Here is a 119986-nt window from a genome sequence, read left to right as displayed (position 1 = left end):
CGTATCTTCCCTCTCCCGCACCTTAAACCCGCAATGACTAAAAATACCCATAATTATAAACCCTAAATTGTGGGTCTCCCTCCCATAGTTGGCAAAACTCGTCGATTTGAACTGGTTCACTCAGTGACTCGGTATGAGTAGAGACCCAGCCAAGTTACGGTTTATCTCGTACTCGTTTTTTCAACTCAAACTTATTAGAAAATCGTTATAAACCGGCTTACACGGCTGAGACTCGGTTCGAACCAGTCCACTCGGCCGGTTTGAGCCCCTTTTATTGTTTTTTGTTTGGAAGTTTATAACTTTGTTTTGAAAAGGAAAGTACTTAGCCCCGATATAAATGAGTCATTTGTTGGGTTTTCAACTGACGTATTATGGGATTCTAGCTCATGCATATCTTTATTCTAAAATGGAAAAAGTCATTTAAATCTTTATTTTAAAAAACCAAGGCTCTTTCAAAAGATAAATGAAAACCTAATCCAAATGAAATGATTGGTTGGAACTTGGAATTCCAACGCATGCATTTTGAATTTTAGCCTATATTTATCCTTATTTTCAAACGCAATTTTTTCTCATCTCTTTTCTAATATTTAAAAAAATTTAATGTTAAATAAATTTTGAAAATCAAGCCTTTATGAATCTTGAACCAGTCTGGATATGATTCGAAGTCTAAAAATCTTGATTTGAATAACTATTGGATTCAAATACTGATCTGAAACTGTATCCAAATTTTTTACGAATCTATATATTATCCAAACGAATATTTTTCAACGGATCTGGATATTTATCTGAATCCATATTTCAGTTTAAAAATTTCTAATGTTAAATAAATTTTGAAAATCAAGCCTTTATGAATCTTGAACCAGTCTGGATATGATTCGAAGTCTAAAAATCTTGATTTGAATAACTATTGGATCAAAATATTGATCTGAAACTGTATCCAAATTTTTTACGAATCTATATATTATCCAAACGAATATTTTTCAACGGATCTGGATATTTATCTGAATCCATATTTCAGGGATGTGCTTATAAATATTTAGATTGTTTAAAGGCAATTTGGTCATTTAAAGTTAAGGGTATTTTAAGAAATTAATAAAATTGTTATGAATAAAATAATAAATTCCTAAATAATAGAAGGGTAAAAAGGTAATTTTCATATCCATGTGACAGTAAAGTAACAGGGAATAATACCAAAGCTATTTTGGTAAAAAATAAATAAGATTTATGAAATTAATAAAATAAATACAAATTTTGAAAACCATCTACAATAGGTGAGTCAACCCCTCCTTCTCTCCTCGTGGTTACACCTTGTCAGTCACCCTCTCCACTCTCCCTACTCTGACACCTATGGGGGTGTGGGCGCCATAGTGGGGCGGCACCTCCTCTAAGGGCTATAAATAGTCCTCACCCCTTGTTTCTCTCACTACACCTCACATCTCTCTCTAACTCCTCTTTCCCTTCTCTCTTTCTCTCTCTAACTCAGCCCCTTCTCTCCAGATTTCTAACCCAAACCCTCATCGATTTTTTGGTTAGTTTCGATGGAAATTTTTCACCCCTTGCCTCTATCCAACTACGATTTTTTTTTCTCGAAGGGGTGTTGACGATTCAAAAATAGCTTTTTGAGTTCGATTATTGGAGGTTTTGCTCGAGTCGATAGAAATTTTGAAACCCTGCCATGGAAGCGCTGGCCAGATTTCTATAAAGTAAGTGCTCATATTCCTCGTTTATACCATAGTGTGTGCTCGTAAGACCTCCTATCTCTTTCTTGAACCCTTAGGATTTCCCTTGTGAACAAAAATGTTCCTAAGTCCATTTATGCCCCTATATAAGAGAGGTTTTGACAAAAATTTTAAAAGTATTTATCGTATTTTCATATTGAAATGGTAGTTTTGTTAAAAAAATTAAAAGAATTCTCATATTTTTCATGTTAAAATAAAACAGATTCTATCAACACTTTTGAAATAATTTATGAGCTATTCAAAAAGAAAACTTATGGGTTTTATTACATAGAGACAACATAGATGTTACTTAATCCTCTGAATAAAATTTGAAACATTAGATTTTAAACTACATTAAATGTTGCTTGAATTTTCGTAACAACACGATAATTTGTTCTCTACCATACTTTTCAAAGCATCCTAAATCGTGATCACTTTGCTTTACCTCGATTTGCAAGTTCTCGAGGCAATCACATTTTATCAGATCACATAAAGATCAAGGTAAGTTATTATACCAAAAGCTTGTCATTTATAATGCTAATTATATTCTGGATACTTGCATCAAAATTGTAGATGTGAATTTATGTTTGCATGAACAGTTGCATACCCTAATCCATATTCTTATACTTTGAATCATGTTTAAATATATTAATTTTTGCTTGCATGTATCGATTCAGTTTAGTATGCTTGAATGTTTGTTATAAAGATTGTTGTTCAATAATGAGATTAGGGGTTAATGAAACTATACAGGCTTTTAATTGAAATAGCTGAAATTGTTATTTATGAAATGAATTATTATGGTCAGGCTATGGCCAAAGTTTGAGCAACCTTTGTTGTCAAGAGACATATTGATAAATGTGTAGCATGTGATTATTGTTGAAAAATATTATTGTGTTAAAAAAAATTTTATCTACCAATTTGAGTTACTCAAATTATGAGGTGCAAAAAAGGCACCGGTTGTTAAATGAATCATGCTTACACATAAACATAAAGTGGTTCTTCGCCTTCACAGGCGAAGTGTTTGTATATACAGAGCAATATTGAATGGCTTGAGTACACATGAATCTAATTGTTATGTCCTGGAGACACATGAAATGATTAATTCTATTAAAAACACAACTCTTATACCCATTCACAGTAAGCCTACCTTTGAGAGGGTAGGTGGTACAAGCCTCGAGTGATATATGAATATTTTTAAGAGCAAGGTGTCACATGGGTCTCTAGTCACTCGAAGGTTTTAGAGACTCAGGTGAGAGATACCCCCAACTTTTGCAATAAGTTGAGGATGCATCTGAATCAATGCTTAGTGCCCTTTGAGAAATTTTCTTTCGGTTACAAATTGTTTCCCTTGGGATTCATTAAGCTAGTCATTTGCAGTAGTTAAAATATACAAGGCATAATAAACCCCTAGATGGTCTCGGTTGGTACGATGACTAGTGGCTCTGCGAGTACCAGTAGAGAAAATAAATATCGAATAAAAAGCTCTTATACTTGAATAACTACTTGCAGAAAAAATAGAAAATGACATTGTTATTAAATGCATGAGTTGTAACACCCCGATTTTAAGTCCCCAAAATCGTGGATTTTTTTTAAATGCTTTTATAAATTTACAGTGAAAAAATCAAATGGGACTAAAACTTGTCGTGTTATTTCTCGTTCACATTCATACATGAATTTGAACTTAGGAATTAAGCATTCATAAATGAAATAAAAGTCCATACATATCCAAATTAATAATAAATATCCACTAGACAAAATAAATCAAATATTAGAGTTTTTTAGCAACTAAAATTGCTCTCCATCCAAAACGCTCAGAGATTGGAAAAGGCATGGCTCCGCCGCAATCTCTCGCCATCGCATATGGGCTTACTCACTTCCTAAAAATATTTAAAATTAAACGGGTCAGACAAAACTTATCTCAATGGGGTAAAACTACACAAAATATGTAAATTGGAACACAAGCAATAATTACTTCAAATTTCCATGCATTTAACAAAAGTTAATACAATATAACTAAACATGTACTACATATATCTCATATAAGCGTACAATTATGAAATTTAACATTTATCATTCATTCATTCATTCTTAAACAATTAAAAATGTATGAACAGTTAAAAATGCATGCACTTACCAATGCAGAAGTTTGTCTTATACATGAACCAATTCTTATCTTTAATTTAATTTTATTTATTAGATGATGCATGTCATGCCTATCTAATACACAATCATTTGGGTTTCACTTCTTAGCCCTGTGTGTACAAACATGGGCGTGTACCTGGATCAGGGCCATGGCGCAATCAATATTTTTAAACATTGGTGGCTTTGGCCTCACCGAACACCTTTCACCAATACCGGGTGAGGGATAACAAGAGCGAGAGAAGCTCCCAACACCACCATCCTGATGTATCGGACTTGTACTCATGAGTTTCTTTTTCCTACACTGCAGTCTATTGCAGAGGGTTTTCCTTATCTTTATGGATGGGAGGAGCAACCTTTTGTGCTAAAAAACATATACTAGTATTGTTTGTTATCTCCTTGTAAGTTCTTACTTTAGTGTTACATGTTTAGCTTCGTTAAGTCATTTTATATGCAACATCGTATGAGAATCCCTAAAAAGGATTGAGTCACCTCAGGGCCAATGGATGGACATTTTAAACTTTTACATTTGATAACATGCACACACTTCATTATTTTCAAATATATGCATGTATGCATAAACAACATGATGAGTTTCTTAAACATTGCATGTATCTATTTATTTACATCATCACCACTTCTGAAAGGGGCACAAACTTGCTTTAGCCTTGTGTGCCATAGAGCGTATTGCGACTCTATACGCACATCACAGCAAAACCTCGCCACTAAAAGAATAAGACCTTGTGGTCTCTAGTTCGAAGACCAATTGATGATTGAATACCATAGCGAAGAGCATCACCCAGACCCATTCATCAGAGCCTAGGCATTCACTCGCCTAGCCCCGAGTCACCACACCCCATTAGAATCACCTAAGGTGATTATTGGGAAAATTAATTAGCCCTAACCCACATGCACCCTCGTGCATCCAACCACTACGTGTGGGACATCCTACAAGTAGAGAGGTCCTTAACCAAATCTCTAAAGGCAACATCCTCTGATCTGCTGGCACTGATTAAATCAAACAATGCTCCACATTTGTACTGTCATACAGCGATGCACTAACGACGATATTGTTGCCTATCGCGTGCCATGCTATCACCACACGTCACCGATCAAGCCAACGCATACCGCATGTTCCAATACTCGATGAATTTTCCACTCAGTAGAGCTCCACAGTGCACGTGCCCCATTTCAAAGGCTCAGTTCGAGACAGAGTTGGTGAAGTTAAAAATTCAACAAATAACTAAGTTTAAAAGTCAGAAAGATAGAAAAGCAAAAAATATAACATGTCATGATTCAACCACTCATGAAAGTTACATTATTTAAATTAAAATCTAAAAGTGAATTTGAAGAAGTAGCTCAATGGAAAACTCAAGACTTTTCATCTTAAAATAGTGGAAAATAGGATAGAAAATAATGATGAAGAGGATTTAGTAATAGGAAATCTTGATGAATTTGCCCAAATATATTATCAAGAATTTGACATAAATAGAGTAAATCATGAACCTGAACCAGTAGAAAAATATGACTATAAAAACCTCTCTCCTTGTGATACGAAGAACATGAAACCTTTCATAACTCTTATTATGGAAAATCTATTTATGAATGGAACATGGATGGATTAAATGATAAACAAATATTGGATGTAATACATAGAATAACGATGTATTCAACCATTTTTTAGCAACGTGATAATATTAATCATGAAATTGTAAAATTTATAGCCATTGGGTTTGTAGGCCAATTATGTGGTTGTGGGATGCTTATTTTCGTGAAAGCCAAATGACATAAATTCTGTCTCACGAAAAGATTGTGGTTAAAACTAAAACAGAGACTAATACCCCTATTCAGACTAAGAAACATGATGCAATTTATACACTGCGTGTCTATCTATTCTACAAAATTTTGCATGACAAATAACACCCATAGGTGAAAGAATTAAAATGTTGCTATAAAACTTGATGTCCAGCTCTTACACATTTTAGGTGGTATAAAGATACATTTTTATCCATAGTTATGCACTCAAGGAATTTCAATTATGAACATTGAAAATCTAAATTCATACGTATGTACCTCATCTATTTGCCAAAAAGTTTAGTTAAACCCTCAAAGATAAAAACGATGGTATCTCTATTAATTGTAATATGAGTGCCAATTTATGGTTGGCTAAGTAGTAGGGGGATGTGTTCATATTACTAAGGTCAATTATAAAGTTACATGTTCATATTATGGTTATGTTGTTCTAGGATAACATATCTTATGTTTTCCTTGACCAAGTCACTAGCTTGGTCATGTTTTGCCCTTTTTGTTGGTCCGGATTGTTGGATGTTAGGCATAATCAAGATGCTTTCTGGATGGACTTAGTGATAATCAAATCAGAAAACTCCATTTGTATGGTTTGATGATCTATGTATAATGGTTATTAGACACTACAAAGACGAGGCTACTGGTAGTAGTCATTGTAGGGATGTTTCACACTCCTAAAACTCTGATGCAATTGGTTCAGAGCTTGGACCTTAAGGGAGAATTGGGCTAGCAACAGACAAGTACTCTAGTTTGCACTGGACGGTAGCAAGAGAGTCATGCATGTGGTTCTTAGCTCTCTAAGCATGAGATGAACATGTCTAGGGTGCAGACATGTGCTGGACATGATGAGGTATAGGTCTAAGGGTAAACGTGGTGTAGGGTTTAGGAGGTTATGGAAAATAATCTAAAGAAAGTGGAAGATCAGGTAGGCTAAAATGACTCGATATGCTAGTCAAAAAATAGGTTCTGGTTTCAAATCTAATATGGACTGAACCAATATCTTGTTGGACACCTAGAGATGTGTGTTAGGGCTACGATAGGCTTATGAAGGTCAAGGAATGGTAAAATAGGTTGATAAATGAATGAGATGGTCAAACAGTGAAAATAAGGGTTTTAGGGTAATTGAGTAGATGCGATTTTGATTTTGGGATTGGAAAAAGCAAGACAATGCAATCTAAGATTTGGTTACAGGTCTAAGATATTAATATCATATGTTTTGAGCAGAGTTACCGGAAGCTTCTTAGGTAGGTGGGAAGCTCGCCTCCCGGAAACTCGCTTCGAAAGCGCAATACTCCTCCCTTCTGAAACTTCATGGGAAGCTCGATTCCCACACACTTATTCTATGCTTCTCATACACATGGTCTATGCATACTATATACTTTTCTCATTTTTCTTTTCATATTTTTCATGTATTTTCTCTCGCACTTTCACTCAATTTCCATGTACTTTATTTAAATTGGTAACCATCATTGTTAGATTTTAACAAATAATCAAAGTCTTTTACAGAAAAATCATGAATTATAAGAATGTTCAATTTTATTTTAGTTTTTATTTGTTTCTTGTTTGATTCCATATTGCTTCATTTTTTATTTATATTTTGCTTTTAGATTCAAACTTTGCTTCCCACTTCGTATAAATTTTAAAATGCCTCATTTCTCGCTTTCGCTTCCTAGTTTGGCAACCTTGGTTTAGAGGGATGGTTATCTAAGTTGGACTTTGGAGATGTCAATACAACATAACCACAATTGTAGAGGCTTTTGAATATCTTTCCTAGGCAATGTAGCCTTCTGAAATCTCTAAAAGGAATACGTAAAGGGCTTGGGACCTCAACTCATACTAGATCCACCAACACACATATTGTGATAGGTGAGATCACAAAGAGAGAGAGAGGAGAAGAAGACGTCAAAAGAGGAACGAATGTCCAAGGAGAAGGAGAGAGAAAGGAGCAAGAGAGAGAGAGGGGGGGATGGGTAAGCCTTTAAAGAGAACACTCAATTCAATAATGAATAATCTATAGGGATCCTCAAGTCTTCCTTATATAGGTAGAGCTTCGGTCGAGTCCTAATTACATACAACATTATCTAATTAGAAAAGTAAAAAACCAACTAAACTAAGACTCCTACTTAGTTAATGACTCTAGACTAAATCCAGTAACAAATTAAATAAAAGACTTATCCATAGTAATTAACCAAGCTTAATTAATATTAATTAATTTTGTAACTAGGGGACGTCCCATAGGTTTGTTTATAATTACATGCACCCTAGGTGGACCCCACTCCTTAATTGTCATGCCTTTTGGGCTTGACACGTGTCTTGCTTCTCCTTCTTTTGACTTGGGCTTTGAATCTTTGACATGATCAACATTAGAGAAGCCATGTCAGGGACATACATTATGTTGGTCAACTCTCAAAAGATTCTACAAGTGGCATATGGATCCTGAGCAGTGGATATGAATCTACTACCATATTGTTAACATCGCAAAAAAAATTCCCCTCCCTCTGCGAGCGAGAGAAACGATTTTTCGAGTCAAACACGACTAAAGTTTTGAAATTTGGTTTTGAAAATTTACTCGCCTCCGTTTTGAAAATTTGCGGGAAAATTCCGTGTAATGGGATTCGTCTGTTGGTACGAGGTTCAATCGTTCTTGACACCTTTACCAGAGGTAATCGAACCAAGGATCAAATGTGCACTTTGACTAAGTTAAATTATCTAAATTATGCTCTAATTTCCTAGAATGCACAAAGAATCAGGCATGTGCTATGGAATTTTAAAAGATGCAAGTTTGAAAAATATGATGTTTGCTTTGGATATTGAAATGTGCTGGGAAAATGCTTGAGAAATACTTGGAAAAATCATTGAATTTCATTGAAAATGAGGAATTGCATTGGATCTGAGGAAATCGATTTCTAAAATGGATTTGAGAATTCTGAGAAAATCAATTTCAGAAGTAATTCAAAGTTTTTGAGAAAATCGATTTTGGGATTTAAAAATAATATTGAGAATGTCAAAACACTGGAAAATCATGATTTGAACTTGGAAAATATTTGGAATCTCATTTGAAAACTCAAAATTCTGAGAAAATCAAATCTTGAGAAAATTGATTTCTCTGAAATGGAATTGGGAAAAGAGTTTGAAAATAATGCAAATTAAATGAATGAATGAATATGAATTTGAAAGATATTTCATTGAGGAATTGAGAAATCCTCTTGAGTTTTGAGAATTGCAGTTCATTTTTGAAGTTAGCCTAAGAGTGTAGTTTGAATGTGGCTAATACGAAGATCATAAATAAGATGGAGTGATGAATCCGCCTGTGGGAGATCAAAGCGAACTGGAAGTCCGAGACGATTTGAGCAGCAATGGCTCTGAGCCTATTGGTCAAAACCTTAGCAATAATGCGATAGAGCGCACTCATGATCAAAATCGGACGAAACCTTGATATATCCTAGGCCACCACATCCTTCAGGATGAGAGAGACAATGGCTAAGTGCGCGTGAATCAACAGTCGATAGTTGCGATGGAACTCAATAAAGACATTGATAACATCATGCTGAATGCAAGACCAAAAGATACGAAAGAAATCCACGGAAAAGCCGTCATATCCAGGAGTTTTTCATCCTGAAAAACGTTGATAGCCAAAATGATTTCAGCGTCAGTAAACCTAGAATGCATAGCTTTGGCTTGAGATTGATCAATAGCATATACTAGAAGAGGGCCAATAGCGTCGGCGGCGGAGGTCTGTGCAACATAAAGGGTCTTGAAATAGTGAGAAACTACGGGAAGGACATTGTCGACGGAGTAGCTGACTCCCCCAATGGAGATAGAGGGAATAATGTTCCTCCTCTGGCGGTGCAAAATGTAGGAGTGGAAGAAGCTAATATTGTCGTCACCAGCCACAAGCCAATGCACCCTCGCCCGTTATTTCCATTGAATTTCATCCTTGATCCGCCATGTTTGCAGAAGCAAAGAAAGCTTGCTTTGATAATGTGGTTGAGGTGAAAAAGCTTCTTATGACACCAGACGACGGTCGTGACCGCAGTAGTAGGCTTGCTCAATGAACGGTAGACCACAGATTCGAAGTCCGACTCCTTCAACTACCACTTTTCAAAGACGAAAGTCCTTGCAGAGGTAAAACCTTTTCCCCAATGAGTGACAACCTGTCTATGGTCTGAGACAGAAGGAGGAAGGATAAAGTAGGTGATATCGGGGAGGATCTCCAGCAGATCGGGGGAGACAAACACTTGATCGAGCAGCCTGTAGCACGGGCAAAACCTTCTATTAGGCCATGAGAAAGGCTCGTCGATAGGAAGAACAGGGTAAAGTTGCTATTGTTGGATAAAATCCTGAAAACCGATATTCCTACTTAAATCGGACGATAACGCTGGTCGAAAGGGGAGGACGGTTCAGGTCATAGATAATAGTAACTATCGCGAGAGGGGCCCCCACTTTCAAGGAAAGGGCAATCAAAAGAGAGAACAAGCCATCGTCGACTTGGGAGATACCCATAGAAGGCTTTCCGAGAATAAGAATACCACCAACGTAGTGGACCGTGGGCTTAAAGAAGAAGTTTGCCCATCTCCAAATTTCAGAAATGACAGAGTATGAGACATCTTTCATTTTTGTTTCACATAGGGCAATGAGATCTGGATTTTCTTGGCGAATCCAGTTTGCCAGGAACAGACGCTTATCGGGAGAGTTCAGTCCTCTGATATTCCAGCATAGAGCCTTCATAGTTAAAAGTTAGTAAAACTTTGAGGGGTGTGAGCTCTGGCTGAACGCCGAGGAGAACCACCAACATGGGAGGCCGAGGGATGCAGGTTGCAATGACGCCCTCGGCGAGCAAAAAAGGCCCCAACACCTGATTGGGGGAACAAGGAGGGAGTCAACATATGAAGAACGACCCTAGATTGGGGTGTCACAGAGGAAGAGGGAAGGTCAAAGACCTCTACAACAGATACGAGCATGACTTCTGAGATATGAAGTAGTTGTTGCGAGGAAAGAGAAACATCGAGAAGCCAGGCGACTTCATCAACTTCGATACCCAACTTAGAAAAGAGATGTCTTTGCCACACTGTAGGATCAACACCCGCAAGAGATGAGTCTTCAGAGGTAAAGGTATCCGACTCTCAAGACGAATCGTGACCGACTGCCAGATGCGAAGAAGGGTGACAAAACAAGAAGTTTGCGGGAGATAGGAAGAAAGGAGCCTGCAAGCGAATCACCATGCAGTTGATAGCTCAATAGAATAGGGCATTGAAAACCATAATATGAGCCGCCAGGACATCGAAATGCCCGCATGAAAAAATAATGTAGTGCGAGTACCCAAAAAATTGATGCTTACGAGTCCCACACATGTCTTTAGAAGCTACCATAAAATCGTGCAAAGCGGGAGCACGGGGGGAGTCGCAGACTGATAATGGCACAACGCCCTTGACAGGAGAGGTATTAGAAACGTGAGCATGTGGAAACAGGATGGTGGTAGACTGTTGGGCAAGATTCCCAAAAGACTCGATAGTGCCAAACAAAAAGGTTCTTGGTGACTGAAGGGATCGAGAACCGAGAAGCCACATGTGTGTGAACAATAAGGAGGGCAGATTCTCAAATAAAGGGTTCCCGAGAAGAGCACCAACATCACCATGCACCGTCAAAGCACCTCGGGAAGGGGCGCCTGGAGATAAAGGGTCAGCGAAACCTTGCAAACCAAGAGCATGGGGAAACAAAAAGATGGAGGACAGCTTGCCAGAACAATCATCAAAGGTAGGATTTCCACTGTCCTCATGAGCACCTACCAAGTCAATGATGGCGACAGAAAGGAGCGAGAAATGATTGGAAAATTGGGCAAGCTTGAGCGTCCACCAAAAATAAGAGATGACGAAGATGGTGTCGTCGCTGATTGCACATAGGCTTTTCCGGTGAAAAACATGGGCAATGCAGTCAATTGGCTGATCAAAGCCTATATAGATCCAATTTTGAAAGCCAAAAAAGATGATTTGGGCTCATGCAGTTTGCCAACCTGCACCCAAAGAGAGAATGAGGTGTGGCGTCGGGGCATTTGTGATCTCCCACAAGCTTGGCAAAAAACCGACTTCTGCTGCAAATAGCGAGTAGGGGGGGCTGAGGCACACTTACTCTTCCAAATTGGATGCCATCGAGAGAGAAAAGAAGTGGCTCAACGATGACATGCAACGCGCTTCCGAAAGTTAAGGGAGAAGCACTCAACGCACCACCAGTCCTTAGGCTTTGTGCAGTGCAACTGAGCACGATAACGAAATTTGGAGAAATAAAGCTGCCAGGAGGGCTTAATATCCTGCCAACCCGGTCATCTCCCCAGCTAGAAGAGACTCGAAGGAAAAATGGCATGTGAAGCAACGCCACCACCGAGCAACTCTGAAGAGGCTCCCTCCCGACAGCGCAGATAAAATGCCGGATATCCTGGGGAAGGAGCGAACCTCAAGCCACATAGGAAGAAAACACGATCGAAAGAGAGAACTTGAACGATAGCCGAAACAGAAGGGCAACATGAAAACCCCATTGTCGGAGGCCAAAAGCAGCGCCCCAGTCATTTAAAGCGTCCTGAATGGAGAGAAGGGCCTGTTGGTTGACATGCAAAGGGTGGTTGAAACCGATACCCCAGAAGAAACATGGCGAGGAAGACATGAAGATAGGCTAACTGACGTTGTGACTCCTCTCAACAACAACGATGAAGCTGAAAGCAAAGATCAAGACTGAGAGATACATGATGACAACTCCAAGAGAGAACCCCAATAGGCATCTCTTGCGAGAATGGAGACAGAAAGAACCCCCAAAGGGCGACTCCGGGAGCAACAATGGTCTGAGGAAGGCGAGAACAAAGAGGGAGGACATGATGGTGGCTCCGTCGAGATAGACGTCAGCTGCAGAGGGGAGGAGGCAAACGAGATGCAGAGGATGGCCACGATGGTGGCTCCAGCGAGGAAGACGATCACTAAAGAGGGGAAGAAGACAGATCACCGCGATGGGAACTTCGACTAGGTAGACGCCCGCTGCACTGCTACGAGGTAGCTAAACGAATTGATATCTAGGTCTGGAATCCTCTATGCCTCCACGATTCCACGCAAAAGCCCATTTTTCTGCTGCAATCTCCCCCAAAATCCCCGCCAGAGGTGCAGTATTCCACGACTACACACCACAGATAGAGAGAGGAAGAGGTACCTTAGCACCGCCAGCCATTGCTGTCGCCGAAAACATCGCCGATCGGATGCTTGAAGGTCGTCGCCAACACACTCAATCTACTCCTTTTACACACACAGATGCAACCGTTGCTACTGTCTCAGTGCTTTTGCCGGTCGAAGAGGTGAAGCAAAGGTGTTGCTGTTGCCTAAGGGATATCACCTGGTGGAGAGGTGGAGCAGAGGTGTAGGACGGCCAAAAGGCGAGATAGAGAGAGATCGGGGGGTCAGGGCATAGCTAGGGCAAAAAGGTGGATATATATATATATATATATATATATATATATATATATATATATATATATATATATAAAGAGAGAGAGAGAGAGAGAGAGAATTCTTACCAAGGGGCACAAGGGGAAGGGGCAACAAAAGTTTTTTTTAATGGGGTTGTAATCAAACATCATTAACGTCTAAACTGTTTGATCTACTGAACGAACAATTCAAGCAATAATGGTTTGACTAACCCAAACACTTTATGCGTTTGAAGATAGTTTCGATGAGTCGTCGCCTTTGATTGTGCACGATCAAATGATGATGGTGCATCATTGTTTTTTTGTGTGCTCAGAAGATTTAGGCTGCCGCTAAATATTTGGGCTGAAGAACACATAACTAAATCATTTTTTTTAAATGAATGTAACTTACATCATGCGCTTGAAGAGTTCCCGTCCGAAGATGAAGGTTTTCTTATATATATATATATATTTGCTTCAACCAAGTTGAGCTGAACACCCTGTAATTAGGCTCTATTATTTTAAGCAAAATGAGTTGCATGTGGCTCGGCTCATCAGGGTGCAGATAATGAACAAGTTTGTGAGGGTGTCAATGGGTCTGGTTTGGTTCGAACACAGGTGAAACTAGACTTGGACCTGATTTTTGGGTATGATATCAGGTCTGAAATCAGGTATAATCAGGTCCACTTTAAGAAAAACCACACCGGGACGGATAAGAACTACATGAACCAGACCTCGTAAAACCACATTTTTTATCTTTTTTACATTGAAAACTTGCGGGTCTTAATCTAAACTCAGATCGGGTCTGGTATAAAATTTCACAAACTATACCCGAGTCCATGTATTAATCTGACCTTTGGGTTCAGACCCGAGTCTTAATCGGGTCTTATTTATCACCATCTCTGGATCTCATAGGGTTTTGTTTAGGTCGGGTCTGGGTAAAACCGACCCGTTGACACCTCCATTCGTGAGTAGGGATGGCAATGGAGGGCGGGGGGCAAGGTCTCCACCCCCGCCCCGTTTCAAAATTTGAACCTCCATCCCCGCACGGTGATGATTTTAACCTTCACCCCGCCTCCATCCTTGATTCAAACGAGGGCGAGGTGGGGCGGGCCCCGTTTCCCCTTAGTTTAGTCACCCCTTAAAGGATTGAGGGGGGGGGGGGGGGGGCTAGGCGGGGATTGGGACGGGGCGGCGAAAAGCGTAAGTCCATCCCCGTTTCATGCCCTTCATCCCCGGTCCAAACGGGGCGAGGCGGGGCGGAGCCCCGTTGTCACCCGGTCCACTGCCATCGGCCCATCCCTATTCGTTAGGGGCCGAATCGAGCTTCTCCGCACGTCGCCAGGCAGTAGCCCGCTGTTTTAACGGCTCGCGGGGGGTTGCGTACATCTTGCAATGTGCGCAGGTTGAGAGAGAGGTCGACGAGCGAGAAGTGCGGGTGCGGCTCACCGAAGAAGAATCCGACCCTGTATTTCCGGCAGCGGAGTTCTATAGGGTTTCTGACGAAGCCTCCCTAGGGTTTGGTCTAGGGTTTTACTATCTCTTCGGCCACCGGATTCTACCCACAAAAGACTCCTAGGGTTTAGGAATCTCTCTGACTTAGAGGGTCCTGGAAATGGAATCCGAAATCCAAGAAGGCCTCGCTAAGGCTTCCCTCGCGGCGGAGGAGGAGGAGGGCAAAACCCTGAGCAAGAAGGCCGCGAAGAAGGAGGCCGCCAAGGCCGAGAAACTCAAACGGCAGCTGGAGGCTGCTGCGGCAGCGGCCGCAGCTGCTGCAGCCACCGAGGAGGCCGATCCCCTCTCTGAGAACTACGGTGACGTGCCTTTGGAGGAACTCCAATCGAAGGCGATCAGCGGTCGGAGCTGGACGAAGATCGGGTTGTTGGTGGCGGAAATGGAGGGCTCGGAGGTGTGGATCCGCGGGCAATCACAGGCCATCCGCGCTGTGGGCAAGAACATGGCGTTCGTGGTCTTGAGGGAGATAGGATTTACCGTCCAGTGTGTCGTTACGGCGAAGCCTGGCGAGGTCAGTAGGCAGATGGTGAGGTTCGTTAGCGGACTGAGTCGGGAATCGTACGTCGATATCTATGGTGTTGTCTCAGTGCCCAGCATCGCAATCAAGGGTGCTTCGCAGCAGGTACGATTTTTTTATCTTCCTGCGACTTATGGATCCGGGCTTTTTGGTTTTATTATCCAAGAATTTTAGTTGTATTGTTGATCTTAGTTTTATTGGCTGCCTCGACTGACATGCAATAAATTTTGGGTTGAGGTCGGGTAATCATGGTGTGAAATTGGTGTTTTTTAAGCTACTTTCGTTGAAGATTATGAGTTTTCTTGCTGGTCTTAGTTTTTTTGTTTCTACTCATTCGCTTGTGCATGAAGTAAGTCTGAAATTGGCAATTACGCTTTAAGGCTCCGTATTGTTAGACCAAGCAGCTATGCGAAACTTTTGAGTTGAGATATTTAGTTGGTGTATGTTAGTAAGTAAAGAAGGCTGCAAATAATTAGTGTTGTCTTTCAAAATTTCACTGTAGCATAATGGGTGTTGTAAGTATCGGTGTTGCTGTTTCATCTTCAGGTGGAAATTCAAGTGAAAAAGGTTTACTGCGTGAATAAAGCTGTGCCAAATTTACCTATCAACATCGAGGATGCTGCCCGGAGTGAAACTGAGTTTGAATGTGCTGAGAAGGTGACTTGATAGTTTTTGTTTCTCTTTTTTGATCTCTTTCGGTTATTTTGTGCGTTGAGAACAATGCTACTAAAAAAGCTTAGAATTGCATCTGATATCATTGACTTTGCTATTTCAGAATGGAAATTTACTGACCAAACGATATAGCAGCAAACGAAAACGAATGAATTTACTATTTCCAGGTGTATTAAAGAAAATAATGGGTGCTATAAGAATAAGAAACACGTTAAAAACAACTGGGCCCATTATAAACATTAAACAAAATAAGTGTTTATGTTCCAAAGAATTACATTACCAATGTTTTATTTCAAAAAGCACCACTTTCAGTTGGTCTTGTCAGCTAATACAAAAAACATTGATTAAAGGTGCTTCACCCCAAGAAATGGTAAATGTAGCAACTTGAGTGTCTTAAACAATTAGCACAATACTTTGAAAGTTCTTAAAGCTTTTGAAACTGCTGCACACTTTTCCCCATCTATCTATCTATCTATCTATATCTCTCTCTCTCTCTCTCTCTATATATATATATATAGATAGATATAGATAGATAGATAGATAGATAGATAGATAGATAGATAGATAGATAGATAGGATACAAGATCCATGCTAAATCTGGCACGGTGCTAAATGAAGCATTTTATGGGATTTCCTGTGTTTTTCAAAATTCTGACCGTACAAATATAAATGCTTGCTTTTATAGAAATTAGTTGTTGGAGAATTCGATTCCGATGCATGGATAGGCTTTTATAAGGTTTTAAAAATCAACAACCTATAATTTTAAAAAAAATTTGAGGCTCCAAATACCATTTTCTCCATCCAAAATGCATGATCCAAGTGTCAATTTCTAGTAAATAAGTCATGCTGGACACATCTCTACTGTTAGATTTTTGAAAAAACACTGAAAGTCGGTTAAAATATTTGATCCCATTACATTTCTATGTGGCTTGTGGGAATTGTCTCTCTATCTCTCTCTGTATGTGTGTGAGTGTCCATGTGTGTGTCTGCACATGCGTGCAAAATACTATTGCCAATTCCCACATTTTAAAAAAGAGGCTGTATATTTGCATTTCTTGCGGTGATGTTTCTGTTATTTCTTGTACATTCGGAAAGAGAGAGATGTTAATATATATATTCTTCTTTATGTATTTATATCAAAATACCTGATAGGGGTATTTTGGTAATTTTATTACACCATTAAATTTTCTTAGGTTTTTTCCTTTTTCATTTTTTGTGTTCTTTGTCTTTTTTTCTTTTTTATGAAATTGGGACCATTGGGCCCCCCACCAATATAGTCGTTTGGGTCCCCAACGGTCATATTAATGACCGTTGGGGCTCCTCAACGACTATATTGGGTGCCCGAACAACCCCCTCTTTGTTGTTTTTTCTTCCTCTATAAATTGAGGGGCTCTCCCCTCTTGTAAGTGTGTTTGTACTCATTTTTTTACCTCTCAATAATTTTTTTTTTGCCTTTTAGGCATTTTCCCTTAGTGAGTTTATGTATTGTGCACATTATGTGCTTGTAATTCTTGTCTCTTTGTTAAACTCTTCTAAGAGTTATCTTGCTATTTGTATTTTTGCATTGTTCATTACATGGTATCAGAGCTAAGTGGGTTATTTGTGATCTTGGAAGTATTTTTCTAAGTTCTTTCTCATCTCTACCTCTCTTTGCCATCATGGAGCACAACACAAGAGTTGAACTTTCTTTCAAGTTCAACGGATCAAATTATTTGATGTGGGCGTCGGCTACGGAGAATCACTTTCGTGGAAAAAAGCTATGGGGCTTCGTGATGGTGACTACTCTTGAACCAACATTAAAGCTCACCAAGATTGAAGGTGGCGTCGAGAAGGCCCTTGATGGTGAAGATCACATTAAAGCAATCAATGAACATCAAACTAAGGTAGAAGATTGGGAAAGTAACCACGTCAAAATTTTGGCGTTGTTTATGAACAATGTTGACATAAAAATTTGTGTCAATATTACTAAGTTTAGAAGAGCCAATGAAGCTTGGTTCTGTCTTAACGGTATGTATACCCAAAAAGACTTAGCTAGACAATTTTTTTGTCAAGAAAAAATTCGATCTACTAAACAGGGGGATATGAGTGTCCGAGATTACTTTAGTGCTTTGTCTCGTCTTTAGGATGAACTTGGTCTTCTTGAGCCCAAATGGGTGGCTCCGAAAGATGTTGAATTAATAAGAGAACAAGTTGAGAAAGAACATTTCTTTCAATTTCTCCACGGTCTTAGACTGAAATTTGAACAATCAAGGCCTTACCTATTGAAGATGCCCTTGCCGAAGTATGCTAAGAGGAAACTCGTCTTGGCATGACTCATAAAAGTGATGAGATTTTGGTCGTCACTAGGTCGGGATCCAATGTTAAGCCTTATGGTTCTCCCCACTTTGCTAAAAATAATGGCTTTAGAAAGGGTATCATTTGCCACTATTGTAATGAACCAGGTCATATCAAACCGGTTTGTCCTAAGATCAAAGGAAAAGTGGTCGCGGTTGGTGAAAATGTCCAAAATAAAGAAGAGGTGAGCAAGAATAGAGGAGACATTAAAGTCACTCTAAATCAAATTTCGGAAGCACTTCAATATCTTCTCAAGTATTCCTCTACTTCGGGTACTGTTATAGCAACCTCCTCATCTCCTCCAGGTATGTGGATTTTGGACTCTGGTGCTTCTTTTCACATGACACCTCATAAACACACCCTTTCTAATATTCATTCCATTCCCTAACATCTAATGTTTCAACGACCAATGATACTTCTTTGAAAATTGAAAACATTGGAACACTTGATTTAAAACATTCTCAAAATTTCTTTTTTCTAAAAGTAAAGGTGGTTCCAAAAATCAATTTAAACTTATTTTTTGTTTATCAAATTACCGATCAAGGAGTTCAAATCTCTTTCTGACCTAAGGATTGCACTGTGCAAGATCTGCAGTCAGGAAAGCCGATTGGGCAAGGCCATAGGAGGGGCGATTTGTATTTCATGGATTTTTTGACACTACCATCCAAGTCATTTTATAATTTTGTAAATGTCAAAAGTATAAATGTTTGGCACAAGAGACTTGCCATCCAAATTTTTCAAAGATGTCTCTCTTCTCCTTTTTGGGAAACTCTTCTAATGAAAAAGTTATGACTTATAAAGATTGCATCTTTGGTAAATCAAAAGCCACTCATTTTCCTCAAAAAAGCTTTGTCTCTACACGACCGTTTGAATTAGTTCATTCTGATGTTTGGAGTCCTTCTCTTATCATGTCTAAAGGAGGTTTCTCATATTATGTAATCTTTGTGGACAATTTCACTAGATACACATGGATTTTCTTTCTGAGTAGAAAATCCGAAGTGTTTTCCATCTTTAAAGATTTTCATGCAATGATCAAAAATCAATTTCTAAGTAATTTGTCTATTCTAAGATCCGATTCCGAAGGAAAATATATGTCAAATGAATTTCAAACTTATTTGCAACAAAATAAAATTTGTCATCAAAGATCTTGTCCTAAAACATCACAACAAAATGGTCTTGCGGAGCAAAAACATAGACACATTATGGAAACAACTAGAACCCTTCTAATTTCTAAAAATATTTCAAAGTCTTTTTGGGCCGAAGTCGCTTGAACTTCAACATATCTTATTAATAGAACTCCTTCGTTATCTTTAAAAAATGTTTCTCTTTTTAAAAAACTTTATAATATGTCTCTGGATTTCAAAAAGCTAAGAATTTTTTTTTGTAAATGTTATCTACTTACTCACAAAAATGATAAGCTTTTCCCGAAGGCTATTGAATGTGTTTTCTTACGATATGGTGAAAAACAAAAGGGATATCGATGCTTTGATATATTAAATAATAAACTTTATATCTCAAAAGATGCTACTTTCTTTGAAGAAAAAGATGGTTTTGCAAATAATGAGACAAAAGAAAACAATGATTATTCTTTCTTATTTGATTTACTACCCCGACAAGATGAATCAAATTCAATTGAGAATATCGAATCTCTCAATGAAGTTGAAAATCAAAATGATCAAATTTTTGACAATGAAAGAAATGAATCGCATGAAAATATAGATAAGCATATAACAAATAATACTCAAGTCTATACTAGAAGAAGTGAAAATACTCATGCATGTGCTTTTGATAAATTTTCTCAAAATGTCTTTGGAAGAATCTTCTCAAAGAAGGTCAAGCCGTATTTCTAAAGCACCAAATAGATTTGTGTCTTATGAGTCTTTTTCACCACATTTTCGAACTTGTCTATTAACCATTCACTCCTTTTATGAACCATCTCAATACAATGATGCTAAACAATATGCACATTGAAATGAAGTCATGAAACATGAACTTAATGCTCTTAAGAAGGCCCAAACTTGAGAAATTGTGGATCCTCCTCAAAGAAAGAAACCCATAGGATGTAGATGAGTTTTTATGGTAAAAACAAAAAGTGATGGATCTTTAGAAATATATAAATCTGGATTGGTAGCTAAAGGATATGCACAAGAGTATGAGATAGATTATGATGAGACGTTTGCCCTGGTTGCTCGAATGACAAGTGTTCGAGCTCTTATTGCAATTGCTTCTATCAAAAAATAACATATTTATCAACTTGATGTTAAAAAATATTTTTTTAAATGAGGATCTTAGTGAAGAGGTTTATATGGATCCTCCTTCTGGTATGAGTTTAAATGGAAAAGTTTTGAAACTTAAGAAAGCATTGTATGGTCTTAAACAAGCCCTCAAGGCTTGGTATGATAAGTTTAGTAATGTATTAATTAACTTGGGTTTTGTTTCTTGTTATACTGACACTGCTCTCTTTGTTAAGAAAATAGGTGATTTTATTGTAATTCTGCTCCTTTATGTTGATGATATGATCATCACAGGAAGTGACAAAGAGGGAAAGAAAGAGTAAATGACATTGAATCTTTGTTAAAGAAATTTTTTGATATGTCTGACTTGGGTTTTCTGAGATACTTTTTAGGTATTGAGGTGACCTATTGGTAGCGTGGATATATTCTATCCCAAATGAAGCTGACAACAGACATTTGTGCTAAGTCGGGGATTTCTGATGATAAGAAAGTAGAAACTCCTAAAGTTATACAACAACAACAACAACTACGCCTTCATCCCAAAATAATTGGGGTCGGCGATATGAACCAAATAAGAAAATCATTATGGGTCTTCCACATGAATCCTTGTCCTCCAATCTTTTCTATCCAATGTCATGTCGTCGGTGAAGTTCAAAGCATTCATATCCTTTCATGAAAAGGAATGGAAAAGTCTCAAAGATCCTGAGCATGACTTACATTAAATAGCTTATCAAAATAATCTTTTCATCTGCTTAATCTACTCATCTTTGACTAAAACCCTTTGTGTTTCATCTTTGATACATCTAACCGTACCCAAATCTCTCGATTTCCTATCTCTCATCATTGCAAGCCTATAAATATCCTTCTCGCCCTCTGTGGTATCCAACTTGTCATAAACCTCCTTATATACCTTATCCCTCATTTTGAACTATTTTTTTTAGTTTTCCTCTTTGCTATCATATACTTCTCCAAATTCTCATTATCACAACTCTTACTTCGATTTCTATAACACTCTATTTTAACCTTAATAGCTAATTTGACATCCTCGTTCCACCATGATGTATCTTTACCTAACGGTGCACCGCCTTTAGACTCACCCAATACCTCCTTAGTCACCTTTCTCATGCAACCCGCTATTTTATTCCACGTTGATTCTGAATCCTCCTCGAGACACCAATCAACTTTCTTAACTACCTGCTCTACAAACATTCCTTGTTTAGCTCCTTTCAGTACCCCCCACTTAATTCTAGGCTCTATCTTATGTCTATCTCTTTTGTGGCATTTTCTAAATCTAAGATCTAAAATTAAGACTCTATGTTGTGTAGCTACACTTTCTCCCAGTATAACCTTACAATCGATGCAACAATCCCTATCTCTCTTTATACAACAACAACAACAACTACGCCTTCATCCCAAAACAATTGGGGTCAGCGATATGAACCAAAAAAGAAATTCATTTTGGGTCTTCCACATGAATCCTTTTCCTCCAATCATTTCTATCCAACGCCATGTCCTCAGTGAGGTTCAAAGCATTCATATCCTTTCCTATCATCTCCATCCAAGTCTTCCTAGGCCTACCCCGACCTCTTTTAACTAATATATTTTCCCATTTCTCCAACCTTCTAACTGGAGCATCATTAGGCCTTCGCCGAATATGTCCAAACCACCGTAAACGATTCTCTCGCATCTTATTTTCAATGGGTGCAACACCTACCTTCTTACGTATCTCTTCGTTCCGAATCTTATCTTTTATTGTATTTCCACACATCCATCTAAGCATCCGCATCTCAGCTACACTCATTTTTTGAATATGATGTCTCTTGGCAGCCCAACATTCCGTACCATATAGTAAAGCGGGTCTAATAGTCGTCCTATAAAACTTTCCCTTCAACCGCAATGGCATTCTACGATCGCACAACACTCCAGTAGCACTTTTCCATTTCATCCACCCAACCTTTATCCTATGATTTACATTTCCATCAATTTCTCCATACTTTTGAATGATGGATCCCAAATATTTGAAATAATCATTCACCGGTATATCTTGCTCACCAAGCTTCACTACACTCCCATCACTACTTCGTTGCTTACTAAACCGACATTCCATATATTCAGTCTTACTCTTACTCAACTTAAAACCTCTAGCTTCCAATGTTTGTCTCCATAATTCTAACTTAGCATTAACCCCAGCTCTAGACTCATCAATCAAAACAATATCATCAGCAAACAACATACACCACGGTACATTTTCTTGAATTGATCTCGTAAGCTCATCCATCACTATTGCAAATAGGAAAGGGCTTAAAGCAGATCCTTGATGTAACCCAACCGTTATCGGGAAATTGGTTGTCACCCCTCCACAAGTGCGGACATTGGTTACTACTCCTTCATACATATCTTTAATTATACTAATGTACTTTAGAGAAACACCTTTCTTCATCATTGTCCACCAGAGAACGTCCCTAGGTACTCTATCGTACGCCTTCTCTAAATCAATAAAAACCATATGCAAATCTTTGTTCCTCTCTCTATATCTTTCAATAAGTTGTCTAAGAAGATGTATAGCTTCCATAGTTGATCTTCCAGGCATAAAACCAAATTGATTCTCCGATATCATGACAACCTTCCTCAACCTAGACTCAATCACCCTCTCCCAAAGTTTCATAGTATGACTCATGAGTTTTATACCACGATAGTTTGTGCAATCTTGTATATCACCCTTATTCTTATATAAAGGCACCAAAGTACTCTTCTTCCACTCATTAGGCATCTTATTTGTTCGCCAAATCAAGTTAAAAAGATTTGTCAACCATTCTAAACCTTTCTCTCCCAAGCATTTCCAAGCCTCGATAGGTATACCATCTGGGCCAACTGCCCTTCTTGATTTCATTTTCTTCAAAGCCTCTGCAATTTCTTTCTTTTGAATCTTGCGCATGAAGTCACGATTTATCTCATGAAAAGGAATGGAGAAGTCTCCAAGATCTTGAGCATGACTATCATTAAATAGCTTATCAAAATAATCTTTCCATCTCTCCTTAATCTCCTCATCTTTGACTAAAACCCTTTGCGTTTCATCTTTGATACATCTAACCATACCCAAATCCTTCGATTTCCTATCTCTCATCTTTGCAAGCCTATAAATATCCTTCTCGCCTTCTTTGGTATCCAACTTGTCATAAACCCCCTTATATACCTTAGCCCTCGCGTTTCGAACAACTTTTTTAGCTTCCTTCTTTGCTATCATATACTTCTCCAAATTCTCATTATCACGACTCTTACTTAGATTTCTATAACACTCTCTTTTAACCTTAATAGCTAATTTGACATCCTCGTTCCACCATGATGTATCCTTACCTAGTGGTGCACCGCCTTTAGACTCACCCAATACCTCCTTAGCCACTTTTCTCATGCCACCCACTATCTTATTCCACATTGATTTTGAATCCTCCTCGAGACACCAATCAACTTCCTTAACTACCTGCTCTACAAACATTCCTTGTTTAGCTCCTTTCAGTGCCCACCACTTAATTCTAGGATCTATCCTATGTCTATCCCTTTTGCGGCATTGTCTAATTCTAAGATCTAAAATTAAGACTCTATGTTGTGTAGCTACACTTTCTCCCGGTATAACCTTACAATCGATGCAACAACCTCTATCTCTCTTTCTAAGTAGGAAAAAATCTATCTGACTCGTATTAACCCCACTTTTAAATGTTACTAGGTGAGACTCCCTCTTCCTAAACCAAGTGTTTGCTAAGATCATATCATAGGACACACAAAAATCTAAAATCATTTCACCACTTTCATTTCTTTCTCCTATACCATAGCCTCCATGGATACTCTCAAATCCATCCCTACTAATGCCTACATGTCCATTAAGGTCACCGCCGATGAAAAGCTTTTCTCCATGAGATATCCCTTGTACTACTTCATCTAAATCTTCCCAAAATTGACGCTTAATGGAATCATCTAAACCTACTTGAGGTGCATAAACACTAATAATATTAATGATATCCGTACCTAATACTAATTTAATAAGTAAAATCCTATCACCCTTCCTACGGACCTCAACTACATTATCTATAAACTCACAACTAATAATAATCCCTACTCCATACATATTCCTATTTATTCATGTATACCAAATCTTATATCCCCAAGGTTCTATCACTTTTGCTTTCTCACCTACCCATTTGGTCTCTTGTAGACATAAAATATTCATTTTTCTCCTACACATAACATCTACTAACTCTACCAACTTACCAGTTAAAGACCCTATGTTCCAAGTGGCTAACCTAATTTTATGGTTTTGAACTATCTTCTTTACCCCCACCCGTCCAACAAAGTGAGAGAACCCTTGCCTATTTGACACCACACCCGGGCGTCGGTTTAACGCGTCGCTTCTAGGCGACGACCTAGCAACCCTTGCCCATTTATCACTGCCTCCGGGCCTAGAGAGTACAGCGCGTCGCTCAGTAGGGAACGCCCCAACGAAATTCTCATATTGGTTCATTTTCATAGGATATGACAAAGTTTTTATGCTGGCTGTCACAGGCCTACCGCAACCCTCCTCCTTTATCCGGGCTTGGGACCGGCAGTGTATAACTACACAGGCGGAGTTAGACTTGAAGATGGTGTTCTACTTGATGATCCTACTCCGTATCGACAATTAATTGGATCACTTACTTACTTGTCTATCACCCCGATCGGATATTGTTCATGTTGTTCATTCTGTAAGTCAGTTTCAGCATGCTCCTACGATAGTTCATATGGCCGCTGTCATGAGAATTGTGCGATATATCAAGACTACTATCTCAAAGGGGCTTTACTTATCTTCCTCTTATCTTTTTTATTTGACTGCTTATACTAATGCAGATTGGAGAGGTAATCCCAATGATCGAATCTCAACTAGTGGTTTTTGTATTTTTTTTAAGGGATTCACTTATTTATTTGAGGTGCAAGAAGCAGTAAAAAATATCTTTGTCGTTAACTGAAGTTGAATATCGTGCCATGACGACTACAACCATGGAAATTGTATGACTTAGAAGTCTTCTTGGTGATATAGGAGTCATCATCTCAACTTCTTCCAAGATGTGCTGTGACAACAAGAGTGTGATCTACATTTCAAGCAATCATACTTTTCATGAGCACACCAAACATATTGAAATGAGTTGTCACTATGTTCAAGATGAATATCTCAGGGAAACTATTACATTACCTTTTGTTACATCAGAACATTAGTTGTTTGACTTGTTCACCAAGGTGCTTCCGATTCCTCGTTTCTTGTTTCTCCTTAGCAAACTTTCGGTTTTCTCCTCGTAAAGTTTGATGAGGGGTGTTAATATATATATATATATATACATATACATATATTCTTCTTTATGCATTTATATCAAAATACCTGTGAAGGGTATTTTGGTAATTTTACTGCACCATTTTATTTTTCTTAGGTTTTTTCTTTTTCATTTTTTGTATTCTTTTTCTTTTTTCTTTTTTATGAAATTGGGACCATTGGGGGCCCCACCAATATATGACCGTTGGGGCTCCCCAACGACTATATTGGGAGCCTCAATGGCCCCCTCTTTGTTGCTTTTTCCTCTATAAACTGAGGGGGTCTCCCCTCTTGTAAGTGGGCTTGTACTCATCTTTTTACCTCTCAATAATATTTTGTTTGACTTTTAGGCATTTCCCCTTAGTGGGTTTGTGTATTGTGCACATTATGTGCTTGTAATTCTTGGCTCTTTGTTAAACTCTTCTAAGAGTTATCTTGCTATTTGTATTTTTGCATTGTTCATTACAAGTGAGTCATACATTGAAAATGGTGGGTAAGAACTTTTAGGGTTTGATACTAATATTGGTCGTTGTACTTGGCTAGGTTAATTTTGATTATTCTCTGGGAAGTGAGGGCTCATACTCGATATGCATCCTTGTTGTTCACAATGCCCTGGAAAACACTACCCTTTATTGTAAGTTATTGTGTGGACAGTTAGGGAGAACTCTGAATTTTCTAAAAAACTTAGGCCGAAAATACTATGCTGTATATTGTCATGCATGTGGACACACACAAGAAAAGGAGAATAAAGACTATTATGAATTCTAGTTTATGTATTTATTTTTTTGAATTTTTATTCAAAGCATGTCTTTCATTGACGGCCCCATTCTGCACACAGGTCACTATTTAGGAACTGGGTCAATTGATCTTGAGCTTATATGATATTTCAAGTGATGCTAGTTCTTTTGAATTTAGGGGTTTATTCTCTTGTTCTGGTATCTTTCCTTTTATCTTAATGATTTTTCTATACTTGTGGTATCATGCAGGAAGGAGAACAACTTGTTCGTGTTGGACAAGACACACGGCTGAATTATAGAGTCCTGGACATGCGTACTCCTGCGAATCAAGGAATTTTCCGTGTTCAATGTGAAGTTGAAAATGTATGTTGCATTCTTAGTTTCACTTTTTGGTGCGTTTGTGGTTTGGGATTAATCTTGCCCTTTGTAAGAGCTCGCTATTTTGGGGATTTAAATTTTGCCATATGTGTGTGTGTGCAGAGAGATTCAACTCTTTGCTCTTATTTATTTTATCTTTTTCTTGCCATGATTTTCCAATCAGTTGTTCAGCTTATGAACCTTGATTTTTTATTTCTTTTAGTCCAAAAGGAAAAGCCGGCATATTGAATTTTTTCTGCTGCTGGTTAACAAAGTATTAGCATTACTGACTTTGGTCATGTCTGATAATCGTTCTTCTAGTGGCTGTGGTGATACTTGATATATACTAGCAGGAAGTGGGAAACTTATTTTTATTCAGTTTGTTGAGTTTCATGTTTTTATTTATATTTTTTGCTAGTTGGTAATTATAAATCCTGATGACATCCGTTATTATTGTTATACTAGTGGTTGTTGTTATAGTGATTATTAATTGTTGGCAGCATGAAGTGGATGATTACTGCAATTCCATTAAGTTCTATTACTTATTTTATTTTATTTTTTGATGGCCTGCAGTTGTTGTCTGCTGGATTACCCATGAAAGCATTGGATTTATGGTTCTATTACCAATATTGGTGTTTTCTTCACCAGACGCTGCGTGGGGCAATAATATTTAATCCCTTATGTCTATTCAGTGAACTCTTTCGGAACATACTATGCATTGGCTGACGAAATGTACTTTAATCTATTTCATGCTTTGCACATCTTTTCAGTGGTTTGGAGTTTTTATGACTTCTTGTGGTAGTGGATCTACAGATTCTGAAATCCATCACACACACACATCACAACCATAGAAGAAAGAGCATGAGAATGAGAAGAAGATAAGAAGCTTCATTCATTACTCAAAGTGAGAATACTGTATCAACATATATGGGCTGTCTGGACCATAATGGCCCTATTACATTGACCACTACACTAAAAAATACTAAAATACAAAACTACCCTTAGGCATACATAATAATACATAAGTCGGTATTATTCAGAGTTACCGGAAGCTTCTTAAATAGGTGGGAAGCCGGCTTCCCGAAAGCTTGCTTCGGAAGCGCGATACTCCTCGCTTTCGAAACTTGATGAGAATCTCGATTCTCCCATGCTTTCTACATGCTTCATTTGTTCCTCTTATATATTTTGTCACTCTATGTTCATGGTTTTTATGTGTTTCCTCTCACACTTCACACTCACTTCTGTGCGCTTTCTCTAAATTGGTAGTCATCTTTTTTAGATTTTGTTAAAAATTTAATTCTTACACTAAAAAATCATGAAATTTAAGAAGTCACTTTTATTTTAGTTTTTATTTGCATTCCATTTCGATTCACATTCAATTCTTATATTGTTTTTTTTATTTCTTACTTCCCGTTTATACATTTTAAAATGCACTGCTTCTCGCTTCGGCTTCCCGTATCATTTCCTGCTTTTGCTTCCTAGTCTGACAACCTTGGTATTATCCAAACTAGTAATACATCATATTCCTCAACACTCCCCTTCAAACTTGAGATGATATAAACACAATCATTCCAAGTTTGAAGAGGAACATTTGAAAGGCTCTAAATGGTAAACTCTTAGTGAAACAATCTACTATCTGGTCGGTGGTTCCAATGTAAGACAATGAGATAACCCCTTCCAAGTATTCCCAACGAGTGAAATGACAATCTATATCAATGCTCTTTGTCCTCTCATGAAACTCATGATTCTTAGCTATGTGAATGACACTTTGATTGTCATAATGCAATGGGGTTCCCCCATTTATCTTAATTCTCATATGTCACATGGGTGCGGGTGCAGGGGTGCGGCACTTTCAAAAAACTTGGGTGCGGGGGTGCGGCAAAAATATTTAAAAAAAATATATATATATATATATATATCATATATATAATTTTTAAGTTTTAACAGTTAACAACAGTAACACTAATGAAATAAAAAACAATTATCACAATATCATCAAATCAATTTATCATCATGCATGCAATAAATCAAATTAACAATCTACAATTCTATTCTATTCATTACTTTTGAGTCTTGTGTTGAAACTTGAAAAAGTATCCTACTTCTGATTACTTTCAATAGACAAAAAATGTATCCAAGACTTGAAAAAAATGAAGCAGAAATAAAGATCTTTCTCTTGGAAGAAGGAAGAGAAACTCTTGGAAGGAAGAGAAATACATTAATGAAAAATGAAATAAATCTAACATATTCTTTGCAAATTTTGGGAAATAGAGTTGCATGTGTGTGTGCAATTCTGTCAAACCACAAGAATTGCAAGCTGACCTTCACGGGTCTGATGCAAATAACCCTGGGTAATGCCCTATATCTTAGTGTCCATTGCCCAAATTAAAACGGAACAGTCATGCAAAAGAACTATATCAGTCGCATTATGCAAGTAAGAAGGGAACCTTCAGATAATTTCCTTTATTAAACTCTTTCTTTCAAGATATAGCATGGTCACTGCATTTGGTTTCAATACATGATAGTCGTAGCTTCTGGTTCCTATTTTGACAAAGTACTTGAAGAAACACAATGTAAGAGATTGGTTGCATGTGATTGCATTCAACAAAGACCGGAGTGTCTATGAGATGAGGTACTTCAACATTGCGGAGAATGAGGCCAACGAGGAGGATTGATGGTTGGTGTTCTCAGAGAGAGAGAGAGAGGTAGCCGAGAGATTGAGACGAGTGGAGATTGAGGTTGAGAGAGAGATTGAAGGAGAGAACGAGAGAGAATAACGTACCTTGGAGATGGAGACTGAGTTCGTGCTCGCCGGACGGTAGTAGGCGTCGCCGACGTCGGGGTGTCGCAACTCAGCAGCGTCGGAACTTGGAGGACATGAAAGAGGGCAAAACAATTTTGCCCTAATCCTCAAGCTCAAGCCCATTTCATCGGGCAATATTTTTTTAAAGTCTAAAATTTAGACGAATATGACCCTAGGTGCGTTGACCGCACCCAGGGTTGGGTTGACCGCACCGGGTGCTGCACGTGCACTCGCGTCGGCGTGGGTGCGGCACCTGGTTGGCCGAATCCCTGTGACATAGCTCATACCCTATATTAACCATCTAAATCACAATCTTTGAAGTGACTTGGGCTATGACCTTATATTTGGCCTCACCTGTAGACAAAGCAATTCTTTGCTATTTTTTACTCTTCCGCAAAATTAGTGTCATTAAAAAAACACAAAACCCTATAGTTAAGTGTATTATGTGACACCCTTCCAAAGTTTGCATCACAATAGGCTCTCAATTCTAATGTAGAAGTAGAGAAGAATAAGGCATAGTGTATAGTATCCTTGGCATATCTGATAATCCTCTGAAATGCGGCCAGACGTGTAGATGTAGGATCATTCATAAAGTAGCTAATAACATGAACTGCAAAGGTAATGCCATGTCTAAATATAGTCAAGTAAATCAAACTTCCTACCAACTGTCTATACAAGATAGGTATCATCTAGAAGCTCTCCATCTATATGGCTTAACTTGCAGTTTGCTTCCATAGGTGTGTCTACTCTTTTCTTGTCATTAGCCAGCCTAGATTTATTGATTAAGTCTAGGGGTGCAAATGGGTCAGACCCAGGATGGAGGTGTTATAATTTTTGGTTGTTTCAGATTCGATCTGAATCTGAGTCCCCATGTATTTAGCTGTTATGGATCTGACCCCTTTGCCTCCCTAATTAAGTTTGCTGCATACTTGTATGCCCTTTTTCACCATGAGAGTGCCTTTTTTCCTTATCTTTGTAAAAACTGGCTTTGTAAGATAAGAGAACTTTACTGCTTCCCCTTTTGAATTTAAATGGGTGTTGATTCGTGCTTTTTGTGAATTTGTGGGTGTTATGTTTCTTGTGGTGGTTGATGGTGTTGACTCACCTGCAAGTAGGGACAGACCACAGTGACCATGTTTGTATGAGCCAAGAACCGGGCCCACTGTGACAGGGTTTGATACGTCTGGGGTCCTTGTTTGGCTCACAAATTTCTGATTTCATCTCATTGTTTGTCTGGTTGATTAGTTCGAGTTTGTTGCACTTCTAAAGACAGTCACTGTTGATGACAACTCTCCGCAAAGCATCCATGGCTGAATGGTTAAAACACCCAATTCATAATGGTCTTTCAAACTGAATCAAACTGTGTTGCCTGATCTCCGTGGTTCAACAAAGTTTGTGATGGATGATTCAAGGATTAGTCCTATTCAAACAAGCGGATCAAACCAAGAAACATGATCTAAACTCAAAAGAAACCTCAATGTTGTGCTTTGATTCAAGGGAGAGAGAAGTCGTGCTTTGATTTGAGAAGTCGTGAAGGAGAGAGTCTGGCCTTACACATTTTTTCTAAACAATTTTTACCTTTTTTTTCCAGTATGGAAGGGCAAAATGGGGAGGCATTCTCCCCATTTTCCCACCCTCAAATTGCCTTTACATGTGGCTATTAGGTATATACTATATGCCATGGCTTATACCCGCTCCCTGGAACCGGACTTGATGAGGCTGCTGAATGCATGTTTCTCATGACCTGCATATTGTTTAAGTTTGTACTAAAATTATTGGTTGGAAGTCTGTTTAGCAGTTTTCACTGTGTCATAATTTGCTCCACGCTCAAGAATTTTATTTTCTATATGAATTTGGATACAGTTCCTTGGCATGCCTCTCTTACAATATGGAAGTTTCTGCCCAGCCAATTTTTTATTGATTTACTGGGTGGTTATAATCTTTTCTAACAGTATGTCTCACATTTTCAGTTATTCAGGTTGTTCTTGTTGTCTGAAGGTTTTGTTGGAATTCATACTCCAAAGTTGATAGCTGGTGCAAGTGAGGGTGGGTCTGCTGTGTTCAAATTAGACTACAAAGGACAACCAGCTTGCTTAGCGCAGTCACCTCAGCTGCACAAGCAGATGGCGATTTGTGGCAATTTTGGACGTGTTTTTGAGGTTGGTCCTGTTTTCAGGGCAGAGGATTCTTTCACACATAGACACCTATGTGAATTTACTGGCCTTGATGTTGAAATGGAGATCAAGGAACATTACTTTGAGGTATGAGTTAGTCTATTCTTTTGGGTTGTGATACTGCTGTTTATCTTTGTATCTGGTGAATATTTGAACTATTTGCTTTGTCCAGGTGCTAGACATTGTAGACCGTCTATTTGTGTCCATTTTTGATGGATTGAACGAGACTTGCAAAAAAGAGCTTGATGCCATTAGGAATCAGTATCCATTTGAACCTCTTAAGGTGGCTGTTTTTGGTCTGATGTAAAATTTTTTAATAGTCCAAACACTTTCAGATCATCCAATTAATAATGAACTTTTATGTGGTTCTGATACTGACTATTGATTTTACTTGCTGTCACAGTACTTGCGGAAAACTTTGAGACTTACCTTCCAAGAAGGGATCCAAATGCTCAAGGTAGATAACAGCAAGCTAAATCTGTTTCCTATAGCATAGTTTGAGTTTTTGCCCATGTTGGATCATGTGTTGTATCTACTGCTGAATTTATGTTGTTTGCCATCTGCTTTTTTTAATGGATAAGGACTTATATAAAGTTTTTTTTTTTGAATGGATTTATAAATGTTCAACAGGCAGTAAGGCATCTGTATCCCCCTTGTAACTGCAAGGGATGGTGTACTTTGTTACATTGGGTTTGCCCATCTTATTTGGCCTTTGCTTGGTTGGAAAGAAAAATATAGTAATACAACTAAAAAAATATAGTCATGCATATCCACAGAAAAGAGAAAACTGAAGAAGGTTTCCTTGTGATTCCAAGAGCTCTCTTCTGAAGGCTGAAACCAGTTATGTTATATAACCACTTCCATATACTCATTAAGATGGTGAATTGACTTCATGTGCTATGTTACCATCCTCTTCAACAGAAGCTCTCCAATTTTAGCATATTTCCTTTTTAATTCCTGATATATCATCATTGCTCCCTTGATGTTATTTGTCAAATTGCAAGAAGTGCATTTGCATATAGCTTAGATATGTTTTTCATCACTCAAATAAACAAATAAACAGTAGAATGCTTACAAGCATGTTCAATTGAAAATATAATTAGCAATTAAACAGTCTTGTTCCCTATTAACTATGCAAGTTGGGTTTTATGCCTAGGATGCTGGTGTTGAAGTTGATCCTCTAGGTGATCTGAATACTGAGGCAGAAAGGAAATTGGGCCAGCTTGTGCGGGAAAAGTAGGTGTTCTTGTTTTTTATTCGTTTTTTCTTTTTTGGTTCTAATTTGTTTTGGATTGGCCCCAAAGGGGTTTGGCGTAGTTGGATGGGACCTAGGCTGCTAGTCAGGTGTTCTATGTTCAAATCCCATGGGTGTCACCCCTTGCGCAAGCTGAAGCATTGCAACTCCTTGGGGCAAGGGGTAAAGCCCTTGGAGTTTCACGCTGCCAGGACAGCGACCGTAAGTATGGCAGGCCGAGCCAACGTGGCTAGGTCTTTGATCCTGGGGCGGTTTCTCCGTGTAAATATAAAAAAAAAATTGTTTTGGATTGTAGGCCTGTTGTCTGACTAGATAATATACATACAATAGGTATGATACAGACTTCTATATACTTCATCGATATCCTTTGGCAGTCCGACCATTCTATACCATGCCTTGTTATGGTGACCCAAATTACAGCAATTCGTTTGATGTCTTCATTCGAGGTAAGCAATCCATTGTTCTATTCTCACTGATAATTTGTCCGGTATGTCCTGCCTCAGGCACAAATTACATCATTGGCTTGGATCTGTACTGAACTTTTTTTTCTGTAGGCTTGGCTTTTTGTTAATTTCATGTTTTAAATTTTACATGTTTCCTGGAAAAGCATCATGCTGTATTTTTTTATTTTACATGCATCTGGTATCAATGATGCCAGTTTACCACACGGTGTTCTGTTTCAATGCATCTACTTTTGTTGGATACTGACATGGCTCTGGAATGGCTGCATAATAAAAATACGATACAGGAGATGAGTACTGGGGTTTAAGTAATTTATGGAATAAATTTGCCGAGCATGCAAGAATGACAGGAAAGTAATCAACCATAGTTTGGTATGTGTTTATGGTAAAACCTTGTGCAATACACAATACTGCAAAGCCTAGAGGCTAATTGCTGATAATAATTTACACATACAGTACGATTTGGGAATTTGGGGTTGCGTAGGAGTTCCTGTATCTGAGATAAATTGCCGTCTGGGATGAGGAACTTTTATTTGAATTAGTGAAACTTTTCTTCTGTGACTGAAAAAAAAAAGCACATGTTGTCCTCACGAGTTTACTATTCGCTGATCTGAAGTATAGAATGTGACACATAAAACTGTAATTGCCATATGCGAAACCTTGTGTGGAAGTGTAGTGACTGCTGCAACCTTTTAATGTGATTGAGCTTGCACCTTTTGTAAATTTATGATGGCACTCTAGAAGAACAAAATCCAAATAGGGTTTAGGCTGTCACATGGATACGGTTGTGGATAGGGGGATACAACCATCTCTATGAAGTTTTAAATATGACTTGCATATAAAGGCATATGGAACGACAGTCAAAATGGAGTATCCCTGTGACATAGGGTTTAGGAAATTGAAGTTTTTGCATATACATTTGTGAGTTTCTGAGCTTGGGAGATGTAAAAGAATTAGGATTCCGAACTGGATCTCCTTCCAGTGCATCATCATCCGTTATCTGAAGTCTGTTCCTGCTTGGTGTATGTTGATGTTGTGTTTTTGTTGGAACCTTCGTTTGGTCCTGGCTGGAGTATTACTTTAAATATGACTGGGCAATATGTATCTGTTGGATGCAGTATATAGTATAGTCACCAAATTGATTGATATTTTTGGGCATATTGTGCTTTATTGTTTTTTGGACAAAAACGAAAAATACTGGGAAAACCCCACAGTATTTTGAAAACAGGCCTATAATGAAATTATCATGCAAAAAAGTGATATTTGCTTGATATTTTCTGAGTTCAGTAAATTTTTTTATTTTAATTTATTACTATTATGCATTTAGACAATTTTTCTGAGATTTTTGCAAGAAAAAACCAATTATTTTGAAGTTCTACCAAGAAAGCCTTAACTGAGGTATTGCTGAGATTGATGTTGGTGTCTATCATGTTAGCTAGTGGAAACATAAACTGGTTATCCGTCATTCTTGATATGCATTTTCCAAATTCCATTTGTATGATCTCTGTTTAGGTGCAGGTGTTGAAATTGTTCATTTTGAAAGTTTGGTCAAGTATTTTCCATTCATGTTTCTGAAGATTGTGTTAAAACCTATTCTGCTTGTTTATATTGTGCAGTTGTGGCCTTCTTTCTTTTGCATCTTTGGCGATGGCCTGATCATTGACATGCTTTCAAATGTGTTGGTTCTTTATTTAACCTAAGCATGGAATGTAGAATAGCCTTTCGTTTCATTCTGACAAATGGTTGTTTCTTTAAAGGTGAGGAGATAATCTCAGGAGCTCAGCGTGTACATGTGCCTGAGTTCTTAATCTCCCGAGCAGAGGCATGTGGTATTGATGTGAAGACAATATCCACCTATGTCGATGCCTTCCGGTAAGAATTACTACCGCTGGTAGACTTCTTTCCTGCTGTAGGTAGCTTTGTGTTGTGGACAACAAGAGGAAGCTTATGCCATTGTGTGGGGTAAATTTTTATGGGTTATTGGTGTTGCAGGTATGGTGCACCTCCTCATGGAGGATTTGGTGTGGGCTTGGAGAGGGTTGTCATGCTCTTTTGTGGCTTGAACAACATCCGCAAAACATCACTTTTCCCACGTGATCCACAGAGGCTTGCCCCTTGATCTTTCAATATTAGTCTAAAAATATCTGTTATAGTCGGAACTCTGGGAATTTACGATTTGTAAGAAATGGAGAGGGGCTTTTTCTGCCATTTTGTCATTTTAATAAGTATATGAAGTCGTCGTCACTTCCTCAAATTGTTGTGGTTTTATCATTTTTCGTCCTTGTCCATTTTTAGTTGCATTTGCATGACTTTTTCTTTTATTGGCAACTATGTCGCAAATTTTAATTCTTTAAAGTTCTGATTTTATGTCCATTTTATTTTACGAGCTAGATTGGACTTCGCTAGACCGTGATGCATGTTTTTTATTTGCTATGTAAATTGTGCCACCTTTTATAGCCCACTTATGTGCGAGTAATACAGTGGTAATTTCTTCGCTCACAAGTTCATAGGTCTTTTCCACTTGTTTGTCGACAAATATCATCCAGATTCCAGGGAATGCAAGACGGCTTTACAACTAGTGTGAGTTTCAAACTCTGGTAGAAACTAAACGCTTACTGCCGAGCATGCTCCTAGAAGACTCATAGGTGGTTCAAACGGACCTTGTAAACCTTGAACTTCCATGGAGTTTAACTCCAGGTTGCTAGTTTAGGAAGCTAAAGTGAAGCCAGGCATTTTAAAATTTACAGGAAGCGAGAAACAAATTTACAGGAAAAGAGCAGTGAGGTATCAATTTGAAAGCGAAGCATGAATAAAAAAACACAATATAGGAATCAAACAAGAAGCAAATAAAAATGAAAAGTAATTGTACTTTATGACAAATTTGACACGTTTTCTCAAATGCTTTATAAATTTTGAAACCTGCCCAATGTTCAATTTTACAGGTTTTTGGGTTTCTTAGGACCTTTTTACCCTTAACACGAACTGATTTTTTTGATTTTTGCGTAGCTCTTCTTGATCTAGCTAAATGTCACTAAAAATGAAATTCACATGATATTTTTGTAGAAATTATGAATTTTGCATAATGTATGATGTGAAAATGACTAGTTCACGTCTCAACAAAGTAGATTCGTAGAACGAACGTGTGCATCTTTTTTGCCTCACAATTTTCATGTGAAATTTCTCTTCACTTCTTTCACAACCCCCATGCATTATTATGATTTTTCTAACATTGCTTTTGAAAATCTCTTACGAATTTTGTAAAGAGTTTTGTGTTGGTGGTTGCAAAAGTCTACTTTCGATGCGTAATTCATAAAAATTTATGAAATTCACAGTTTTTCACATGTTGTCGACGTTAAGCGATGCAAGATTTCATTTTAGTGTGCAAATTTACTCGTATATATATAGGGGTTTAGAGTGCGATTTTTGTCAAGAGTTTCTGGTTGCGAAATTCTTGAAATGTTTGTAAAACTTTTGAAAGGTTTGCGGAAATCGTGAAGTTTTGTATGAAGTGATGCAAAATTTGCTTAATGCTAAGCATTATATGCGGCTTAAAATATCATGCAAAAAGAAACAAGAAAAATGCAAATGCAAAAGCATGCAAATCGGGTAAATACCCGCGGTGAGTAAGTGATGCAAGCGCATAACATGTTATCTACTTTCTTGGATGCAACACTTTCCTGCTAACACACTCATTTAGTTGTAAATATCTAGGACTGTTTTGCTGGAGTTTGGAGATCATGCTGAGCATGATTTAAATGTATGAGAATAAAAGTGCTCTTATTTTTGTAGTTCAGATTTCATGCTAGTCATGGTTGTAGTTAGCAAGATATTGAAGTGTGTTTGTTGTAGGTACATGTTTGACATTGTTGCGATATGAATGATTTGAATGTATTGCAATGTTTGACATGACTATCCATGCTTGCATGAAGTTATTTTCGATTTGATTATGCATTTCATGTGAAATTATATCATAAAAATATGCTTAAAATGAATGTATCGTGTTTGTGAATGTGATTTCATCTTTCTAAATATTCTTCTGATGTGTGTAAATATGATGTGATGGTCTTACACACAAAAATATTGAATTATCAATGCATGCATAATAATTCATGAAATTGCATTTTATGTTAAACATGTTTGTGGTAGAAAGGGGAAGCACATTTTTGCATTAACTGAAACAAAAAAATTGCTCACCAACAATCACCAAACAAGAATTTCTAACAGACTTGTAAACCACAATAGAGTGTTAACCAACTCAATACAAGCAGAATGAAGACTTTATGACCTACAATATGCAAATTATAGCAAACCAACAAGGAGAAATCAATCATTTCATTTTCATTAACTTGAAAAAATAGAACCTACTTTGTAATTTCATCTGAATGTATGGAAAACTACTTTTGCTTGATAGTAGTTTTCTTGAAGGTGAATGACATTATATATATATATATATATATATATATATATATATATATATATATATCAAATCATTACATCCACCATCAATGCATGATAAATTAGATATTTTCTTAATCATAGCATTATTATGATTCTCTTTTAACTGGTTAAGATAATATCCGTAACATCATAGGACAACATGACTGCAAACCGTGAATGAATGTATCGTAGGATAATTGATAATGATGTGTCGCTTGAATATATGGATGGTGTTGACATTTTTATTGAATTTACAACGGCAAGTGTCAGTACAGTGGATCCCACCGGTCAGATCAGGTGCTCTTGCATGATGTGTAAGAATAATCGATTTGTAGAACTCATGACGTTAGATATTACCTATACATGAAGGGTTTTGTCAATGGTTATCAGAATTGGACGTTTCATGATAAAGAATTTTGAAACAATTTTGACGTATAGGTGGATGTGGTGCACGATAATCCATACGTGAATTTGATATTTGATGTCGCAGGACTAGAACTGGGTTCTATTATGAGTCCTAGTAATGTACCAACTAGGGTAGAGGAAGAAACAACAAATGATGCAGCTAATAGATTTTATAACTTACTTAGAGATGCTGATGAGCCACTGTGGAATGGTTGCGAGAGTCACACTATCTTGTCTGCAGTTCTTCAACTACTCAATTTGAAGTTAGAGTATAATTTGAGCCAATCATGTTTTGATCGTCTGTGCCCTATTGTGAAGAGTATGTTGCTCAAAGATGAGAAATTGCCACAAAATTTTTATCGTGCGAAGGTTATGGTCAACGCTCTAGGTATGGGGTATCAAAAGATAGATGCTTGACCAAATCACTGCATGTTGAATTTCAAAGAACAAGAAAATAACAGATCATGTATGTCATGTGGGCATCCTCGGTTCAAGCCAAAGACAAGGAGCAATGCTAGCACGAGGTCAAAAGAAGTGTCATACAAGTCACTCAGCTACTTCCCTCTCACCCCTAGATTGCAACAACTGTGTTTTGTTTCTTAAAACCTTTTATGTGCAACTCATGGCTATTTTCGCATAACTTGAGGTTCTTGTGGTCCCCAACCGAAGGTCCTCAAACTTCTTCATCATCAACAAAATTTTTGGCAACTAGTTTTTATGAAACACACAATGATACTTCATCAATAACTATTTCAGCCAATAGTTAAAGAATGAATAATTTTTTTTGGTTATCTGATTGTTTAATTTATGATTAAAGAATTGTCGTGCCACTTAGTGTTTTGTTCATAATCGCTAGAACAATGTTTGTGTATGGGATGTGTACGTGTGATAGAAAGAGAGAGAAGATGATAAAACATTGACATGAGTTACTTACTCTACATGGTTTCAAGTTATCTTTGCATGTATATTATCCATTGTAATATGTTGTTTTTGTTTATTTCTCACATTTGCATGTGAGTGTTCGTTTGTCACTTTGTTTCCTTAAGCATTGGTATGCCTCTATCCTTGATTTGGTTATACTTAAAAACACTACTCATTTACGTTTTGCCCATTTTTGAGTTTTTTTGCTGCATTGTTAGAAGTTTGAATATTGCTTCTCATGCATTTTTAATAGACTATTTTGCTAATTTTGAGGATTGCAATATGATGCCAAATAAGAAAAAAAAATATAACTTACAATATGCATGCCAAAGAAGAATAAAAGTACTTCAAATAAACAACCTGAAGTACTTGATGATGTTTACGTAGTGGGTCATATTTCCTATATTGAAATATATAATAAGCTTGCCTGCTAGGTAAAGAGGGAGATTGTTCCATGACTAAAAATCTGGATATTAGATGTAATACATAAAAAAGACACCCTCGCTTGTACCATAGAAATCTTCGCTTAACCCAATAGTTGCTAGCACTTCCAACAAAACAACAACTAGCAGATTTAGAATGACCTAAACATGCAGTTGAAGCTGCAAAAAAGGTTGACGGGATTGCGACCAAAATGTTGTTTTCCATTTTGAAAGCATCGAAAGAGGGAGATGGAGACCCATTTGTGAAGAAGTTTGAGCCATTGACTCACTCTGAGGTTGTTGCTAACCTAGATCCCCGACTAGATCAAGCTAGATACACGATCACCTGTAATGGCATAGGCGAGATGGAGAATAGAGAAGAAATATCATGTACAAAGGTGGAGACACTACTTCATCAAGAAGAGGATGCGATGGTAGGTTAGAAAGTGGAGGAGAGTAAGGGCCCAAATGTTGAGGCAGTTGTGAAGGTTCTGCAGGAAGTGGATGAGAGTGAGGCTGGGCGAAAGAGTGCATAGGAGGTTCCTCCTCCCCAGGGATCAGAGATAGTGTATGCTCTGAGGAAGAGGTCACAACGATCAACAATGTATGATGCTCATCTAGAGGTACTTTTCTCCATTTATGTGTGTAAGTACACTTTTAGGTTATAGACAAGTAGACTAAATTTTGCATTTTAATCTTTAAAATGTTATATGGTTTGTGTATGCAGGATTCATATAGAGGATTCAGAGGGTCCAACATCCTGCATGCACTGACTCTACTGGTTTCATGCACACTTGTAGTTTCAAGCACTAATAGAGAACACAAATGATTTGTTGGATCAGATGCATTTAAAAAAATTCTTGGAGATCACACTGTGGAACAACAGTCACAGTCTCCTAGAGTTTGTTGTCTAGTTCTGAAATCTGGCAACAAACATATTCTAATTCAGAAGCATTAAGATGACCATTACATTGGAGGATGTGACATAAATCACCATATTTAAGTGCCATGGAGAGCCAGTGACTAAACATCGGTGGGGAGATTTCAAGCACTTGGGTTAAGTGCTCTTAGAAGTGGAGGATGATGCGTTCGAAGGTGACAAACTCAAGTTAGGATGGTTGAGGAGCCACTATGACCTTATCATTTCATATAGTTCAAGTGCGAAGCTGACCAATTTTGGAGGGAAGGGCATTTATAGTTTGGACATAGAGGTGAAAGCGTTTTGGCTTTATTTTTTTTGGCACATGTTTATTCATCAACACTGGTGGGAAGATGATCCATGGATCGTACTTAAAAAATTTGCACACATTGGATCACATTGATGATTACACATGCAGAGATGCCACACTTGCACATCTATATGCAAGTCTGAATGAGTACAGAAATGATAGTAAAAACATTGTCAAAATTTTGGTGTTATTTGAGGTATTCTTTCATTTTTTCTTAACCTTTGATTTATACTAAAAAATTATGTATTAATTTGTATTAATCCTTGTATTGATCCCTGTAAGTGTGAATATGAGAACACATATCTGTTGGAAGGCGACAACCACACAATGACAAGTATAGGGATGATTGAAGAATGTTGGGTCCTCATATCAACAGAGAAGAGTAGGAATGATTGAAGAATGTTGGGTCCTCATATCACCAGAGAAGTTTGCATTGCAAAATTACATAAGATACCATAACACACAAGTATTATTGAAACTTTGATGTTAGATCTTCCTATCATTGGGAAGCAAAATTCACCAAGTGTTGGATTGTTCACGCACCATTAGGGAACATGAGCTGGGTTTAGACCATCGTGAGAGATGTTAGTTTTACCCTATTGATGATTGTGCTGTGATAGTAATCCAACTTAGTACGAGAGGAACTGTTGGTTCACATAATTGGCAATCACGTTTGGTTGAAAAGCCAGTGGCACAAAGCTACCGTAAGCCAAATTATGACTGAATGCCTCTATGCCTAAATCCAAGCTAATAAACGACGCTTGTCCCTGCTGTCCGTGTGCCGACCTGCATTAGGTGCCTCGTGATCCCAAGAGCCATGTCATTGGTGATCTCTTGTGTGGCAGGTGAGCCACACAAGTAGCCTTGAAATGTAATTCCTCTTGGTCGGCGGTTTGAATTCTTTGCAGATGACTTAAACAGTCAGATTCCCCTTGTCCGTACCAGTTTTGAGTTGGTTGTTCGATGCCCGGGGAAGGCTGTTCCCTGTCTGTCCTTTGGCTGACATGCGGCGGCCCACTCTCATCGTAGGAGCAGCTCGACGAGTCCGTTGACATCCGACGGGTTTAAGACAAGGACCCCCATGCCCAACCCTGAGTGCCAATCCTTTTCTCGAAGTTACGCATCCATTTTGCCGACTTCTCTTTGCCTATGTTGTTCCATTGGCTAGAGGTTGTTCACCTTGAAGACCTGATGTGGTTATGAGTACGATCGGGTGTGTGTGGCACTCGGTCCTTCAGATTTTTAAGGGTCACCAAGGGTGCATCAGACACCATGCAACGTGCGGTGCTCTTCTAGCCGCTGGACCCTACCTTCGGTTGAGCCGTTTCCTGTGTGAGCAGGCTATTAAACAGAAAGATAACTCTTCCTGAGGGCCCCCTTCCAACGTGTCCGGACTCCCAAACATTGCCGTCAACCGCCATGTCCCACTTCAGAAATTTTAACCCGATTTTCTTTTGAGGTTCATATGATCCACACTATCCAACGAGCTTCCTTTGCCTCTTAAAATCGACTAACCCATGTGCAAGTGCCGTTCACATGGAACCTTTTCCCTATTCGGCCATGACAAATTGTGTAAGGTAACCATGAATGAAATGCTATCGTAGTTAACGTGGTAGATACGATGAATGAGGGTAAACAAAATATGGTTGTGATAATGAAGGGTTTCACGATAAGAGATATTTGGTTGCACAACATGAATAAAGTTGAGCTCTAACTAACCAACGAAATGGTCTGACAATTTGGTTTTGTTCAGCAACCACTCCATTGCCTTGGTGTAGTAAGCAAAATCGTCCATGATACTTTCAAGGATCACAAGAAGGATTACCTGATATTATTTGAATTCGAACTTGAAGACTGGTACGATGATGATAAATACTTTGATAACTCATCTATGAAGAAGAAAGTTGGGGCAAGGAATCCGAAGTACGCAAAAAAAGTGCTACCAAAGTAGATGTAGAGGTGATCCTTTTAAGGAAAAAGGTTGGCAGGCTAAGGGGGTTTCTTAAAGCAAATGATGTCATGCTACAAATTCAAGCTAGCCTTATCGAAAACACGGATAGGGTCAACAAGGAGTTATTGTCATGCATTAAGCAATATGAGCAATGATTGTATATTTTTGGATTGTCTTGTAAAATAGAAATAATATTGAACTTTATTTTGTATATTATTATAAATAAAATTGTAATTTAATTGTTGTTTAACAATTTAACTAGTTTGAATTGTATATGCCTATGTGTTTGATGTGTGTTTGAAATGAAGATTTTATTATGCATATAACAAGAAATACTTTGTTGAATTGAAGTTTGAAATGAAGATTGAATTGTATATATAACATGTGATTATGTTGAAATGAAGTTTGAAATGTATTTGAATTAAAGATTAAATTATGTATATATCATGTGAGACTTTATTGAAATGATGTTTAAAACATATTTAAATTGAAGATTGAATTATGTACATAACATGTGACACTTTGTTGAATTGAAGTTTGAAATGTATTTGAATTAAATATTGAATTGTATATAAAACAAATGGCTATTATGTACAAGTTAGAAATGAAGATTGAATTGCATATATACCATGTGACTGTGTTGAAATAAAGTTTGAATTTCGTATATAATAGCAAAATTTCTAGTTTGAAGTGTGTTTGAATTGAAGACTGAATTGTGTAATAACAAAGAAATTCTCAGTTTGAAATGTGTTTGAATTGAAGATTAAATTGTGTGAATTTCCTTTAAATGTTTCGCCAAAAATTTTGCCAAAGAGGAAGATGTTTGAAGACCACCAATTGGGGACCACAAGAACTCTAGGTTATGCTAAAATAGCCTTTGGTTGCGCATAAAAAGTTTTAAGAAACAAAACACCGTTTTTAATGCTTTCAGAATTCCTACGTTGAAAAGGAATTTTGCATCACCTCATGCAAAATTTTGCGATTTTCGCAAACTTTTTAGGAAGTTTGCATACATTTCAAGAATTTTGTAACCACCAATGCAAAACTCTAGACAAAATAACTACTCTAAGTCCGTAAATTCCACAAATTTTTCATGAATTTCGCATTGAAAGTACATTTGTAACCACCATCACGAAACTCTTGACAAAATTCACAAAGGATTTTTGCAAGCATATCTCAAAATTTATAATTATGTGTTTGAGTTGCGAAAAAAGCGCAGAGGAATTTTGCATGGGGGTTGCAAGGGAGAAAAGATGTGTGCATTCATTTTGTGAATCTACACTGTTGGGATATAAAATAATCATTTTTTATCATATATTGTACGAAATTCATGATTTCTGTAAAAACATCGTGCAAGTTTTGTTTTTAGTGAGATCGAGAGAGCGTTGCAATGTAACACACAAAAATCGGGAGATCCGCTCATGCTAAGGGTAAAAAAGTCTGAAGCGTGCAAAATTAGACATCGGGCAGATTTTGAAATTTATGGGGCATTTGAGAAAATATGCCAAATTTGCCGTATGTCGTTTTCCAAAAAAATAACTATTTTTACATTTCATAAATTTTTAGTGTAAGGATTATATTTTTGTTAAAAATTAACATTGATGGTTACAAATTTAAAGAGAGCACATGAAAAGTGAGTGAAAGCTTGAGAGGAAGCACATGAAAAGCATAAAAATAAACCTAAGAAAAACATATAGTAAGCTTAGACCATGTTTGAAGGAAACATAAGAGAAAAGTGAGAGAATTAAGATTCTCATGAATTTTTGGAAGCCAGGAATAGCCCAATTGAGTTTTTGAGAAACACTTTCTACCTACCTAACAAGTATTTCACTGTTGGAGGCATTTTGTGGCAGGATTCTGACTCTTGGAGGCGTCCTCGTTTGGTGGCGTGGGAGGTTCTCAGCAAACCCAAGCAAGAACGCAGAATTGGTCTTAGAATTATTGAGTTGAATGTAGCTTATTTGGCTAGTGTCAAATGTTTATTTTCATGATTCCATGTGGGCTGAATTCACGAGGGCTAAATACCTTCTGAACATGAGCTTTTGGGGATTAAATTCTGACGTAGGCTCTGGCACCTGGAAAGGTATATTTTGGATGTGAAATCAGTATGAGGTTTTTATTTCTTGCAAGGTTTAGGATGGTTCTACATCTCGGTTTTGGACAGACCCTTGGAATGGGCCTCCCCTTGTGTCTCTCATTTCTGAAGGAGTCAAATCTTGCCTATCTAATGTCAAGAAGTTAATGTTAGGGATGGGCTGAATTTTTTTGGGTCATGCGTGTATGCTCCATTTCCGGCTTTGGAGTTTGTGTGGCACCTTTTCCACTCGTTCCAGATGTTTCCATGAGAGGACAAGTTGTGGTGGAAGGGAACTCAGTGCGTTGCGGAAGTCTCGAGAGGTGAAATCTGGAATTCTGTTTGACAGGAGTTGCTTCTCACCAGTGGCATATTTATGTATGGGCATAAAAAAGTGCCGCTCGGAGCTTCTTGGGTGGTAGGTATACCTGGCTTGATACAATAGAATTTTAACTCGAGGTAGGTTGCAAGGGTTTGGGGTTGCGGTCCCTAGGACAGGCCATTGGATTGGCTACGCTCATTGGGTGATCACATGTAATTAGATTATCTTGTCAATCGAAGCGTCCTTTAGAAAAATAAAACCACCTAAGAGAAGCAAACAATGCTCGACCTCTTGACATAACCCCCCATCCAGAGAAGAAAGTGGTGGCAGCTGTTCAACCGTGGAACATAAGACAGCAGCTGCGGGTATGCTCACATCCCAAGTATGTGTATCCTTGTGATACCCTGTGCAGTGAAAAATCTTTAATCCACTGTTTGGGAGCGGTGGTTACAAAAGCAGCTTCTGGCTGGTGCAGTTCATTAGTAGTATGCCTTAAATGATCTTGTCTCGAGTGCATTTTCAGATGAAATGCAGCTTTGCTTGTCTTCGCAGTCATGCCATCAGTTGTTACCTTGAATTGCAGGGAACTTTTAACTCAATTTTGGAGTCTTTAACAGCATCTCTGTTGACTATTAAAAAATATGAAAGATGACCGAGCTCATGAAGCAAATGGGCTCAAGTTAAGATTGTACATGAGTTTCTTTGAAGCTTGGTCAATAGTGGGGAGTCTCTGTTTTGGTGAGCTTGGTTCTTAATAGGCTAACTTGCTAATTGCTATAGACCATGCGGAATTGGACTGACTGGGTCCATCTCCCTGTAAATTAGGGCCACAAGAATTAGCCCAAGTCCAGTTTTTCATTGTTGTATCCATTCGGTCAAGATGATGGCTAATCCACAGTTCCCACCTAGGGTGGTGTGTGTTCTCCCCTGAAGACAGACTCTTTGCTACCGTGCGTGTTCGGGGGTCTCAATGAGCGCCACGTATGTAAGCATATGGGGCTTGTATTCCCATGTGTGTCAGCATCACTTAGCATCAGAGTCTGGGGCAGTTGCAAAGACTTAAGTACCCTTTCTTGCTATTCTTGTCATGAAACGATAGTTCAAGAAAATGACAAAAATGTCCTTCATTAAAAAAAAGGAAAACGACGGTTCAAAAAAAGGACAAAAATATCCTCCATCCAAAAAGTCGAGGATGATGTTAACTCTTCAAAGTCCAAATATCGAAACAAACCTGAAACACTATCTTTCTTTTCCGTTTGAACTTTCCGTCGTCATCTTCTTCTTCCTTTTTCGTGAAACACTATAAAACCCTCTTTCTCTCTCTCTAGAGAAGAAATTAAGAGAGGCAAAGAGCCGGCGATCCGATGGTGATCGTCATCCTCTTTCTGCTAGCAGTGGCCAGAATGCTGCCCTCGTCCAACAAGCAATACTTTCGATCAGGGCTATGCTTTTCAGACCACCCTGACGCCGCTCAACACGGGCGTTCACACCCTCAAGTCTTGGCGGGCATTCGTCAGGTTCTGGCACCGCGAGGTCCTCATCTCAACCTTCGACACCATGCTCTCTGACAGGACCCGCCAACATCGCGAATGGCACGTTCCTCTCCGGCTTTCCCATCACGGACCTCAAGACTGCCATCAGAATACTGGCGACTACAACCTAATCACGACAAAGATCGTGCTCAAGGGGGCGGTGTTTGGCATCGCGATTTATGATTTACACACAGTAGCGATTTACGAAAACTACACAACGCAGAAAAAATGGCAAATTGCTAAATCGAGTAGCGATTTACGAAAATCGCGTAGCGAAAAAAATAAAATAAATGGCAAATCGCTATGCGATTTTCGTAAATCGCTAAATCAAGTAGCAATTTACAAAAATCGCGTAGCAAAAAAAATTGGAAAATCGCTAAATCGAGTAGCGATTTATGAAAATTGCGTAGCAAAAAAAAAAAAATCGCGGGAAAGGGTGTTACGAAAACCTCGAGCAAGAAACAACCGAAGGAAACATATAAGCGCCACGATCAAACAAAATACTTTATTGCTCTTTTTTTATAGTTACAAGAGGGAAAGAAAAGAAAGGATTTATACAAGGACTCGCGTCAGGGGAGCCCCTGGACCCCCTCCGGTAAGGGCAAAAACTTTGAATCAAGCTCCATAACTCATCAAGTTGAACCATGCTATAGTCAGTGTGTAGGTTAGTCGGTGCTTGATGGAGCAGTTTAGGATCGTCTGCTGGATGTGCAGAGAGGCAGAAAAAAAAGGGAGAAAGAGAGGGTTGATGTTCATGGCCTTCTTCAGGGGAGATTCCTTTCTTAGATAATCCTGCAGTGCAGGGACTGGGTCTTAAATAACCATCTTTGGGGTACTTAAGTCTTTGCAACCACTCCTTTTCTAGAATCATTATTTTATGGCACCAATGGAGGAAAGGGTACTTAAGTCTTTTCAATCGCACTGGACTCCGATGCTAACTGATGCTGACAAACATGGGGATACGAGCCGTATGTGCTTACATACATGGCACTCATTGGGACCCCCAAACACGAGATGTAGCTAACGACCGTCTTAGGGGGGGGGGCATATAACCTGCTTCGCTAAATTACTTGCCAACTCTCTTATTTCAAACTGGTGAAGGACACATGAGGTGCATGTGAATATGATTGCACAGTGGTTCAGTTTGGTTCAATGATTTATCTAAATATAATGCTTGGCCTGACAAGTCGATATCTTCTGTCATATGTATTAATTAAACAATCAAGAATGGTTCATGTCATGAACTACATAAAGCTTTAATTTCGTTCCTCCTCCTTAATTAATGCTCCTCCCAAAATTTAACTAGAAAAAAATTCGAATTTAATGCCGAGCGTATGTAATCTCCTACTCTTGCATGAATCAGTCAATCAGATGATGGGAAGTTTTTATAAAAAACCGACGTCTTGTCTATATGAAGGCTGGATTATTTGGCATCATTCAAGATGGATGGTCAAGTGAACTAATTTCATGCTCAAGTCAAAAAATAGTTAATTAACAAAATTTGGGTAAAAGATAAATTTTATAGAGAGGAGACTGATAACAATCTAGATTCATATACTGCATGAACTAGCCTCTAACAAATATAATATGATTCATATAGCAATAAAAAATGGAAGATCTCTTTAGTAACTTAGAAGAAAATATAATATGATCCAGTGGGTCTTCGATATAGCAATAAAAAATGGAAGAATATAGACATATGATTAGAACTACCAAACATTATGTAAATAGTAACCTAGAAGATCTCTCTGTTAACCAACAACACTTAAAATATGATCCATACAGGTTTAGCCTTGAACCCTGAAAGCTCATAACCTTGCATTAAGACCTAGTTGGTCAAATGGGTCAATGGTTTGGGTCATGAGCTTGCATTAAGACCTAGACTCATAAAAAACCAACTCATTTTTTGGGTGCCCCAAAGTTGTTTGGCATAGTGTGACGGGTCCCAAAGAAGAAGAAAAAGGAAAAAAAGAAGAAGAAAGAGAAAAGGAGGAAAAAGAGAGAGACCTTCGAGAGGGGGGGCGGTCCGACGGTGTCAGCCAATCAGGAATGAGGAATGCTGGGTTTCGGCAGCATCAACCTAGCATGGAGGAGGGGGGTCGGTTAAGATCTGGCGGCATCACCCGAGCAGGGAGTAGGCATCTAGCGGCGTCACTTGAGAGAGAGAGAGAGAGAGAGAGAGAGAGAGAGAGAGAGAGAGAGAGAGAGAGAGAGAGAGAGAGAGAGAGAGAGAGAGAGAGAGAGAGAGATCATGGGCTTATCGGGACCTAATTATATATTCAATAACTACAACAATTATGTCACCATTATAGACTAATATATGTCGCTGCAATTGACCTTAATTCTTATATATATATTTAACAACCGCATATGTTGCCGTTAATAATGCATCGATAATGGCGACGTACAAGATTGTCATTATAGAGTAAAACCCTATAACAATGATGTCATAATATCATCATTATTAATCAATAACGATGACATTTAATGGCCGTTAAATATTACCATAAAAAATATTTTAATAGAAATATTTAACGCCCATATATGTTGCCGTTAAAGACAATCTAAAATAGCAACATTTATTAATTGCCGTTAGAGTCATCTTTAACGGCGATATATAAAGTTGCCATTATAGACATATCTATAATGGCGATATATAAAGTAGCAGTTATTGCGACAATTCAACTCCATTGATAGCGGCGACTTTTTATGTGGCCGTTAATGAGTTGCCGCTATTGACCCATATTCTTGTAGAGAATCATTCTCCGCTCACATCTATTTCTCTCTACCTACAAATCAGCTGCATCTATTCAATCTGGGTCAATAGTGGTATCAGAGCCATTGGATGCACCACCTCCTATTGACCCCACTATTAATGGAAGTGGATATGATTTGAAGTTAAAAAAACTCTATGGAATTGGAGTTGACACCACCACGAGAATCAGAGCATGAGAACTCCATGGTTAAGCATGCAAGGATGGATCTTTTATTTGCTTAGTGACCTCTTAATGATAATCTGGTTAAGCATGCAAGTCTCTCAATCTTGACATTCAGAATTACTTTCGATAATTTTTCTAATTTTTACATTCTCAATCACTTGCCATATACAGCCAAGCCATGGAATTATGAATTTTCAAATAATTTTAGATGTAGTTTTACATTTTCAAATAATTTTAACATTTTTTAATATTTTATGATAATTTGGCATATATTGGCTAATCATTAGAACTAAAATTTTTAAATGATTTCAAATAATTTTGTTTTTTAAATATTTTTAATCACTTGTAGCAGGCCATTCTTTTTGATTTTTTGGAGTATTTTAGGCAGTTTAAACACTTTCAAATAATTTTTAATATCCTTTAATATTTTTATTACTTGCATATAATGACAAGCTGCACAATTTTGAATTTCCCAATTTTTTTAAATGCTGTCACCATTTTGAATGATTTCTTAATGTGGCTTGCTATATGCTGGCGAATCTCTCAATTTTTAGTTTTCAAATTATTTTAAGCATCCTTGTTATTTGTAATAATTTTTTAATTCTCAATCACTTGCAATATATTGGCAAAGCAATACAATTTCGATTTCTTAATTATTTTAATTGTACTTTTACAATTTCAAATATTTTTTAACATTCTTTTAGTATTTTCTAATAACTTGCCATATATTGGAAAGTGATTCAACCTAAAATTTTTAAATCATTTTAAATAAATTGTATGCCCTTTAATGTTTCTAATCACTTGCCTTGAAATTTTTGGAGCATTTTAAAAGTTTTTAAATAATTTTACTATCCTGTATGTTTTTGGTCACCCAATTTTGAATTATTTTAAATACCGTCACTATTTTTAACAGTTTTTTAATGCGTTAAATGACTTGCCATATGGCGTTGACTGATATAGCCACTCCAATTGAAATAATAAAGGACAAAATTACAAAGAAATCTTTCTCTAAAAAGGAAGCCAATCGGATCAAATTTCTATTACATAAAGCATCTGCCTTTATGCATAATCGTAAGCACATGAGCCAAAAATAGTTATATAAGGATTGACAATAACCAGCTTATGACAATAACCAACTTATGACAATAACCAACTTATAACAACGAAATAACTCAAAAAAACATCCACAAGAGTGTATACTATAATTTTCTATATCCCTCTGCTCTGAAGAAGCGTTTACAATAGGTCTGCATTCGTGCGGAGGACTTCCCAATAGACTTTGAGTTTTACGCTGCTGGCATGACGACCATAGGTATGGCAAGCTGAGCCAGTGCAACCAGGTCTTCGTGCCGGGTGCGGTTTCTTCGGGTTATAAATCCAAAAAAGAAGGCAATAATAGAGTCATTCCCACATTGCCTTACAGCAAAAGAAATAGGTAAACCCACCATCAGTTTCAGGGAGTAAGCTGGGTCCAGCGATAGTCCCACCCACCAGACGCAAAGCAATTTGATTATTGGGTATAGCGTCTTCGACCAACCATAAAGTTGAGAATGATCTCTCAACAATAAGCAGTCCAGATTTCCTTCTGAATGTTTGCTGAAGATACTTCAACACCTTCATGTGACCAAAGCAAACATGCCCATCATGTGATTCCAAATCATATGAGTTCAAATTATATATATGAGCTGCAGCCAAACACCTTACCATCTAGCCATCTCATTCGACCCTTAATTGCATGTAATTGGCTGTTTGTATTGGGAGATTGACTGAGATCCAGACTGAAAATTACTAGCTGGGGAAGCTTTCGTCGCAGCCATGCAGCCCCCTACTACTCCAAGGTCGACGCTTGCAAGTTAAGCCTCTTTAATTATCTGCACGTAACTCATCTTGGACCGTACGTGATTCAACAATTTTGTATGGTAGAGAGTAAATCACATCTGCACCTCATCTGTATCCCAGAGATGCAGGGCAGTTTGGTGCAGCCACAATCAAAGTGTTCAATGTGATTTCACCTGATCCGCCCTTGAGAGTGTGGGCTGCACCACCATAAAGAGCAGAATTTAATGCATCACCAGATCCAATATGTCACAGCGACGGTGCAACTTAATTAGCTAGGTGAGTCCCATGGGTCCACACCTGACACACCACGGTTCTTTCATAAGGTCCAAATGGTGTAGTAGGTATCTGACTACGTTTCCTGGTCCGCATTAAAGCCAAACCTACAGGGTATGACTCTCTCTCTCTCTCTCCAGTGAACCATGGTATTGCCAGGTAACGCAAAGAGAAAAAAATAATACAAATATGAACGATTCAATGAATAAAAATAAGGCCAATTCGATCGATTTGATGTTGAGGCAATGTTGCCTCAACGTACGTTGTGCCACATATATGATACTTAACATATGTACATTATCTTTTTGAAGGAATTGACATATGTACAGTATCGTTTTCACAAGTTAAACACACAAAAATAAGCTGAGAGACTAATGGAGTGACCAGCAGGATCGCTCCTGAGCCCCGCAATGTCGATACCCTATAACTAAAACCTGAATTTCTATGAAAACAAGAATTAATAAAAAATAACAGAAAATGCAAAATTAAAAATAACTAGAAATAATCAATAAATCATTTTCTGCCTCTTCGCAACGAATATGTATAGCAAACCCAAAGAAAACCCTAAAAATTCTAGTCCTAATATGGATCTACTATAGATCCGATACCAACTATTATCCAAAACATGATCTAAAGACTAATATCCAACTAAATAATTATAAAAAATATAAATAATAAAGATGGATTCAAATGGACCCTATAGAGCCAGTAGTGTCTCGCTCTGCTCCTGCATTCCCAAAGAAATGAACTGTATGGTGCGTTCTTTAGCTATTCTTTGTTCTTTGAAGCAAGAACTTATATGAGCCCGAGTGGGGTCCCTCTTTGTAATTCTATAGTTTAGTTTTTCTTAAGCATGCAATAAACTGGTAGGGGTCAGCCTAACCCCAGCTTTCTTTGCCAAAAAAAAAAAAGTAACTGATTCTTTTTTTTTATTTCAGTGCAATCCGAGACCGTGATTTTTGTATTTCTTTAAAAACTTGTCCAAACATTAAAATCTCTTAATTTGTTACATGTCCACCACAAAAAAGAACAAAACCTTTACGAGTATCACATTTGTGTGGTAAATATTACAAAACGTTAATATGATATTAGAAAATTACTTCTTAAAAACTATTGAGGGAATAGATAGGGTGGTACAAAACGGGCCCAACAGGTTACATTCAACGTCCATAATTATCTCCAGTTGTTGACAAGTACAACTCTGCCAAAAGTGAAAAGTGATGACAGAAATTCTATCCTGGGTTTGTTACTACACGTGAGGCCTATACACACAAGTTTCTATCGAAGAATTGACGCTTAAAGAGAAACTTATCTGAGACAAAAATTTGCTGGGAGTATCCATCGACTTTTTGGCCCTGTTTGGAAACTAGTAGCTGGGTTGGGAAGTGGTAGCTGTTAAGTCCATGATTTAGCCCTGTTTGGAATCTTGGTCTCATGGTAGCCGGGGAAGGAAGTATGAAACTCAAAAATCCAGTGGATTTGGTACTTCCTACGTGTTTGTTTGGTAGTACCATCAAAATTTCGGCAAAAAATTTCAAATCCATTATTGTAGCTGTTTGGGAGGATGTGTGGATTTCATAGTTACCTCTTCAACTCCATGGATTCCAAACAGACATGCAAACGTGGTATTTGCATTTGCCTCCCTAAGTTACAGAATCCATATGCCCTTTTGGATTGGATTCAGACTCTTTTGGGATTCGGTCCTTTTCTGTTGGATTTGTGTGAGGGTTCAGATAAAACCCGACTTGTTTGTACTTATTAATGTAAGACACGTGTTCAGATATTTATCTGTTTTTGTTAGATCCAATATTATCATGTAAAATTTGAGATCCAGATTCAACTGAAGTCCAGTTTGAGATTTGGTCAACCATGATTGAGCTCGTATCTGACCCATTTGCACCTGCACCCAGGATTTCGTATATATATAGGCACACTTGAAACAAGCTGTAAGCATTTCACAAACATGCAGTCAAAGACGTCATTCACTGATAACCATCCTTTTGAATAGGTCAGATACCAGGAAGGATGGCCAAGGGAATGCTAAAAGGTGCAGAAGAAAGCATTAACCCATAAAACTGGGAATCCTTATGGCCATGGTGCATAAACTTGTCAAGGACTTGCAATCATACATAATTTCTTTAAGCCATGCAAAAACCAACCAAATTATATAAGAAAAAACAACTAGGAGCACACCTGCTATCCCGTCAAGCATCTCCCCATTCTAAGCAAAAAATAAAACCATTTCACAACGCTTCAACTAGTCAGTTTCTATCTTGTGTTACTGAGATCAAGTGTTGCACTTGATGCATCAGCGTTATGAGCTGTCACAGGGTTCTCCAATTTACTCCCGTGTTGTGCCCTCAGTTTGTATTTCTAGTGGAAAACTGCAGGAAAATAGTGTCCCATGTCCTTTTAGGCATGTTCATGTGATGTAGGCTATGAGTTCTTATTGCTTACGGCTTCCTAAAAATGAGCACAATTTGGTGGTAGTGAAAGAAAGAAGATATAAGACGTTTTCACTTTAAGTTAGGCTAATAACTGAATACATGGAGAATTCATCTCTAGCCACTATTTCAATGATTAGACCATTAGGAATCAAGTGGGTTTACAAGACAAGTTGGAGCTGCATAGATCAATTAATTGTTAGAAAAGTAGAATTGCACAGAACATGCCATAATGAATGTGTGTATAGAAAATCAAAAAGCTAATTATGCAAATACCATGTACAAAACCGAAAAGAGTCTCCTTAGATTAAATGAAGGCCAAGAACATGGCATGATTAACAACTATTTCCATAATGATGGAATTTTGAAGATTATTACTGATTAATCCATTTATATTAACAACAACAACAACAACAACAACAACAACAACAACTACGCCTTCATCCCAAAACAATTGGGGTCAGCGATATGAACCAAAAAAGAAATTCATTTTGGGTCTTCCACATGAATCCTTTTCCTCCAATCATTTCTATCCAATGTCATGTCCTCGGTGAGGTTCAAAGCATTCATATCCTTTCCTATCATCTCCATCCAAGTCTTCCTAGGCCTACCCCGACCTCTTTTAACTAATATATTTTCCCATTTCTCCAACCTTCTAACTGGAGCATCATTAGGCCTTCACCGAATATGTCCAAACCACCGTAAACGATTCTCTCGCATCTTATTTTCAATGGGTGCAACACCTACCTTCTTACGTATCTCCTCGTTCCGAATCTTATCTTTTATTGTATTTCCACACATCCATCTAAGCATCCGCATCTCAGCTACACTCATTTTTTGAATATGATGTCTCTTGGCAGCCCAACATTCCGTACCATATAGTAAAGCGGGTCTAATAGTCGTCCTATAAAACTTTCCCTTCAACCGCAATGGCATTCTACGATCGCACAGCACTCCAGATGCACTTTTCCATTTCATCCACCCAACCTTTATCCTATGATTTACATCTCCATCAATTTCTCCATACTTTTGAATGATGGATCCCAAATATTTGAAATAATCATTCACCGGTATTTCTTGCTCACCAAACTTCACTACACTCCCATCACTACTTCGTTGCTTACTAAACCGACATTCCATATATTCAGTCTTACTCTTACTCAACTTAAAACCTCTAGCTTCCAATGTCTGTCTCCATAATTCTAACTTAGCATTAACCCCAGCTCTAGACTCATCAATCAAAACAATATCATCAACAAACAACATACACCACGGTACATTTTCTTGAATTGATCTCGTAAGCTCATCCAACACTATCGCAAATAGGAAAGGGCTTAGTAGTTGATATGTATATGTATGTATGCGTGCATATTTGTATTAGAAGCCATACACACACATAGGGTTGTGTCCCCATGTCCTAATCATTTTAGAATTGATGTGTTGTACCAAGGTTGCAGTGTATCCCATTCCCACATTCATATCCACGTGACACAAGTTCTCTGCAAACCAGTGCCATTCTCTCATGGTAACATAATTCTTAAATGATTTCAATCATCTACCCAAATGGATAACTATATAGGGATCCAATAACCTTCATCTTCTAGTACTGTTACAACCGACACTGTGCAGAAAGAGTAACTGATTCTTGATGTAATTCATGAACTAAAATTGATGTTTGTGCCATTTCTTTGTTATGTTTCTTTAATCCATTTATAGATATGAGAGAGAGATTCAGCCATAACAAAATTTATATAAACTAGGGCTGAATGATCACCATCATTCAAGGCCAAACTTGTAGTACATAAATCCACACACATATCAAAAATTACAAAGGTCACAATTTGGTAACTGAGTATGAAGCACTGGAGATACCCCAGTGCATCCTCCCTTAACTCCGTGAGACTCTCTCTTTCGGAAATAAGGTTCTGCAGCTGAAGATTGGCACCGTGTAATGAGCACTTGGGTGCAATTATCTCTGTTTCAATGCTTTGAGACTCAAAATCCAATGCCTCACATTGCAACTTCAACTGTTTTGCAGCTTTTCTTATGTTGTCCCTAAGTAAGGGTCACATGTTCAAAGTAAGCGTTGCAAATGCAAGCATGATCTCGAGCTTTCATACAAGAGCTGAACAGGAGGCACAACATCATCTCCAACATACTTGGGTAGGTAATCAATGCAGCTTATGAAAATACTATCCTTTACACACCATATATCTGAGATGGCAAAGCAACCATGTCGTATCACTTGTAAAAAACATACAAGCTGGGCATTATCACTTGATTCTTACACCACACTTTCCTTCTTTTTTTGTTTCTCAGCATGCAAATTTTTTCACAAATTCCCAGAAAAGGCCAAACAAACCATGTTCAGTGCATCATTTCTGACAAGTTTGATCTCATTCATACTGATAAAGAGCAAGAAAAATGTACTTTTGCCATTGAATTCCATTGAATCAGTGCATAAATGTGCTATCAGTTTTGTATATGTGATTCTCATACCTAAACAGTGATCCTCACACTGCTGAACATGCTTACACAAATACAGAATCATTGGCTAATGCAGAAAAAACATGTGTAGATAAAAGCTCAGCATTCTATGTGGAGCAAGATAACAGGGCATAAACTATAAACAATGAAGCCCACAGAAAATATCCAACCGCATGAACAAGATCAATATAAGCAAATTGTTCAAAAGAAAAAGTAAATTTCACTATCCAGAATGAATAGTAACATTCAGTTCAAAATGAAGCATGTAACAGAATGAATATTAACAAAAAAAATTGAACGACTACGGATCCCCAGAAAAGGTAAATTCCCAAAGAAAGTATAAAAGAAAACCAAAGACATTGATGTATCTCAATACAATATAAGTGAAAACCAAGGTTTAACAAAAATTAGCAGGATGAACGACCCAACACTAGTTCAGGTAAGAGTATCACTAACAAAAGAAACAAAAATTAATAAATAACAGCAAAACTTAATGCATAAGAAATGAAAATACAAAATGATCACAAGAAACAAGGAGAAAACGAAACTGAATAGGATAAAACACAATCACAAGCAAGAAAGGATTATTTCATGCGCGAGGAATCAATGAAATAAACATTCACTAAACCAAATGCCAAAAAGTCCTACAAAAAAGCTAAACTAAAAGAAAAGAAAACAGACACATTGCCAGGTTCAGAGACCAATACGAGATTAACAAGAGAATGAATTAAGGTTTCACAAGCAGAACTGAGTTCAAACCATAACCCAGACTGGAACAAAGCCATCAATGACGAACTGAAAGCAAAAATGGTTTGAATAAACCTGATTAAGCGTCCCATATACTGGAGAGAACCAGATCGGATGAACAGAAACACAATCGAAGCAAGGGAAATCGAAAACCCTAGTGACCAAGAAAACAGACGGAGAAAAGGGAGGAGAGAGAGTTAGGGGTTAAGGTTTTTGTTTGGTTACCGGGAGTCTTGACAACCCAGTTCTGGTTGGACTTGGTGGCATAACAATGCCCTTTTTGATAGGTGAGTCGTTGAACCACCCTTCCTTTTGCCTCCCTCTCCCACCACCCTCTCCCTTCCGCTTCTCCTCCCTCACCCATCACCCTCTCCTGTCTTGCAGGAAGAAGGGACTGGAGTCCTGAAAGGAAGTATAAGAGTTAATGTGGTAGGTGGGGAGAGCGTCTCGATGTGGTAGTCGAAATGTGGAACTCGCGTCGGCAAATGCCACGCCAGTTCCACGATTTCCATCTTTTCCCTCCATCCCAAACACAAGGAAAAGATGGAATCTATTTCGGCGCCATGGTCTCCACTCCGATGGTCACATTCCAAACAGGGCCTAAATACAGTGACATTTCCCATCCCAAATGCATCAACTCGCTTCCCAGCTACCAGTTTTCAAACAGCCACCAGGTGATAGTTTGATCAACTTTTTGCCAAATGCACCAACTCCTATCCCAGTTCTAAGATTCCAAGGGGGGCCCTTTGTGTCCCGTTTTTTGTGAGGATAAACGCCTCTCTGAACCGGTGGAAAAAGTGAATATAGTTATTATAAGTTTGGTGCGGATGAGTGAGGCCTACAAAAAATCGAAAGTTTCTCGAGAAATTTTGGGAAGCGTCAAACGCGCACGGCCACACCCACAGTTAGGGGTCTCAACGGGTCGGGTTTACCCGGACCCGACCCAGACCAAACCCTATACGGTCTGGGTACATGACAAATAAGAAGACCTGACTAAGACCCGTGTCCGAACACGAAGGTCCGATTAATACATGGACTCAGGTATATTTTCTGAAATTTTATACCAGACCTGAGCCCGACCCAAGTTTTGATTAAGACCCACAATTTTCAATGTAAAAATGATAAAAAATATTATTTTATCGGGTATGATATGGGTCTGGTTCATGTAGTTCTTATTAGGTCCGGGTATGATTTCTCTTATAGTAAACTGGATTAAACCAGAATCCAGACCTGATATCATACCCGAAAATCTGGTTCTACCGGGGTCCAAACCAAACTCAACCGTTGACACCCCAGCCCACGGTCGAGAGATAGAGCAGCAAAACCTCCATCTACCCGACCCGAAGACAAGCATCGATCCGACAAACCCTACAGGCGCTTCGTCTCTCTCCCTGAGAGCGCGCCACTTCACCGGCAGCATAAAAGACCGCAGAGAGAGAGAGAGAGAGAGAGAGAGAGAGAGAGAGAGAGGGTTAGCTCTTTTAATGAGTATAATTGAGTTGGGGGGGTGTTAGCTCAGCGGCAGCAGCTTTCACGGGGTTTTAAGCAAGAGTTGGTAGGGGACAGGGACTTTTGCATTGAATGGGGAGCGAAGCCGATGCTCCCCATTCATGAGCCCCAACTAACAGTTAACAGCCCTTCAATCCCATCGGCCCCTCCCTCATTTCTACCCAACACCGTACATACTTATGTATCAGTATATATGGCCCTCTTTTACCTCTCGCGTCCTCCGCTCCCGCTTCCCTCGCTACGGGCTCCGTCTCTTCTCAGGCAACCCTCTCTCTCTCTCTCACATTTTTATATGGAGATTTATCGGTCAATTTACTTATTTTTTTAACTTTCGTTCTTGCGTGCGGATGATTTTTTTGGAGTGCAGAATAGAAATCATCATGAGATTTGATTTTTTTTTGGATTTTTCTTTGTTAATCTAGGCCTTATGAAATCTGCGGATGCTTTTCATCTGTTCTTTTCTTGGGAAGATTTTTTTTTGGATTTGCTCTCGAATTTACGTTGTTTAGTGTTTTTTTACTCTTTTACCTTGAGGGGAACGGTGAATAATGAAGAGTAAAAAAAAAAGACGAACTTCTCTTGCTCTCCTCGTTCATTGCATTATTAATTGGCTTATATTAGAATATTAAAGAATTAAGGGTGAGAAAGATGGATCCTCTCTTGAATTCTTTATTGATTCTAATTTTAATTTAGGCTGTCTTAGTGATTGCTTGAAAATCTCCATAGTGATCGACCGGCTCTTCATTTTTTCTTTCTTTTTGGGTGGAAAGTTCAATAATGACAGTAGATAAGTCTTTCCGTCTTCCGGCCAGTTTTACTGTCAATTTAGCTCCTCCATGACATACGTTGATCTTTGATCCAAATTTCTTCCGTTTCTCTCTTTTTTTCTCGTTATTTGATGAAACTTCTGATTTAATTTTTAAATTTTTTTGCCGAGTCAGATCCATTGAAGGTTACCCGTTGATTGATGCAATAATTCTTGGAAAAAGGGAACTGAAATTATAATACTATTTATATGAACTTAAATTTGTCAAAATTTCCTTCTTTCTTTGAGAATCAAAGGCCATATGTTTGTATGGTAGTTGCTTATTTACAGAATTTTTGTTAATGACAAAAATCCAGAAATTGAGAAGGATTTTCTGTTACATGATAGATTGATGTTTATGTGTCATAGACTCATATGTAGTTTTTCTAGTCCAACTGTTCCTTGTCAAATTGGGTTGTATATGTTAAAAATGTATATATACAGTGTAAAATTAAGGATGACTGTGGACAGGGGCGGGTGCAAGGGACATGGTCTCTACCCCCGTCCCATCTCAAAATTTTGCCCTCCATCCCCGTCTCAAAATAGCTGTCCCCATCCCGTCTCAAAATAACTTTATTCCTATTTTAAGAGGAATAAGAAGAAAATAAGGAGCGGAAGGGTTTAGGGTTAGGAATGTATATATATAAAGATTTTATAATATATAAGGGTATTTTATTAACGGGGATCGGGGACAAAAAATTTCGATAATTATCAAACTAAGTAAAGGATAAAATCCTTTGAAATAAATACGATAAAATGATATAGAGTCGATCCAAATGGATCTTGAAATCCAAACTGGATCAAATGGATCCAGTATCTGGATTCGGATACGATGAATGAATTCAGATCCTAGATGGATCCGAAACCCAATTAGAATCCAATTGGATCTAAAGAGAGCCAAATAGGGTCGAACCATAATTAAGATCCAGAAATGTAGTTAGAAAGTTCATAAGATTTAAAATATAATTATTATCCAACTCATATTTGAGATTCATCGAGAATCAATACGTATATAAGAGAATTTTAGTTGCAAGAATGAGCAACTAAAGAGGAGTTGGTGTATTGGTCAAGATGATGTACTGACAGGGAAGAGAAGCCTGGTTCAAATCCCTCTGTGCGCCGAGCCATTTTGACAAAAATATTTTTATTACTTTTGCTGAAATTCGAAAAGACCTTAGAACTTCTCATTTAAGAGGGCTTAAATGAGGAATGACATTTTCAAGAGGGTGGTGGCTGACCGATTTTCCAAGTTGGAAACCTAATAAAGGACATTGAAGAGGGTGAGAAAAACGTTTTGGGAAGACCATGCCCACGATTTTAGAATTGGGAGAAGGAGTCTTAAATGAGAATGGCGGTTCCAAGAAAAGAAATAAAATACCATCAGACGTCTATAAGTGGTTAAATAAAATTTTGTTGCAAAGATATGCAACGAAATTGTATATGGCACACTGGTGGGGCTCGTTACCCCTTGCAGATGAGGTCCCTAGTACAAATCCCCTGGGCGCCATCAATAAAAAGTATTTTGCAAACAGGTAAGCTATTGATAATTTTTTTTATGGAAATTTTAAAGAGGGGGCGTTTCACCTTCCCATTTAAGACGGATTAAATGGGGAAAGGGGGGAAGACACACAAAGAAAGAGGGCTGGGCGTTTTCCCAAAGGGAAAGCCCAACCAAATACGTTAATGAAAAAAAAATAACGGATGGAGAAGGGGCTTTACAAAAAAATCATTTTTGGGATTCATCTTCATCCCTCTTCACGTTTTCTCTATACCAGCCATTGCCACCATTGTTGCTCTATTTCCACCATTATTTCTCTCTCTCTCTCCGTAAGTATGGACTCCATTGCTGGACGGGTGGTTCATCCTCGAGAGTTTTGCTCCATTGCTTCCAGCAAGAAGCTTGCTTGAGGTCGTTCAATGACCGAGCGAAGGAAGCACGGCTACCTCCGGGTTCGATCTTCATCGAGAGGTAAGGGTATCATTTCCTGTGTATGTGCGTAGTGCCATGGGGAACGTATATGGGTATGGCTATTCAAGTATATGTATTTCAATGCATATACTTAATCCAGGCTGCCATGAAAATAAAATGTAAATCTATATACGTACATGATAGAGGAAACAACAAATTTACACATATGGTTAAATCTGTGTAATAGCATGAATCTTGACATATTTCGTTTTTGTCATTTTAGCAATCTAGATAATGTCATTGCAGTTTGGTTGTTTGGACTGTACACATGAACACCCTAAAGATTTTCCTCAGGGTAGAATATATATACTAGAGTGAAGGCACCATGAATCGGGTCATACCGATATGAAGGAAAAATAAAAACCATACAGGTATTAAGCTGGGCATAGGCATTTATGCTCATGGGTTTACTGAATGAAAACTGTTACATGAATCTGATTTATAAACATATAATCAGATACGTAATGGACATGAGGTTTTAATTGGGGTCTTATTGTTCAAAAAAAGAAAAAAGAAAAAAGAAAAAGAGATGATATATTTCTTTAGATCTAAGTAGGCTGAGATTGCTTATTGCATGGGCATACAAATTTTTTTAAAATCAGATTTGTACATGCTGGACGTTTGATCTAGTAGTCATATAATACATGTGTTAATTTCCATCTTGGATATGCTACAATCATTGAAATCCATTGGTGTGTCTTAAGACGGAAGCATAATCCTATGTGCTCTCTAAGTGTTTGATATAAGCATGGTCCATGAATATGTAATATATGAAATTTGCAATTTTAGATTTGTTATTTCTATGTAGACGATCATTAGATTTCTGTAATTTCATGTAGTTAGAAAAAAAAATGCACCACTATCCAGTCTAGATATGTACACTTCCCTTTTGCATGACTCAAAAAAAAAAAAAATATATATATATATATATATATAGTAATAATAATAAGTAGAGGATAGGTTGCTAATGAACCTAACAGAATGCTGTCACGTTAGGACTGTTTTGAATTGTTATTCCATTTTCTCTAATGATGTTCATAGTTATCAACACATTTTTTTTTCATTCAGTATGCATGGTAGTAAGTAACTTGAGTCTGGAATTTTTCCTATAACTGATCTAGCAAAAGTTTTGATAAAATAAAGATATATTACTATGAAATTGGTTTATATTATTATAGCTAATATGTCATACCTTTGAAATGTATTAGCCTCTAAAACCGAGATGAAATTTCGGTTGTTCTTATGCAAATTGAGGCAGCCCTGGAGCAGACATAAGATAGGGTCTGGTGAGTGTAGTTCAAGTTGATATACCCTCAACAATTGTGTGTGTGTGGGTGGTGGTGTATACGCAGTGAGGTATAGAGCTGCGCAATCCAGTCTATACATACTCCTTAAAAAAAAATGGTATCTATAAGTAACTTCACGGTTGACAAGATGACTCTCGATTCATTGATGGAACCACATAGTATCCATCGGGGGAATCCAGTTAAAGACCACGAAGGGTGGTACTGGCAACAGTTCGTCGCTGCCGAATCAAAATATATATATAGGTGTGTGTGTGTGCGCGGGGTACACGGTTCTTTAATATATATATATATATATATATAATTATGCTTTGGGTTGGGACTATGTGGGAGGTCGGCTACGAACCCCACAACATGGTAACACGTGCTAGACAGACTAGCCATGCCTGATCAACCCATCCAGTATGACCTGAGGCTCTATCGACCTCACATAGGTTGTGTGCTGCCATGCTTTTGGCTTACAGCCAGTGTAGGGTGTTACGTTGGCTTGGGCACTGCAGACCGGAATGACACTACGTGTTGTCTCTGGGGGTTACGCTGCAGTACCGGCTTAATTTTCAAAATATATATATACGTTATATATATTACTTTGGTTTAGTAGGAAACTTTATAATCGATCGATAAGCAAATTCAGGTTGCTTATTGAGTTGCGCTTACGAACCCAAATCTGATGAAACACCGCTTGACCCAATTAAGTGTAAATTTCAGGTTTTAAAGCTAGTCAATTTCTAGATTGGTTTAATTTAGTTTCACCCGAACAAAATTATGAAACCAAACCAAATTACCCCGTACCTACCTAAGTCGGAATTGATAATGCCTAAACCTGACCCGAGTTTGGTTCATATATATATATTGTTCATACTTGGGACTTATAGAGACCTTCCTATGCCTAGTTGTAGCTACAACAGAATTGCTACATGTCAATGGCTCGTTGCTAACCCGACCACAGTCGCAGGAGTATGGGTATATATATATATATCCGTACATATTCAATCCTTTGTAGAGAAAGACCAAGGTTTGATGCGACCTTTTAAATGGTAAATGCTTGAATTCGCAAAACCTCAATCTTATACATATTCTCATTTTATTCGACTACTTAAATTAATATGGGAATTCAAATGGTTGTTCCTATCATTGTGTACACACCCTGGGACATGGTTGTACGTATTAAGAATGTACGTATTGAGGATTAAACAAGATAACAATGATGTAGTCACATTGCCTATGGTTTTGTATGTGGCTTGTCGGTAAATACATATTTTTGGTATAATTGCACAATTGAGAAACACTACGAGGGTAAGATAATACAAATCGAACTGAGCATGAAAAATCTTTGTGGTGCCAAATGGGCACATAAGATGATAAGTGAATTGCATATAATTGAATTATGATTTCATGTAAATGTTAAGACATGTTCTGTGCCGATTGATATATGTTTGTTCCACAAATTATTTGCTTAATAAAGAGCATTCGTCATGTCATGATCATGTGAAGGCCTAAGACTGAGCTTGCGGTCTTGCGAGACCATTATAGTATCGTATAGGTACTTATGAAATTTTTTTACTTGAGATGTGCCTTATAAGTGCATGATCAGTGGGGTACGAAACGTACACCCGAGCTCAGAAAATAAATCTTAAGATGCTGAAAGTATAATTAAAGTACCCGGCTCAGAGTTGAGCCAAAATTCTAAGAAATTTTGGTTGGTGCTTATTGAGCATTCGATGGGTAATGTGCATACACTATGATCACTCCGAGTATGGGTTGGGATTTTGAAAATCCCCTGGGGTGCAATGACTCGCACCGAGAAATAAACAAATTATAAAATATGCATATAAAACAAGTGTGGGGTTTTGGGTACACCTGAAAGATGGTGTATGTTACTGGACCCAAACAAATAAGAATGAAAAGATATGCACACATAAAATAAAATTGGGGGATTCTGGGTATACCTGAAAAAGGTATATGTAACTGGTTTCCCGGGATACTGGGTATACCTGACAACGGTATATGTTACTGGTTTCCCAGGGCTCTGGGTACACCTGAAGATGGTGTATGTTACTGGACCCATGGTCTACCTTGGAGAGGGTAGATGGTACAAACTCCGTGGGACATTTTAGTTTTTGTGAGAGCGAGGCGTCTCACCCGGTCCCCAGTCTTCGGAATTAGGGGACCAGGACTACCAATTCGTCCTAGGTGGTAGATCCAAGTCTTCTGCAGAAGTACAGGGTGCATCCTAATTCTAGTTCTAGCCATTGGGGAGTACTCTCTCGGTCGTGAACCGTCCTCTTTGGATATCCGTACGGCTAGTCACACGGGTTATAAAATAATAGACCCTCGTGTGGTCTCGGTCCGCTACGATGTCGAATGCCTGTGCGTACCCACAGGGTAATTAACAAGATGAAATATAAAGTTAGTGCATTAAGAAAGATCTTTAAGTAATTGCATACTGCTCGATGTTGAAATTGTTGGAGTAAGTTGTGACTCCTGTATAGCATGATTCAAATTAGTTTTCCATTACATGGAAATTGTGATAACTTATGAATGATGTGTTGAATGTTGAGATTTGTGCTTTATACACACTTTACATTAATTGCTTTAGTTAAGTCAGGTGTACATCCTCATTAGTTCCAAAGTTGTTATTGCTTATATAAATATGGTTCATGCATATGATGTATCGTGCTTTGACGTTGATGGAATATATCATGAAATACTTGACTTTAGTGACCTGTACACATGTTGCACATATACTTGTACACGTGACACTGTGCATATTCATATGGATATTTTGCTTCTTACTCAGACATGGTAGTCTGACCCTTTCTGAATTAATATTTTTCAGGAAACTGAATGACGAGCAATTGTGGTCGTCGCTGCGACAGTGCCATGTGACCATATCTTCTTCGGATGTCCTGAGGAATATGACATGTAATAAATCATTAAGTTGTAAATAATAACTTGTGGTATTTCAATGCAAGAATTTATTTTACTTAAATGCCTTGAGTCTGTGCTATTACTTGTAACCCGCCCAAATAATTTGACGAAGGATTTAATAAAGTTTTTCCGCTGTTGTTTAGAACAAAAAATTTTATTCCAAATTTTTCAAGTTAAATATTTGGGGCGTTACAGTCTCTACCCCCGTCCCATCTCAAAATTTTGCCCTCCATCCCCGTCTCAAAATAGCTGTCCCCATCCCCATCCCGTCTCAAAATAACTTTATTCCTATTTTAAGAGGAATAAGAAGAAAATAAGGAGCGGAAGGGTTTAGGGTTAGGAATGTATATATATAAAGATTTTATAATATATAAGGGTATTTTATTAACGGGGATCGGGGACGGGGACGGGGACAGGCGAGGGCAAGAGTAAGTCCATCATCGTCATCACCCCCATACGGGTTTTGATTCTCACCTTCATCCCCGGTCTATTCCCCGTTTTATGTCCTCCATCCCTGGTCCAAACGGGGGCGGTTTCAGACGAATCTCCATTTTTTCTCGGTCCACTGCCATCCCTAGTGTGTGTGTATATATATATACATATATACTATATACATGTAACTAGGTTAGGATAGTTTATTTTTTACATTTTTGTTCAATTTGAACTAGTCAACATTTGTTGACTAGTCAACCAAAAGAGTCATTGGGGAGGTCCAACGGCTCTCCGTTGGGCCTCTCCCAACGTCTCTTTGGAGCTCCTCTTATTTGTGTATATATAGGGGTGAAACCCCTCCCATTTGTAATGCTACTTGCATGGATTTATATCAATAAAATATTATTCTTTAGCCTCTTGTGTTGTCCCCTTTAGTAGGTTTTGTGTGTGAGCCTATTTGTGGCTTCTTGTGTGTTCACTTTGGTATTTTGGTGGACTTTGTTGTGGCTCTTTTGTGTGTCCACTTTGGTGATTTGGTGAACATCATTGGAGGCTCTCATTTCCTTACCTGGTATTAGAGCTTGGTGATCAAGCTGAATTTGTTTTCGGTGCATCGGGAAGCATGTACTCAAAATTTAAAGGTGTTGAAGCTCTTATTCAAGTGCTTATAAGATTGTGATTGTGTCTCAAGTAAAAGATTGGTGGTGCTTACTTGGTGAAGGAGTGTTCGTACTCTTTATCGATGGTGCTTTTTTGGTGGTGGAGTGCTCGTGATCTTTACCTTGTTTTCCTCCTCCTTCTTTCTCTTCTCAATTCTTTTCTTCTTGTTCTATCTTTTTTAGCTCTTGTAAAAATGGATGACAATGAAAATGTCATCATAAAACCCATCAAACTTAATGACTCAAATTATGTAACATGGGTTTCAATTGTGAAACACTTCATATGGGGAAAAGGGTTGTGGGGACTATAAAGATAGGTGAAACACCTTTAAACACGAACAAAGTGTCCACCAACAAGTGCAAAATGTACAAGCACAAATGCTACCAAGGACAAAATCACAAGTGCTATGAAGAACACAATCACAAGTACCACCAAGGGCATACACAAAAGATAAAAAGAATGTCTTTAACATGTATGCAAGAAGCATTACATTTACAAGGGGGATGAACCCCTATTTATATACATAAGAGGGAGAGAAGAAGACTAGGAAGAGAGAGGACAAGAGCCAACAACTAGATTTCTAGTCATTGGCTTCAAGTCAACTCTTGTTGACTTGGTCTAACCTCCTTTATATATTATATATATATACAATATATATTATATATATGATACATATATACATATATTTCTATATATATACATATACTATATTATATATATAATAAAATATACATATATAAAGTTTTACAATTTAACACTCTCCCTCAAACTTACGGTACAATGACCAAAAGTTTGCCTAAGAGGAAATGCAATCTAGGAGTAGAGAGAAGTTTGATAAAGAAATCTGCCAGCCGATACTCAGATGTGACATAGGGCATATCAATGATTCTTTGAAAATACTCCTCTCACGAATATAGTGATAATCCATCTCGACGTGCTTTGTTCTTTCATGAAAAGTATTGTTGCTGGCAACTATGTAGTTAAAAGTGCTAGGCGGCGCCTAGTCGGTGGACCCTTAAAAAGACTAGTGGGAGACTAGGCGGGACTAGTCAGACTAGTCAATACCTTAATTAAAAAACAAAAAAACAAAAAATATGCAAATAAATTGCTGAAATTAGTAACAAACATGTATGCAACATAAAATCAATCACCAATAAGAAAAACCTAAAAAAAACATGTCGAACATTACAAAGCCTACCCAAATATTAAAAACAATTGAATAAGCAAAATATGCAACTATCAACAAATACCAAATAATTTAAAATAAAGTGCTAAACCTAACAATGAACATGTATCCAACATAAAATTAATCAAGACAACAACAAATTCATGAAGCCTAAGATATTGTTGTCGTCAAGCATAGTAAACATGTTAATGATGTTATTATACAAAACCTGCCCAAATATTATTAAGACCAACAACAAAGATGTATCAAACATAAAATTAATCAACAAATCCATAAAGTACTAAATACTTCTACCGTGAAGCATAGCTGCATAGTAAACTTGTTATACTACAAAACTTGCCTAAAAATTAAGAAGAATTGAATAAGCAAACAAATAATTGTCAATATGAACAAAAGTTATGCAATTTAAACATAATCTGAATTCTTAAAATAAAGTTAATCAACAAATGAACAAAGTACTAAATACGGTCCGTGAAGCATAGCTGCATAGTAGACCTGCTATACTACAAAACCTGCCCAAATTAAGAAGAATTGAATAAGCAAGCGAATAATTGTCAATATCAATAAAAGTTGTGCAATTTAAACATAATCTGAATTCTTAAAATAAAGTTAATCAATAAATGCTAAGTATAAGATATCACTATCATCAAGCATTGTAAACCTGTTATATTACAAAATCAACCCCAATAATAAGAACAAAATAGTTAAGTCCACCAAAATAGTCAATACAAGTTTATGGAGTCAGACTTCAATACGTATGTAGTCAATACATATCCCAAATAATGATAAGGAAAATAAGAAAGCTATTCATGAGAATGAGACGATGAAGATGTAAGTCCATCATCATCTGAATCATCTTGGTCTTCAACATATTGTTCTTCTTCTTCAGTTTCTTCAGAATAACTAGAACTAGCCTCTTCTTCTTCTTCTTCTTTTCAACTCTCATAACTCTCTTTCCTTTTCCCTTCCTAGAATACCCACTCTTCTTCCTCTTTCCCTTCGTAGAATCAGTAATTGGACCCTCTTGATCATTTGATGCCCCGATTGCCTTTTCAACATCGCGCCATGTGAGAGATGTGTTAAATTATGTACATAATCATATAATGTAATATATATATTTTATATATATATGGTAATACATATACATATATTAATATATATGTATATGTATCTACTCAAATATATATATAAAATATATATTTCTATTTGTTTTGTTATAAGGGTAGTTTAGTCTTTTCCCTATTTTTGCGCACATCCACTTTTCGGATGTGATTGTAATTATTTTAGTTTTCTTTTTTGTTCTTTTTATTTTATGTTCTTTTTGTATGTACCGAAAAGGTACCTTGGGGGGCCCACCAACATAGTCGTTGGGCCCTCTCCAACGGTCACATTTGTGACCGTTGGAGGGGCTCCAACGACTATGGGTGGAGCCCCTCCAAGGCCCCTTTAATGGTGTTATAAATAGGGGTTCTCCCCTTTGTATTTTTTCATGGCTTTGAGTCAAAGCCCAAGTTCTCAATAAATTGATTCCATTATTTTATGCCTTTGTGCATTTGTGAGTTATTTGTGGGTTGTGCTTTTTGTGCACAAGTGTTCTAAAGTGTTCTTATTGTGCTTTCGTGGAGGGTTCAATATCAAGAATATTAAGGTCTTGATATTAGTATCTTGTTGGAGATACTTTCACAAGATGCACATCATAAACCACACCACTCATATTTTTCATCTATTTCCCTCAATACAATCGGTCGATGTCTCCTTTGCTTATGCTTTCTTAGTATCTTTGTTTCAATTTTGTATTATATTACACACACACTAAATCATTTATCCTTTTGTGCAATAATTTGTTCCTTTTTTTGGTATGTACTTGCATACAAATCTTTAAGTTAATATATTATATATATATGTAATTTGAAAAGATTCACAAAAGTAATTTCAAAATTTTGATTACCCCCTCAAAAGCACGGCAAGTGAGGCCAAGAACTCGAATAGCAAATTTTTGAAACTGTGGACACCCTATGCCATAAGCACTCCACCACTCGGCTACATGAGATAAAAAGAATATAAAATGGATAAGTAATTACAATAAATCAATATTTTTTATATAATATATTAAAAAGTGTAACAGTAAATTACTTGACAAATACTTTTTTCTCTTTCATTTTGCCATTTCCATACCAAAAGGTTCAGTAGAATTGCTATAAGTGCGTAATTGGTCATGAATCTTACTTCTATCTTGAATGTTTGAAACTATATGATTAATGCATTCATATAATCCACCTTTAATTTCAAGATTTGGCTCTATATTCTCATACTCATAATATATTGCTGGAATAAGATATAATCCAGCTACATGCAATGGTTGATGTAATTGTAGCTCCCATCTTCTATCTACTAGCTCCCAAATAGGACCATATCGTGTTCCCTTGTGCTTCAAGTTTACCTATCAAGTAATAAGAACCAGAATCATAATTAGTACATAAAAAATTAACTAATTTGATTTAATAAATTTAATAACTTATAAATTACAATATACCTTTATCTGCTCTTTTACATGGTTCATCTTCTCATATATGTATCCCATGACCGACTTTTCATCAGTGTTAACCAAGCAAAATACCTCAACTAAAGGACCCATTATTTTGTAAGCTTGACTTACGCTCTTCTAGAATTTAGTTTGCAATATTATTCTTTGACATCTCCTCCCACCAACAGTATCTGCAATATTAGCCGTGAGCCACTCCTCCCCAAGAAACATACATCTTAACTCCTTTTTTTGATTCATGCAAGCTTTAAAGAGTAAAAAATCTAGTGGCAAAACGCATCATGACTGTCCTATATAGCTCTTTTTTTATATATATTCTCATCAAATGCAATGATTGGCCATGAGCATATATAAATATCACTAACTCCTTTGTTTTTTTGAAAACACCTTTTAATTTAGGTAATTCTTCTATGTGCTCTAGCATCAAATTAATGCAATGTGCTGCGCATGGAGTCCAATACAAATGAAGGAACTCAATCATCATCTTACTTGCCTTGACATAATTTGAGGCATTGTCTGTAATCACTCGAACTACATTTTCTTGGCCCAACTCCTTAACTATATCATACAATGACTTATATAGTAAGTTTGCATCTTTTACATGTTTAGATGCATCCACTGACCTCAAAAACATCGTTCCTAAAGGACAATAAACAAGAAAATTGATGAGTGTCATTTCCTTTGTGTTGGTTCACCCATCTCACATTAACACCCATATTTAACCCAATGTTGCTTGTATGATGTTAAAAATTCATTTGTTCCTATTACTTCTTTCTCCAATAATGGCTCTCATAGCTCATGATATGATGGCGCCTTCATTCCAGGGCCAAATTACCGTATTGCCTCAATCATTGTCTGAAAACTTGACAATCTTGCAGCATTGAATGCAATCCCAGCTTGGTAAAACCATCTACTAATGTACTCACATGCGGATCCCCTTTCTTTCTTATACCGATTTTCTATCATTGTTTGCCTTTTTTCCTGTAATCCCTGTTGATTGTTTTTTCTTCTCTAGATCGGTTCGAAAATATCCATCTAGTGGTCCTTTAGGTTGTGAAGGTCTCAAGCCAAAACCACTTGCATTGGACGCCTCTACTTCTATTTCTGATCCTCCACTTCCAAGCATGTTAACTGATCTTCTCTCATATACCTTGATTATTTCATTCTTTTTATCCTTCTTCCTCTTTGAAGCATTCATGTAGTCTGAAACTTTGGTGTTACTCTGCTACATGCCTTACAATTGCCTCCTATGCCAAGTGGATGTTGCTTAATTCTGTATATCCTGCCCGAATATGTAATGCTCCCAAAATTTTAACCTTATAAATCAGATCTTTTAATACAGAAACAATTTTAAAAAATGATTTTAAATCAGATCTTTTAATGAGATTAGAGAAGAGCAACTCTTAAGGATCAAAGTTGTATACAATATTTCAGGCGTAATTATCCTAAACCTCCATGTGCACTAGAAAGATATACTGATAATGAAAATCAGATGAAAACACAAACTAGAAGATCATCTAGAGTATCAAAACCTCCTGAGAAATTTGTGTCTTATGAACCTAAGTACAAAGCCTATATTACATTAACATTCATATGTCGAACCCTCGATTTATGCTCAAGCAAAAGAGCACTCTGAATGGGTAGAAGCCATGAGAGTAGAGCTAGACGTTTTAGAAATAGCAAATACGTGGACTATTCAAGACATTCCCTTAGGAAAGAAACTTATAGGTTGTAGATGGATGTATAAGGTAAAAACCAAGAGTGATGTGACTCCTGAACGATACAAAGCTAGATTAGTTGCCAAGGAATATTCCCAAGAGTATGAAATAGACTATGAAGAAATATTTGCCTCAGTTGCTAGGATGACCACAGTTAGAACATTAGTAGCCCTAACTTCTGTGAGAAGATGGCCAATATATCATATGGACATTAAGAATGCATTTTTTAATGAGAATTTAGCTGAAGAAGTTTATATGAAAGCACCATCTGATATAACTATTCTTAGAGGAAAAGCTCTTCGTTTGGATAAAGCCCTTTGTGGTCTTAAGCAAGCACCAAAGACATAGTATGACATGTTTAGTCAAGTTATGCTTGATATTGGATTTCAATATCGTTTGACTGACACAACTTTGTTTGTTAAGGTTTCTGATGCAAGTATGATTATTCTTCTCTTCTATGTGGATGCTATGATTATCACTGGAGGGGGCAAACTGGGAGTTGAACACATTAAAAACCTTCTCAAAAACCATTTTGAAATGACTGATTTGGGTTTTTTTAAATATTTTCTTGTAATTGAAGTAGCTTATTCTTTTAGAGGTTATCTATTGACTCAATCTAAATTTGCTCTAGATATTGTTTCTAAGTTTGTAATCTCAGATGATAAGAAGGCTGACACTCTTGAAGTTGTCAATACTAAGATGAAAATTGATGATGGAGAACCACTAGAAAATCTGCCGTCGTACAAAACAACTTATCAAGGCACTTTTTTATCTTTCAATTATGCGACTTGACATAGCATATGTTGTTCACACAACAAGCCAGTTTCAACATGCTCCCACTTCTGTTCATATGAGAGCAATTTTGCGTATTATTAAATATATTAAAACTTCTATTTTTTGAGAACTTTTCTTGTCTGCTTTTTCATCATTAAATTTAACTGCTTATGCTAATGCTGACTAGGGAGGTGATCCCAATAATTGACACTCAACCATAGGGTTTTGTGATCTCATGGTGGTGTAAGAAGCAACAAAAGGTCTCTCTCTTGAAGTAGAATACCAGCCATGACTACAACTACTATGGAAGTGGTCTAGCTAAGAACATTGTTGGCTGATATGAGAGTCTAGATTAGAGTTACCAGAGGCTTCTTAGATACGTGGGAAGCTCGTATCCCAGAAACTCGGAAGTGCGATACTTCTCATTCCGAAACTTGATGAAAACCTCAATTCCTCCATGCTTCTATGCTTTCCTCACGCTTCATCTATTCTTCTTATATGTTCTCTTACTCAACTTTTTTTGTTTTTTATGTATTTACTCTCACTCTTCTCACTCACTTCCATGTGCTTTCTCTAAATTGGTTGTCATCTATGTCACATGGGTGCGGGTGCAGGTGCGACACGAGTGCGGCGCAATTTCAAAAATTTTGGACACAGAGACATAGCTATATATATGTATATATATATTTTAAAATATATATAATAATATATCCAGTGTGTGCATATATGTGGATATTGTCCTCTAAAGTTTGGCACCAACATGAGTGTTTTTATAAACTTTGCAAATTGTACTTTTGCCCTTGTAGAAAGGGGGCTCCCCCCGACACGGGTCCCGCTGCGCGGTCAGCGGGCGGGGGTCCAGGGGGGGCCGTAGGGGGCCAACGCCCCCTGATTTTTTTTCTCTAAGGCTTATGTTTGAGACTCATGCTATATATATATTTTTTAAAAAAAATATATCAAAAGATCATTTTTTTTGCCCTAAAAATGGACATTTTTGGACTCAGTCAACGTTGACCGAGTCCAAAACAAGGACGGACTCGACCTCGACTCGTTGACCGAGTCCGACTCGGCGTTGACCGAGTCCGACCCGTGTTCGGCCTGTGTCTGAAGCCGCACCCGTGTCAGGGCGTGTCGACTCGGGTGCGACGCCTCCCTAGTCGAGTCCGTGTGACTTAGGTTGTCATCATTTTTAGATTTTGTTAAAAATTTAATTCTTACACTAAAAAAATTATGAAATTTAATATTTGTGACTTTTATTTTAGTTTTTCTCATTTTGATTTCCATTCAATTTTTATATTTCTTTTTTTTTATTTCTCGTTTCTTATATATTTTAAAATGCATTGCTTCTCGCTTTTGCTTTCTGTATCGTTTCTTGCTTCCGCTTCTAGTCTGACAACCTTGGTCCTGATTAAAGGAGCATCACGAATGTGTTGTGACAACAAAAGTTTCATCCATAGTTTAAAAACTTGCTGGGTTGACTCGGTGACTCGGCTCTAATCGCCCAGTCACCGAGTCAAAAACCAGGTTTAACTCGGCTGAGTCATTTGCAAATCAGCCGAGTCATGGGCGAGTCATGCATATATATAATATATTTTATATATAATTACATATATTATATGAAATATAATATAAATATTATGTATATTATATATAAAAATATGATTGTATATGTAAATATATTTAAAAAGTATCATATAATGTATATTATATATAATATATTGATAAAATACTATAAAATATAGATAATAATCATTATATATATATTATATATAATACACTCAAGGACAAGCCGAGTGATGAGTCACCAGGTTTTAAAACCTTGGTTCCATCTACATTGCCATCAACCAGACCTTTCATAAACTTACCAAGCATATTGAGATGGACTGTTACTATGTCCGAGAGGAGTATCTACATGGCATTATCGATCTTCCGTATGTTATCTTCGAAAATCAGTAGGCGGATTTCTTCACTAAACCTCTCGCTGCTCCTATATTTCACTTTTTCTTAGACAAACTTTTGGTTATCCAACCGTAAGTTTGAAGGGGTGTTAAAAATGTATATTTACATAGTGTAAATACACATGTACATTATATATATATATATATATATATATATTTGAACTAGTCAACATTTGTTGACTAGTCAACCAAAAGTCATTGGTGAGGTCCAACGACTCTATTTAGAGCCGTTGGGTCTCTCCCTACGTCTCTTTGGAGATCTTCTTATTTGTGTATATATAGGGGTGAAAGCCCTCCCATTTGTAATGCTTCTTGCATGGATTTATATCAATAAAATATTATTCTTTAGCCTCTTGTGTTGGCCCCTTTAGTGGGTTTTGTGTGTGAGCCTATATGTAGCTTCTTGTGTGTTCACTTTGGTATTTTGGTGGACTTTGTTGTGGTTCTTTTGTGTGTCAACTTTGGTGATTTGGTGAACATCGTTGGAGTCTCTCATTTCCTTACAGTATGTCCTGGTTTTTGTTTTGTTATTTAATATTTCTACACGAGTATGGCCTGCTTTGAAATTTGTCCATGTGTTTTAGGCTTCTAGCTTCATGATTATTGCATGGAAAGAAGCGGATATATTTTGTGTTATAGTTTTCTTTTCCATTCTCAGACATAATGGGGAAGGAGGAAATGGCTAAATGAAAGATTTGCATTTGAGGGTGTTATATCCAGGAAAGTAGGACAAGTTGGGAACTTGTGTTGGACTCCGAAATGCATATTTCCAACTTGTCATCTTTTCTGGAACTGGGTGCATCCAAACATCCCCCCAGGAAAATCTCTGTTCTAAGAGATGGACAATGTACATGATTCATTCATTTGACATTTGAAGCTCAACTTTGTATCAGGTACCTCAGGATCATCACCTACCATACTCATGGACTTGGTCAAATCAGCTGCAAAGATGGGTTCTGCAGCACATGAAAAGGTTGCTGTAAGAGTTGGGGGAAAGAATCACAGCTACTTTCAACTTCTAGCATCTGCTTTGCACATATCTAAGTGTTTCCAAGAAAGCCTAGACCACCATGCAGACTCTTTGAAGAATGTTAGTAAAATGCTCTAAGCTTGCTACTGTTATTTGTGTAACCAAAGCAACAATGACATCATCTGACTTTCTGATGTTTCCTGATGGGTAAAAAATTGAGATGCTAACTTAACTACTTTCTGCATGGAGCTTATATTTTTCTCAGATTTGGCTCCTTACAGAATAATTTGTCTAAAACCTGAAAGTTATTTGCAGGTTTTGCTTATCTTTCTTTTTTTCCTTATCTGGACTACTTTTGTCTAATGGACAAGATGATGCTATGAATTTTTGTTACTGCTTTTTATTAGAAGGCTGAATATATCCGGATATTTCATGGGACTGAATGGGCATGCTTATCCTTCAAGACAGGTCATACAAGGAAGGGCACATCTTAATGGGGCTAGAGTTGGAATTGTGGCCAAGCCTTCAGCTGAATTTGTATCTTCTATTTTGGCAACGTGGCTTAGTGGAGGAGTCGCAGTTCCACTTGCTCTCAGCTATCCAGAGGCTGAGCTTTTCCATGTGATGAATGATTCGGTTTGTCTTTTGCCTGCTGTCTCTTCCCTAATTTTTTGTTCATTATGGCAGTAGATTAATATCTATTCCTGTTTTTAATAGATATAAAATCACTTTTATCTTTGCAAAACTCCTTTTTAGTATTCCATATAGATCATGCATGGTTTTTCATATCTCATTATCCCTTAATGTTGTGCTCCTTTCAGTTTTCCCTTTATGTAGTTTATGAGTTTGAGAATACAAATTTCTAATTGCTACTCTATGGTTTCATTATTTAAGCTTGAGAGGAGTGTGATCTCCACTTGTCAATAGTCAATTTTAAAAATTCACCCACACTAGGTGAATGATCTCAAATAACATATTATCTATATATGGGTCATCAATGTAATCAAATATTGGTGGTATGATTATCCTTTTAAGGAAGCTACACTTTAGCATATGAACCTCGTCAATCTTGTTTGGGTGGCCAGATCGTTTCTTACTAATCCATAAAAAATCAGAAAGAGTAGTTTCTTTGAAGGTTGTAAATCCCTATTGTAACCCGTACCAATGGGCCTAAAATATGTATCTTGTAAAAAATCATATTTTTTAAGGAAATCCAAAAAAGTCTAAAAAGAAAAAACTAAACAATTCATAATGCAACAAACAATGGTATTAGCTACAAAATATAACCATAATATCACATATCAAGCAATTGTGAACTGCATAAAACATCAAACATCCAATATTCAAGATAGCAAAGTATAAATGCATGCATATCTGACAAAAAAATGCAAATTCTAAAATAGAATTCAATACAATAAATTAAGCTAACAAGTTGCTAGACATAATAAAATTAAATAGTTCATGTCTACATAAAGTCATAAACAAAAAGAAACCACACAATACAGAAAGGGTTTTTCAATACATAAAGTTGTGCAACGATTTTCATTCTTCTGCCCCTAAACCTGAGACGTCATTGAAATACTAAACCAGTCCCACAAAATTTTCCTTAATACAACCCGGAATATCCTCTTGCACAGGTTATGACAATGGACTTTCATCATTTTCTTCTTTTTCATCCTGAAAATTTGGGATGATTAGTTGTTGATCCTTGAAATTTGAGATCATTAACTTTTCTTCGTCTTTGGAGTTCGAGATCACAGTTTTGTTTTCTAGCAAGGGCTCTGCAGGTTGCTCCTGCACATGCTCCTGTAGAATACACACTCGAAAAGCCTCCTCAACTTCATCTCTAACACTTTGTGGAAGATGAAGAGAGCAACATGTGATATGGTGTTTGAAAGGGTTGATGCCGCCTTTAATTTTTTGGCCACCAAGGATACATTGTAAGTATTTTCCTTATGCAAATGTGCAATATTTTTTCATTGGGTCTCTTAAATCTAAATAAAAAAAATCTAAGGTAAAGAAAATATGTTATAAGCCTATAAATGCATGCATATCCCACAATAAATATGCAAATTTGCTAATCTAAAATAAGATTTTTACATAAAGGGAACCCAAATTACAACAGTTTTACATAACAAAGTCTTAAAGTCTTAAAATTTTAACTTTTAATAACCAAGTTTTTTTTTAATTCAAAGAAAAGCAAAGTAGATAGCTTCATTCTATCATTCATCTCCATCAATTCATCTTCCTTGTTAACATCAAACATCTTCGGCATTTTCTACACTTTCAACATTTTCCGCATCAAGCATCGGCTTGTTTTCTCTTAAATCCTGCAACATCTCTTGGCACTATTGTTTTTCAGCCTCCGGCAAGTCCCTTGATGGCATGCCATTGCGTTGTTATGTTTCCTAACTAATTGATGCTTTAACCGAAACACACCCTCAAAAATGTGCATGCGACAAAAAGTGCATTTAATCATACATCTGTTTCCACGTGTTACTTGAGTACCCCTATTGCTATGCCGTGTCTCTTGATGCCATTTTTCTTCAAAAAACTCGAGATCAAATGAAAAACAATGATTTTTAACCTCAATCCACTCTTTTAAGTGAATAATGGGTAGAAAGATGCAATAAGAAGCAAAAGAAGAGAGTTTTTTTTACTTCAATGAACTCCCTTGAGTGAATAACGGGTGGGAAGATGCTCTTACGAGGGAAAATGCAAAAATCCTCTCTCTTGTGCAAGAATCTACTCTCAAATAGCCTTCCAACCCTCTAGGGTGCATGGGTTACTCTCCAATGGCTTCTAACCAAATGAGAGAACTGGCCCTAAGGAGGTCTTTAAAACCTGATACAAATTGCTCTTTTAAGGTTTTGTCGAGCATATATGGCATGATACAATCCATATCAGGTTTCGTATGATACCCAATAAGTGTGTAATACATGCTTGTATCACAATACGAGTGTGTAAAGTTGTAAACCAAGAAGATACTATACGTAACGTAGCGCATCCTATATGTTACGGTACTTACAACCATTGTTTCTATCATTCACATGGAAAAACCTTTTAGGCAAGACTTCTTTATTTTGTATTTAAGAGCGATTTTATATTGCAAAAAGCTCATACTATGGATTCTTTGAGTATCAAAGTTTTAGTTAATAATATCCATAGGTCAAAATTGTTGGGTTGTACTTTCTTCAATGTTCTGCATTTTTAACTGACTTATAGGATTATATTGAAACCAATCTCAATATGAAAAGTTTATGTTGTTTGATGTGTAGGATGTGTCTGTGCTTTTATGCCCTGATGACCATCAAACAGTTATGGAGAATGTTGCTGCTAAGTGTTCTGCAAGATTTGTGCTTATCCCACCTGTTCCAAGTATTTCATCAGATGGGGGTTTGCATGAAGAATCTGGGTCTGGCGACTTTGGTCCACTGACTAATCTTTGGGAGCAAATTGAAAGCGCAGACACGGCAGAAGGTGATTGACATATAAATGTTGCTTCATGTAATCATGGAAACTTGTCTGAAATGATGGTTAGTCTTTGCAGGAGATGATCCAGCCCTGATTGTATACACAAGTGGCACAACAGGAAAACCTAAAGGTGTCGTCCACACTTATAATGGTATCAAGGCACAGGTCATGATCTCATCCTTAAGTTTGGAGATTTCCTACGCATACTAATGTTCCTCTAGATGCCCTGCTAAATTACATCTTATTATTTGAAATGGAGCCAAGTATGATAGGCAAATGAAGGAATTGCATATTCCAGGATTTCTGCCTGAGGGTTTTTATTTCACAACTGTATTCTGTCATCCAAGCATTTATATCTCTTGTGAATTCTTCGGTGATGTTTGATAGATATGTTGCCTGACTGCAGGTCCAAATCCTGACAGACGCATGGGAATATACATCTGCTGATCAGTTCCTTAATTGTCTTCCTTTGCACCATATCCACCAACCAACATATGCTTATAAAAGTTACTGAATAGAGTTCTTTCGCTCTCATTGATTCCTTTTAAAGTTATACTATATTTAATAACCTCAAACATTGGTTAAATTTTTAATAACCTCAATCATTGGTTAAATTTTTAATAGCCTCAGTCATTGGTTAAATTTCATTCTTCTTTTGGTGGGATTGTCAATTATTGGATCCTTAACTTCTGTATCACATGTCCATGGCCTTTTCAATGCTTTATTGGCCCCTCTTTATGCAGGGTCCGTGGTAATTCTTTTTCTAAACTGAGTGTGCATTTATTTCATGAAAGTGATTTGTTTCCATCATGCATGAACTTGACATCTAATTTTTGTTTGCTGCTGCAATTGGCATTGCTGCTTTGAAGGTTGAGTTCATGCCCAAGTTTAGTGTAAGAGGGATTTGGCAAAGGTGGCGTGAATCATATCCCGATGATGGAAGCAAAGTTGCTGATGCTATCACTGTTTTCACAGGAGTGAGTCAGCTACATTGTATACTAAGATATCAAAGGCACACTAAACTAAGATGTTTGAATTCCTTGTGGATGGCACTGTCGGTTCATCAAAAGAATGACGTGCAATTAGAAGGGATTTTACATAATAGTTCCAGAGCTGTGACTTCATTAATTCCTTACTATAGTTCCTTTTAATGTTTATAATTAGCATGTCTTTTGGTAGCAAACCACCTGAATTTTACTTTTTCTATTCAGAATCTTTGCTTTTGTCTCTCCAGCTTATTGTATGTCCCTCTTTAGGTCCCAACCATGTATACAAGGTTACTGCAAGGCTATGATGCAATGGATTCAGATTCACAGTTTGCTTCTGCATCAGCTGCTCGCCAGCTGCGCCTTATGGTAACCTTTAGAACTGATAACTGGTCCTATAATGTGTATATTTTTAGTGATTGATAGATTTTCTTAAATATTCCAGATCCCGTGTGAACTGTGGTGTTCATAGCAACAAGTGATGTCTAAGTCATACTCTTAAAGAATAGGCATTTTATTGGATGTCTCTGATTATTGATTACTTTGAAGTTAGAGAGAAAAGCAATATCTGTAGATGTTGTTGGAAATTGTGTTGGGGACTTTGTCATTCATGTTTATAATTGGATGAGCTAGAACTTTGGCTTGAAGTTGGTGATGTCCATACCTGCTTGTTATGCTGATAATGATCTTTGGACAAAACCTATGGTACCCGGACACTCCATTGTTCCCTCCGTACCGGTGTCAACATGTGTATTCCCGTTTCGACATGCATCAACACCCGGACACACCATTTTACCCTCGGTACATACAAGTTTGTATTTAATTTATAATTTATAATTATACTTTTTAGTTTATAACTTTATAATATAGATTTTAGATATAACATATATATTTAGATTATATTCAGTTTATTTTGAATTTATCCGTACCCACATTTTTTGGAATTGCCATGTCGTACCCTCCTTACTCATACTCATACTCATACCCGCACCCGTACCCAGGTGGCATAGGACAAAACAGTAAATCAATTCATATGTTGGACTTTTTGTTCACCTGCAGACATGTATGCATGAGCATCTACACAGACAAGTCACAAAACACATGCACAATCCTGAGAGGAGAACTGCCATTACCACTGATTATTTATTGTAAGATGAAAGGACAAGAGTATTACTTGGAGAAGTGTCATATGCATAATATAGACCGTATAAATCAGCAAACAATGCAGATCCTCTTCCCTCCCTGCAGATTATTTATTGTAAGATGAAAGGACAAGAGTACTACTTGGAGAAGTGTCATGCATAATCTAGATCACATAAATCAGCAAACAATGCAGACCTTCTCCCCTCCCAGTCCCCACAGTAAGATGAAAGGATAAGAGTACTACTTGGAGAAGTGTCATATGCATAATATAAATCAGCAAACAGTGTAGACCCTCTCCCCTCCCGCCACTCTTCTTGATTTCTAGCAACTGAAGATCTAAAGAAATAGCCCTTTAAATAAATTCTCTACTAAAGCAATGCCATGTTTTCATGCTGTTTTAATGGTAATTAACTTTTTAAGCTCTGTCCATTACCTCACATTCTTTTTTATTGCAGATGTGTGGCTCCTCTGCACTTCCTTACCCTGTCATGGAACAGTGGGAAAGTATAACAGGACATCGTCTTTTGGAGCGTTATGGAATGACCGAGGTTGGTAAAGCTAGACTCCCTTTTCTTTTCCTGATCACCGGTTTAAGAATAGCCCATAGTTGGTATGAACCAAAGACACACCTATGATGTGAATTCACCATCCAATCATTGTTTTCAAATCATGATGAAATGAACACTTCTAGTTTATTTGTTTTGTGTGTGTGTGTGTGTGTGTGGTTAACATCCACGGCCTTAAGTTGATGCTAAACAACTATCCACATTTTTAATGCACCTGAAAAGCTGTGAATACCATGATGGTGTTGCATTAGGAAAATTAGTCTTGCATAAAAAACCTGTCAGATCAAAAATAAATCCTATGAAAATGATTTTTCAGGTAAACCTTTTCATTCCAAAGATGGAAACGTAGTTTTGTCAAGTTCTAATTCAACCGCACTGGATTAAGCTTTAATGAATTTTGAATAGTGTGGATATCAAATCCAATACCGGAATCAAACAAATGCATACCAAAAAAACAAGAAAATGAAAAAAGAATGTGAAATAAAAAAAGATCACGTTTTAGCATCCAAAATCCATGGTTCACATGGCATACGAAGAACAAATGAGTGATATGTTTCCTTTTCTTCTTAGAAAAGGAAGAGGCAATGGATATCTGGACTGGATCACGGTAGAGGGAAGAAAAATCAGAAAAAATGTTTGGAAAACTTTTTCTCACCAGAACTTGGTCACTGGATTTATTCTCCATGAGAAAAAGCTTTCTGGTATTTTTTTTCACTAGTGAGAAAAATTTCATTTATGAAAATGGCCAGCAGGTAGTAAAATAATCTTATAAAAGAGGAAGTCACTTTTTATCTTTTTTTGGATAACTGGGGAAAAACTGCCTTTCTCACTAGGTCCATTGGCATAAAACCCCAGGTCTCCCTTGCCCACCAGGGAGTATACCCAGCTTTGGCTCACGACAAATGGTGCACATTGTTGGATTTTGAGCTTGTGACATCCCATCAACTTCGTGACCTTCACGAGTTGCCCCTACCAAATGAACGGAGCCCTAACTAGAAAGAGGAAGTCAAGTTTACTAGAATTTGGATACATTTTTTAATTTAAACTTTTATGTTTTTACTAAGGCAACCTTGGTGTTTTAAAATTTGTGCAGGCATATGGAGCCATCATGGTATTGGAAAATCTCTCTTAGTAGACAAAATGATGTAGTGAACTTACACTAGTCGCACACACGCATCGGCAGTCTATGTAACTCCTAAAAAATTTGCTATTTTTTTTCTTAAAATGATAATCAAGAAAACTTTCGTAATAAGCGGACCAAAACCCATAACTCAATTCAGTGCAACAAACTTTTTGCATTCATAGACAAAATATCATTTCATTTGTAATTTGACAAAAGTTCACAAAAAGGAATTTATTTACAACAAAACCCTAAAACTATACAACAGAAGTGTCCCAGAATCCTTCAAAGTCCCGAGCCTCACATGTTTGCCCCTGCCTACCTATTGTTAAGCACCTGAAAAAATAATTAAAGTAATAAGGTGAGACAACAACCGTCTCGTAGGCCTATCCCTCAACATGCCCTAGGGTAGTACAACAGTGTAAGCAGCTAAAACCAAAAGTTTTCAAATAAAAAACACGAGTCAAAAGCAAACTTTTGGCCCACTCCTCTAAAGTGGCAGACGACTCTATAGATCTCAACTACACAAGGGAAACTCACAAAGGTGTCGATGGAAATCAACACTCAATACACATGCAATGCTCTCCTAAATGCATGAGTGTATCTTATTGTTAATATATATATACATACATATTTTTATATATAAAAATCTATAATTCCTTTGTATTGCCCGATAGGGGCATTTTGGTCTTTTCACTCGTACAATAAGTTGTTTATTAGAAACAACTTACTTTTCTTTTTCTTTTTTACCTTTTTTATTATTTTTTTTAGCATTGGGGACCCCAACCATCATAAATATGACCGTTGGGAGCTCCTCAACGACTTCGAGAGTGGGGAGTGTTAAAATGTAAAATGTAACATATATAATATATATAATAATAATATATTATTATATTATTATTATATATATATATATATATTTATTTTATTTCTTTTTTCTTTCCCTTTTTATTTGTTATCTAGTTCATTTAGAACTAGATACTATAATCTAGTCAAGTCCCAACTAAGACTTGACTAGAATATAGTCATTTGACCTAGTCCAACGACTATATTTAGAGTCATTGGACTAGGTCCAACGACTCTCAAGGAGGGCACTCCTTCTCTCCTCTTCCTCTTGTATAAATAGGGGTGATCCCCGTCCATTGAATATCAATGCTTTTTAAACATTTCTTGTGAGAAATAAATAATTATTATTTTTATTGTGTTCTTCCATTTATACCCTTTTATGGGTTGTGTTTGAGGTATCTTCAATAGACACTCTTTGAGAGTTTCTCGTGCTTTTGTGGAAGACCACCATTTCATTACATGGTATCAGAGCCTTAAAGACTTTTAGATCTTGAAGAATTTTCATTTTGTTTTTCGTGCCTCATTTGCAAAGGGTGATTCATCCTCTTGTTCGTGACTCAAGTGACCTTTTTTGAAGAAGGAAAGCATTTGGAAGAAGCTTGACTACGAAAATTTGTGATTGGGCTCATTCTTCTCTTCTTTTCTCTTTCTGTTTCTCTCTTTTTTCTTTTCTCATCTATTCTCTATTTTTCTCATCCTTGTAAAAGATGGATGATAATGATAAGATCACCATCATACCCATAAAATTAAATGACACCAACTATGTGATGTGGGCTTCTATCATGAAGCACCATATTTAGGGAAAATGGTTGTGGGGTATACTTGTAAAACCCGCATAAAAAAAATTTTTTGTTTTGGACCCGGGCCGGGTCGGGTCGGGTCCGGACCCGACCCGGGACCCTTTTTTTTTTTTAGGGTTTTAATAACCCGACACAGGAGAAAGGGTTTTGTTAAAACCCTTTCCCCTGTGCGCCGCACCCTCCACCCCGCCTGTGACCCGATAAGGGAAACCCATCGGGGTTTCCCCATTTATCGTCCCCCTAGCTCTTTAAGAGCATCGTAGGAGGGCGAGGGGAGGCACGCCTCCCCTCTCGAGCTTCCTCCCCCGCGCCGGTCTCCTTCCCTGCTGTGCCTGCCGCCGACGCCGGGAACCACCCCCCCCAGGTACGCCGTTCTTCTCTCCTCCTCCCTCTTTTCTTCCTCACCCCCCTCCTTGTCACCTCGCCGGGAGGCCGGCAGGCTCACAGCCACTGCCGCAGGCCTCCCACTGCCTCTCTGTACCATCGGGGCCCCGATAGGTGGCTTACGCAGCCCCTGTCGTCCCCTTCTCTCGCTGGGGATCGCCGGGGTGCCGGCAGGGGACCTGAGGCCCCTGCGACCCCCCTCCCTGTCACCTCGCCGGGAGGCCGGCAGGTGGCTCACAGCCACTGCCGCGGCCTCCCACCGCCTCTCTGTGTCGCCATGGCCCCGACAGGTGGCCTACGCGGCCCCTGTCGTCCCCGTCTCCCTCTGCGAATCGTCGGAGTGCCGGCAGGGGACCGGTGGCCCCTGCGGCACCCCTTTTTGCTGCCACTGTGTGCCGTTGGCAGGGGCTCAGCCCCTGCCACTTGGTGGCCGTCGGCAGGGGTGACCCCCTGCCACTGCGCTATGTTTAGGCTGGGGCTTGTTCCCCCACCGCTTGTCTGTTTTCGGCCAGCAGGGGCACACCTCTGCTGCCTCTCTTTTTCCTATAGACAGGATTGTCCTTCTTTTGCTCCGCATTATTATTAACATAGCACTGTTGCAGACCTCGCATCGGACCCTCGCTCTGGCTTCGCGGCCCGAGCCTCGTATCATCTACACGCGTAGACGCACGCAGCTGCAAGACATCCCGAGGTAGGGGAAAGTCGCATGAATAGTATGTATGAACTAAATAAAATAAGACTTCTGAGAAAGAATAATTATTTTTGCATAATTGCGTATCTGAAGAAGTATGTGTTGATCCATGTTTTACTCTTTGTGATTCTTTTGAAATTGCATAATGTAAATTCTTTGGGTAGACTCATTCTAGAAAGAATCAAGTAGTTTACTTGGCATGCCTGTTTACGTGTACATTTACTTAACTCATAATTGTCTATTATGCATGCTTGTTCCTTTGAAACTGCATACTTAAGATAGATTTTGTGAAGAGACTCAAAACCACTGCAATTGCCATTATAACCAAACCTTAAAGGCAGGTACGGTATGAATTTTATGTAAGATCATGGAGGGTATTGAAGGGTGAAATCTATAATTTACTGATTTTGATATGGTAATATCGGCCTCCACAGGCCAATTGCTCAGAAAAGCAAAACATGTCATATAGGAACCAAAAGAAATCATAAACCATTATGTTGCCCTCTCATCGTAGTTGTACCTCTAGGAAGGTACGATCGTACTTTTGGACAAGTACGTCCCAAGTGGGTTACGATGGTGGGATGATGAGGTTGTGACAACCTCGATGAATGCTATTAGCAAAATGCTGAGATCACATAAAATGGTGACCATTTCGCCTTCACAGGCAAGATGCTCGAGTGGGTCTAATGGACCAGAGCATGTAGGATGGGACGGCGGTTAAGAAACCCCCCGTCGTACCCATCCGATCTTCACGGTTCATCAAGGGAGAGGATGGATGGTACAAAGACTCCGATGGACAGGTTGTTAACAACCACCCCACGAGCAAAAGACTCGGTTTTCCCCAGTCATCGGAGTTAGGGGAATTGGGATTACCATAAATTATCCTAGGTGGTAACTCCCAGGCACTTCTGCAGAAGTTGGATGCATCCATGGGCCACGAATGCCTTTGAGGATTTACTCTCTTGGTCACTGACCGTCCCCTTAGGAGCGGACTCAGTCAGCCATCCGGGTTAATGAAAACACCTAACATAATAAACCCCCGGATTGGTCTCGGCTGTTTCTACGTTTCGCGTCTGTGCGTACCCACAGGCCAGTTAATATCAGAACTTAAATAATATATTCATGAATAGATATAGAGGACTGAAACTCACACTGCTTCTCTTTGCACTTATTACATTTGTTAGAATAGACTACAATTGTTTTACTTGCTTAAATATCATAACTGCTTATCTCATGAATATCTTGTTTTATTTTCATTCTACTTATCTGTTCGTGCACCTACTGGTTTGTTGTAAAACTGACCCATTTCATGGGCAGGTGAGGAGTAGGACCTTACGGGCAGCCGATGGCGTGGTGCAACATGGATCAAGATTCATCTTATTTCTGCTGACGGCTTAGCTTTGGGACTTTTTGGAGTTTTTCTTAGATTCATTAAACTTTGGAATAAAATGCTCATTTTGTAATAAACTGCAGATTTTAATCGATTGTCTTATTTCTTAAATTCCTTTAAGATGTTGTACATGTGAATGATGATTTTTCAGCTAACGTACCCAAGATTGTTGACTTGTGTTCCTTTCTAAATGTCTTCCGCTGTTGTTTTTAAATATAAAACTTTAAATCTTTGAAAGGTTTTTCGATAAGGTTTTCGAAATCACAAGTCGAAATTTTGGGGCGTTACAATACTGGATGGTTCCGATTCAGAACCAAAACTAATTCTTATAAAAGTTGAGAATGACAAAGAAGTACCTATCATGGAAGGAGAGGAGAATAAAGCCTTGGCGACCTATGAGAAAAAATGGAAAGAGTTGAGGATAGAGCACGCCAAAATTATGTCATGGCTAATTAATAGTGTTGACATTAAGAAATGCTCTAGCATTTGAGTATGCCGATAAAGCTTGGAAATATCTTAGAAATATGTATTCCCTTAAAGATATTGCACATGTGTGCAATTTGTAAGACAGTTCAGATGATGACTCAAAATGACAAAACTATTAGGGAATATTACAATGAGTTATCTGAACTTTGAGAGGAATTGATTCTTTTTGAGCCAAAATGGCATTGTTCCGAAGATATCGAGCTTCACCAAAAGTAACTCGATATGAAACATTTTTATCAGTTTATAAATGGTTTAAGACCGGAATTTGAGTCGACCAAATCGACTCTTCTACATTGAGGTAAGGTTCCCTCTATCATTGATACTATAGAGGAACTGACTATGGAGGAAAATAGACTTAGAAAGAATACTCCAAAACCTGAAGATGATTCCGTTCTAGCTATGTTTAGACCGGGTAACTATGTGCGCACTTATAGGCTACCTCATTTTGATAGACAAAATGGTGATTTTGACAAAAGAAAAGTCATTTGCCACCATTGTCATGAGCCGGGGCACTATAGGCTTCAATGTCCTAAGCTAAAAAGAAGAAAAAAAAAGAAAGTTGCATATGTCGGATCAGAGTTAAAAGACCAAGATGCACTGGTGCTTATGACTCAATTAATGAAGATCCTTCAACCTCTTTTCAAAGGAGCATCCTCCTAAACTAAAGCCTCGGCTGGAGCAACTCTTTCATCATTCTCCGATCCCAGTAACCTTTCTAGGCTCCTTGACTCTAGTGCTTCTTTTCATATGACCCAAAATATCAATAGCTTATCCGAATGTCTTAAAACTAACTCAAGTGTGTCAAAAGTTTTCACAGCTGTTGGTACATCTCTTGAAATAGAAGGAATAAATTTTTTTAAAAAACTTTATAAAACGAGAATTTTTTTATCCCAGAAGTTAGATATATCCCTAAACTAAATCTAAACCTTTTATCTATTTCTCAAATATCTGATTATCTTCTCATGGTTGTTGGGTATAGGATCGCCAATTAAGGAAGCTGATTGGGGAAGGCTATAGAGAAGGAGGACTCTATTATATGGATTTTTTGGAATTGCCTAAGAATGCTTTTTGTTATAATGTTCAAAAATTAGAGTTGGATTTATGACACAAAAAAATTGGTCATCCTTGTATGTCTAAAATCTAACATTTTCCAACTTTAGGAAAATTTTGTAATTCTGAAAGTTTTACTTGTAAAGATTGTATCCTTGGCAAAATGAAAAGATTATCATTTTATAATAGAACTTTTATTTCCTCTAAACCACTTGAATGGATATGCATATTATGTAATTTTTGTCGATGACTTTTCTAGGCATACTTGGATTTACTTAAGCATAAATCTGAGGTTTTTTCATAATTTGAAACATTTTGTAAAATTGTTAAAAATAAATTTCAAAATGATATTTCTATTTTTCGCACTAATTCAGGGAGAAAATTTATGTTTAAAGAATTCAAAGACTATCTCAACTTACATGGCATCACACATCAAAGATCTTGTCCACACACACCACAACAAAATTATTTGGCCGAACGTAAACATCGACACATCATGGAAACCACTAGGACTTTATTAATAACAAATCAAGTTGCAAAATGATTTTGGGCAGAAGCTGCCCTAACTACTACCTATCTTGTTAAACGAATGCCATCTTTTTCTTTGAAAAATATAACTCCAATTGAAAGACTTAACTTATTTCTTGATTACTCTAGATTAAGAGTCATTGGATGCAAGTGTTTTGTTTTCATCAACAAGAATGACAAACTCTCTCTCCGTGCGATTCTTTGTGCCTTCTTACGATATGCTGATAATAAAAAAGGCTATAGGTGTTTTGATTTTCAAAATGAAAAATTATATGTATCAAGAAATGTATCTTTCCTAAAAAAAGAAAGTTTCTTTGAATTTGAAAAACCCAAGGAAGTCACTGAATATTCTTTTTTGATAGATTTGACATGATGTGATCTTGACAATGATCAAAGTACTATTTTTGAACATAATATTGATAATGAAAAGAAAACTCATAGGAACGTTAGTCTATAATATTCAAGACGTAGAGAATCAAATCTTCCATGTGCATTAGAAAAATATTCCGAAGTACCAATCAGAAGGTCATCCAAAATTTCTAGACCTCCTGAAAAATTTGTGTCATACAAATCTTTTTTCACTTGTATACAAGGTAGTTATCACATTAATACAATCATATGTAGAACTGTCATCCTATTCTCAAGCCAAAAATGATATAGAATGGGTAGAAGTCTTGAAAGCAGAATTGTAATCATTAGAAAAGGCTAACACTTGGACTATTCAAGATATTCTTCTAGGTAAGAAACCTATAGGCTTTCGATGGGTTTACAAAGTCAAAACCAAGAGTGATGAAACTCGTAAAAGATATAAAGCCCGATTAGTGGCCAAAGGGTATGCCTAGGAGTATGACATCGATTATAAAGAAACTTTTGTCCCAGTTGCTCGAATGACCATTGTCAGAACATTAATACCCTTAGCTTCCATTAGAAAATGACCCTGGATGTCAAAAATGCTTTTCTCAATGTAAATCTAGTCGAAGAAGTGTACATGGAAGCTCCATCTGATATTAGTATCCCTAAGGGTAAAGCTCTTCGTTTAGAAAAAACTTTTTACGGTCTTAAACATGCACCAAAAGCTTAGTATGACAGGTTTAGTCATGTTATGCTTGATATTGGTTTTCAATCTTGTTTGACTGACACTGCTTTGTTTATTAAGAATTCTGATGCAGGGATTATTGTTCTTCTTCTTTATGTTGATGATATGATCATCACCGAAGGCGACAAACATAGAGTTGAAAACATCAAAAAGCTACTTAAAACTCATTTTGAAATGACTGATTTAGGTTTATTAAGATATTTCTTAGGAATTGAAGTTGCTTATTCCCCTCGTGGGTATTTGATATCTCAATCTAAATTTGTCATTGATATTATTTCCAGGTCTAGAATTACAAATGATAAGAAAGTGGACACTCTAGAAGTTGTCAACGTTAAAATGAGAATTGATGATGAAGAACTTCTTGATGATCCCACTCCTTACAAAGAGCTTATCAGAGCACTTTTTTATCTTTCCATTACTAGGCCAGATATAGCACACGTTGTACACACAACTAGCCAGTTTCAGCATGTTCTCACCTTTGTTCACATGAGAGCAGTTTTGCGTATTATTAGATATATAAAGTTTTCTCTTTCACGTGGCCTCTTCTTGTTTACTTCATCGTCATTAGATTTAATTGCCTATACTGATGCTGACTGGGGAGGTGATATCAATAATAGACACTTAACCACTGGTTTTTGTGTTTTCTTAGGTGAATCATTAATTTAGTGGAGGTGCAAAAAGCAGGTCTCTCTCTCCTCTACCGAAGCTGAATATGGAGTCGTGACGACCACGACAATGAAAGTAGTTTGGCTCAGACGTCTGCTAGTTGACATGGGAGCTGAAGCAACACAAACTTGAAGAATGTGCTGTGACAACAAGAGTGTGATCTATATTGCCAGCAATCGGACATTTCATGAATGCACCAAACATATTGAGATGGACTGTCACTATGTTAGAGAGGAATATCTACATGAAACCATTGATCTGCCATATGTTATGTCAAAAGATCAATTAACAGACTTCTTCACCAAACCTCTTGCTGCTCCTAGATTTCACTTTTTCTTAAACAAACTTTCGCTTATTGTACCGTAAGTTTGAGAGAGAGTGTTAAAATATAAAATATAATATATAATAATATAATATTATATTATTACTATATATATTATATTTTTTATTTTCTTTTTCTTTCCCTTTGTATTTTATTTGTTATCTAGTTCATTTAGAACTAGATACTGTAATCTAGTCAAGTCCCAACTAGGACTTGATTAGAATATAGTCGTTGGACCTAGTTCAACGGCAGCAGTTGGACTAGGTCCAACGACTCTCGAGGAGAGCTCTCTTCTCTCCTCTCGCTCTTGTATAAATAGGGGTGATCCCCCTGCATTGAATATCAATGCTTTTTAAGCATTTTGTTGTGAGAAATAAAGAATTTTTATTTTTATTATGTTCTTCCATTTATACCCTTTTATGGGTTGTGTTTGAGGTGTTTCCAATAGACACTCTTTAAGAGTTTCTCATGCTTTTGTGGAAGACCAACATTTCATTACAGGGAGCTCCCAATGGCTCCCTCTCCTTTTTCTTGTATATATATAGGGGTAGTTCTCTCTCTCTCATTCTTAATAATATTTATCTTTTTGCATTTTGGCATTATCCCTTTGTAGATTTATGTGTTAAAGTGCTTGTATACTCTCTTTGTTTCTTGTCCATTATTGGACTTAAGTGTTATACACTCGATATTTGTATTTTCGCTTACTTTATTACACTTATTTCTTTGTATTTAATTTTTATTGCACGTCCATGACACTTACAAATAGTTATTGTTTCGATCCTGTTTACATTAATCTAGGGCACAACTCCTCAATGTCGATATATGCTCTCCGACCTACATGGGGGTGTGTTTTCAAATAATATTTAAGTGTATTTTAACCCCGAGAGGACACGGAGTTGTGGGCACCGGGACTCAAACCTGGGTGTAGTCGTTACTACACAAATCCCCTAATCTACGTGGTGGGGGGACGGGTCCTCTTAGACCATATGACGGGCTTTTTCAGCATACAATCATCTCGGATCCACGTAGTTGTCTCGTACACTCCCGTGGTGGGAGACAAGGCTCTTTAGACCTTATGACGGGCTCGAGAGCTCACGTCATTACGGATTCACGGGGGAATGTGCAATAACAGTGTAGCTTCTTTATTTAATTTCAATTATCAAGAAATGTTTTTTTTTGCTAAATCACAGGGTACTCTCCCTCGTTCAGGGTCCGTTGCCCACAATAGCTCGTATAAAGCCACACAATTCAAGAATCATATGTATAAGCCTCTACTGCCATTCATGCAGTGGGTACAATTTAAATCGACAGATCTTTAAGGTTCAGGGCCATCAATTTCATTAACTCTCCTCGTCAACAAGAAAAAATATATATATTTTCTCAACAGAAATACACATTAAGAGAGGGTTTCTCAACAGAAAACTCAGCAGCAAAAATCACAATGAACATGGGTAACCATTTATGAAGAAAATAACATTGAACATGAGTAACTATTTCTGCAGAAAATCACATTGAACATGGGTAACTATTTCTGCAGAAAATCACATTTAACATGGGTAACTATTTCTTCATAAAACACATTAACAGCAGAGTTCTAACCAAAATAAAACTCAACAGAATATATTGTTAACAGCAGGGGTTTCTCAAAAAAAAAAAAATATATATATATATATATATATATATATATATATTCAACAGACAAACACGTTACAGCATAAAGTTTCTCAACATAAGAAGTCATCAGAGAAACAGGTTACAACATAGATCCATCAACATAAATTTTCAGCAGATAAACACATTACAGCAGATGGTTCTTAATCCAATAAAACTCAGCAGAAACCTCACATTTCAGCCGAGGTTTTCTCGACATAAATCTCACAGAATTTAACATTGACCATAGGGATTTTCTCAACCAAAAATCTCAGCAGAAATTTATGTTAATAGCAGGGATTTCTCAACCAAAAATCTCAACAGAAATATATTTTAACAATAGGGACTTTTTCAGGGAAAAATCCCAGCAGAAACACACATTGACAGCAGAGATTTTCTCAACTGAAATCCCAACAACAATCATGTTAACCATAGGGATTTATATCCACAGAAATTCCAGTAGAGATACACTTTATCGATAGGGAATTTATCTACAGAAATTCCAGCAACATAAATTTTACAGCAGTCATATATATATATATATATATATTCTGTTATGATTAAAACCAACACCCACAAATAAAGATAAAACTACTGTACGTAACGTACTTATATATATTCAGTTTTACAAAGGACATCAAGCGACTGAAATCCAAATCAGCATTAACGCCAACTGCTGGGGTTTTTGACAGGCAATCCAAATTGTATGAAAAAGAAAAATCAAGCTGCTGTAAAATACAATCAGCATTAGCATTAAGATGCTGGGTTTTACGAAAAGAAATTCCAACTGCATAATAATCAAGATGCTGTAAATTTAACAACATTAATGCTAACATGCTAGGATTTATAAAATAAATAATAATAAAAATCTGACTGCAAATAGTTCAAGCTGTTGAAATCAAAATCATCGTCAACTACTGGGTTTATGAGAAATCCCTGCTACAGTGAGAGTTGGGTTGCCGCAGAAGAGAAACACAGTAAGGGAAGAAGAAGAAGGGTGAGAAGAAGGTAAATGAGAGAGAGAGAGAGAGAGAGAGAGAGAGAGAGAGAGAGAGAGAGAGAGTAAAAATAAAAGGAGGGGGGTCATTAGGGATTAAATAATAAAAAAAAAACATACTAAGTGGCCTTTAGCCACTTGTTAAAAATGAAAAGAAACATGGGGGCTGAGCTGGGCAAATTTACGCCAGCTGCCCCAGTCAAAAGATGATATTACCCTTGATTTTTTTTTATCAATATGCCCTTCTCATGCCCAATTTGCCCATATGAAATCCATTATTTACAACCCTGCCCTAAGTCCCAAAAATATAAAATTTTAACCTTATAATTTCAGAAACACCTCATATATATTAAAAATTTACAATTCTTACAAAATTTTATGGGTGTTACAGTCTAATTCGTGCAAATACATATATGTTGGCATCTTAATTGGCATGATTATGAGAATGCTATCCTATCCTAATTATCAATGCTATCATATGACAGTTTGTGATGGCGCTCTCAAACCCCTTGAAAGGTGTTCGGAAAGGAGGCACAGTTGGTAGATGTCTTCCTCACGTGCAGGTTGTACAGAATCCTTCTAGTGTTACATTTTATCTATGTCATTCTTGGTTGCATACTTTGAGAACCGCATCTCCTCCCCTCCTTGAAAGGGAAAAAGCAAGTGTATAATGCCCATCTCTTATGATATTATTTCTAGGTCAAAATTGTTGCAGAAGTTGGAAGTGGTGCAGCAGACGTAGGGGAGCTGTGTGTCAGAAGTCCTTCACTTTTTAAGGAATACTGGAAGCAACCTGAGGTAATTTTTATGGCATTTTCTGCGTTGACTACACTTGTTTTGTAAACTCACTTCATTGTCCTGTCCACAAGCATGTGCATGAGTTGACTGATTCACTAATAAATACACTTCTCCTGTGTTTTCTACAAATGTTTCCCTTATAGGATCTGTATCTGTTTTTCTATGCTCTTTCTGAATCCTTTGACCAGACAGAATTACCTTTTTCTCTTTCTTCATTTCCTTTTTCGAAACCATATGATGGTCACTTTGTTTTTCTGATTTACCTTTCTATTTTTCCTTCTCTTGACCCAAATTCATTTTCTTAAAAGAAAAGTCCAGCTCTCTCCTTTGCATATCTGTAGTTTCAGAAAACAAAACGTAGTAATGAACTTATGATTGAGGTGCCTTGTGCTTTGTGTTCAAACATGCATTTTCCTGTAATGATGTAAGCTTTATTATAGGTAACAAAGGAGTCATTTGTGGATGGGGGATTCTTCAAAACAGGAGACACAATAAAGGTAGATGAGGATGGTTACTACATTATCTTGGGACGTAAGTTCACATTTTCAGTCTGACGCTTGTCCTTTTGAATTGTAATTCATTCTAATTTTTCAGTATGATTCTTTCAAAACCATCTTTTCATTTGGTATAATTTCATATATTCCTTCATAAAACGTAACTGTAGTGGCATGAACACGTAAACATAACTTTAATAAATGGAATGGATCAGTGAATGAATGCAAATGCAGCAAACTTTTTGCAAACTGATGACTTTACTCCTTTAAATTCTAGCTTGCATTCTTCATTTTATTCATTGTTGCAGAGATCTTATGTATTGCATTCAACTATAATCAAAACTTCCCATTTGGCTCATATTTCTTGAATTATTAACTTGCTAAGATAGTTAGCAGGTTAATTTCAAACCAGTGGCATCATGCTTCAGAAATTTCATTTGTTGTATGTGTGGCCATCTGTAGGTACTAGTGCTGATATCATGAAAGTTGGTGGATATAAGTTATCGGCATTGGAAATAGAAGCAGTTCTTTTGGAGGCATGTATATTTTATTGCTTGTTGAAGTTGAGAATGATTTGCATACTTGTAAAATTTAGTTTAAGCATGACATCAATAGATGTTAATTATGTACTGCTTCTTAGTTTTTTATTGTGGTTGCACTAATTGAAACAATATGGCTTTGTTATCTGCATATTAGTGGTCCAATAAGGTTTTTCGATTGATTGAACATTATACCTCAACGTTTAATGCATATTTTATGACTCCTACCTAATTTCTGAACCCAATAATGCTTGTTCCACTATGTTGGTTGCACAACCATAACTGGAGGACAAGTGCCAGAAATATGCTTATTTGACCTTTGGGATCTTGGAGATAATGGAACCATAGAGAGTTGGAATGCATGTGAGAAAGTCTGCCACTAACCTTATGTGCAGAGGATTTAGAAAGACACTGCTGCAAATTTTGATGTTTAGAGAGATTATGTGCATAGGATTTATAGTCACTGCTGTGAATTTTGATGTTTAGAGAGATAATTATAAAAGTAATCTACAAAATCATGGCTATCAGCCACTCTTGCTTGTTTAGAAAACTCATTGAAATTCATGATGATCTATTGTAAATGGGTTGAACGGAATACATTTGATTAGTTCAGGAAGACTAAGTAATTGAAATTCTCAACTGGAGCATCTCAAAGTTTTGGAGACATTCACCATAAGCTACCATGGTGAGCAATAAGTTGCAAACTATCGGGTATATTGTTTTCTTGTCATTCAATAGAACTACAACAACAACAACAACAACTACGCCTTCATCCCAAAACAATTGGGGTCAGCGATATGAACCAAAAAAGAAATTCATTTTGGGTCTTCCACATGAATCCTTTTCCTCCAATCATTTCTATCCAATGCCATGTCCTCGGTGAGGTTCAAAGCATTCATATCCTTTCCTATCATCTCCATCCAAGTCTTCCTAGGCCTACCCCGACCTCTTTTAACTAATATATTTTCCCATTTCTCCAACCTTCTAACTGGAGCATCATTAGGCCTTCGCCGAATATGTCCAAACCACCGTAAACGATTCTCTCGCATCTTATTTTCAATGGGTGCAACACCTACCTTCTTACGTATCTCCTCGTTCCGAATCTTATCTTTTATTGTATTTCCACACATCCATCTAAGCATCCGCATCTCAACTACACTCATTTTTTGAATATGATGTCTCTTGGCAGCCCAACATTCCGTACCATATAGTAAAGCGGGTCTAATAGTCGTCCTATAAAACTTTCCCTTCAACCGCAATGGCATTCTACGATCGCACAACACTCCAGTTGCACTTTTCCATTTCATTCACCCAACCTTTATCCTATGATTTACATCTCCATCAATTTCTCCATACTTTTGAATGATGGATCCCAAATATTTGAAATAATCATTCACCGGTATTTCTTGCTCACCAAGCTTCACTACACTCCCATCACTACTTCGTTGCTTACTAAACCGACATTCCATATATTCAGTCTTACTCTTACTCAACTTAAAACCTCTAGCTTCCAATGTCTGTCTCCATAATTCTAACTTAGCATTAACCCCAGCTCTAGACTCATCAATCAAAACAATATCATCAGCAAACAACATACACCATGGTACATTTTCTTGAATTGATCTCGTAAGCTCATCCATCACTATCACAAATAGGAAAGGGCTTAAAGCAGATCCTTGATGTAACCCAACCGTTATCGGAAAATTGGTTATCACCCCTCCACAAGTGCGGACATTGGTTACTACTCCTTCATACATATCTTTAATTATACTAATGTACTTTAGGAAAACACCTTTCTTCATCATTGTCCACCAGAGAACGTCCCTAGGTACTCTATCGTATGCTTTCTCTAAATCAATAAAAACCATATGCAAATCTTTGTTCCTCTCTCTATATCTTTCAATAAGTTGTCTAAGAAGATGTATAGCTTCCATAGTTGATCTTCCAGGCATAAAACCAAATTGATTCTCCGATATCATGACAACCTTCCTCAACCTAGACGCAATCACCCTCTCCCAAAGTTTCATAGTATGACTCATGAGTTTTATACCACGATAGTTTGTGCAATATTGTATATCACCCTTATTCTTATATAAAGGCACCAAAGTACTCTTCCTCCACTCATTAGGCATCTTATTTGTTCGCCAAATCAAGTTAAAAAGATTTGTCAACCATTCTAAACCTTTCTCTCCCAAGCATTTCCAAGCCTCGATAGGTATACCATCTGGTCCAACTGCCCTTCTAGATTTCATTTTCTTCAAAGCCTCTGCAATTTCTTTCTTTTGAATCTTGCGCATGAAGTCACGATTTATCTCATGAAAATGAATGGAGAAGTCTCCAAGATCTTGAGCATGACTATCATTAAATAGCTTATCAAAATAATCTTTCCATCTCTCCTTAATCTCCTCATCTTTAACTAAAACCCTTTGCGTTTCATCTTTGATACATCTAACCATACCCAAATCCCTCGATTTCCTATCTCTCATCTTTGCAAGCCTATAAATATCCTTCTCGCCTTCTTTGGTATCCAACTTGTCATAAACCTCCTTATATACCTTAGCCCTCGCGTTTCGAACTACTTTTTTAGCTTCCTTCTTTGCTATCATATACTTCTCCAAATTCTCATTATCACGACTCTTACTTAGATTTCTATAACACTCTCTTTTAACCTTAATAGCTAATTTGACATCCTCGTTCCACCATGATGTATCCTTACCTAGTGGTGCACCGCCTTTAGACTCACCCAATACCTCCTTAGCCACTTTTCTCATGCCACCCGCTATCTTATTCCACATTGATTATGAATCCTCCTCGAGACACCAATCAACTTCCTTAACTACCTGCTCTACAAACATTCCTTGTTTAGCTCCTTTCAGTGCCCACCACTTAATTCTAGGATCTATCCTATGTCTATCCCTTTTGCGGCATTGTCTAATTCTAAGATCTAAAATTAAGACTCTATGTTGTGTAGCTACACTTTCTCCCGGTATAACCTTACAATCGATGCAACAACCCCTATCTCTTTTTCTAAGTAGGAAAAAATCTATCTGACTCGTATTAACCCCACTTTTAAATGTTACTAGGTGAGACTCCCTCTTCCTAAACCAAGTGTTTGCTAAGATCATATCATAGGACACAAAAATCTAAAATCATTTCTCCACTTTCATTTCTTTCTCCTATACCATAGCCTCCATGGATACTCTCAAATCCATCTCTACTAATGCCTACATGTCCATTAAGGTCACCGCCGATGAAAAGCTTTTCTCCATAAGATATCCCTTGTACTACTCCATCTAAATCTTCCCAAAATTGATGCTTAATGGAATCATCTAAACCTACTTGAGGTGCATAAACACTAATAATATTAATAATATCCGTACCTAATACTAATTTAATAAGTAAAATTCTATCACCCTTCCTACGGACCTCAACTACATGATCTATAAACTGACGACTCATAACAATCCCTACTCCATTCCTATTCCTATTTATTCCTGTATACCAAATCTTATATCCCCAAGGTTCTATCACTTTTGCTTTCTCACCTACCCATTTGGTCTCTTGTAGACATAAAATATCAATCTTTCTCCTACACATAACATCTACTAACTCTACCAACTTACCAGTTAAAGACCCTATGTTCCAAGTGGCTAACCTAATTTTATGGTCTTGGACTAACTTCTTTACCCCCACCCGTCCAACAAAGTGAGGGAACCCTTGCCTATTTGACACCACACCCGGGCGCCGGTGTGACGCGTCGCTTCTGGGCGACGACCTAGCAACCCTTGCCCATTTATCACTGCCTCCGGGCCTAGAGAGTACAGCGCGTCGCTCAGTAGGGATTTTTAACTTTAAGAATACCACTTTCATCATTGCCAGTGATGATCATATCATCAGCATAAAGCAGAAGGATGATGATACTATTACCTGCATGTTTAACAAAAAGAGCAGTGTCAGTATAACATGAGCGAAATCCCAATTGTAACATGATAGCACTAAATCTATCATACCAAGCCTTAGGGGTTTGTTCAAGACCATATAAGGCTTTTAATAACCGAAGGGTTTGACCTTGGTTAACACTGATTCCCGGCGGAGGGTCCATATATACTTCTTCATTCAACTGACCATTAAGAAAGGCATTTTTAACATCTAATTGGAATATAGGCCATTTCTTAGATGATGCTACCGCAATTAAAGTTCTAACGCTTGTCATGCGAGCCACGGGAGCAAAAGTCTCCTCATAATCGATGCCATATTCTTGTGAGTATCCCTTAGCAACTAATCTAGCTTTATAACGCTCTAGGGAACCATCACTTTTTGTTTTGACTTTGTAGACCCATCGACATCCTATAGCTTTCTTATTTGGAGGAAGGTGAACTATTTCCTAAGTTTTAGCTTTATTTAAAGCATCTAGTTCAACTTTCATTGCTTCAACCCAATGAGGTATACTTTTTGCTTGATTATAATGGGAGAGTTCATAGTAAGAATGCAAGGCTATTAGACAAGCTCTATATTTAGGTGAAAGAGTTTCATATGAGACAAACCTATTAGGTGGAATTGATTCTCTAGAAGAACGCCTAAGGGAGGTTTCTTCTAGGGGTTCATTAAGCCGCAAAAATTTTTCTAAAGCACTAATAGGTTGGGCTTCCTCACGCCGAGTGTATACTTGGAGATTGTCACCATTAGTTGGTGATACATCATTATCATGAGAATCATGAGTATTTTCTAAAATTTTCGGATGACTCAAAGAGTCATCATTTGAATCTTCTAAAAGATCATTGATAAACATATAATCAATTTCATTTGATTTTTCCAATATGTCAAATCCATTTTCATCTTCTAAAAAGGTTACATCTTTGGAGACAAATAACTTATTGTTTTTATGATCAAAGCATCTATAGCCTTTTTTATTTTCACCATATCCTAAAAATACACATTCTATTGCTTTAGGTGACAATTTATCTCTTTTATGTAAAAGAACAAAGCATTTACACCCAAAAATCCGAAGACGATTGTAGTCGGGTGTCATATTAAAAAGTTTTTCATAAGGAGAGATATTATTCAATTTTGAAGATGGCATCCTATTGATTAAATAGATGGAGGTTAACACGGCTTCGGCCCAAAAATTTTTAGGAATATTTTTAGAAATGAGTAAGGATCTAGTGGTTTCCAAAATATGCCTATGTTTTCTTTCCGCTAGACCGTTTTGTTGAGGAGTTCTTGGGCAAGATTTTTGATGACAAATGCCATGTTGTTTTAGATATGATTGAAAATCATTTGATAAGTACTCTCCACCCGAATCGGATCTAAGAATGGATATTTGACTTTGAAATTGATTTTGAATTTTTGCATGGAATTCTTTAAAGAAGTTAAAAACTTCCGATTTAAAGTTAAGAAAATAAATTCATACATATCTAGTATAATCATCAATAAAAGTAACATAATATGAATAGCCACCTTTAGATAGAACCGGAGATGGCCCTCAAACATCGGAATGCACCAATTCAAAAGGTCTTGTTGTCACAAAGGATCTAATAGGAAAAGGAGTAGACTTCATTTTGCCAAAAATGCAATCTTTGCAATTGATATCTTTTTCTTTACAAAACTTGTGTCCAAAAGGAAAAAGATACATTTTAGAGTAACTTGGATGTCCAAGCCTTTTATGCTAAGTTTCAATATTTTTGTCTTGGACATAAGTACAAAATGAGGTATTTGGAAGCATTAAATTATCCATAAAATAAAGGTCTCCCTTCCTATGGCCTTGCCCAATCCGCTTCCCGGACCTGAGATCCTACACAAAGCACCCTTGGGATGAGAAAGATATTTCACATCCATGGTCGGCTATTTGAGAAACAGAAAAGAGGTTAAGATTTAATTTTGGAACTATTCTAACTTTTGGAACAAGGAAATTTTGAACATTTTTAGAATCAAGAGTTCCAACACCATTTATTTTGAGAAAGGTTCCATCGGCCGTAGAGACACAAGACATTTTTGAATTGGTGTGCACATTGGTTAATGCATTTTCATGAGGGGTCATGTGAAAAGAAGCTCCGAAATCTAAAATCCAAGAGTACGTACCGGGAGGTGATGATGAGGCAATTGCGGCACCGGAGGTGGAAGAAGTAGCCTTTAGAATTTGTTGGAGAGCCAAGGAAATTTGTCCAAGAGTATCTTTGAGATCCTCGTTCTTGCCGTCATCTTCTTTGGTGGATGATTCTTCAACGGAAGCCACCTTTGGCTTGAATGCTCCATTTAGCTTTGGGCAAACGGGTTTAATATGTCCCGGCTCATAACAATGATGACATATAATCATTTTTCTCCCAGCACTCCCTTGCTTACCAAAATGAGGTGGTTTGTATGTTTTGACATGATTGCCGGGTTTAGATACGGCAAGAACTTCATCAATGCTTTTACCCATATTATGTCTAGTCTCTTCTTGAGTAATCTCGGCAATAGCCTCTTCTAAGGGAGGAAATGTGGATCTATGGAGGAGTGAGGATCTAACTTGTTCAAATTCGGGACGAAGCCCAAATAAAAATTGAAACAATCTATCTTGTTCCATTTGTTTTTGTCTTAGTACCACATCCTCCATAGATACCCATTTAGGCTCTAAAAGAGCCAATTCATCCCACAAAGGATTTAGAGCACTATAATAGTCTTGTATGCTCATGTCACATTGTTTTGTGGTTCTCACTTTTTCTTGCAAAAAATAAGCTCTTGCAAGATCCTTTTGGGTAAACATACCCTTCATAAAAAACCAAGCTTCATTTGCCCGGCGGAATTTAGCAATATTTGCACATACCTTAAGTTCAACATTATTCATAAACCATGCTAGGATTTTTGCATGGTTACTCTCCCAATCTTCCATTTGATGATGATAGTCTTCAATAGCCTTGAGACGAGCATCGCCTTCAAGTGCTTTCTCTTGATCTTCTTCCATCTTTGTGAGCTTAAGTTGGGGTTCCGGAATGGTCCCCATTACATAACCCCAAAGCTTCTTCCCTTTGAGATTATTCTCCATTGCGGATGCCCACATCATGTAATTTTTCCCATTGAGCTTGAATGATAGATCGATCTTGACTTCCATTGCTACAAAATGGAGGTGAGAGAGAAAAAAAAGTAGAGAGATACACGATTTTACCTTAGAAGATCGTATGGCTTTGATACCATGTAATGAAATATGCGGAAGAATCCAAGAATGCTAAAGCATTCACTATGTCCCACACGGACAAATGCAACAAGCATAAGAGAGAAAATCCACTAAGGGATATACGAAAGGCCTTATAAAAAGGCTACACACATGAAAAATAATATCACTATTATTGAAGAGGAGCTCTCAAGAGCAATACAACATACATGGGGGGTTCCCCCTATTTATAAGAAAAGGAGACCAAAGGGGCTCCCAATAGAGTCGTTGGGAGCCCCCAACGGTCACATATGTGACCGTTGGGGGCCCCAACGACTCCATTGTGGGGCCCCTTTTCGGTATCCAAAAAATACAATTTTAAAAAAAAAAATAAAAAAAAAATAGTAAATTAAGAGAAACAAAATAAGTACCCCTATGGGGTACTTTGTGAAATGACCATAATACCCCTATCGGGTATTATGGTATTATTACATATGTTTTAACAGGGAACGCCCCAACGAAATTCTCATATTGGTTCATTTTCATAGGGTATGACTAAGTTTTTATGCTGGCTGTCACAGGCCTACCGCAACCCTCCTCCTTTATCCGGGCTTGGGACCGGCAGTGTATAACTAAACAGTTATACACAGGCGGAGTTAAATAGAACTAACTTGATGAAAAAAATAAAAACATGATCTCTTCTATCTTTAATAATGTATTCAAGTTAATATTCATCAAAACTGTACACAAAACAACAAATTTCATTTTTGACTGCACAAATAGTGTTCACAGGATTTCTACACATTGGACAGTGTTAAAATGTATTATATGTGACATATGTGTGTGTGTGTGTCAGGGGTATTTCAGTAATTTCAGCTTGTAACAGGTGTCTGTCCACTAGAAACTGACAACTTTAGGTTTTGTTTATTTCTTTTATTTTTCTTTTTATTTTTGTAATGGAATTTTGTACCTGTATTGGGTGCTTGTCCAGCTAGCTGTTGGACCAGCCCCAACACCTAGAAATCTAGCCGCTCTTGGGGTTGGCCCAAGAGCCAATTGGGCCAGCCCCTTGTTGCATGGAGTGCCTATTTAAAGGCTCTTCTTCCCCTTGTATATGTTATGCTTATTGCCAAGCATATTTAATAAAAGCTCCTATTATTTTTTGCGTTCTTACTCTTTTGAAAGATTGCGTGTTAGCCCTTAGTGGCTCTTTGTATTTGGCCTATTAGAGGCTTTTGTACTTGTGAGTGTGTACCTTTGTAGCCACCTTGTGGCATTGTATTTGTGCACTTGTTTCATTACATGGCATCAGAGCCTTTGGTGCTCTTGGGCAAAAGCTTGAGGAGGAGATTTGTGGGATTGGTGGAGCATTGGTTCGTTTTCTCAGGAAGTGCACCATCAAACTTCATCAACACTTTTTCTCTACTTTCTTCTTATTCTTATTTCTATTCTTTCCTCCACTATGACCGATAAAGAAATTGTAACGGTTGTTCCCATCAAATTTGATGGAAAAAACTATATATGGGCCGCGAGAGTGAAAAGAATCCTCATGGATAAAGATTTATGGTATTTTGTTGATGGATCCGCATTGGAACCACAACCAATTCTCATAAAATTGGTTATTGAAGCCGATGGTGGATCCAAAGAAGAAAGCTTTAAGGGGATTGAAAAAGAAAAGGCTATAATTGATTACAAAAAAGCCTATAAAGAGTGGGAAGTAGGTCATGCCAAGGTTCTTTTCCTCTTTATGGGTAGTATGCATGATGAGCTTTGCTCCAATATTCTTGAATTTGAAAGAGCCGATGAGGCTTGGGAATATGTTAAACAAACATATACTCAAAAAGATGTGACAAACAAATGGATCTCAAAGACAAGGTACATAATTGCAAACAATGTGATAAGATCGTGAGGGAATACTATAGTACCCTCAAGAGGCTTTGGGATCAATTAGCTAAACTTGAGCCTATATGAGAGTCTCTAAATGATGCTTAATAATGAAAGAAATACGCGCTTCCCCACTTACCTAGGCACTTCCGGTAACTTTGGTTTATAAACATTTGTATTAGCATTCGGTCTTGAGACGGCCAACACATTATCCTTTGTCTCTTTAGATTCATACATCGATTTAAGTCTTGTCTCCTCCATGCAGACTTGAGCCAAGACCTCATGCAAAAGAAGAGGTTTTTCTCTATGAATAATATTGACCCGAACTTGTTCAAATTTGGTCTTAGTCCTCTAAAAATTTGGAATAATTGTTTCTCATGGGAAGCGCGAAACGTCGCACTTCTGAAACGCGCGGGGAAGCACCATTTTTTAATGGGAAGTGTGCTTCCCTTTTATGTGAAGCACACTTCCCTTTAATGGGAAACACACTTCCTTTTTATGGGAAGCACACTTCCCTTTTATGGGAAGCACGCTTCTCCCGCGCTTCTTCCATGCTTCCCCCATTTTTTTTCATTTTTTTGTATTTTTTTTGTATTTTTTATTTTTTTGCTTCCCCCTCTCTTCCTAGGTCGCTTCTGAGACGATTCCCGATTTGCTCCTAAGTGGTCCCATGCTTCCCGCTTAAAATTTTGAAAGTGCCTCGCTTCCCGCTCCCGCTTCCTCAACTGGCAACCATGTTATAAACCACCCAATTTTTCAAAGCCTTACAATGGGAAACCTAGATATGATGACAACAAAAATAGAACTATATTGACTTGTCATAATTGTGGAGAATCGGGTCATATTAAGCCATTTTGCCCTAAGTTCAAAGGAAGAGAAAAAAAAAAGGTGGCATCTGTGGGAGCGTCTCACGAAGAAAGAAGTGAAACTAATGAAGATTCAAAATCTATTGAACCCTAAGTTCAAAGGAAGAGAAAAAAAAAAGGTGGCATCTGTGGGAGCGTCTCACGAAGAAAGAAGTGAAACTAATGAAGATTCAAAATCTATTGAAACCATATTCTCTTAAATTATGGAGGCCCTTTATCTACTAATCAAATAGTTTCCTCTCTTCGGTGTCGTAGTCTCTACATCATCGCCTCCCGGTAAGGTTTCATGACTTTTGGATTATGGAGCCTCATTTCATATGACTCTACATTCCTCTTTACTTTCTGAATGTTGCATTAATTCAACACAAAAAAAATGATTTTACCGCTGATGGATCCTCTCTTAGCATAAAAAGCATTGAAAATTTTGAAAACACTTTGAAATTCTTTATTCCAAAAGCTAAACTTGTTACAAGCTAAAATTAAATCTTTTTTCTACCAACCATGGGTGTAGGGTCTCCTCATCCAAAAAGTGTTTTATGCAGGATCTTTAGTTTGAGAAGCAGATTGGGGAAGGGTATAGAAAAGGAGACCTTTACTATATAGATTGTCTTCTTCTTCCAAAAAACAGTTTTTGTTATTGTTGAGAATAGGTGGTTTTTAGGTTAAGTTGTTCCTTATTAGAGGTTTTCTGAAATACTTTTTTCATAAGGTCTTAGTTGTAATTTCTTTGTTTTGCCTCTCTCTATTTAATATAGAGAGAAGCCCTAATGAGGATTAAGTTTTCTGTTTTCTTTGCACAGCCGTCTCTCTCTCTCTCTCCCTCTCTCTCTCTCTCTCAGGTTCGGTTCATCTTCTACATGGTATCAGAGCCACAGCCGATCGTGGGAACGTGATCGACTGTGAAGTGGGAGCGTGATCGAGATATCGACTGTGACGTGGGTGTGATCGTGCTCTACCAGATCTCAGTCGATTCAAGGAGGCTTTCATGATCATGATCAAACTTCGATCACGCTGAGTAATGATCTAATCAGGTCAGCACTTTAAATATTTTTTTTGGCATTCTGCTGGTCGTGGATGCCTGCTGTGGGTGTCGTATCATCTGCTGGGTGTGGATGCCTGCTGTGGGGGTCGTATCTCCTCGTGCTCGTCGTGGATGCCTGCTGTGGGTGTCGTATCTCCTTGTTTTCTTTTGTTTTCTCTCCTCGTGAATACCTACGCTGTTGGGAGTTTGCTGCGACCTGGTGGTGCCGAGTCTTCCTGCTGCTATGACGAGTTGTGTGTTGGTTCATAACATGTCGAAGGATATTCCTGATGGGTGGAAATAACAGAATTTTTTTCTGTTGTCGTGAGTGCTGAATTCTCGTCGAGGTGTGTTCCTGCTGTTTGGGAGCAACAGAATTTATTTTTTTTGTGGCCGTAAGTGTTGAGTTCTTGCAGAAGCTGATTTTGTGTGATATTTACTGGATGTCATGTCGTATATGTTGGAGAACAACAAGTTTTGGTTAACAGTGTGTCTTGCGACTGCATTTTATCATGTGTGGTGATGTGTTTGGGTGCAGCAAGGATCGAAATTTTTGTGGCAGCAATTGAATTTTTTTTTAACTCCCTGTTGTGTCGAGTGTTGAAGTTACTCTTCTGTCATGGAAAATAGCAAATGTGATTTCATGCTGGATTGATTTTTATGTTGTGGAACAGCAGGAGTGGTTTCCTGCTGAGTTGAAGAATTTTTTTTTTGAACACTTGTTGTTCAAGTGAGTTTTTTTTTTTGGTATGGCTGAAACGTCGAAAGGTGATTCTAAAATGGAACATATTGGGGAGTATAAGGCGTTTGCCAACCCCTTCTCGTATGGCTCCTCTGTTAGGTTGAATGAAACCAACTATGCCAGGTGGTCCAGAACTTTTATGATGTCGGTATCTGGACATCGTCGAAAACATATTTTGTTGGATGGCGAACCCATTGAGAAATTGGGAAAATATGTTACTTGGGATGAAGATAATGACATAGTTATGTCATGGATCATGAACATGTCGAACCCCATATTGCAGATGGATTGATCTACTATAATACAACCAAACTAATGTGGGACAATCTTCGTGATACATACTCACAAGAAATGAATGTGAGTCGTGTCCTACAAGTCGAACAAGAAATATATAACTTGCAACAGGGAGATCAGACCTTGGCCCAGTACTATGCCTCTGTCAAAGCTGTGTTTGAAAGACTTAATGCTCACCGGCCTTTGTGTTGCTCGAAGCAAAAGGATCATCAAGAACAAACCATGGTTGCTCGTTTTCTTACAGGTCTCTCTTCAGATTTTTCGGTTGCAAAAATTCAAATGTTGACTGGTTCAAATGTTCCCACTCTTGCTGACGCTTACAATCGTCTGAGTAGACTTGCGATATCTCTGCCACAATCTCAGCCTGTGACTCAGACATCTGCTCTTGTTGCCCCATCTAGTTATGGCCGTGGAAATATTCAGAATATCAGAGGACGAGGACGTGGACGTGGTATGGGAGGCAGAGGAAAGCTTCAATGTACATTCTGTGGAAAATCTGGTCATTTAGAAGATCGTTGTTGGGATAAGCATGGTCGGCCACTCTCTTCTGCATCAAAGTCATATAATCCTAAAGCTCATGTTACTACTATTGAGGCAACTAATGCACAAGATAATATCACTGCAAATGAAAATAATATCACTCTTAGTCGTGCGGAATATGATGAGTTGATTGCTCTCCGACCTTTGAGTTCCAGTTCTCCTGTAGCTGGTATTGCCTATTCAACCGGGAATCATCTCCATCCGAATGATAGTAAGTGGGTTATTGACTCTGGTGCATCCAGACATTTGTGTGGAAATTCTCGTGTTTTTTCAGATCTAAAGGTCATTAAGGCTCAACTTGGAGTCTCATTAGCCGATGGGAGCTCCTCCCCGGTTGTTGGTCAGGGAAATATTTCTATATCCTCCTCATTACAGTTGAAAAATGCACTTCATGCTCCAAACTTTCCTCAAAGTTTACTTTCTGTTAGTTGCCTTATAAAAGAACAAAATTGTAGAGTAATATTTGATCCAATGGGTTGTCATTTTCAGGATTTGCTGACGGGGAAGAAGATTGGTGGAGGCTATGAAGAAAATGGAATTTACTACCTACATCATCCAATGGGTTCTGTTCATGCTGCATTGGACCATTCATTCAGCCCTGTTCAGTGGCATCGTCGTCTTGGTCATCCTTCATTGTCAAAGCTTCGGTCGGTCTTTCCTCAGATTCCTTTCACCACATCATTTCAGTGTGAAGCATGTCAGTTGGGCAAGCATCATCGAAGTTCGTTCCCTTTGAGTCAGAGTCAGTCGAGTAATAAAGTTTTTGAACTTCTTCATGCAGATGTATGGGGTCCTAGTAAGATTCCTACTAGGACTCAGTGTCGGTATTATCTTGTTATTGTTGATGATTTCTCTAAGTTATCATGGGTATTTTTAATAAAAGAACGATCTGATGTTCCAAGTCTTATCAAATCCCTAATTCTTGAAATAAAAACTCAGTTTGAATCTAGTGTCAAGATTGTTCGCACTGATAATGCTCTTGAGTTTAAATCCAAAGATCTGTTACAATTTTACCAAGATCATGGCATCCAACCCCAAACTTCCTGTGCCTATACATCTCAACAAAATGGGGTGGCTGAGCGAAAACATCGGCACCTCCTTGATGTTGCAAGGACCATTATGATTCAATCCAATGTTCCTGCGTCATACTGGGGTGATGCGATTACCACTGCTTGCTATCTGATCAACCGCATGCCTTCGTCTTCTGTGGCTGATCAAATTCCATTACATATCCTAAAACCTAATGCCCCACTTTTTTCTTTCTCACCAAAAATATTTGGATGTGTCTGTTTTGTTCATAAACTTGGCCCTGACCGTGATAAATTAGCAACTCAAGCTACAAAATGCATATTTATTGGTTATCCGAAAAATCAGAAGGGCTATCGATGTTATGATCCTATTTCTCGCCGAGAGTATGTCAGTGCAGACGTATCTTTCCTGGAATCCTCTCCATATTACTCTAGTTCCGGTTCTCCGCTGCAGGTTGATCCAGCTGAGTCTTTTCCATTACCTATACCTCCTTTTCCTTTGGAATCTGTGCCCTCCTTACCGAACCAAACTTCATCCTCTTCCAGATTTAATAATCCTCCATTGGTATATGTGCGTAGAGCTCCACTTCCGCAAGAGCCTTCATCTTCTTCTTCTCCTGAGGTAAGTTCTACTGACAATAGTGTTCTTCAGGATGATGATAACAGGCCTATTGCTCTACGAAAAGGGACAAGACAATGCACCTTATATCCCATAGCTCATTTTGTCTCCCATGCCAGAATTGGACATAAGATGAAGTCTTTTATTTCAGCCTTGTCTGCTGAAACCATTCCTCTGAACTATCAGCAGGCAGCACTTGATAATCGCTGGAAGATGGCTATGCAAGAAGAAATGATGGCTTTGGTATCTCAGCATACCTGGGATCTAGTTGATTCCCCAGCAGATGCTGACATTGTTGGTTGTAAATGGGTATATACAATAAAGTACAAATCTGATGGTTCTATTGAAAGGTACAAGGCCAGATTAGTCGCGAAAGGATATACCCAGACATATGGAATTGACTTCTTTGAAACGTTTTCTCCTGTTGCACGGATGGGTACCATCCGTCTTGTTCTCTCAGTAGCTGTTCAGCATGGCTGGAACTTGTGTCAATTAGATGTGAAAAATGCATTTCTTTATGGGGATCTCTCCGAGACCGTTTACATGCAACAACCTTCAGGTTTTGAGGTTGAGGGGGAGTGTCATAAGGTGTGCAAATTGAGAAAGGCGATTTATGGCTTGAAACAAAGTCCTCGTGCATGGTTTCAAAAGTTGTTTGAAGTGATGTCAAGCTTTGGTTTTAACAGATCAGCAGCAGATCATACTCTTTTTATAAAGAAAACTAGCTCTGGCATCGTTGTTATGGTAGTATATGTGGATGACATCATTCTTACAGGAGATGATGTGAAAGCTATTGAAGCCACAAAAGCTCATCTTCACAAACACTTTGTTACAAAAGACCTTGGTTCACTCAGGTATTTTCTGGGCATAGAAGTTGCTAGAAGCCGTGAAGGGATGGTTCTGTCTCAACGGAAGTATGTTCTTGACTTATTAAAGGAAACAGGCATGTTGGAAGCTAAACCAGCAAATATTCCCATGGACCATAAAGTTCAGTTGGTTGAAGAAGGGTCAAAACCTGTTGATAGCAAACGCTATCGCTCCCTAGTAGGGAAGTTACTATATGTAACTGTGACCAGACCAGATATTGCTTTAGCAGTAAGCAAAGTTAGCCAGTTCATGGACAAACCAACTGAGGTACACTGGAATGCAGCCATAATGATTCTCAGATATCTAAAATCCTCTCCTGGAAAGGGGTTATTGTTCAAGAAAGGTGGAACTCTGGAGATAGTAGCTTATTCTGATGCTGACTATGCTGGATCTGTAGTAGATAGAAAGTCTACCACAGGATTCTGTGTGTTTTTGGGAGACAACTTGATTTCATGGAGAAGTAAGAAACAAAATGTGGTTTCCAGGTCGAGTGCAGAATCAGAATATCAGGCTATGGCCCAAACAACTGCTGAATTGATATGGGTTCGCACTGTTCTTAATGATCTCCAGGTGAAGGTTTCCTCTCCAATGACCATGATGTGTGATAACAAAGCGGCAACATATATAGCAAACAATCCTGTCTTTCATGAGAGAACAAAGCACATTGAGGTTGATTGTCACTATGTAAGAGATATGATTCAAGCTGGTCATATCACTACAAAATACCTAAAGTCTGAAGACCAAGTTGCAGATATGTTTACAAAGCCTCTTGCTAGGCCTAATTTTTCCAGATGCTGTGACAAGCTGAGCATGATAGATATCTATGCTCCAGCTTGAGGGGGAGTGTTGAGAATAGGTGGTTTTTAGGTTAAGTTGTTCCTTATTAGAGGTTTTCTGAAATACTTTTTTCATAAGGTCTTAGTTGTAATTTCTTTGTTTTGCCTCTCTCTATTTAATATAGAGAGAAGCCCTAATGAGGATTAAGTTTTCTGTTTTCTTTGCACAGCTGTCTCTCTCTCTCTTTCTCTCTCCCTCTCTCTCTCTCTCAGGTTCGGTTCATCTTCTACATTTATAATATTCAAAATGTAAATTTAGCTTTATGACATCAAAGATTGGGATATCCTAGTTTGTCAAAATTATCTCATGTACCCCATTTAAGCAAATTTTATAATGAAGAATTTCATTGTGAGGATTATATTGTTGGCAAAATGAAGGCTCTTTCCTTTCCAAAAAGAATATTTTTTTCTTTTAAATCATTTGAATTAGTGCACTCGGATGTATGGGGACCTTCTCGTATTTTATCTAAAGGTGGTTTCTCTTATTATGTATTATTTGTTGATGACTATATAAGATACTCATGAATATACTTAAGCCAAAAAATGAGGTTTTTGAGAACTTTAAAAAATACCATAACTTTATCAAAAACCAATTTGAGACCCAAATTTCTATCTTCTGCTCCGACTCTTTTGGAAAATTTATGTCAAATGATTTCGAAATTTATTTTGAAAATAATGGAATTATTCATCAAAGATCACGTGCCTATATTCCTCAACAAAACAAATTAGCCAAGATAAAACATAGGCACATAATTGAAACTACTAGAACCCTTTTAATTACAAAAGATGTTCCAAAACATTTTTGGGCTGAAGCATATTTGACGGTCGTATATCTCATCAACCGACTTTCGTCATCTAAGCTTCAAAACATCTCTCCTTATAAAATTTTTGTTAAAGTTTCTCCTGATTATCTTAGATTAAGACCTTTTAGATGCAAGTGCTTTGTTCTCACTGACAAAAATGATAAACTCTCTTCCAAAGTCATACCGTGTATTTTCTTTGGATATGGAGAAACTCAAAAAGGTTTTAGATGTTTTGATTTCAAGAATCACAAACTTTATATATCTAGGAATGTTTGCTTTTTGGAAAATGATTTTTTTTTTCAAAATATGCCTAAGAAAGACTGAGTATTCTTTTTTGCTTGAATTATTGCCTCAAAGTAAGGGCGATTCTTCATATGAGAATGATAGAGATGAAGAGCCTCAATCAAATCTTGATGGTAAAAATATTGAAACTAGAGGACCTAGCATAATTCGATATAGAAGACGTGACAATGATAGTCAACCAAATGCCTTAGAAAGGTACTCTACCTTAGAAAATCAACAAACCGAAGGAGTCAAAAGATCATATAGGACTTCTTGACCCCCTGATAGATTTGTTTCATATGAATCATTTTCACCTAATATAGGGTTTGTTTAGCTAGAATTTTGACCTATTTTGAACTTACCACATATAAACAAGCAAATGAATATCTCGAATGGGTAAAAGCTATGAATGACGAATCAGGAGTACTCGAAAAATCCATGACTTGGGAAGTTTTTTATTTGCCTAAAGGTGAGAAAACTATAAGTTGTAGATGGGTATATAAAGTCAAAATTAAGAGTGATGGGACCCTAGAAAGAAACAATGTCCGGTTAGTTGCCAAAGGGTATGCACAAGAATACGGGTTAGAATATGATGAGACATTTGCACCAGTAGCTAGGATGACTTCGGTTAAGACCCTTGTTATTGTTGCTGCTATTAAAGGTTGGCCTATATAAAAAAAAAATGCATTTTTAAATGAAGATTTAAAAGAAGAAGTTTATATAGATTCACCTCCTAGATATGAAGTCCCCTCTGGTAAGGTACTTCAATTGAGAAAAGCTTTTTATGGTTTGAAACAAGCACTTACAGTCTGAAATGATCACTTTAGTTCTGTTATGCTAAAGCTTGGTTTTAAATCTTGTTATACTGATACTGCTATGTTTACTAAGAAATCCGATGCAGGAATTGTTATACTTATTCTTTATGTAGATGATATGATCATTATAGGTGAAGACAAACATGGACTAAAGGATATTAATTATATCCTCAAAAAATATTTTGAAATGTCTGATCTTGGATTTTTCAAATAATTTTCTTTGAATTGAGGTTGCTTACTTTCCTAGAGGATACTTGTTTTCTCAAACTAGGTTTGCTAATGATATTATTGAGACATTATTGATAAAAAAGAGTGGACACACCTGAAGTTATTAATGCCAAAATGAAGATTAATGATTGGACACCTTTGGATGATCCTACTCCATATAGTCAAATGATTGATGCTCTGACTTATTTAACTATTACTAGGCGCAATTCATACTGTTAGTCAATTCCAACATTTTCCCACCACAGTTCACATGAGTGTTGTGATGAGAATTGTTAGATATTTACAAACCTCTATCTCTAGAGGTCTTTTGTTATCTTCTTTTTCCTCTCTTGAGTTGATTGCTTATTCTGACTCAAATTGAGGAGGAGATCCAAATGATCGACGCTCAACTACTGGTTTTTGTGTTTTTATAGGTGATTCTCTAGTGTCGTGGAAGTGTAAAAAGCAACAAAAAATATATTTATTATTCAATAAAGCCGAGTACCGTGCGATGGCTACGACAACATCAGAGATCGTTTGGTTGCGTAGATTACTTGAAGACATTAGTGTTCATCTTTAGACACCTTCCGGACTCTGTTGTTATAATAAGAGTGCAATATACATAGCTAGCAATCATATATTTCATGAAATAACCAGGCATATTGAAATGAATTTTCACTATATACGTGAAGAATTTATGAAGCATACCATCATTCTACCTTATGTTACTTCTGAATATCAACTAGGAGACTTCTTCACCAAGGTGCTTCCGTCACATCGATTTTATTTTCCTCTTGACAAACTTTCGGTGATCACACCGTAAGTTTGAGGGGGGGGGTGTTAAAATGTATTGTATATATATATATATATATATATATATATATATATATATATATATATATATATATATATATATATATTGAAGTTGTATACATGTGTCTGTTACTATGTATGTATACCAAAATACCCATCAGGGGTATTTCAGTAATTTCAGCTTGTAACAGGTGTCCGTCCACTAGAGATTGACGACTTTATGTTTCATTTATTCCTTTTATTATTATTATTATTATTTTGTAATGGAGTGTTGTACCTGTATTGGGTGCTGGTCCAACTATTTCTAGCAGTTGGGGCTGGCCTAAGAGCTAGTTGGGCCAGATTCTTGCTCCTTCCCTTTGTATATGTTATGCTTGTTGCCAAGCATATTTAATAAAAGCTCCTATTATTTTTTATGTGTTCTTACTTTTTTTGAGAGATTGTGTTAGCCCTTAGTGGCTCTTTATATTTGGCTCATTAGAAGCTTTTGTACTTGTGAGTGTGACCTTTGTAGCCACCTTGTGGCATTGTATTTGTGCACTTGTTGTTTCATTACAGACAGTACTATGTGCCCATTCATCTCTTCAAGTTCTGGACAAATGCATTTCTTGCCTTGAAGTTGTAATCTCTTCCTTTGGAAGGCTTCTTTTATGCAGAAACAAATTGGGCAAGCATATGACTTTTTGGCATGCAGTACTTAATACAGAGAACTGGCAAATATTGGACCTCCCTACCCTGACTTCTGTGTAAATGTAAAAAATGCATATCAAACTTTGATAATCTGACAATTGGACATCTAAAATGTGCCTTACAATAAGATCAGAAACATGCACAGTTACTAGCTCAATCTGCAATCACTGTCCCATTCTACATAGGCCTCTTTCATGACAATCTAATTGACCCTACTTTAAGTGTAGGTATCATCCCTGTTGATAAATACTTGGATGATTTTGCATAATTTTTAGGTTTCTAATTCCTATTTGGCTTCACATAGCTTACCACCATTGTTGCTACCGAGCTTAATCTATTTGAGGAATGTATCTATGCTTGAATTCTTATGCTGAAAGGTAACTCTAAAGTTCAGTTACAGTGGCTTGTATCATGCAATCAAGCTAAACAGTTTGATTTGGAAAGTGACGTCTGAATTATCAATTTAAATTTTGTTTTGTATTTTCAGCACCCAATGGTGTTGGAGTGTTGTGTACTAGGCTTGCCTGATAAAGACTATGGTGAAGCTGTCTGCGTAATCATTGTGCCTGCAGCAGATGCAAAGACAAAAGCATATCAAGGATTCATGCCAGCCATCAGTCTGGAAGAACTTCGGTCCTGGGCAAAGGATAAACTTGCCCCCTACAAGGTATTTCACTAGCTCTTTTTCTATCAGTTCATTTCTTAGAAGTTGGAAACATCTCTCTCTCTCTCTCTCTCTCACACACACACACACACACACACACATGAAGTTTTTAGTTTCTTTGGCACTTTCGAGTGACATTACTGATTGAGATTCATGGAAGTTGCATCCTTTTTTCAAACTTAAGCAGTCTTTTATGTATTGGTTTAAACTTTGAAGCATAACCAACATCAGGTGGAAAGTGCATTTCTTACAAACAAGTTATACAATAAATATGAATTATTTCTTAGTTATGCATTTCATGCATATGCACACACACACACAATCACCCTCATTCCCAATCAAGCAGAAGTGGTATCTCAACCTCAATATTCAGGATGTCAGCTCTTGTGATTAAGGAATCATGATTCTTAAATCCATCAATTAGGATTATTAATTGTAGAATAGGTGTCATTGTTGTCTCAATGTTGCATACTTGTTGTTTCTGTGTGCTGTATGTGTAATCCAAACATGTAGATATGCTTTGGATCAACTCAATTTTATGAAAAAATTGATTTTTACTTCGTCATGTTTTAATGCAATGCTTGATTCTTTATTGCTTTAAAATTACATCTAAAGATGAAAAATGGTTGATTTAATACATGTTTTCTGCTAAATAAGCTATAGAAAATACATCAAAAGTTTAGATCATAGTCACCTGTAAGGCTGTAGCGTTTAAGGTAATTTCTCGCCCAGAGCTTTTCTCGGAGAGATTTTAAAAAGTTGTTTTTTTCCTCTCGGGAATATCTCAGAAGCTATGAATAATAAAAAGATAAGAAATACTATGTTTTATAGTATTTTTCTTTAAAAAAATATAAATAAACAATTAGAAAAGGTTTTAAAATATAAAAACAAAAAAAGATATTTAAAATATATAAAAAGATGTTTTTTGAGAATCTTGAGAATATCTCAGGAAAATATCATGATATTTTAGGTAATCTCGGGAAAATATCGGCTGGCCTTGAAATATCGATAATATTGTGATATTTTCAAAATATCTTTGATATCAGTGACTATGGGTTAGAATAAGCAAAAATGCAAGCTTTGCTCTTTGAAGCTGCTTAGGATGGTTTAGGTGGTAAGACTGTTCAGGATGCTATGAGGTATAGCTACACCTACACACAAGCACTGAGACATGGATAACAAAATTCCAAAGTATACTACATTTTACAAAATGTGCTGCATATGAAGTTGTAAACTGTTAATTATGAACTGAAGTCTAAAACAAGTAAAGATGTATAATTAACTAATGATTAATAATGAAAATAGTTATAATTAGACATTTTTTATCATGAGCTTTGACTACACATGATGTGGATCATAAAATGGATAAGATGGATAGAGTCTGAAACCTACCCGTACTGAAGCACCAAAATACCAGTGTGGGTACAACATGAGTACAGGGTTAATCTCTCTCTCTCTCTCTCTCTCTCTCTTTCTCTCTCTCAGTATATACATACACCTCCCTAATGGTAAGTCAGAAGTGCTGATTGGGGTATTCCATTTGAGCCCCAATCACCCTCCTGCCCAAAACCAGTTCTCTCAGGTTTAGGATGACTTATTTTACTGTTGATAGTTATTTGGGATGTGCATAACCTTCTTAGATTTTGCAAAACTCGGAGTTGGTTTCAACTGATGTAGATTATTGACATGTACAATATCGAAGTATACATAATCTTTTGAATTATCACTTCCTTTATTCTGCTTGAAAGTTATTAAACTTTCACTTATGGTTTTGCTTTTGCTAAATGACTGATTGTGCCGTACATTGCTTTCTTTTAGCTGCCAACAAGATTGTTCCTGTGGAATTCCCTTCCACGTAATGCAATGGGCAAGGTATGTTGTTTTCCCATTTATCATTTTTCATCTCTTTGGCAGGTGAATTTATAACTGGTCGTGAGCAACTTTCTTCTCCCTAATGTTGCAGGTGAACAAGAAAGAGCTAAAGAAGGCATTGAGTGATCAATAGCCAGAGGGCATACTTGTGGTGCCATCGCTACGCTTTCTTTGCTGCATGAAGATGGCACAGAAATCACTGGATGCCCCGCTGGATTCTTATTTAAGATGGAGTGATATTGTTCCATTTTTTGTCCATTCATTATAAGAAAATGTGCCTCTGATATACAATATTAAACAAAATTTTGACGGATGATTTATGACCATGCCGATAGTTCCTATGGTGTTGCTGATCATAGCAATGATGCTTGTGATGGTGCACGAAAATTACAGCATTGTCTTAAGGGTTAATGCTTGGCAGCTGTACACACACATTCAAGGGCACAGGGGCTGTGGACAACTATGGTTAAGTTTTGCTGGTGTTGATTGATTTCGATCAGCTACTGTCTTGGATAAATATTTCCCCCCCTTTTTCGGGCCATTTTTTTATCCGCTTTTTCACCTAAAAAATGTTCTTTTTTTTAAAGTTTTACGAGAAAGCCTAACTTTTTAATGCATTTGCAAGATTTTTCCTTTGCCTGTCCAGCTGACCAGGCTTGATCCCATCTGTTGTCCAGCTGATAAGGGGATGGTATCACAATTAGGGTTTGGAAACGAGACTAGTAGTGACTGCTCAGCGTGACTTGTGAAAAGCTTATTTGAGCTCATGAATTGCATTCAACAAGCCAAAACTTTTATACATGGAATAAGATGTTGCTTGGTGTTATTTGGATTTGGCTTCTCCTATGTTTTTCCAAGCTTGTTGCTGATAGCCAGATAAGGGTTTTGAGGCAGTGTTAATGAATCAGAACCTTCCTGCCTCCTCTTTTTCTTAAATGGCCATTAATGCCTGCGGCTGTGTGGCTTAAGCCTATGAAATACACCGTGCTTAGCATATACTTAATGTACTAGCATTAGATTCATGGCTTGTCTTGGCTTAGTATCAGCTCGAGCCTGAGCCCAAGCTTATTCTGTCACATGCTCAGCTTGAGCTAGCTCACTTGTAAAAGCAAACACTTGGAACAGAGAAGAATTAAACTCCCAAGTTAATTTAACAAACATATTTTTTTTTTGTTTTTAAACAACGATAAAGCAAGAAGGTCCCAACCTCCTATACTTACGTCTTGCCAAACCACCAATTCACTTTGCATTGGTATAATGTGCATGTGCATGCATGTGTGTGTGTGGTGGTGGTGGTGGTGGGGGGGGGGTCTGAGTCGGCAGAGGCAATCATTCTCAAGCTTGTTATTTTAAGACTGGATATTATCTTATATGACCTTGAATGAGCTAATTCCTGAGCTGAACTAAGATGAGAGATGCTTGGTTCATTTGTAAATCCTACAATGGATGGTATTGTGATTTTTGGAAATGATTTTACTTTATTTATTTAAAAAAATTGCTTATTTTGAATATTAGTTACGTTATTTTATTTTTGCAATTTTATTTCTTAGTTTTCTTTCTTTTACTAATCTAAGGGAAAAATCTCTCCACCAACTGCACATTGGTTGGCCTCCAGTTGGTAAAACCTTTGAGGTCCTCCTGCCCACCGAGGAGTACACCCAGCTTTGACCTTGCGGCAAGGGGCACGACCCATGGGTTTTGAAATTGTGACCGTCAACT

At 37.5% G+C, this 119986-nt stretch overlaps 2 protein-coding genes across 3 annotated transcripts; both read left to right on the top strand.

Annotated features, from left to right (window-relative positions):
- Window positions 1–14472: 14472 nt before the first annotated feature.
- On the top strand, window positions 14473–35882 carry LOC149814875 (aspartate--tRNA ligase 1, cytoplasmic-like). Its single transcript, XM_089989290.1, has 10 exons — window positions 14473–15238; window positions 15680–15790; window positions 26692–26805; window positions 31573–31863; window positions 31949–32059; window positions 32180–32233; window positions 32933–33012; window positions 33362–33477; window positions 35250–35364; window positions 35485–35882. Exons 1-10 carry the CDS (start codon window positions 14717–14719, stop codon window positions 35609–35611), a joined length of 1641 nt encoding a protein of 546 aa, XP_089845416.1. The 5' UTR covers window positions 14473–14716; the 3' UTR covers window positions 35612–35882.
- Window positions 35883–58978: 23096 nt separating this feature from the next.
- On the top strand, window positions 58979–118766 carry AAE13 (AMP-dependent synthetase and ligase family protein). Of its 2 annotated transcripts, none has more exons than XM_089988585.1 (17): window positions 58979–59284; window positions 76196–76392; window positions 76741–78212; window positions 79551–79752; window positions 79823–79911; window positions 80153–80224; window positions 80447–80497; window positions 80616–80723; window positions 81003–81101; window positions 82331–82423; window positions 94953–95030; window positions 95167–95265; window positions 95706–95796; window positions 96222–96295; window positions 116219–116398; window positions 118214–118267; window positions 118359–118766. In XM_089988585.1, exons 4-17 carry the CDS (start codon window positions 79593–79595, stop codon window positions 118398–118400), a joined length of 1290 nt encoding a protein of 429 aa, XP_089844711.1. In that variant the 5' UTR covers window positions 58979–59284; window positions 76196–76392; window positions 76741–78212; window positions 79551–79592; the 3' UTR covers window positions 118401–118766. The 2 variants fall into 2 exon arrangements, with proteins under 2 accessions (XP_089844711.1, XP_089844710.1); XM_089988584.1 differs by having other exon boundaries at window positions 58997–59284; window positions 76741–76908.
- Window positions 118767–119986: the final 1220 nt, after the last annotated feature.

Source organism: Nuphar pumila, chromosome 15 (genome assembly GCF_984573655.1).
Source record: "Nuphar pumila chromosome 15, dmNupPumi1.hap1.1, whole genome shotgun sequence".
Taxonomy (NCBI): Eukaryota; Viridiplantae; Streptophyta; class Magnoliopsida; order Nymphaeales; family Nymphaeaceae; genus Nuphar; species Nuphar pumila.
The sequence above is the reverse complement of the archived record's forward strand: the minus strand, read 5'-3'. Positions and strand labels throughout refer to the sequence as shown.

Excerpts from the sequence above, each read along its gene's own strand:
- LOC149814875 (XM_089989290.1), top strand. The coding sequence starts at position 14,717 with ATGGAATCCGAAATCCAAGAAGGCCTCGCTAAGGCTTCCCTCGCGGCG. Across the intron at positions 15,791-26,691 it reads AGTTTGAATGTGCTGAGAAG|GAAGGAGAACAACTTGTTCG; the intron begins GTGACTTGATAG and ends GGTATCATGCAG. Across the intron at positions 31,864-31,948 it reads TCAAGGAACATTACTTTGAG|GTGCTAGACATTGTAGACCG; the intron begins GTATGAGTTAGT and ends TGCTTTGTCCAG.
- AAE13 (XM_089988584.1), top strand. The coding sequence starts at position 59,203 with ATGTATCAGTATATATGGCCCTCTTTTACCTCTCGCGTCCTCCGCTCC. Across the intron at positions 95,031-95,166 it reads GATGTCTTCCTCACGTGCAG|GTCAAAATTGTTGCAGAAGT; the intron begins GTTGTACAGAAT and ends TATTATTTCTAG. Across the intron at positions 116,399-118,213 it reads ATAAACTTGCCCCCTACAAG|CTGCCAACAAGATTGTTCCT; the intron begins GTATTTCACTAG and ends GCTTTCTTTTAG.